Raw genomic sequence first — 138103 nt, forward strand, 5'->3', positions numbered from 1 at the left:
TTTGTTATGGAAGAGTTGACTTTAAATGTCATTAGGACTAATTGGGAGTGTCTTTCGAATTTATTCCCATGGTGTCTGAATTTGTGGTTAATTGAGGTTTTTACAAGCTGACCAATCATGTCATTTGCACATCACATGAGACTTTACAAAATGTTTTTTTTTGGTCTGTTTGGAAAGCAAGGTGCATCCTCTTGTAGAGTTGAATTAGGTGACATAAATATAGTTTGGAAACATCTCTCAATGAGATTACATTACAGTTTTACAACTCTGCAAATGACAAAAACAACAATCTAATAATAAATCATTTGTGGGTAGCTTGGCTGAGCTATCGTCTTGCTACCAAATGGGGCTGATGCCAGCTTCAAGAATTAACGTCAACAAGCGATGGCTGTGGTCTAAAAAAAAAAAAATTAAAAACTTGCTGACATTTTTATTTTGTCTGCAAAGCATAATTTTGATAAAGTTGGACTCTTTTTTTTAATCCCCTGTATGATGATAAATAATACAGCTTCTGTTAGCCATGTAATCATTATTTTCAGGAAATTATCTCTGGAGATAAAAAGCAACTCCTGCTTTTCATCTTATTTAAACTATTCTATGTAGTTTGGTTATAGGCAAAAATACAATGAACAGTTTTTACATCCTTGTTACCCTGTTATCCAGATCATTGCCACTAATATGATAATTTCAGTGCCTGCCTGAAAGGTTCCAGTCAAGGAAAGGTGATTTAAATTACAAGAAGTATGGCAGATAACATACCTGGGGGAATAGTAGCAGCCGCAAGTAAGTTCTTCCTTCAAAAGCAATGACTAACACCGGCAGTGGAGTGCATACGAAGACTGCTTTTTTTTCTCCACGTTTCAGAGAATCGCTTGCAGGTGGTTAGAGGCTTGGAGGATGTGGAAGTGTCAGAGTGTGACAGTTGCTCCTTTGAGGTGACCCTCAACTTGTCATACATTGAGGGAGTCTGGACCAAAGATGGAGTACGGCTCAAGTCCAAGCCCAACTGTCGCATCACAACACATGGGAAGACACATTCACTGATATTGAACAGAGTGGCTCTAGCAGATGTAGGCTTGATATCTTTCCAAGCCAATGACATTCAGACATCCGGGAGACTTACTGTCAGAGGTACGCTAGGACAATTGACTGAGACTTTAATAGTCCAATACAATAGCATTATCAACATCTAAATCAGAGTTTCTTCAGCATTGGCTAGTGGAGCCAACATTACGAGGCTTTGATATGCATTTCTACATTTCTTACCAGCTAGGGACATCCGCATTATTCAGGAACTACAAGATGTTGATACAATGGAGCGTCAACCTGTCAATTTCCTGTGCGAAGTAAACCAAGTGGACGTAGAAGGTCGGTGGTACAGAGATGATTGTAGGATCCGGCCTGGAGACAACATTAAGATTAGACATCAGGGTAAACGGACCTACTCTTTAAGATATGAAAAACATTTGATGAAATACGCTTCAAGAATGCAGAATGGTATTCCACTGTACTGAAAATCCTTTCAGGTAAAACCCACACACTGTCTTTTAAGTCGGTCAGGCCAGAACACGCTGGAGAAATACGATTCACTGCTGAACGTGTGTCGTCTTACGCATCTCTTAAAGTGAAAGGTAAGCCCCCTTTGTGCCTCAAAATTGAATTAATATCTAAACATTCAGAATAAATTGTACAAAATTCAACAGGCAAACAGTTAACATTTAAGATTGGTTTTTTTGTACAGTATCACACAATTAACACCAATGTTCCTTGACTGGTCCTTTGTTTTCAATCGTCAGAGCTGCCAGTTCAAATAGTGCGACCCCTGAGAGTCAAGATAGCCATGTATCACCACAGAGGCCTGCTGGAGTGCCAGGTTTCTCGGGCCAATGCTCAGGTCAAGTGGTACAAGAACAAGAAGGAGCTCATGTCCAGCAAAAAGTACCAACTTGTTAGCCAAGATGTCTATAGGCAGCTTACCATTGATGACGTCTGTTCTTCAGATGAGGACACCTACACCTGTGACGCTGGAGATGACAAAACCAGTTGTCAGCTTCTAGTAGAGGGTGAGATATACTTAGACACAGTTTACACATAAATTAATAACCGTGGAAACTCGAAGTCTCAAATACATGGTAGAGTCATTGAAATTTCTAAACAGTTGTTCACATAGCAAATCAAATGTGATCAGGATTTCTTCCTGAAGAGTGAATATTGTCAAGTGCAGAAGTGTACTGTGTGTTTTGACGGTCCGTGCAGAACAGGCTATGAGCATTGTTCGAGGCATGAGCTCAGCGGAAGTGACCGAACCAGAGGCAGCGCTCTTCCAGGTGGAGACGAGTCTCAAATCGGGGAGGCCGCCCAGATGGACCCTGAATGGGAATGTATTGGAGCATAGTGAATGGGTGGATATCTACAGGGAGGGCACCATCCACAGCCTTTGCCTTACCTCCACAGACAGTTCTATGTCGGGTCCCGTGGTTTTTGTTGCCGGCAAGAGCCGCTCTACTGCACAGCTTACGGTAAAAGGTGGGTAAACTATCCCTCCCCCAAACAAACACGTCCTCCCTGTGATCATGAGGAGGGTGACGGTATCCCTTTCACATGGTAAACTAAATCCCTCCCCATAGAGCGACCGCTCCAAGTTGTCCGCAATTTGGAAGATGTGGAAGCCAAGGAGAACAGCTCTGTCACTCTGAGCTGTGAGTTTGCCCCCTCCCCCAGGGTGGTGAAGTGGTTTAAAGGTCGTACAGCTCTGAAAACTTCAAACAAGTATTGCATGAGGAGAGATAGAAAACGTGCAGAGCTGACAATTCATGGCTTGGTCGGGATGGATGCTGGGCAGTACCGTTGCATGGCAGGGGGTTCGCAGAGCACGTCACATGTTAAGGTCGAAGGTATGTCGGCTGAGGATGATATTTTGAGCTGAGAGCTAAGCTGTATGTACCACTCGAACTGACTTCGCTATCTTTTTATGACCATAGTGCGAAAGCTGAAGCTGGTCAAACACCTCGAACCGGTGGAACTCGAAGAAGACGGCATTGCCAGTTTCTCGTGCGAGCTCAACTACGTGGTTGCTAACGTAGAGTGGCTCCTCAACAATGTCCGCCTCTATTCCAATGCTATAAACAGGATCCAGCACATGGGTACAATGCACAGCCTTGATATAAAGAAGCTTAGGCCCCAGCATAGCAAGGTCACCTTTAAAGCCGGCCTTCTGTCAGAGACAACAACTTTAAAGGTCAAAGGTCAGCTGCAATACATTTTTGATATGTGCCTGAATTTAGGAAAAAACTGATAAATGCCTAAATTGCGTTTTGCACTACTTCTACTATTGCTGCTGTAGAGCGCCCAGCTGTCTTCCTGAGACCTCTGGAGGATGCAGTTGGGGAAGAGCAAGGAGAGGTTTGCCTCCAGTGTGAAATTTCCAAAGAATCTGTCACCCCAGTCTGGAGAAAGAATGGCATTGTCCTAACACCTGATGAAAAACATGAGTTGTGTCAGTACGGACGGTCCATGGCATTGATTATTCGTTGCTTGAGCAAAGATGATGCTGGACACTACACCTGTGATCTGGGCACCAGCCAGACCAAGGCTAAAGTTTCCGTACATGGTAGGTTAAAGACTAGAACAAATATGTGATGTAAAAAAATGCACATTTGTGGTATTTATCGTGGATTCTGTTTACAGATTTACATATCACTATTATCCATCGTTTGAAGACAACATCTGTGCTCGAGGGTGAAAGCTGCACTTTTGATTGTCAGCTTTCCCACGATCTTAGCGATGAGTATTCCTGGACCATCAACGGTCAAGTGGTCATCTCCAACGGTCACTTCAATGTTATCAACAATGGTCGCAAGTACAAGTTGAACATTAAAGGAGCTGTTTTGTCCGACGCTGGAGAAGTCATCTTTACGATCAAAGACTTAACCTGTAGAACAATGCTTTTCGTCAAAGGTAAATAGCCATATGGATATCTATGCAAGATTAAATTCACATCCAAAAACATTCTTTGCCATAATGTATTTGATGTCATATTAGAGAGACCAGTGCACATATTTAGGGATCTTCAGAACATCAAAACAGTTCCGGGTGAGGACGCTGAGCTGAGTTGTGAGATCACCAAACCTGAGGTCAGAATCCACTGGCTGAAAAATGGACATTTAATCAGGCAGAGCCACAAATATCGGATGAGTGTGGAAAGGAACATGGCGATCCTGATTATCAGGAACACCACAATCAGAGACTCAGGGGAGTACTGCTGTCAGGCCGATGGGGTCGCCTCCCGTGCCAAGCTAGAGGTCAGAGGTAGGTAGTGGACAACATATTTTTCTGCATTATTACTATGTGTACGCTACTCTAGAGGGCTCCACACACAATTCCTAAAATGTTCCTTATTCCAGAACTGCAGCACTCATTTGCGAGGGAGTTAAAGGACACTCAAGGAGAGGAAAAGAGTAAAGTGACCCTCGAGTGTGAGACCAGACTGCCAGCCAAGAGAGTCACCTGGCTGAAGGGCATGATAGAACTTAGGTCAAGTAAAAAGTATGTTATGAGGCAAAAAGGTGTCATGCTCTCACTCACCATCTCTTATCTGGAGAAGTTGGATGCGGATATCTACACATGTGATGTTGGCACCATGCAGAGCCGTGGACAGCTGACAGTGCAAGGTAAACAAAAACAACTTTACTTTGGCATAGAATGAATTTTCGACTGTCTGGGAAAAAACAATGTAGCCGGTGGATACATTTACCGTGGTTTACTTATTTAAAAAGATGCAGGTGAGGATGGCCGCATTCATTGACTGCGTGTGAAGATTTGTGACTACCTTTTGGAGAATAACTCTCCAAAGAAGTTGCAACCAAACTCACTAAGTGCAAACAAAATACACAAAATGCATCAGTTGTATTCACAATTTGGCATTGTAAAAATGTTTATTTTAAATTTTTTAGTAACCTCATCTCATTTTCTGAACCACTTTATCCTCACTAGGGTCACGGGGGGTGCTGGAGCCTATCCCAGCTGACTTCGGGCCAGAGGCAGGGGACACCCTGAATTGGTGACCAGCCAATTGCAGGGCACGAGGGGACACACAACCATTCACGCTCACACCCATACCTACGGGCAATTATTTAGAGTGTCCAATCTGCCTACCATACATGTCTGGAATGTGGGAGGAAACCAGAGAACCCAGAGAAAACCCACGCAGGCCCGGGGAGAACATGCAAACTCCACACAAGTGGCCCGACTTGGATTTGAACCCAGGTCCCCCACTGTTAGGCCGACGCGCTAACCACCCATCCGCCGTGCCGCCATTTTAGGAAGCTGCTAAATGAAATGTAAAGTGAATTTATCGATCTCTGTCAGGCCAGAGGGTGGTAATCCTGGATGATCTGGAGGACGTTGAGTGCCTTGAAGGCGACACTGTCACATTCAAGTGTCAAATCTGTCCCAGTGACTACACCTGTGTGAAATGGTACTTGGACGAGACTCTGCTCTACAATAATCAGCTCAACGAGATCCAGATGCTGGCAGGGGGCTATCACACGTTGACATTTAGACAGCTAGCCCGCAAAGATACTGGGACCATTTCCTTTTCAGCCGGTGACAAACGATCCTACGCCTCACTTTTAGTCAGAGGTGAGGCTTTGTCTTAGTTTGATTCTTATTTCCATATTCCACTGAATTTGGTCTTTAATAGGTTTGATTTGTTCGCATTGCCAGAGAGACGTCCAACCATTTGTAAAGCTCTTGAAGACTGTGAGGCTATTGAAGGAGGGGGTTTAGTTTTATCCTGCGTAACCTCAAAGCCGTGTCACATTCTGTGGTACAAAGATTGCTGCCTGATGTGGAACTCTTCAAGGTACTTTGCCAATCGGTCGGGATGTGAGGCTCGACTGACAATTCGAGAAGTCTGCCAAAGTGATGCTGGGGTGTACGAGTGCAGCGCCGGCTCCGTTACAACGAGGGCTGTTGTGACCGTCAAAGGTATCCAAGGGAAAATTTCCCATGAGAATTACATTTGAACTATTGAGGAAGAATAACATTGGTTGATTTCTTTGACTATTTTCCCTATAGCTATCCCAGCTGAATTCACAAAGCTTCTGCAGAACGTCGAATCCAGAGAAGGTGATACTGCAACCTTGACTTGTGAGTACTCTCTACCTGGGGTCCATTTCCACTGGAAAAAAGGGGTGGAGAGCCTTAGGCCTGGAGAGAAGTATGTGATGAAACAGAAACAGACCATCAATTCACTCATAATTCGAGCTCTGAAGCCAGAGGACTCAGGAGAATATACCTGCCAGTGTAGAGGCCACCGCACTTCAGCAAGGCTCAAAGTACAAGGTAAAGTTCATGTTCAAACTTAAAATAAATAAATCATTCATAAATATATTGAATACATGTTATTCAAATAAAAAGTGCTGTTTTCAATTGAGTCTTTAAACTCAGCTCCTGAATTGGATTTCATCATGTACAAGTGTTTTTTTTCTCTTTTTTAGGTGTGTCATGATTCTGAATATTTCTACCTCATTTTCAGTTCCGACCTCTTACCTTTCTTTTCTTTTTTCAGCTATTCCGATTACATTCATCCAGCAGCTGAAAAACATGCATGCAGAGGAAGGGAGCAATGTCATATTGCGCTGTGAACTTTCTAAATCTGGAATGCCAGTTGAATGGACAAAAGGGCAAGACGTCTTGAAGAATGGAGTCAAGCACCAAATGAGAAGATGGGAGACAACCATGGAGCTTTTGATATGGAAAGTTGTTCCTGAAGACAGTGGGTTTTACAAGTGTTTGTGTGCCGATCAGGTGACATCCGCCACTGTCAAAATCAAAGGTAGCAAATATTCTTTTGACAAATTACCTCAGGCTCTTGAATCGTTGGTGCTTAAAATGTCGGAACATTTCCCAGCTCAAGCGCTCACCTTCAAGCAGAAGCTGCACAATGTTATTATCGAGGAGGGCAGCACCGCAACTTTACGCTGCGAGCTTTCCAAAGCATCTCTGTTTGTTGAGTGGAGGAAGGGTGGAGAGGAGCTCATCAAGCATGGCAAAAAATTTCATATTCGCCAGAGAGAGACTTTGATTGAGCTGAGGATCATGGATGTGGACCCACAGGACAGTGACATCTACACGTGTATTTGTGGGAGCATAGAGACCACAGCTACTCTCACTGTGAATGGTAAAGTACTAAGTTCAATAATACCATATTTTCTGCACTATAAGACGCACCTTAAATGAAAGGAATTTTAAAATTAGTTTCATATATAAGTCGCACGGGAATATAAAATGCAATAGGAGTGGTCGTGGTAGTAGTTAGGGATTGTGTTATAAATCCAGTAATAGTCGTGGTTAGTAGTTGTATTATGCATAAACTAGATGGGGCTGAGCTAAACAAAATTTCATACAATTATTGAGCAATATTGATCCGTATATTAAAAAGCATATCAAATTATAAAGCACACTGAGAAAATTGGAGTTGTGCCATTATAGTATGGAAAATTTTGTATTTACATCGTGCCCGTCAGTGGTTCTAAAGAATGACAAGATTCCTTTATTGAACTACAATGTATATCTTTATTCATCTGTCAATATTACTTTCTAGCACTCCCGATCACCTTCAAACAGAAACTTAGAAACCTTCAAGTGGAGGAAGGACACAACATCACGTTGTCTTGTGAAATCTCTAAGCCTAACCTTCCCGTGGAGTGGAGGCTGGCTGGCGAGTCCTTAGAGAATGGAGAGAAGTACCAGTTGAAGCAAAGAGGCTCCTTGCTGGAGTTAACAATCCAAGATGCTCTACCAGAAGACAGTGGCGTCTACTCCTGTGTCTGCAGGGACCAAAAGACAAAGGCTACTGTTAAAGTCATTGGTATGTTGTTTATCCAAAAAAAAGCATTGGACATTGACACTTAACATTTATATTTTGCTCCAAATGCCAATGCAAAGTGATTTGGAATGAAACAAACAAGAATTACTTTGTTCTTAAATGGACCAGAAGTCGGATAGGTGTAACGATCTTTTGATAGTGGTGACATGACTGCGCTCGTTCATTTAAAAAAAGATTAAAAGCCAACATTAGAGGGCTGGGTGTCTTTTGTCCTTGTAAATGATGCCCATATAATTCATAATCTGTCTTCAGTGCTCTCCCCCTTGACTATACAAAGTGATACATCTTTGTTTTTGTGAAGCTGTTCCCACCACGTTTAGGGGGAGCCTGAAAAGCCAGGAGGCAGAAGAGGGTGATAGTGTGACAATGCACTGCGAAATCTCCAAGGCAGATGCCGCGGTGGAATGGCAGAAAGATGGACGTGTGTTGTCTGCAGACATGTCAGGAAGAAAATATCATCCGAAGCTCCAAGGGAAGATAGCTGAGCTGACAATTGAGAACGTTCAAGAGGAAGACGCAGGGAGGTACAGCTGCATTACAGGGAATGAGAAAACCACTGCTGAGCTCAAAGTGAACCGTAAGTGAAACGTTGTATAATCGAGTATCCCACACTGATTAGACAAATCTGCCTGTGCTTTTCCGAACAGCACTTCCTGTCACATTCAAACGTAAGCTTCAGAAGTTGGAAGTGAAAGAAGGTGAGAGTGGAATCTTCTGCTGTGAGCTCTCCAAACCTGGAGCTCCAGTGGAGTGGAGGAGAGGTCGAGTGCTCCTGAGCAGCGGTAGCAAATATGAGATGAAGCAGGAAGGGCCTTACACAAAATTGACTGTCCACGACGTACAAGACAGCGACGCCGGGAAATACATTTGCAAGACCAAGGACAGCCAATCAACTGCCGAGCTGGTGGTACAAGGTCAGTCGGACACGGGCATGTTTCTTTTGGTTTGCCAAAAGGATGAACAACTTAGTCATTTTACTTAGGTTACATTGTACTTACCCTGCAGGTTTACCGCCACGTTTCACAATCCTGCTCGCCAATCAGGACATCATTGAGGGCAACAGTGTGTTTCTGCGCTGTGAGCTAAACAAACCTGCGAAATCAGTGGAGTGGAAAAAAGGAGGGTTGGTGCTGAAGCAAGGAAATAAGTACCAGATGAGGAAGAAGGATTTGCAGCTAGAGATGACTATTGGGGAAGTCACTCTCGAAGATGCTGGTGATTACACCTGTATTTGCGGTGAAGAAACTACTACAGCTTGGCTCGCAGTGAATGGTCAGTATAGGTTTGTCAGTTGGTCAGTTTGTTCTTGCTTTATGGTGGATAGTCTTGGATAGATTTTAATTCAAAATGACTTTTAAAAACATGCGGGGAAGAGCTTACCTCTGCTCTCATCCAACATTTTGACACAGTTTAATAATGGTGGTCTGCTTGATAATTCCGAGATCGAGGGTTCAACTGACCTTCCTGTGTGGAGTTTGTAGGTTCTCCCCGTGCCTGCGTGGGTTTTTTCCAGTACTCTGGTTTCTTCCCACGAGCAAAAAACAAGCCCCTAGCCTAGGTATGAGTGTGAGCATGAATGGTTCTCCTTTTTCTCCTTGTGCCCTGTGATTGGCTGCCCACCAATCCAAGCTGTCCCCAGCCTGGCACCTGTTGTTGCCTGAGATAGGCTCTAGCACCCCCTGCTACCAGGATAAGCAGTACAGAAAACAAATGAATTTTAGTTTGATAGCCTGGTTTTGTAATACACTGAATTCAACATCGGTTATGAAAACTCAATCATACTCATTGTTCTTAAAGACGGTATGTTAGTGAGACCTCTGTTTGTTGATTCCCCATTAGAACGACCTGCCAAATTCCTCCATGAACTGAGTAATATTGAAGTGCAGGAGGGGAATGGGGTCTCACTTTGCTGCCAGCTCTCCAAAGCGGGGCTCGCTGTCCAGTGGATGAAGGGAGATGAAGTGTTGACCAATGATGAAAAGTACCAGCTCAAGCAGAGAGGCTCTACACTGGAACTGCTCATCCGAAAGAGTCAGCCTGAAGACAGTGGGACTTACAGCTGCGTTTGTGAAGACGTTAAAACTACTGCCACCATTATCATCACTGGTAAGAAAGAAATAAAGTTCTGTTATACAGTAAAATACAATGCATGCAGTATCGGTTTACCGTATATGTGGAATTGGACTGGGAGACTTTGACCCCGGATACATATTTGAATAATTGATTTTAAAAGCTCTCCATGATGATTCCAGGAAGTTAACATTTTCAGTTCTCTTTGGTGGTGAGTATATTTTTTATTGTGATCAGTAAGAGGACAATCCTGACTAGAATCCCACCAACAGCAATTCCAGTGACGTTCAAACAAAAGTTGAAGAACCAAGAAACGGTGGAGGAGAGCACCCTGACGCTCCACTGCGAGCTCACTAAGCCAGGAGTTCCTGTGGAGTGGAGAAAGGATGCTCAGCTCCTGATTGAGGGAGCAAAATATTTCATGAAGCAAGAGGGCAGGGGGTGTCAGATGCTTATCGCAGATTTAACGCTCAAGGATGCCGGGGAATACAGCTGCTCTGTTGGTACAGCAGTCACTTCAGCTGATATTAAAGTACGAGGTAGGCCTTTCTCAACCTGTTAGTCATGCAATGTAGGCACAATTGTTGTTGGACCTGCATTTATGGTGAACAGATCCAAAAGAAGGTATAGACAATCATAAAAAAACAACTAATGCCTACTTTGATTAGCTCGGAGTACATTTTAATTTGAAATGAATAGAATATATCCATATGAATCTCTACAACTATTCAGTGAAAACTGAAAAATTCAGGATAACACAATGATATCAGTAGTTGTATTCGAAGTAGAACATGGAAAATCAATACTATAAAGTCAAAATCAAATAATCTTGTAACACGCTCAAGCTCTAATGTTTATTTTTCATGTTTTTAGTGTCTTATAAAGCCTGAAAATGATGAGACACTTTTTAAAATCATAAAGCAATAATAAAAACAACTTATCATTCAAGAACTGAGAGTAGTGTCCTAAATCCTATAACATTCTAAAGTCTAAACGTTTCCAGAGAGAGAGAGAGAGAGACAGAGATCTGTCTGATTTCTACGTGTTGCTTTTCCCAGCCCTTCCTGTCACTTTTAAGCAAGAAGTTCAAAATTTGGAAGTTAAGGAAGGAGACAGTGGAGTGTTCAGCTGTGAGTTGTCAAAACCCGGAGCTTCGGTTGACTGGAGGAAAGGAAGAGTGGTCCTGAAGCCTGGCTGGAAATATGAAATGAAACGGGAGGGAAACTTGACCCAACTGTTTGTCAACAACGTTGAGGAGAGTGATGCTGGGAAATACACTTGCAAGACTCAAGACAGTCAATCTACTGCTGAGCTCACAGTAAAAGGTGAATGATCTGACATTGACTTTTATACATCAAGATAACCCGTACTAATGTTCAGCCCAAAATGTATTTTCAGCACCACCCGTCACATTTAAAACCAAATTGAAGAATCTGCAAGTAGAGGAGGAAAACAGTGTGACGTTGACATGTGAACTTTCCAAACCCGGTCTTTCTGTCGAGTGGAGAAAAGACCAAGAGCTGCTTAAGAATAATTTCAAGTATCAGCTAAGAAATCGGAACAGCATAATGGAGCTCACCATCAAGAACACTCAATTGGAAGACAGTGGATTCTACAGCTGTATCTATGGCGATAGCAAGACCGTAGCCAACGTCACTGTTACACGTGAGATGTGGTTACTACTGCGTGTGCAACAAAAAAAGTGTGTTGTGAAATACTCTATTACATATTTTCTCTCATGTTCACAGCAATTCCACTCACCTTTAAGTTGGGTCTAAAGAACCAGGAGGCTGCTGAGGGAGGCAACGTGACCCTACGGTGTGAACTATCTAGAACTGGGATGTCTGTTCAGTGGTGGAAGGGGGAGGACCAGCTCCACCAAGGGGGGAGGTACAGGATGAGTCTGAAGGAGAACATAGCTGAGATGAGCATCAAAAACATCTTGCCAGAGGATGTAGGGGAGTACAGTTGTGTCTTCGGCGATCAAAAGACCACCGCTGAAGTGAACGTAAGAGGTATTGAACATTCTTATGTTTTCCTGCACAATCTTGTTTGCGCTAGAACTTTATCACGTTTGGTACAAAGCGTAGGGAATTGGGATTAGTATTATTATTACACTGGTGTTACAGCTAGCTTGCCAAAAGTGGGAGGAAGTGGCTCCAGTTTTTTACCCATGTCTACAACCAAGGGAATTTCCCGAATACGGGATGAAATAAAGTTCGAATCTAATCTAATCTAAGACGTAGTACCTGGAGAAAACCCAGGCAGAGAACAGGTCCGCTCTACTAACTAAAACTAAATGGATAAAATATTTTTTGTTGCAAATTTAAGAAATGTTCTTATTCTTGAGAGCAGCATAGTCTACGTGTTAACTGTCTAATGCATATTTTAATTGTATATTTGTAAACAGTTCCGTTATTCAAAGGTGAAATCATCTACAATAACAGAAAAGCTATATAATACTTTTTTTTCTTATTCTCGTGCCAGCGGCAGCATCCGTGTTCTTTGAGAAGGAACTGGAAAACCAAGCCGTGATGGAAGGCAAATCTGTGATGCTGTCATGTGAAGTTTCCAGTGCCAATGTCCCAGTAACTTGGAAGAAGGACAATACTACTCTTGAAGTAGGGGAACGACTAACTATTCTGAAAAAAGGGCCATTACATATGCTTGAGATCAAGCAGTTGAGCCTGGAGGATGCCGGCGAATACTGTTGCATCTCCAGGGGCAAGAAGACCACTGCCAAGTTGATAGTAAGGGGTATGCGGAAACACAAAAATAGCCTCCTGATTTTTATTAAAAGGTGTAACAATAGCCCACTCCATCGCTACTAAAGTAACTTTCTCCATCTTTCAATTTCACAGAGCGAGTGCAAATTGTTACAGAGCTTAAAGACCTTACAGTGACAGCGGGGGAAGACGCCATATTTGTTTGCGAGCTAAGCCACGCCAATGTGAATGAGGGTGCGTGGTGGCTGGGCTCCAATCCACTTCAAAAGAACGAAATGAACCAGATGACGTGCCGGGGACGCCAACACCGGCTTGTCCTCACCATGACAACACCGGATGAAACAGGAATTGTGGCATTCGTGGTTGGGGAGGAAAGAACATCAGCCAATCTTCTAGTGGTCCCCAAGTCCAAAGGTGAGGAGTGACATACCATGTTGTGATTATTTCTTCATCTAAAATAAATGTTTTACTTTTTAGTTTTATTTGAGGAGAAGCCTCAAGATGTCCTCATATTGGAAGGAGAACTTGCTACTTTGTCTTGCACAATCTCTGATTTTTCCACCAATGTTACTTGGACGCGCAACCATATTCCTCTCCAAAACAGCGATAAATTTGAGATACGTAAGGAAGGAAAGGTTAACTTGCTGCTGATTCACGCAGTGGAGCCACTGGATGCAGGAATTTACTCCTGCGATACAGGGGATGTGCAGGCCAGTGCCAAGCTTACCGTCAAAGGTGATGATTCATGATGTTTTTCAGCTTTAGAAAGGGATGGTGTGTTCATTTCTGCCATTCCGTCTCTTCTCCAGAGCTACCTCCATTCTTTCAAGAAGAGTTGCAAAGTGTTGAGACGGAGGAGGGAAGCTCGGCCGTCCTGTACTGCGAGCTGTCCAAACTCGGGCTGCCGGTACAATGGAAGAAGAACAGATTGCCGCTGAGGGCTGGAAGGAAGTATGAGATGAAACAAGATGGTTGTTTCCTCCAGCTTCACATCAAGGATCTTAGAATTGAGGACAGTGGCAGTTACATGTGTCAAGCAGGGAATGCAGAAACAATGGCCACTGTAACGGTCAAAGGTAGGGTCCAAATGTAAATCTATTTTTTTTTCATAATGCAATCATGGCTGATGGTGAACATTTTTCTTCAAAAAAAGCATTTCACAAAGTCCTCACATTTATAAAATGTCAATGGGTGGGTTTCGACCTTCCTATGTGGAGTTTACATTGCTCTATTGAACAAATGGTAAAACGGATTGGTGGACGAACGGGCTTTATGAGCATTTTTTTGTCTTTGTTTTCTATGATTACCCAGAGTTACCCCCATTCTTCAAAAAAGATTTGCGAAATGTGCGGGTGGATGAGGGAGAAACAGCTACTTTCAGCGGTGAGCTTTCCAAACCGTGTGCATCAGTGCAATGGAAAAAGAACAAACTGCCTCTGAGGGCCAACATGAAATATGAGATGCAACAAGATGGCTGCCTTCTTCAGCTTATCATAACAGACCTCAAACCTGAAGACAGTGGCAGCTACTCATGTCACGTAGGAAGTATAGAATCATATGGAACTTTGACAGTAAAAGGTAGGTTCACTTTTCCTTTTTTTCCTTTTGTCTTCTTTCTTATTGCTGAGAGCTTCCTGCTCTTGAATCAAATCTTTCCTAGAACTACAGCCATTTTTCAAAGAAAACATACAAAATGTACGAGCAGAGGAGGGAGGCAGTGCCTCCTTGTGCTGTAAGATCTCAAAGCCAAACACTGTAATACAATGGAAGAAGAATAAAGTGCTACTGAGAGCAAGCAACAAGTATGAGATGAAACAGGATGGCTGCCTCCTCCAGCTTAACATAAAGGAGCTCAAACCCGAGGACAGTGGAAGTTACACCTGTCAAGCAGGGAATACAGAGACCACAGCAACCGTGTCAGTAAAAGGTACTTTAAAAGTTGACTACTTTTAGTACTGGTTTAGTTATATTTGGATGTTATTCATATGACCGAGTCACTGAAAAGTGTTAACTTTCACAGAGCTTCCTCCATTCTTTGTGACAAACCTGCAAAATGTTGAGGTGGAGGAGGAGGGTTCCATCTCCCTGTCTTGTGAGCTATCCAAACCAGTAGCAGAAGTCCAATGGATGAAAAACCGGCTACGGCTAAGAGCCAACAGCAAGTACGAGATGAAACAAGATGGTTGCTTTCTTCATCTCGAAATCATTGATGCCAAACTTGAGGATAGGGGTAATTATACTTGTGAAGCAGGAAACGCAGAAACCACGGCGACCGTTTCTGTGAGAGGTGGGTCACCTGGATAAAAGCCTTGTTTATATATATACATTATTTAATATTATGTCCCTTGCTACTCATTTCATATTCCATGGAATTGTTCTCCAGAACTTCCAGTTACATTCAAAGCAGAATTGCAACATGTGGAGGCAATGGAAGGAGATACCACAATCTTATGCTGTCAACTTTCTAAACCTGGCGTGTCGATACAATGGAGGAAGAACGGGTTACCTCTGAGGGCAAATAGGAAGTATGCAATGAAACAAGAGGGCTGTCTCATTCAACTAAACATTATGGACCTCAAACCTGAAGATGAAGGAACCTACAAATGTCAAACAGAAAGTGCAGAGACTTCTGCAACTCTGGCAGTGAGAGGTATTTAGAGCAATATTTTCATTGAACATTGGAAATCATTTGATTTCATTATAACAATGCATGACTATTGTTGTAATGAGATCCCAAAACATCTCATTGTTTCCCCCAAAAGAGCTCCCATTATTCTTCAAAGAGCAATTGCAAAGTGTAGCGACAGAGGAAGGAATGGCCGTCTCTTTGCAATGTGAGCTTTCCAAACCTGGGATACCAGTGCAATGGAAGAAGAACAAGATGCCACTAAAGGGCAATGGAAAGTTTGAGATGACCCAAGATGGTGCCTGGCTGCAGCTCAAAATCAGTGACCTCAAGCCTGAAGATGGTGGTAACTACACATGTCAAGCAGGAAGTGCGGAGACTCTGGCAACTTTATCTGTAAAAGGTGAGGAGGAATGTGTAAAGCTGAGTTAAAGGCATTGCTCCCTGCTTCCATTTATCATTGATTACACTGATCAATTTTATACTTAACACTGTTACATTTGATACTTTAACCAATCCTTCTCCAGAACGTCCAGTTTCATTCAAAGTTGGCCTGCAAAGTGTAGAGGCAGAAGAAGGAGAGACGGCTCTTCTGTGCTGCGAGTTGTCTAAACCTGGTGTGGCAGTGCAATGGAAAAAGAACCGACTGCTTTTGAGGGAAAACAGGAAGTACGAGATGAAACAAGATGGCTGTCTTATCCAACTCTTTATCAAGGACCTCAGACCTGAGGAAAGTGGAAGCTACACATGTCATGCAGGGAGTGCAGAGACATCTGCCACTGTAGTTGTGAGAGGTATTTTCAATTTATACATGTGCATATAGCTCTCTAAATTGGGATAGGATCCAGCACCCCCACGAGGTTAAGCGAAGCGGAAAATGAATGAACATGCACGTGTAATTAACTGAAAAACATTCTAACTGAATGAAGAAAGTGGGTCAAAAGATACTTCAAAATCATTTTGTGATGTTTAAAAAATTAGAAACTGACACCAAAAATCATACATTTGTTCAATTATTTTTTCATCTCATGATGTATTTATTTTTTATTTTTTATAGAGCTTCCTTTAATTTTCAAAGAAAAATTAGAAAGCCTGGAAACAGAGGAGGGAAATTCAATCTCTTTATGTTGTGAACTGTCTAAATCTGGAGTGCCAGTGCAATGGAAGAAAAATAGACTGCCACTGAGGGCCAACAAGAAGTATGAGATGATACAAAAAGGATGCTTTCTGCAACTCAACATCAAGGACGTCAGAGCAGAGGACGGTGGTACTTACACGTGTCAAGCAGGAAGTATTGAGACGACAGCAAGTTTGTCAGTGAAAGGTGTGTATGAATTTCAGATTTTGGTTGTGCAGTTGCCCTTTAGTAGAGTTATCTTTTTCAACTTTACTAAAATAAATTAAAAATATATAGACCATTTTTTTACTTAGGTCAACAATGTCTTGTGTGTCTGTCCTGCTACTGCAACCAAGAAATTTCCCGAATACGGGATGAAATAAAGTTCTAATCTAATCTAATCTAAATGTTTATCCAATTGTAACGTGTATTCCTATGCACTGTAAAATAAAATAAGTTTTTGTCAATAAATTTAAAAAAAATTCAAAATCATCCTTTTGACCATGCAGATTACATGTATTGTTAGTCAAAGTTGGCTGTGTTGAGAATATATAAATTTACGTGGAAGGAGTATTAGAATTTAGGTTCTTTCTTCTGATAGCGTTTTCACTCGGTTTGGTCTCATTCACCTTGCGTCACCTAATTTTGTCAGTCAGTGTCATCTTCGGTTTGAATCCCCCCAGAACTCCCACCGCAGTTTGTGATAGAGCTCAAAAACGTAGAAGTCGAGGAGGGAGCTTCATCCTCGCTATGCTGTGAGCTGTCTAAACCTGGAATGCAAGTGCAGTGGAAGAAGAACAGATTACCTCTGAGGGCCAACACAAAGTATGAGATGAAACAAGATGGCTGTCTCCTGCAACTCAACATCAAGGACCTCAAACCTGAGGACAGTGGAAGTTACTCATGTCAAGCAGGATGTGCAGAGACTGTAGCCACTTTATCAGTGAAAGGTGCGTAAATATAGAGTTTCAGTATTTCAATATTCTCCGTCATCGTCATGCTATCTCTTGTTGTTGAATTCCCCCAGAGTTGCCATCGTTGTTTGTAAAAGATCTGCAAAACATAGAGGTGGAAGAGGGAGGTTCAATCTCTCTGTACTGTGAGCTGTCCAAACCTGTTGACAAAGTGCAGTGGAAGAAGAACAGGTTACCACTCAGGGCCAACAAGAAGTGTGAAATGAAACAAGATGGCTGTCTCCTCCAACTGGACATCAAGGATCTCAAACCTGAGGACAGTGGGAGTTACTCGTGTCAAGCAGGAAGCGCTGTGACTACGGCCACTTTATCAGTGAAAGGTGCACGAATTGTAGAAGTTGGGTATTTCAATCACAATGCGAAACTTACCATTTATCGTCATGTTGAATTCCCCCAGAGCTGCCACCGTTGTTTGTGAAAGATCTACAAAGCTTGGAGGTAGAAGAGGGCGGTTCCATCTCTTTATGCTGTGAGCTGTCCAAACCTGGAGTGCAAGTGCAGTGGAAGAAGAACAGGCTGCCTCTGCGGGCCAGCCGAAACTATGAGATCAAGCAAGATGGCTGCCTTCTGCAGCTCAACATCAAGGAACTTAAGCCAGGGGACAGTGGGATCTACGCGTGTCAAGCAGGAAAAGCAGAAACCACTGCGACTGTTTCCGTAAAAGGTCTGTATGTAAATCAGGAAAATTGCGATCAAATCAATTATTATCTAACATGTGCCTATTTACCCAGAGGCCCTTCCACTGTTCAAGAAAAAGTTACAAAATATAGAGGCAGAGCAGGGAGCTACAGCTGTCCTGATTTGCGAGCTGTCTAAACCTGCAGTTTCAGTGCAGTGGAAAAAGAATACACTCCCGCTAAAAGTGAGCAGGAAGTATGAAACGAAACAGGATGGCTGCCTCCTCCATCTTCTCATAAAGGAACTTCATCCCGATGACAGTGGCAACTACACCTGTCAAGTGGGAAGTGCAGAGACCACTGCAACTCTCACTGTAAAAGGTGTGCATCACCTTAATACAGATTCCAAGTTCCCTGATACAGATAAATGATTTTTTGGTCATTTATATCTCGGATCTCAATTTGTGTATTATTTAAAGAGGCAAACTGTGACTGTACATTTTCATGTATTCCAGAACTGTCCATCTTTTTCAAGAAAGAATTACAAAACACAGAGACGGAGGAAGGAGCTACAGTTATCTTGTGCTGCGAACTGTCCACACCTAGAGTGTCAGTACAATGGAAAAAGAACAGAATGGCACTCAGAGCAAACCAGAAGTACGAAATGAAACAGGATGGCACTTTAGTCCAACTACATATCAAGGAGCTTAATCCAGAAGACAGTGGAAGTTACTTATGTCAAGCAGGGAGTGCCGAGACTACGGCGGAAGTCTCTGTAAAAGGTTGGTGCATCTAGTACACATACCTAAAATAGAAGTATGGCAACAAATTTGAAATTCTTTTTCATTCTGATATGTTTTCCCTTACTTTGAAATTTCTCCCTCTAGCACTTAAGACTACTCTACCAATAGAAGCACCTCCTGTGATACAGCCACGTACACGAAATACTGCTACTAAACCTGAGAATGTGCTTCAACCTGATGCTCACCCAATCCTTCCGGAGCCCAAGAAGAGGACGATGCGAAAAGCATCAATCACATCTTTAGAACAAGATGAAAAGCCATTTTCTAACATAAAACAGCCTATCCAGTCTTTGCCCAGAGAAATACAAGACCAAAAAGAGATCCAGGCTGAAAAATCCACTAAGACAGACTTTGATCCTGTTCATGCTTCAAACCGGCAGGAGGACATAACTACCCAAGATGGAGAGATTGGCAAAAGGCCATCAATGTTAGTTGAGAAGGAGCATACCACTGAAAGAGTTGACAAGGTAAACACACAACCAATGGACCGAAACACTAAGGCAGAAGTGACTCAGTTAGGTCTTGGGAACAATAGCGTTGATCAACAGAACGAGCTATTTCAATCTCTGGAAACGGATCCAAAGAAAAATGAAAAATCCAGACAAGTTGAGAAAATGACCCTACCAGAGACAACATTGTGGAAGAAAGTCGAGGAGGAGACGCCTTTAGTGACTTCCACTGGAAGCACGATCATAGAACAAGATGCAACTTTGACTATTGAGGAGAGTAAGGTATGTAAAACAAAAGAGGATGTGAAAGCACCTGTGAGATTAAAGGGAAAAGCTACAGTAGGAGGTGGAGTCTCTACAGAATGTTTTGTAAAAGGAACTGAGGCACTCTCACAGCCATCAAACTCTACAGTCAATGAATCCAATGTAGTAAATACACCAAGAAACCATGTAACCACAGAGGGAGTAGAAAAACAAATTACTAGAGAGCCACCTGTGAATCAGCTGGACATAAATTCTATAAAAGCATCCAAGCTGCCTGAAGATACACACGTGGAAAATAAAATAACTCCTCCAAAACCACCTGTGAGATCAAAAAGCAAAACAAGAACGGAGGGACAAATGTCAAGAGACACGGACACTGAGCAAGATGAACAACTGCCTCAACACAAAAAGACAACACGGCCTTTGAAAGAGGAACCGAAACCAGAGCAAAACCAGTCGGTGACAGTAAATACTGAAGGGGTGGAAAAGTTGGCGGTCCACAAACAGTTGATAAAACATCCAGTAAAGCCTATGAGAAAAGAATCTGAAACGGACAATGAAATGACTCCGAGTTCAAACGAAAGGAAAGAAGAAGACGCACAAGTGACGGAAGATATTCCTCTACTCTATATCTCTGAAGATGAAACGTTCTCAGAAGCTTTGACCGAGATCCCGGCTGACTCTAGCCTTATCCAACATGGTGGCTTCCTTAATGAAACACCAAAGCCGCCCTACACTCTTCAGGAGATGGTAAAGGATGCCCCACCAGAGATTGACATCATTCCTGAAGATGAATCACACATGCAGCAGGCTACCGTCAAGTTCCAGACCCCTTTCAAAGGTTACGAAATGGAAAAAGATTCAAAACCGATTTTCAAAGAAGTCTTCAAGAACCAGTGCATAGATGTTAATAATACACTCAGTTTACAGTGTAACGTAGAAGGACGGTATGACAGCGTGCGGTGGCTTAAAGACGGTCAACCAATCAGTGGTGATAAACGCCATTCAATCGAGGCCACAGATGGCGGCTTATGCTCTCTTGTAATCACAGACGTGACCCCGAGTGACAGTGGCATTTACACATGCGAGGTGGTCAATAAATTTGGCGTCACGTCCTACAATGGAAACGTAACGGTGGTTACTGCTCCGACAGTGGGCAAGCCCACGCATCCACCGCTGGCTGCAATTACGCCATTGCAGTTGGCTCCTCTGAGATCTGAGGACGAAACGCAGACTCCAAGTCAGGCACCTTCTGCAAGTGATGCTGATAACTATGTGGAGAATGTGGACGTCTCTCTGTGGGAGGCCTACAACCTGACAGAGCAACACTTCCAGATGAGCCGACAAGAGAGGAGACCGTCGTCTCTCATCGCCACCAGTTCCAGTGAGCATTCCGGTCAGTTAAGTCCCATTTTCTTGATTAAAACGTCTTTCCTCAACAGTGTCAAGCCCGTCTGATTATGACACGGCACCAGATATTATGGAACCCGACGAAATGACGACCTCTCCACCAAAGTATGCATACTAGATTAGATGCTTTCTTTCATTTGCATGATGATAACTTGTTCCATGAAAACTCTTCCAGGGAGGTTACTGGGTTAGTAGACCAAATACCTCCAAAGGACTTGGAGCAACAATTCCCTGGTCCCTTCAATGTCAAGAATTCACTGCAAGTTAAAGGTCAGCAATTTTATCATTACAGTTTTCCATGTTTTACAGGATGAAGCCCTTTTAAGTCAATACTCAACTAGTTGTTGGTCTTCCTTTTGTGTTTCTGGACGCTAACTATAAGACCAACTCCTCCATAAAACATAAATTGACTTGAAACTTGGCAATAATGTAGCACATGGGTGTCCAAACTAAAGGTTTTCTGCAGGTTTTCATTCCAACCAATGAAGAGGATAAATTTTTGCTAATCTGGTGTCTTAAAAGTGCAATCTTAATCAGGTGTGTTAAATTCAATTGTGTATTCATAGGCACCCAGGAAGACCGAATGTTGACCCCATCTCCCAAACACCATAGGGCATACACACCTTTAACCAGCACTGTGTCTGGATCAGAATCTGAAGGGGAAGCAGATCAGCGCGAGGTTCGCTATTTGATTGTGTGTTTTTTTTGCGTGTGCTGAAATAACCCAGTTGCCAGGAAATAAAATAATTTTATCAAAGATAGATGATATGATATAACTCCTAGTGTGTGAGTTGAGCGAAAGATAGACAAGTGAGACAGTTAGAAGGGCAGTGTATTAATTTGTACATTTTACTGTTAAACTTCTAGATATTTGAAATGTATGTGGCTCGAGTAGACTGCAACCCCAACTGCGGAACCAAGGACAGTTTCCTACTGAAGGAGGGTCAGTACATGGAGGTTTTAGACTCGGTTCATCCAGACAAATGGCTTGTAAGAACCAAGCCCACCAAATCCAACCCTGCTAGACAGGGATGGGTGTGTCCAGCCTACCTGGAGAAGAGGAGAAAGGTTAGATGCTAGTTTTTTTTGTTTTCATGAAGACTAACGTAGTAAATACGTTTGTAATGCGTATTGGGGAAGACACATTTTGCAGACCGTTTTTTATTTTTTTAACAGGAAGCATTCACACAACTGAGAACACCCCAAGAGGATCTTGATGGAATTGGTTCCACAGGAGAAGAGTACAGGAAGGCTTTAAGGTTTGTTTATATTGTAGCGCAATGATCTCATAATTGTCTTTTTTTCTGTTACTCTGATGGCTAAAACCACGTTTTTATAAACAACATTTTTAGCCAACTAATTCAAGGTCTGATTGACGGCGAAGAGGAGTTTGTGAAGGAAATGAAGATGTTCATTTCTCATCCACTAAATTACTTGGATTCAAGCCATCATGTCCCAATCAACATCGTCAACCAGAAAGATATTATTTTCAGAAATATAAAGGACATTGTTCTTCTCCACGAAAAGTAAATATGCATTACGCAGTACACAGTCCATATATTCACCCAAATGATTAAACTCAAAGAATATAAGCAGTAGAATATCATTTGTTTTCTGTGATTTATTTGCTGCGGTTTCAGGTCTATTCTCCCCAGTTTGAGAGAATGTGCCACTGACGATGATGTTGCCATGCATCTTATCCAGCACTCAGATGACCTTGAAAAATATGTTCACTACATTTTGGGACAACCACAGGCAGAGGCCTGCATCGCCGATAAAGGAACACAACAGTATCTTAAAGTGCGTGCCGTCACTATTTGTCTGTAACAGAAGTTGATGAATGTCATTTTGAGGGGCATTCCTTGCTAAATTACAGGAATTGCCAGGATCTGGCAGACCTGAGGCCCCTGTCATAGATACCCTGACTTTTCTCCAGCGACCAGTCGAAAGGATGCAGACATATCAAGCATTAATGAAGGTCACTGATCTATGTGGTTAGTCATTTTCAAGCAGGTTTTGAATGCGCATTGTATTGGTAGGAATTAATTAAGAACAAGGCAAAAAGTGGGCAAAACTGCTGCCTGTTGGAGGATGCTTTCTCCCTCGTGGCCTGCCTCCCTTGGAGATCAGACAACCTTCACCAGGTGACCCTCATTGAGAACTACCCTGGCCCTTTGCCCGCCCTGGGTGAGCCTTTGCGGCAGGTAAGCACGAGTATCATTTTCATTGCAAAATAAAAGTAAGTATACATGTCGTAAGTTCAAAACGAGTTTTCTTTCTTTCTTCTCACTCCCAGGGAGCCTTCACGGTTTGGGATGAAGCTCCAGAGACAAAAAAGAACTCTAGAGGGCATCAGAGACAAGTCTTTCTATTCAAGGAATGCATTGTCCTATGCAAACTGAAAAAAGATGCCAGTAAAAACTGTGACACATACATCTTCAAGAATAAAATGAAGGTAATGGGAACACTTTTTGGTCACAATGCTTTGACCTAAAATTCCATGTTCCCTTTTTACTCTTTTAACTTCAGCTGAATGATATTGAGCTGAAGGAAACAACGGCATGTGATGAGAAAACGTGGGAGCTGTGGCATGAGCACAGGGGGTCGGTGCGGAGGTACACAATGCAGGCCCGTTCACCAATGGTCAAACTTTCCTGGCTCACGGACCTGAAGGATCTACAGCAACGATCCGTCCTGCCCACCAACAGTAGGTTTTCAGTGCTACTCAAACATTTGAATACTTGGCTATACGAGTACCACCATGAGTGCAAACATTAAGCAAGCAATAATACTATGTTTAGGTTTTAGGGGGAAAAAAGATGAATGAAATGGTAATTTACTTAAGGATTGAGTTCAATGTCAACTCAACTAGAAGTGACTCCTAAATATTGCATCTGAATCCTTTTTCCAATGTTCCCTGCCATGTTTGTATCCATCAATCAAATAAAAGACCCCCCTGTGTTTAAATCCACGCTGTCGGACTGCACCACTAAGATCGGACAGACCATCAAACTGAGCTGCAAAGTCGCCGGATCGCCTCAACCCGTCATCACTTGGCTCAAAGGTCAGAATGGATTAAAAATGTGACTTACGCTGCATCGCTCGTCGCTTTGCACAAACTGCATGTCTTCTCATCAGATGGCCTTGCGTTGGAGGATGACCCACGGCACATCATCACAGCTGACAGGTCGGGAACGTGCAGTCTGATCTTGGACAGCTTGACTGCAGAAGATGCTGGACAATATGTGTGCTATGCTACCAGCAGCATGGGGAGTGCTGGCACTCTGGCTACTCTTGTAGTGCAGGGTATGTACTATATCTCATGAGATATTGAATGGAAATATTTGACTATATCTTGAATATGCAAGGGATTTACTTTTTTATCCATATTTAAAAAACCCTCTCCCAGCTCCACCCAGATTTGTGCGTCGGCTTGAAAGTACTTGCCTGATTGAGAATGAAGACATCCAGTTTAGTTGTTCCACTCTCACAACTCCATTGCCCAAAATCAGGTTAGTATGCCATTTTTACAGCAATGCAAACTATAACTCATAATATGACTTGCATAATTGTATGAAAATACTGTAAAAGTGCATTTGTAAATATTTGAATTTCAAAAACAAATTCCTGAGTTGTGGGATCAGTGGTAAATTGCTGTTCTGTTTTGTGGGTTTAATGATAAGGGCAGAAATGTTGTTATTGTCCATTATAAAGCAATCGATGGCGTGGTATATGGTAAATGAATATTAGATCTAAACAATAATTATTAGAAGGGTAATCTGTCAAAACCATATGTATTTGTTTCTTAGGGGGAACATATGTGAAAAGCTCTTTTTATACCACTTCAACCAATTTAAACAGATATTATTTTTAAATCACTGTCACGGTTATGACAACCTAATCTGATTTTTATTTTTTCCTTAAATATTAGAATTACCTGTTTGTAAAGGCAGAATTCAGAACAATCTATTGGATTATTCTGAATGAAATAAAATTTGCCTTTTCAGGTGGATTAAGGATGACAACGAGTTGACGGACAAGCAAAAATATTCCGTATTGAATGACCCTCGAAGTGGAATATTATCTCTTACAGTCATAGGCGCAACGGAGGCTGATATCGGACTCTATGAGTGTGAGGTATGATGTTCCCGTGCTGCATGTACTTGTCAAATAGTCAATTTGCAGAGAAATCTCTGATGTGAAATATTCTGTTTGAGTTCAGCTTTCAAATGAGTTTGGATGTGTCAAGTGCAAGGCTGGACTGTGCCCCTCCTACGTTGCCCCAGATGAGTCAGACATTGAGCAGATACATGACTTGCCTCCAAAAGGTAGGAGAGTTCAAACTCTACGAGGTAATTATGCACACTATGCAACATACCGTAATTACTCGAATATAACACGCATATTTTTGCTATATAATTAATTCCAATAGTTGGGGGGGCGTGTTATAATCAAGAACTATTTTTTTTTGTTTTTTTTTTGTTTTTTTTTTTTTTGTCTTGATACATGGCCCTTAGCCTGGTGCTTTTTCTTGCCAAATAAATTGAATTGAAATTGAATTGAATAAAATAAATTACAAATTTTCGATCGAAAAAAGCATTGTCAAACTCACTTTGACGCACGGATTTTACGTCATCTCGTAAAGCCAATCGGATGATGTGTTGTGGGAGGAAGAGGAAGTGGATGAAGGAAGCGTGGACGTTGATAGGATTCTCAACGAAGAGATGTATGAGAGGACAGACAAAGAGAGAGAGGAACTCTTCATTTGAAGGATTCTAATGAATAAATTTGTTTGAACAAAACAATCGTGAAACGAAGAAAAAAAGGTAAGATTTCTGATTTTCGTCAGCGGGAAATTTTAGGTGCGCACTATATTCGAGTACTGCGTTTTTCCAGATTTTTTTGGCCCAAAATTACCTGCGTGTTATTTTCGAGTGCGCGTTATATTCGAGTAATTACGGTATACCAGAGTTTACATGCTATGTTCACCATGTTTTCTGACTTTATGGCATGAAATTCAATTAGGTTTTGGCGTGGCCATCCAAAAGATCCAAATCGTACTGAACTTGGCGGGTTCTGTCACATGGAATGGGCCTAAATTGTCCAACACAAATCAGGCAATGGTATTAATACAGTATTAATGAAATCTCATCATTCTGGAATCTAGCAAGCAGAAATCATGTTGGCTATCCTAATTGAGCCCAAACAGGAAAAGATTTGATTTCATATGAGAAAGTTGGGGAAGGAATTCTCTTTTTTTAAATATAGTGTGTATATAAATAATATAACAATGATATATGTAAATATTTGGTTTACGCTTTATGCAAGGAAGCAAGCACATGCCATCGTTTACAACACTCCATATTTATTCTCATCTTTTAATTCAGTCTTGTTGGACGCTTCATCCATTCTGTCTGTTATTCCATTTTGAGACATTACTTCTCTAATTCATTTCACATGCTTACATCTGAAATTTGTTTATTTAGCATTTAACTTACCAGCTTTTTAGGTTTATATTATATTCATTCCTGAAAGAAAATTGCTAGAATAAGTGCTCATTTAAAATTGAAATTACCGTAATGTACAAATGATACATTTGAACCACTGAGTAAAAGCCTTGCTTTACATAAGTTGATGTCATGCTACCAAAACAAAAAAAACGAATATATATGTATATATATATGTGTATATATATACATATATATATACATACATATATATACATATATATACACATACACATATATACATATATATACACATACACATACACATACACACACATATATATATATATATATATATATATATATATATATATATATATATATATATATATATATATATATATATATATATATATATATATATATTCTAGCTGTGTAAAATGGCATTGTTTTATTTATTTTTAAATTGTGCAGGTGTGGAGGTGTGGTTGGTGAGTTTTCAAAGATAACGCTGGTGTTAAGATTTTACTCTTTCATTCCCTTTTAACCTTCATCTTCTTCAGGGGGTTCTTCATGAGGGCCACTCCATGTAAGTCATCATTGTCAAGATAACATGTAACCTCTCAGTGTTTCCCTTTTTCCCCTTTCGTACACCCATGCCAACCTAACTCTTCACTACCACAAATACAAGATGGCCATGTGCTGGGCAGGTGTTCTCATACAGGATTGGGCTCATGCCCACATCTTGGTAATGTGGGGCGTATTAGAGTTTCACTAGCTTGGATCCAGCAGGTAAGGAATATGTTCCTGTTATGTGTTTCTTAGGTAATGTACATTTCATTTCAATATATCTCTGTTGAACCATTGGATTCATCAACCAACTGACATTCTGCATATTTCTAGATGCTGACTATGATGGATGGTCTTCTGCTTTTGTCAAGAAATGGCTGCAAACAGATTTCACTCCCTCCTCTATTGCAAATAAACTTTTGCCCTCCATTCAAGAACAGTGAGTAAAATCAAAGTATTTTAATGAGCATCCCTTGTACTTTAAGATTAATAACTTTGATTTTTCTAAAATTATATTTTCATTTTGTTATAATTATATAACCACACCTTGCATTTCGGTCTCGAGAGCTGAGTGTAGCATTGCAGAAGTTCGTCAGGCAGCATCCACTGATCAGCCAACACAGCCACAGCTTCCATGTTACGCTGAGGAGGAGGAAGAAATTTATATCGCCGAACAAATGGAGGAAATTACAGATGGTAGTCTTGCCCTTTATTTCTCTCTCGAAATTAACGCATGACTATTTTCAAATACCTAGTAATCCGGTCACTTTCTTTGCCATGCTCTACAGTTCCTCCCTTTATCCAAGTTTCCCCAGAAGACGTCTTTGTTGAACCTGGCCAAAATGCAACATTTACCGCTATTATTACAGGAAGGCCTACGCCACAGATACAGTGGTACAAGGTAGGAGTGATTGTGAGATTTAGCAGTACAGTAATTCCTTGTTTATCACGCTTGATAGGTTCCAAGACCTACCGGAATTTGGGACAGTGGTTTTATGGTGTCTATTTAACCATTTCATCTTAGTATTATTGTTCATACACTATGAATTTTTCATATAAATTTGGCGAATCGGTGCACACGCGTGCAGGGTGTCATCTATTGTTGTTTGGTTTAATGCGTTTTCTACTCTAAATTCATTGGAAGGCTTCATCGACTTGCTTAAATTATGTATTTAGTTATACAAGCCTGCCTACACATCCACACAATCATAATTTTATACCTCAAGGTCACCGTTTCAAAACTAATCATGACTTCATTTTAATTTTAACTACTGATAAACAGCATTTGTATTATAATGACATATTCTGATTACTTTGAACTATGCTCTATTCCTGGAGGATGGAGAAGAACTGAGAGCCAGTAAAAATGTGGAGATTGTTCAACATGCCGCCCGCTGCTCAGTAACCATCGTATGCCCAGAAGGGGAAGACAGTGGCATTTACACTTGCCTCTCCTACAATGACTCCGGCCATGTTTCGTGCCAGGCTCAGCTTACAGTGGAGGAAGGTGAGCCAATAGATTCTGGTTCTTTCTCAGGCTATGAAAAAGAAAAAAATATTCTGAGTTGTTAAATAGTACGCTGCCACTTTGTCAATTGAAGGTCCACTGGGGTCTCAGGAGAGGGATGTGGAGTTGGGGAAGAGAAGGAAGTTATTCGCCGTCTATGAAGTTGGGGAAGAAATTGGGAGGTGAGGCCGTCTCGCATAGGAATATCGTGCGAGATTCATTTTAATCCCTGTGGGTGTCACTTGTGAATTTCAATCTTAGGGGAACATTTGGAGTCGTGAAGCGTGTGATCCACAGAGGAACAGGTGAAGTTTTTGCTGCCAAATTCTTACCCCTGCGAAGCAGCACCCGCACACGGGCCTTCAAGGAGAGGGATTTACTATCTCGTCTGGCTCATCCTCGGGTGGCTTGTCTGCTGGACTTCTTTTGTACCCGGCGCACACTAGTGCTCATTACAGAACTGTATCCCTTCTGCACAATGTGTTTCCTATACAATGACTCCATTTGCCACAGTGGATGAACTTCTTTGACATAATCAATAGATGCTGTTCTCATGGCCTTGTGGACCATTTGTTATTAAGAGGATTGGTCTCAGAGAAAGAAGTGAGGTTTTTTGTCTATTTTTAAAGCACTTTCCCGCACTGTACATAGTATTGAAAATTATTCCATTTCAGGTTCAGTCATATATCCAGCAAATTCTTGAAGGAGTTGGACATATTCACAGCATGAACATTTTGCATCTGGATATCAAAGTGAGATTTTGGCTGAGTGACAATACGGTCATATTTTTGTGTTCAATCATTCATTTTGATTTGCATATTACCCCTCAGCCAGAGAACATCCTCATGGTTTATCCGCCCAGAGATGAAATCAAGATTTGTGACTTTGGCTTCTGCCAGGAAGTCGACACTTCCAGACATCAGTACAGCATGTTTGGTACGCCAGAGTTCGTTGCACCGGAAGTTGTACATCAGGAACCTGTTAGTGTGGGCACAGATATTTGGTGAGCCAAAATCCAGACTATTAGAATCACAATATATTTTTTAATGTATTATGTGACGTAAAAGATACATACAACATATATCCCTTTCTATCTGTGACAGGTCAGTGGGTGTGATGGCCTATCTATGGTACGTAGCATATTGCCAGGCAATACAAACTAGTAAAGCTGACCATAATAGAAACTATTGGTTCACTTTTATTCTCTTGGCAGTCTTTTATGTCGTTGTCCTTTTGTGGGTGAGACGGACCGTGCTACACTGCTAAGAGTGGGTGAAGGAACCCTTAACTGGGATGCCCCTGATGTGATGAGTAGGAGTCCTGAGGCCCAGAGCTTTCTGCGTAGTCTTCTTCAACCAGACCCTGAGTAAACCCTATTCTTGCCATTCTCATTTCCTTAGCCCTTTGCTGTAAAAAGTGCTATTTGTTAATGAGTAGAAACTGATAACACACCTAATGCAACAGAGTATAAGTATTTGAGCAAAGAATGCTTAGGATCAAAAAGACAAAGTGTTTTTTCAGGTGTCCAAAACATTAATTTTACTTTCCCTTAACTCTGTCTAGAATGCGTCCATCAGCATTTGAATGCTTGAGCCATGAATGGTTCCAGGTTAGCCTTAAATACTTTTTTAGAATGTATGTTTTTGTGTTTAAGAAATTTCTGACTTTAAATGAAACTTTCGCAAAATTGAACTGTGATCAGGATGAAAATGCAGGAGAAGACACGGATGAAATCAACACAAAGGGTTTGAAGGTTTTCATTTCAAAAAGAAAATGGCAGGTGAGTTATTTATCCTTGCACAAGCTTATTGGGATCATGTTAAGATTCTGCAATTTGTTTAAAAGACACTTTTTATTGACCCCGTGTGTTTTCCTTATTCACCCTCAGCGTTCTTTGACATGCGTTGGTTCCGTGCTCACCTTAAGGCAAATTCCGGAGCTCCTGGATGCTCCTCTGAGAGATACTGCAGTGACTGTACCCCGTGAACACGTGCAGAACAGCAGCACATCTATGAGCAGTGGTTCATCATCTGAATATGACGAGGCTGACTCTTGGGACTTCTTCCAGTACTGCAGCCCAACTGATGAAGAGGAGGAAGAAACAGAGGAGGATTACGACCCTTTGAGCGAGAGAGCACGGATTCCAGAACCTTTTGCCCAACTTCATCAAAGCCTATACGAGGAGGAAGATGTGGCATTCGGGGATGAGGAGGAGGAGGATGACCTGGTTGGCCAGAAGGGTGTACTAGAACGGAGTATGAGTAGGCAATCCGCTGCGTCGTCAGATGTTTCGTTCCTGCAAACACCGCAGAATGAACGGAGGTTCAACAAGGGCAGTACTCCGTCTCTCAACTTTTCCGACGGGGATGAAGGTTCAGAGAGTGATGCGGGTAAAATACCTCGAGGCTGCGTGATCCGGAGCACCTTCTACAACTCTTCTCATCAGCTGTCACCCATGTCTGCCCGACACATGACATTGCGGGACAAGTTTCAGGCTAAAAAACAGGAAAGAGGTCGTAAGCCACTTCGAAGAAGCTTGTCAGGGCGCCTCAATGAACCTCTCATAGAATATGTAGAGGATGACACCGAGACCAATCGCGGCCAAAGACGGGGGTCCGTCCAGCCCACGATGCACAAGTCAACTTCCTTCGATGGCAGTGTCAACATCATCCAAACCAGTGCCCCATCTCACAGAAGAAGCAGGTCTCTCGATGAGTACTCTCGCCGATCTCCTAGTTCTCCCAAGCCCTCAAAGTCAGGTGATGAAGAAGGGACGCAAAGTCTGAAGGAGGATTTCACAGATGATGAAGTGGTAGGAAAGAAATTGCTGGCAATACCAAGCCCCCGCAGACCAACAAGAAGAAGAGATTCCGTTGTTCCTGTGCAAGACTCATTGAGAGGTGGATCTGCTCCACTAAGCCTCTTCGTGGGTGGCAGAATGAGCCACCGCATGAGTCAGGACCAATCCGATGGGGACGTCTTGACTGGCTCCCAAGGTTCCTTGGCTGAATCATCTATTTTGGATCCTGGTGGATCTGAGTCCTCCAGTAGACACTGTTCATATGAGGAGCTCAGAGGGAGGTACAAATCAGAAGAGAGTGAAGGGTATGATGATCCAGGCGAGACAATGACTTCATCGTACCCTCGCTCATTTCAAGAACTCAAACCCAGACGCCCCTTTCCTCAGGCCCCACCACGCACTCGAACGCGCTCAAACCCCAACATATGCAGGATCCAGACTTCAGCAACACCCAGTCCAAGTCCCAGCCTCTCCTCTCTTCAGGCTCCTGAAAGGCCTCCTAGAGCCAAAGATAAGAAAGAAGGCCACGGCCTTCAAAGACATGCATCAGCACCAGCTCTCGAAGTCCACCCACCCACAGGAAAATCCCCAAAACTAGGACTACTGAAAATGTTCCGCAGGCAGTCCTGGGCTAGCCGTTCCTACTCACAGCTGGACAGCACAGATTTGGGACCAACGCTAGGAGAGATCATGAAGCCAGATACGCCTACCATGTCGCTTAGGAAGAAAATGAGAGCTTCAGCCTCAAGTCTGACTAAGCTGTTTTCAAGGTCATCTAGTAAGGATGATCTAACTAAAGGCGGTACGTTGTTTTCATTGATAAAGAGCAATCTGTTTGAATAGCTATACAATAATCAGATTTTTAAAACATTTTCTGTTACCACAGGTCCAATAGTTAAGGCTTCCACTCTTCCTGAAAAGGAGTATAGTCTTGAAAGTCCAAAAAAGAGGACCTCAAAGCGCTTGCCTTCTTTAAAGATACCAGCATTTAAAAAATCAAAAGGTATCCAGTTATTCTATATTGCATTCTTCTGTTGTTTATAATAATTATGTAGCTATTTTTTCCCTCCTTGCTTCATTTTACCAGAGCTTCCAATCCGTCCAAACAAGGCAGATGTGCTACATTTGGATGGCGGTGGAGTACTACTGGTGTGGAAGCCTGTCCAGTCTAGTGACCCTGTTACTTACTGTGTGCAGTACTGTACAGATGGTAGATGTTCTTACTGTGTTTCCTCAAGGCTACCAGTATAGTTCAAATTTTTGATTAAATCGCGTCATCCTATTCTAAAGGACTGCTGTCTTCCTCCTCAGGTGGGGACTGGACAGTCTTATCGGAGGACGTGATTGACAGCAGTTATGTGGTAAAGGACCTACCCAGAGGAATGTCTTATGTTTTTAGGGTGGGCTGCATAACGAAGACGGGAGCAGGACCGTTTGGCGACGCTTCGGCCCCGGTCGTCTTGGCGACTCACTCTGAAGGTGAGCCCGTGAAACGTTTTGAAAACGGGCCTAGACAAAGCCTTTACTCTCCAACTATTAACATTTTTACTTGGATTACACAGATGCAAGCATTCTCATTCAGACTGAGTGCCTTGGTTCAAAAGTTACTGGGTCGGAAAATCAAGCAAACCAGAGGCATTATAACTTCCTTGCCGAGATCAACAGGTTGGCTTTGTGGGAGCACAGCCTCGGCTAGAAAAAGAAAAAAACATATGTACTCACCCCCTCAAATTGCCTGTTGTCTGTATCTTAGGGGTCGCTTCAGTGTGGTCAACTTGTGCCGTGATGCTGAGACAAGCCAAGTGTTTGCTGCCAAAATAACACCCTACAGAGCAGAGCAAAGACAGTTGGTTCTCAGAGAATATCAGCTGCTGAGGCGGCTTCACCATCCCCATCTGGTACAGTTGCACACTACTTACTTCACATCCTGCTACCTTGTGCTTGTGGAGGAGCTCTGTCCTGGAAAAGAGTTGCTCGACAGTCTGGCTGCAAGGTGAGGAATGCATAAAATAGCGACAGTACGACAAAACATTCATGAAAATAGCATTGTTTTGGACATTTAGAACAAGTAAACGGAAAGTAATCTAGCATTTTAGAGGATATCTAAATACCAAAGAATTGTTTATTCCTGTGTAAACTTTGCATATGTTTTCCCTCCAGAGATCTGTACTCGGAAGCCAATGTGGCTGAGTTGCTAGGTCAGATCCTAAGCGCAGTTGACTATCTTCATGGCCGGCGTGTGGTCCACCTAGACCTCAAGTCTGACAACATGCTGGTGGACGACGGCAACCACTTGAAGATTGTGGATTTTGGCTCGGCTCTGTCTTACACACCGGGTCAACCGCTCCACACTGAGCACTTGCATGGCCCGTCCGAGAGCAAAGGTGACTGAGACGCTGGTTTGACATTGTGTTGTTGTAGATCTCTAATACACTAAAGATTTGATTGTCATGGCCTTCAACAGAATGCTGCAGCAAAGGTACATTCTTTACTGGAGGATGGATGAGTGAGAATGATTTCAGCCGATCCTAACATCCATAAGCTCCACCACGCACTTTCATATCATTTGTGGTCACAGTTTTGTACAAATGGGTGCTGCCCCTCTCAAATAACCCACAATGTTTTAAGCGTGTTCACTTTTCCAGTGGCAATAACAGCACAGCATTTTATGAACAACATCATGTTTCTGTCTGTTTTGTCAGTTTATATTGTCCTTCCTAAAGCTCCGGAAATCCTGGAGGGTCAAGGTGTTGGGCCTGAGACTGATGTTTGGGCCATTGGAGTTCTCTTATTCACTATGTAAGCGGACGAATTCATGCTCTGTTAGGTGATTATTGATCATTTGTATGAGTCTCTCACTATGTTCCTATTTGCTATTTACTTTTAGGTTGAGCGCTGACACCCCGTTTTATGCGGAACAGAGTTGGGAACAAGACAAAAACATCAAGAAAGGCAATATCCAATTTGGGCGCTGTTATCCTGGTTTGTCTGAAGGAGCCTTGAACTTGATGAAGATCAGCCTTAATAACAAATCTTGGTGAGCATCTCATTGATATTATGATGGTTAACAGAAAGAATTAACATTGAACTGAGAAGTTTCCTATTCTTTGAATGCCGTCATTTAGCTACACACACGTGCAGTAATTTCTCATGGAAGACGAGCTTTAGAAAATTATTATTATTATTATTATTTTTAAAGGGGGAGACCCACTGCAGCGGAGTGTCTCCAGAATCCATGGCTGCGTGCCCATCGCGCTCCCCACCGATCAAGTCACTCTAAGGTGTGTTTCTCCACTGATAAACTCAAAGCGTACCTCATACAGAAGGAGGAGAAGCGAGACCAAGTACGTACTAAGATTCAAGGTCCCTTCTTCCAATAGCTGTCAAATACATGAAAAAAATTAAAGGTAACAGTACCACTTTTATTGAAGCTTTCCTCAATTAGCGGTCTGAAACTCTCTAAGGAAATATGATGTGTCTTAAAAGCTTTGTATCCCTTTACTTTAGAGCGCATTCGAGCAAAGAGTGTTCAAAATTGTTCTTGCTCTAGCTTAAATTAAAATCAAACATATCAGGGATAATGTTCAGCAGACGTGTTTAAGTGTGGAAATGCTATTTTTCTGTGCATGTTAGATTTTAACTTAAATTTTAAATTCTTTTTCTGGTGTAAATGGGAAATGTGTGCTTTAAAAGTCTCAATAATACAATGTATTGTATCAACCACCTGCTTGGATGAGTTAGCAAATAACGGGTGAAATAAATGGCATTAAATTGAGAAGTAATTTTTGTCCACATTTATTCGGATTATCTGATACAAACAAACTGATTTGACTTGTTTACCTAATCAAGTGGTGTCAATAATGTTAGCTTTTATAAAGGTACGTGTCTATAAATAACCATCCAAAATAATAGTGTAATGAGCTCCACGTACTTAAATATTGCATTTCCTAAAAAAAATCCATATTTTACCCGCCGAAATCAGTCAATACAGAGGATAAAACATAACATTTCGCCAGCAAAACTTTTATTTGCTGCGTTACAGACATTGGTAAAGATTGACCACTTTGTCACACAGTGATGCTGACGAATTTCCCCTTTTAGGATTTTCTCTCCTGAACTTTTTGAATTTCCTGTACAGAGAGAAATACCTTTTAAGATTCAGGAACCAATTGCTGGTATTCAATATTAAAGTAAATAGACTATCTTTACTTACATCATTAAGGATCTCTTTCAGCTCCTCGTAAGCCCGTTCCAAGTCATCATTGATGATGACCATATCAAACACCCCTGGTTCCTTACCTAAAGAGAATACTCCTGTAATCTTTTGACTCTTATTTTATATGACATCACCTCCGTTTTCGCTGTTAACTTACTGAGCTCCATATCAATACGTGCTGCCTCCAAACGTTTCAGTAAACTCTCCTCTGACTCGGTCTGTCGGTCCCTCAGACGTTTTTCCTGAAGAAATTGTTCATTGTAAAACAATCCCTCCTTGTTTTTATTTTTTATAAGTTGATACTTGATGCAAACAGTTTGCGAGCTTCTGTGTTATAACGAGTACTCCTGTATAGTTACCAGAATGTCCATTGATGGAGGTTGGATGGAGATGTAGATCGGGTTGAGGTCTGTCTCTTTAATTCTCTTCACTCCCTGGATGTCTACATCCAGAATGCAGATCAAGTTCTTGGCCTGTACATCTTCGATGGCGGCTTTACTATGAAACGCACGGATACACACACACACACACTTGTTAACGTCGCACTTGACGGGACCCGGCTAAGAGGATCGCTCCGCGTTGATCCGAGTGAGTCACACTTGGTGTGCTCACCTCACAATAAGATGGTGGGATTGAATGTGACATACATGTATACATGCACACACACACACACACTAGTGTTGTAACATCAGGGGTTAAAGCACCATCTGTCCTAAAGAGTTAAATATAACGTCTTGATCCTCTTTTAAACAGCAGAGCTGTCTAAAGTTCACTCTTCTACAAGCAACTAATATTTTGTCAATGAAACAATGTCACAAAGTACAAATGCAGTACTATATTTTAAAGGTGATCTACTCTGTATATTACGCGAGTATTTCGTTTGTATTTCCTGTTCTTTCACCATACACATTTGATTAGACATAATTCTTCCAAGGACGCCTTTTTTCCACGTCTAAAAAGTAAACTAAGGCTGAGATTTGGATTTTCTCAAGAGGAAAACATTTTTTGTGAAATAGTTGGTTTTATTTGAACGAACTCTGCATCATAAGATCTTCATTCAATCACTTTCCGTGCCACTTATCCTCACAAGGGGGAGGGGGTAGGGGGGACGTGGTGCTAGAGCCTATCCTAGCCAACTACAGGATCTGTGGCCAGCCAATCACAGGGCAAAAGGAGACGGATAACCATTCACACTTACACCTAGGGGCAATTTACAATGTCCAACCAGCCAACCATGCATTTGATTGTGATGTAGGATGAAAGCGGAGTACCCATAGAAAACCCACACAAGCCCGTAAAGAACATGCAAACTCCACACAGGACTATATGAACCTGGGATTGAACCCTCAATCTCAGAACTGTGAGAATTTAACCACTCCCTCACCAGCTATAAAGGTCAAATTTAGTATAATATTGTAATTCAATACATGGCCTTTTCTGTACAATTTGGTATGTATTGCAATGGAATGCAAGCAGCTCGGTGTTTTACCTTGTTCCGTATAGGTTGCCGGAGAACTCCGCATTCTCGATAAAGTCACCGCGTAGGATGCCCTCCTGCATGGCCTCGCGGGTTGTGAAGTGGTAATCTGTGTGGAGGAATACAACATTTTGATTGGCACAGTGAGAACACATGGAACCTACTTAATACAAGGATTTAACACCATTTGAGGGGTTTTCCAACTTAAGAAAAACATACTAGATTCTATCATCAAACACATCAATCATTAGTACTAAAATTTGAAGATATTTGGGCCTGGTCAGTAAATGATTTGCAAGGCTTAAAAGTTTCATGAAACTGAAGTGCGTGACAGGATACATTAGTGCATTGCTTTGGCCGGAATATTAATTGCTTTGATGCTAATGGAACTTAAATGTGCTTTAAACTTAAGTCAGCGGAATCATGGAATCTATTCCAGTTATAAATTGAGTACATTGCAAGAAAAGCTTGCATCATAACAACAATAACAATAGCAATCAAGTAGTTACATGCCCTAAGGAAACAAAATTAAATATGGATCATGTTCAATGTATTAATAAATATAATAGAACAACATATAAAATAATTCAATCCTCTCCCATGTCGTATACAGTATAACAATGTTTAAGCATTTCCAAAAACTTTCAGATGTTGCAAATGGTGCTGTGGTTAATGTAACATTATCACAGAGATACATAAAACAGTTTGAGCCACAATTATTAAAGGATGTAAGCCTAAATGTCAGCCCAAATAATATTCCATGAATTAAAGGCCAAAATGAGCAAAAGTGAGCAAGCATGAGCCAACTCCATATGAATTATTTTGAAGGTGAGTGCAGAAATTATTAGGGGAAAAGTGCCTTTCACTCATTAGTCTTCCTATTTTAAGTAAAACACTGTCAACTGGTATTTCCAATCAAATCAATAAAAGTGTTATTCACCGTCTCAATAGTTATAGAAGTATAGACAAATGTTTGGACCTGGACCACTATTGCACTAAAAACCTTTTCAAACCCCATTTCTTTCCTTATTTTCAGGTAAGCTGTTGTAGTTGATAGTGAATTGTCTTCTATTTGAAAATGAAGATGGTGATAGTGGATGTCAAAAATCCTGAGTTTTCAATTTGACATAAACCTACTATTTTTGTATAAACATAGCATGGACCCAGAGCAAGTTATTCATTGCCATATTCTTCACCAAGATGTAAATCTGCCCTAAAACTTTAATTCATTCATTCTCTGTTCTTCAAAATGCCAGATTGAGTTGTTCCACTCTTTGCACCAAGTGGCTGAAATTGACCTTGAATTTTCCCCCAAATAAATACATCTCCTTTTGATGCTAATGATTGGTTGCGGGTATTTTACACTCTACTAGGGGAAACATTGTTTGTGGAAACAATCCTCCACAAAACAGGGTGGAAAACGAGGAGTCACTACAGAGGTAACACGGGGGGCTATTTTCAAAAGCTTTTTACTCCAAAGTGTACTTATGTCTTAGTGTGATTCCCAAAATGTTCTCTTTTTTTTTTCCTGATCCAAAGAGCGCTTTCCAGGGTGCTGAAAGTAACCCCCATCCCTCTGCCTTAAGATATACGCATGTGGAATCCCACCGGTGGTCACCTTCATGTGGGCTTTCTGATTCAATTGGACACGAAAATGACGTGTCTAAGTCTTCTGAGGAAAAGACGTCTGCTACGGGCAGTAAAGTAGCCCCCAGTAGCATGGGGAGCGCGTTGAGGCCTACGGAGAAAGCAGAACAGGCACACACTGCTTTATCCTGTCCTTGGAAGGGTGATGATGGTGAGGGAGGTTACGGACAAGCATTATTTTTTTTATTTTTTTTGTAGTTCACTTGGGAGTAAAAACTAATGCAGGGACCCCGGGGACTGGCTGGGAAAATGTCATACAGTGCTACTACAACAAAGGTGCTAAAACATCCATCCATGCCTGCCCTCAAGTTACAGTACCTTTGCCGTTTTCCTCTCCAGGCCGAGGGTTCCTTGTTGTGTCTGTTGGAAAACAAATGACTGCATTTCTAGTAGTTCTTTAATAAGCGCCTACTCTTGTGTGAATGTGTGGATAAAAGCACAGTGTAGGTCCTGTTTATTTACTAATTATTTCTATGTATTCAAATGTATTTGTACATTTAAGGCTATGGCGCCGTTGCACGTGTCTATTCATTTTAATGTCACGTTTGACTTTTTTGGGGACTACTTAAGTAATTATATATTACTTATTGATTATTTATTATTATTATTTATTTGTCTGTGTGTTGTTGTTATTTGTGCACTTTGTGGTGAAGCTTTAAATGTCATTATACTTCTATAATGGCAATAAAAGCATTCAATTCAATTGTTTGGGAAGCAATCAGCAATTAAACGTTTTGTTTTCCACAGCTTTTTCCCGTATATAAAATGCAACTGTTTTATGTGTCGCACATTTGATCATTTGTAAATTCCGGGAATAAGGTAAGGAAGGTAAGAAAAGTAGACATTTGACTACTGGTTTGTTGTTATAACCTCCTGACTATCAGTAGTTCAAATGTGTCCTCGGGAGGACATTTGTAAACCTAAATATCTCCCACCTAGTGCATCCAATCGCATTAACTCCTTTTGTGCTCTATAGAGGACATTCCGAGCTTTGCAATGATACCAAATTTATTTTGCAGTATTCTAATGACTTCACATAGATTGGGGAATTTCAAAATAAATGTGATTGGACAACATTTTTTTCCTGGTAGTCAGGAGGATATGGTCCCAATTGTGTGGGTTGCACTTACGTGACACGCTAAATCCAAAAACTCCTTCGTGATCCTTCATGAGCCTCTTCATCAGCGTGCTCTTGCCCGCACCGGATGGGCCGCTCAGTACCACAGGCCTCGGTCCTGACATTGTCTGATGTGGACACGCACATATGATTAGATTAGCGATCAAACCATGGAAAATACTGGTGTGAAAACAACTATCAATCCATTCAAAAAACAGTATAGCAAAACAATACAAACATGAATTCGCCCTTGTAGCAGTGTAAACCCTTCATTTCACAGAGATATGACATAGATTAGTTGGGCAATGTTACAATATTTGCTCATGTTAAAAAAATGCTATGATTTTATTCAAGGGCCTTTTTATCAATTTAGTACTTTAGTAGTACCAGTACTTACATATACTTTGTATATGTTTTTGACATTTTTGTTCCTGAAACATTTCAGACATTTTAATGAAAACTTTCAATTTAACAACAACAAAAAAATACACATCTGAAAGATGATAATGTGGAGCAATTTTTGTTTCAATTCAATTGTTTCTTAACCAATTAACATACTGACCCAGGTTGTTGCATCCTTATACCGGGGGTCCAAGTTTTAACTACTGGTGCAAATCACCTATTTTGCAACTCATAACAATACAATATCAATTCTGTAGGGAAACAATAAGATGTCGCAATGTGACAAAGTACATGATTGGAGTACAAGGACATTTAATGAATGTATCGATCACAATCAGTATCATTACACTTCCAGTAATCAAGACTGTCAATTTCTATAACATACTTCCTTACTTACTTTGATGCCAGTAGTGTCCTGCAAACACATCATTTTTTTTGTATATTTCGTGACACAAAAGCATCAGAAGAGAAAAAAAATGATGTCATAAACAGAACTATTTATAACTGCAGCAATGGTTGGGTTAAATGACATCATATAAATAAATAAAAAAGAGTAACACGTGTATCGATCATTTAAAAACAACAACAACATAAAAAGCCAATTCGTTTAGACCATTGTACACAAAATGATACCTAACCGGAAGTCCTGTTTAGTCATCTGTGCTAATCTCTTGATCCCTGCTGTTCCTTTTTTTATCCACTTCACCTCGACACACACACATGCACGCAGACAGATATACACACATACACACACACTAGAACAGGATTAAAGTAGAACACTTTTTTTCTATCATGATTTTTAACCTATTGCAATAATTGACTGTCTTCACTATGCTTTTAATATGAATAAGTAAACATGCTCCTCCACCAAACGGACAGGCAGAGGCCCACAGGTTAACGTGAAGAATGCCCATTAATGAAGTCATGGCGGGTCAGTCAACAGGATTAATTGGGTCTGGTCAAAGGTGCAAGGACTGGATACCTGTTTATAGCTATGGAGCTGAGAGAATTCATTTACGATACCCAATTACACAAAGATGGCATTTAAGAACCTTGCTTTTCTAAATACATAGACTATACGTTCATTTGATTCTACATTTCCAGGGGGGAAATTGTTGACTTACAAATGCTGTATGATGAGTTTAACAAGTGAAATGACACATAATATATTTGTACTACTGTGTTCGATGATTATTTTGGTGTATTCATTTTTGTATTTGTCGTTTTATTTTTACAGCAAGTTTGTATGTTTAGTCGAACATTCAATGCTGGAAAAGTCATTGTTTTGCACATGCTAGAGCAATTTCTGTTCAATTTATACAGATTTATTCTGTTCTATCAAATTTACATTGCTATCAAATTTACATTGCTATCAAATATTGAAATCAAATTAAAACAGAACAAATATAGACCATTCTATCAAATAAATGGAGTTTTACTTTATTTTAATAGGAATTAGTCATCGAAACGGGAAAAAAAATAGCTCAAATGAACAAATATAGGAATTTGAACGATAACGCTGTTATTTTTTTCTTATCGTAGAAGCACTACAAATTATTCTCCTTTTTTCAGGACTATTGATTTCCTTTCAAAGCATTTCCCTTACCTTTGTGAACCGCTACGAAGATGTGCAGTGGACCGCTCAGCCGGGCGTGTTGTTCACTGAGGGATCCGCTGATCAGCTCACTGTCAACTTCAATTACGCCCCCTCAACCAATCACGTGTCTGCGTGCTGTGGGGCCATCGTCATAACCATCTCATCCACACCTGTGAGGGTCCTCAGCTCTCCAGTCTAACAAAAAAATGAAGACATTTAGACACGTCAATGCTCTGGAGAAATTACGTCATGAAACGTTGACATAAAATGCGTAGCTTTGAACGCTCTGCGGTCTTTATACACTTATGTAATCTTTCCAATTAAACCCGTGGAATTGCAGGGGTGAGACTTGTTCGGCCCCAATTGGGTCGTATGTGGACTTGACCTGGCTAATCCTTGGGTGACCCACTTCTTAGGGTTCAACGCGTCGACCCTTTTGTCATGCACTCGGAAGCGTCGTTTGCCACAACTTTTATTATAGTAACATTGACAGAGACCAAAAGTGTGAGAAGAGAAGGAGTTAAAGAATAAGACAAGTTTTGGACAGTAAATACAGTCAGGTTATTCTAATTGACATTCTATACAAATAGCAATTGAACACAAACTATATACACATGTGCTTTGCAATAAACCAGACAAAAGGGATTATGAAATGGATAAATATTGTCCCAGTGTTATTTAGCGGTTCCCACCAAACAAGATTTAGGAATTGGAAATTATTCGTGTTAGAAAGTCCCTTTAAAGCTCTTCTCCAGTCTTGACTTATTTGGGAGTGAATGCACTGACAAGGCTAGGTGATTAGCACATCCGTCTTACAGTTCTGAGATTGAAGGTTCAATCCCCGATGGGTTCGGACCGTTTTGTGTGGAATTTGAATGTTCTCCCTGGGCTCACGTGGGTTTTCTCAAAGCACTCCAGTTTCCTCCCACATGCCAAAAACATAAATGGTCGGTGGGCAAGTGGTTAGCACACCCGCCTCACAGTTCTGACATCCAAGGTTCAATCCCTGATGGGTTCGGGCCATTTTGTGTGGAATTTGAATGTTCTCCCCGGGCTCGCGTGGGTTTTCTCAAAGCACTCCAGTTTCCTCCCACATTCCAGAAACATGAATGGCTGGTGAGCAAGTGGTTGGCACATCCGCCTCACAGTTCTGAGATTGAGGGTTCAACCCCCGATGGGTTCCAACCTTCCTGTGTGAAATTTTAATGCTCGCATGGGTTTTCTCCAGGTACTCTGGTTTCTTCCCACATCCAAAAAACATGGTGGAAATGTGTCTCTTGGGTGAGAGAGGATGTTTGTCTGTCTCCTTGCACCCTGTGATTGGCTGGCAACCAATTAAGGGTGAGATAGAGATCTGCACACCCGTCACCCTGGAGAGGATAAGCGGAATAAAAAAAAAAATGAATGCACTGACTAAAAAGTAGGTCCAAAATAGGGTAAAATGCAGAAAAGTGTGGGAGTCAGGCCAGCTGCTCTTGAGTCCACCCTTAATGACCAGCCCAGCGTCACAGATAAACCCTTCGCAGGTCGCCGGGAGTTGTGATGGTGTTGCACTGAGGACACAGCTTCTTTGCTCCCTGACAAAGAGAATCAGAGAATAAATTAATTCATCCAAAATGCAGTTCATGACAGGATTTTCTTTTACAGAGGATGAACATACCAGTGTTCTGAGCCAACACTCCTCACAGTGAACATGCCAACATTGGATGGAAGTGAGCGGGGTTGAGTACGAGTCCTGCAGAGGAAGGAAGCACAGGTCAGAGCCTTGGATTTTGTAATAGCACATCTAGCCGCTAGATGTCCATAAATAGCTTCTGTTATAGAAGATTTGAAAGGTTAGTTTTCACAGTAGATAAGGCTCATTCATTTTCTTTACATGTTGGGATAAAAACTGTTTTAAAAACAATAAAAATGTTTTTAAAAAGGGAATATATTTTATTTTATGGAGATGTCTCGTAGGGATTCATACAACTCGTGATTTTCCCTGGATTTGGGAACATTGTTCAAAAGATAATGGTCGGAAAACTGAATTTTTTTCAATTAGTTTGCTCACAGGTAACATCTCAATAGAAATTTAAAACATTATAAAATATATTTTTTGGTTTAATTTGGCAAAAGTATGATGTAGAGTCAGAAAAATAAACATTTGTTAATTTTATAGTGAAACATTTTCAGTTTGCAATTTTACAATTGGTGAATTCCATTTTCTATTCCCACTAATTACTGCTTTTTTGGTATAAGCAAACAAAAAAACAGCAATAATACATTTTATTAAAAAGGACACATTTATTCTAACTTTGTAAAATATATAAAACACCCCCCAAAAAACCTTAGAGTACTTAATGACAAACATTGCCTCATCAACAAGCACCCCCTAAAAAAGACATACTCACCATACAAATGAGGCATTTAAATCTGTCTCCTTTACACAACTGTTTTTCCAAATCTCGTATTCGAGCTTTAAGAACATCCAGGGATGTCAACGCACAGTCTTCTGAGATCCTTCACACACATTCACGCACACACAGATGAAGCAAGTTAGACCCTGCATAGTCATTTATAAATTCAGGACACGTTAAATTGAAATTTAACAGCAATATTATTTGCAGCATGCAGTATGTCATTTATCTGGGGCGTATTTGCTTCTTGGATAATATAGTTGGATAATCCTGTTATTTGAAGCAAGGTGCATACTTTCATTTTATGATGATGATAACGCTTCACTTTTTTGTATTTTCTACTCATTTTTTGGGGCAGAGCTAACATGGTGGAAATCCAAATGTATTCTGAACTTACGTGTCTTCTGTGTTTTTGCCGGTTTTGGGGAGGACAGGCGTGCTTCCATCCACTTTATCGCCACTGCTGGTGGACGGACTCGCTACATGGATATAAATTAATATAAAAATATGCCATAAGAAGGAGTCAATGACATTTTTTTCGAAGCCGTGTACCTTCATTCGACCATTTGGAGGTTTCCTGTTGGAGTCCAGAGTCAGGCAATGCATTAACACTGGAAAACAAGAGAAATAAATAGAAAGTCAGGTGATGCTGAGAGACAATTATGCGCTAAATGTTGAGAAGGTTCAAAGCGGTCTTGAAATTTAAAGGAACTTACTTAACTGTCGTCTCCTTGCTGCTTTCTCCTGAACACATGATCACATCTGTCTCTGTGTATCTAAAGATAAAGGCTAAGAGGAAAAAAAGCTCAACAAAAATATTGCATGAATGCATACATGTTTTTGTATATATTTCACATGATTTCCATGATATTTCGGATTGGTAATTTGTGTAATCATTTGAATGTTATTGAGCCAATTTTCAAAAAAATACTGTAGGCATGACTTTTGCCACTATTTCTGGTTTAATTTTCGCCTGTGATTCATTTTAACAATTAATTTCTTAGTGCAGAGTAAATTAATCTTGAATTCAGAAATCTCATGTCACATCTCCATATAGAAAAGGAGATTGGATTAGATGATTGAAAATGTCCAATTATTATGAAAAGTTGTCTTAACATTGTATAAACAACCAGAATGTGAATACTTAAAAAGTTGGGGGAAAAAAACAAAAGTTATTTAAGGTACACAAAAAGAAAACTACAAAATTTGACTCCCAGAAAAGTATTGAAGTGTACTATTATTCTAACAAACTAATGATTAATGGCATAATATGCATACACATTAGGTATCATGGCACAAGGTTTTATTTTTTTAAATCTTTCTATATCATTACTTTTGGTTTGAAGTGTTGAGTGTGACATCTATAGGTTACCAAATATATTAAATGTAGTCCTGAAAAGACTTTGTGATGAGAGAGAAGCTGCCAATGACGGTAAAAACCCAGTTTTAAGATTTAAAAGGATACTGGGCACGCCCATACTCTACAGTGTCATCTCCGTCCACGTCGAGATCCACGTCACTGTCTCGACCCTCTTTAGATGTGCTGCTCACCAACATTGAACCTGAGAACACGAAGAAAAAAAAACATTAATCGGGATGCACTTACTGTACAAAAAAGACAAATCTCCCTTAAAAAAAACATCGTAATTTAAGCAAAATGCTTCGTCTCCCACAAAATATTTCAAATGTATCGATTTTACAGTGACAATCTTGCTATCTTAACAGGGAGAAATTCAATTTTAGTATTGTGACAAAATTGCATGTCGGAGGCCGCCATCACATAGACGATAACCTTCTAGGCATGCTCTTCCTCTTTAATGTGGACTGAAAAGTTCAGTGCATTTTTCCACAAGTGCCACTCAGTCATGTTATCACCGTCCAGTGCACAGCATCACACACGCGGACGCTTACCTTTGAACCCTCCGACTAGCGACATCATCTGTATCTTCCTCCTTTCGTTCCACTCATCCTCTGATGGTGTTGTGTCTACAGGGACCTCCTAAACAAACACACACACACACAGGGAAGAAATGCACATTGACACACACACACTTGGATGATTGCCTTTCTGCTTCCAGAAGCCTCTGGCAGCATTTTCATAACAAGTCAAGTGTTTTCACATGAATACATGCTGACATGACAGTGATCTTAATGCCACGTGGACAAAGGCAACCAACAGTGTCCAATAACATTGTACGCGTGCTTCTGATATTTACGTATATATATATATATATGTCCAATGGCTATAAAAATGTCATGATTTCATCTGTCTTTTGTGTGATGGAAAATATACAAGGAAAAATCAACAATAAATCAAGCGTACCTGACTGTCGTCTGGTTTCCTCCGCTTCAGTTTACTGATCCTCACTGATGACACAAAACAAAGAAGAAGTTAAAGCAACACTGTGTTTGATTCTGATTCATATTTGATGAATTTTAATGACATTGTTTACTTATGTATTGTTTTATAGATACGTAATGTTTTGAAATAGTTGATTTTTTTGCTTTTTCTTTTTAGGCAAGCGACGCAGTAGACGTGTATTTTCTTTTTTAAGCGACTAGTACTGTGCCTTAAGTGAAACCTAGGAAAGTATTCGGTTCTTTGTATCAGTTTTTCTGTTTGTCTGTATGTTTGTATTTAAAAAAACGGAGCTTAGAAATATGGTGATTCTTTGAAAACTGAGCCCTTTATAGTGATTCTCTAGTTCTTAAATAGTGAATATGAAAACTGAATACTGTTTTGCTGTCTAAAAATGTAATGTGTCATTCTCTGTATATCTCAAAACATTTTTGATCGAACATATTAAACAATGAAAAAAAAGAAAAGATTTGCCATAACTTCAACAAAATTAAGGAAAGCATGGTTATAAATACACAGAATTTAAATTCAACTAAAACAATTACTACTACTTGAAACAAAAAGAATAGCCACTAAATAATCCTAAAGGAAGGTAGATGAATTTAAATTCAGCACAATGGAATTTAAAAACTCTACTTATTTTGTAATGATAAATCCAAGCCCCAAATGTCGCATTATGACCAGATTTAAACATTTGAATCGTCTCATTGCTTGTTGTCACCTTTCTCCATTGACCGTGATGCCATTTGGTATGATTACATAATTAAGTCCATCCACTCCGAAGCGAAATACCCCATACTGTACAGTAAGAGCCCGACGAAAGTCTCGTAGACGAAAAGTGTCAGTGCATCCCCATTTTAGCCCGTGATATAAAAGTTAACATGGCAGAACATCAGCAGCCCCTCCTCCCCCATTTGGACCACACTGGCTGGAGATTGCAAGCAAGGGACATTAAGTTTTAGGACCCCTTAATTCCTGCATGACAGTGGCTTTTGACAGTGAGGTGACGGAGGGTGCCGCCGCCGCGTGCGCTCGCACATGCACACACGGACACACAATCAGTCCGTTGGGTGTGACCATGCCAGCAAATATAATGAGGGTTAAAGAGGCGGTCATAGATGAGAAAGCGCTTATCAAACAGGAAAGAAGAGGAGAGAAGGAAAGTGAGAGGTTGATTAATCAACACAAGAGACACTCGTTCACAGACACACACACACACACACACACTAAAAGGCAGTCATCTTCCTCTGACGTGTGTTTAGGATCTCCCTGTAATATGCCCAATAAAGACTAACAGACCTCGACAGCATTACCAGTTTGAAGAGTCAGCTAGAAGTTGAAAAAGCTTTGAAATCCTCCTATATTGGAATTCTATTCATTTCATCCACAATTTTAGCACTACATGTTATTGTTTTTAAAAAATACAGATGAAAATTAGTATATAACGAATTGGGATTATCGTCCTACACTCTCGTGATTGATAATCTGTGACTCAATAAAACATACAATATTTCATTTTAAATGGCTTCACATAAAAATGCCCCAAATTAATAGTTTTGAGGTCAATTACTTCTCGTGATGTAATAAATATACTATCATTATGTCTACCTTTAAAAGATATATATAAATTAGTAGTGTCATTAATTAAATTTTGGGGGGAAAAATGTACTGTAACAGGTACTTTGCTGACATATTTGACAGCTACTTTTGTAGTATCATTAAAAACGCTTCTTTGTGTATCATTTTAAGGTAAATTATTCATGGTAATATTTACCAATGTAGTAATCAATTCAGAGTTTATCTATATCTATATTAGTGTATTTTAGTTTTGCATTTCATTATTTATTGATATATATTTAAGTATCGTTGCGGACCAAAGAAATAATGGAATTCACATAGAAATTATGAATTAAAAAATTATTATTAAAATGGTATTTTGTGTGATACCTATAAGTTTGGCATTGTGTGCATCTAGTTTTTAGCTCCATCGCGTCTTACCAGCTTGTGTGCAGTCTAGGTGGGCTCCTGCGCTGTGGGGGCGTAATGGGGCGGATTTGACGTAGCACCTGCACCAGCAGAGGTCTTCAACTGTTAACATATCAAGAGGTCAAAGTTGAAAGGTTAATAACTCCTCTGCTCGTGTGGGCGCTAGGCCGCTTGGCAGCGCGGGTGCTGAAAATAGCGCATCAAGCACGCGCAACAAAACAACGCAATGGCCACGTCGAAAAGGGAAGATGAGTGTAGCGGAAGATAAGCCAAGTGCGGAGCTTTGAGTCTATCACTCACAAGTTGTTTTTCATTGGGAGGTTGAGTCAGCACTAATTTAACAAAGTTTTTGCTTTCGTGAGCAGGCAATCAACTCACCGTTTAATCTCGTGTGTCTGTTGGCCCGTACACGCAGAAACGTCTATAGCAAAGAAAAAAAAGTATCACAATCCATAAGAAATTCAACCGCGATTATGTCATAGAATTTTGTTTGAGGAATAACATTTGGAGGAAGTGATATTGACTAGTGGTGCATGCATGACTCCAAGTTGGCAAGTCTGAAGTTCAGTTCTTTAAGTTTTAGTTTGGATGCTCATTTTCTTTTTTAATATATTTTCATACCATATTCCTCACACAAAATATTTTTGAGACTCCTAACCAAATCATACATATAAATTCTAATGTCGTATTTTTGTTTATACCAAATGTCCTTTAAAAATGCATTAAAGTTATCATCAGTTTGAGCCAATGATACCACATTATACTCACAAAAAATAGAATTTGAAGGAACGTTGTACATTTAGGACTGACTGACTTTTTGCACATTTGCAAACCAGCAATTTAGACAAAAGGTGGAAGTGTGAGCTCATTGTGGCATCTGTATTTGATTTCTTCCATTTCCTTCCACGGTTACTCTTGTTAGGTGCTAAGAAACTGTTACCACTGATGAACATATTGCTTGTAAGTTTTGACTCCAGCATTTGATCAACTCAGAGCTCATAAAACTACTGAGTCGCTGGCACCACATCAAGACCGGCGACAACCTTTATGATGTCGCTAACTACTAGCTGAGAAACCTTTTTTTTTGGCTTTTAGTGCGTTAATGAACATACCATTTGGAAGCAACACCTACAAAAAATAAAATAAAACTAGCCACAACATAGGATTCAACATCTGAATCTAAATGCATTCCCATTAAACCAGTGTAATTTTTGATTCCTTATTCTATAAATAGTCCACACGGTTGGACTTAAAATAAGATTTGAATCCATTGAAAGTTAACCTGATATCGGTCAGAGTGGATGTCATCATTTGGTCTTGTAGGTGACGTTGGAGACGCTCCTTCACGTTTGATGTGCAGAGAAAATGACAGCGACTACAAAGGAAATGAAATGGAGTCAAAGGAGCAAAAACACTTTCAATGCAAACCATGAAGATATCATACAAGTGAGTTTACCTTTGGCGTCCTCATTAGGTGGTCGTGCTGCATCGAAGTGACGCTTGTGTGAAGAAAAGTAAATACTACATGAGCACCCATGCGTATAAACAATCTCAAACGTGATAGAAATGCATACAAATCCAACATGCCGATAAACCAACGCAATAGAGTTCTATAAACATCAACTCGTGAATCGGCGGCAAATTTGCATGCGAGTGTGTGTGTATAACCCCCTTCTCACATCACCTTTTCACTCAATCTTTCCCATTCATAAACGAGGAGACACAGTCAGAAAGTGTCGCTGTGGGTCAAGTTATATTGGAAACCATTACTGTCCACCAAGTGGTCTTTAAGCAGATTTCAAGTGTAATGTCTTTATTAGAGAGATCCTTCTTCTGGTCAAACCATTAGCCCGTGTTTACGTGTGAGTGGTGGGTAGGGGTTCTTCCTGCGTGTGCACAGACAAGCACGTTAGCCTTTAAGCATCTATTAGTGGGCCGTTATTTGCCCGTTGTGTGATTTGCCGCCCCGAGGCTGCAACCCGCAATATGAAATATGTAGGGAAAGATGAGGCGGCTTGTAAACATTGCGCGGAGGTGACAAGGAGGATGAGGCATGACACTTGAGGAAACTAGAGGCTGTGCGGGCTGTTGTTTTGGTAGTCTAGTTGTACTACAGTTATCGAAGGACTAACAAGATCAGTGGCAGACATTGGCACAACAGAATGAGGACATGCAAAGATTGATATTTCGAAGGATTTTGAGATAATGGTACTTACCTGATTTGAATTTGACTAAGTTTGGCTAATTCCTGCTCCATGTGCTCTTGCAGCTCCCCTGGTCGCAGAACACTCTGACACACTGGACACATTGGAGCCCCCGCATCGTAAAGAATCTTCACCTTGCCACCTGCAGATAATCAAGGTATAAGTTATAGCCATAATTGCTTACAAATTGTCCTTGCGATGCACTGTAGAACACAGTCACCAATATCCTCTATAATTGCAGAAAGCTAAATAAAATTATTATTAATAGAATTAACATTGAAACAGGGCAGCCGGGTAGACAAGTGGTTAGCGCGTCGGCCTCACATTTCGGAGATCGAGGGTTCGATCTCGGGTGGTTTCTCTCACTGTTTAGAGTTTGCATGTTCTCCCCGGGCTTGCGTGGGTTTTCTCCAGGTACTCCAGTTTCCCCCCACATCCCAAAAGAACACTCTAAATTGCCCCTAGGTATGAGTGCGAACGTGAATGGTGGTCCATCTCCTTATGGGTACCCCTGCCTGGTGCCCGTCGTTGGCTGGGATAGGCTCCAGCACCCCCCACACGACCTTTGTGAGGATGAGCAGTATGAAAAAATGAATGCATGAATATTGAAACACCTTGCTGTGTGCCCTAATCTAATATACATAGGTCGAAAATATTTTTCTAAACAGTAGTTAATGACAGTTACTTGCTACTTTTGAAAGTTTTAGACAAATGTACCTTCACTAGTTGTTCTATAGGCCTAAGTTACATTTACATAATAGTAGCAAAACTGGTACACACACATACACGTATAGCAGTATCTCCTTGCTGTCAGTGTGTGGACATCATAGGCTGTCAATAGGAACATTACCCAGGAGGAGCGCTCGGCCCATTGGGCCCCACTGATGGATTACCGCCATAAGCAGCCAGCTGCGATCCCGAGGAGCTCTACTATATCAAGATTTTACCTAGTAGATGAGGTGATTTACTCCTGAAATCCATCAATCACTGAGCGCTAGTAGGCAAGATGCGCCTAATTTGCCATCTCTGTACAGAAGAGGGAAAGCCAATAGCAGTATGGCTTATCAATTTGAAACCAGGTGATTCCAAGCAGGTTTGGATGGCTTTGTGACGAGGAAAGGCCTGATTATCACAAAGGCCAATCAAAATCTGTTAGTGCAAGGCACGGTTTGACTACAAGCCCCCTTAGTGCAAAGCTAAGTAGGACAAAATGCCTTCTAAATAAAACATGGGGTGGAAAATACAAAGTGGTGTCCTTGGGAGAGTGACATTTCTCCTTGTGTCACCGCCTCCCCCATCACACCTTTTTTGCACCCCCTAGCGCAAGCCTAAATGACTTTTCCCGACACGCATCGAACGTTCCTGCGCTTTCTGCGCTCTGCCGCCCGGAACATGTCGGCATCAGTAAACAATGAAATCTCGGCGTTGAAATTGAATTTATAACCACATTACCTGCACAGATAACTCTGAATGGCGTGGCGATAAGAGCAATGGGATTTGATTTTCAGGTGTTTCATTGGTCCGCATTTGGGATTCCGTCCCCCAAACCTCGTCCTACCGAAGGAAACCCTCAACTTTAATCCCCGGCAACGTGAGATTTAAAAAAAAGACTGAGTTTCAGCTTGTATGTGACAGTTGACGACCACCACTCTTTGTACGTGTTTTCAACCCCCTTTGCCCCTGTCCACATAAACGCTGTCAGTATCACTCAGACTCACCATATTCAGCCTGGGGGGTCTCAGACACACAACAGGGGGCTGTAAAACCTGCTTGCGGGGCTTGTAAAGTGTTCCCTCACTACAGCAACCGGCTCGAATGGATTGTTGGCGCACTGTTGTTGGGTCTTGCCCAGTTTGAAGGGCCTGTCCTTTAATGGATTCACTGTGTTGGTGTCTCTGATTGTTTCCTTTCTCTTTCCTAAAGGTGTCTCGCCAGTTCAGCACCTCCTTTCTTGGCTGTCTAGTGGAGACTATGTCCTTCATTTGTTCACTTCAAGTGGGATGACACCTCTAAATTCCGTGTCACGATGAAATGTTTACGTTCACCAATTTGTTGTAGTGTGCTAAACATATTTAATTGCAATGTTAATACAGTCACATTCAGGAATGCACAGTGTAATTTCAAGTTTAACATGAAAAAGGCTGCTAATGGGGATAACCGTGTTGTCTGGCAATAGATTAATTGTCACTGTGTAGAAAGAATAGTCGATTGATTAATTGAGCATTAAAATTCATGTAGATTGCACTGAATGGATGGTTGAGCAATGAAGTATTGAAGCAAGTGAGGCCAAATGGAGTGAACTACTTAGCGGCCACCTATAGTTGGTCTTTCAGGCCTGCCTACTTTGCTCTAGAACGAATTACCGTATTTTCCGTACTATAAGTAGCAATTTCTTCATTGTTAGGCTGAGCCTGTGACTTAAATGTGTTTTTTCTCTCCAACCACCGACAGCCTGTTATGTTTTTTGGGGGGGAATAGTTATCTGAAAAGTGTATTGTTAACTGATAACTATTTAGCCTGTTGATGTCCATTTTACTATGGTCACGTTAACATGTTTGCAGTTTGTGATAAAATACAAATTTCCCAACACAAAAGTGCAACTTCTACTCCAGTGCGACTTATATATATTTTTCTTTTCATTGTATATTATTTGGCTGGTGTGACTTACAGTCCCAAAAATACAGTAAATGATATCAACAAAACATCCATGCAAACGTCCACCAAGCCACAAGCATTGCTTTTCTTAGTATAACACTAAGATCTAAACAAATCCAATAGTCATAGATTTCATCAAGAGAAAAAATGGGTTTTTGAAATAGTAAGAAAGAAAATGTCAAGCTGAAAATGGGACGTGGGAAAATGGCTACTAATCTACAGTAAATTAAAAGCAATCTTTGTTTCGACATTAGGCCAGTGTTAGTTCATTACTATTAACAATGAATCCAGATTCACTAAGATTGTAGTAAATTGCGATAGAACAGTTTTAATAAAAAAATACATTTAATTTCTGCAGTCAGAATGCAGACTGCACTGATGCTTCCATAAACATCTCTTCTCTCCATGTAAGATTTGTCATCAAATTTTCTGAATTTCTTTATAGCATAGCATTCGGATTAAAAAAATGAAACAAAAAACAGCACAAACCAAGTCATTGACCAGAATGTACACAGTGACATGAGGTTATAAAGTCTCTATGTCACATTCTTCTCTCATTGTAAAACTGAATGTGTGCAGCGGGTCTGCCTGATGTCCGATACCAAGCCCCCCGCAGCATCAAGATAAGATCAAAATCCCTTTAAAAAAAGAAATCCTCAAAACATCACGTACCCTCCCCTAGGGGCTTCGGTAATGGCCGATGCCAGCGCCCATATGATGGCTGCCACTTCAGCAGATGCAGATAGAGCAGAGATGCCTAACGTGACCTTTAGTGAATGCCACATCACATCAGGCCGGGATGTCACCCGCTGACATTATGCTAGGGCATGGAAAGGCTGTTCTGCAGGGGGAGACTTTGTGATGAACAATCCTAAACCCAACTGCCCCCTCCCATCCATCCCTCTCGGCGACAAACCTGTGGACGCGGTATAATTTTGATTGACGTGTTGCCGACCGGAGAGCTTTGAATGGCGGGAGACACGCGAGCAAGCATCCGGCGGACGCCGTGGCGCTGACTTTGCTTGCGCAAGCCGGCTTTTTCACTGGCGATAAAGTGCTGAGACAAGTCAGTCCGACTGGCACCGTTATTCCAATCATCAAACAATTCCTTAAGCACACCAGAAAGCCCTCTATAAAACTGTAACAAGCACTTACTCTATATAAGCAGTGGGCATGCAGCGAGTTTGGGGGAGGGCGGGGGTCTCAGTTAACGCCTGCTGTACAACGCTGCACTAGTTGATAAGTAGGCAAGTCTTTGGCACAATTTCAGAGAAGACGCAATAAAAAGCCACGGGCTCCCGCCACACCTGTGCCACACCCTACGAGACTGCCTGCTTACAATTTAAAAGCACCGCGCAGGATATTAGTCAGGACTTTTTGCCGTCTGTGAGGTAGAGCTAAACTCCTGCGAGGAGGAGGGTGGAGAGAGTTCGCAGGCCGCCATTTGTTTTTTTATAGGGGAAATAATGGCCTATTGAGAAGTTTGGTATTTAATGAGCAACATAATAGGCCCTGTAGTAACACATCTGTTTGTAGCTCAGTCATTTCCTCCACTTTCAAAGCTGCTTTCAAACACTACGTTCGCCTGCCTTGGACATAGTGTTTGGAGATATGTGTTTTGTTAATTGCATGATGGCGCTGAAACCAGCTTGAAGAAAGGAAAAGGAATTTTTCTTCGAGGCTTGACCCGAGATTGCCTCACGCTGTCCCATCTAATTCTAGCATCCTTCAAATTCTATCCTTCCGACTGAGCAATCAATTGTATTTAATGTGTTAAAGACACTAGCCACAACCACAGCAACCTTTGCCCCTCACGCAAATCAATGCCTCGTTAGATCGCTAATGATCATTCATTGACTAATAAGATCTGTATCAACCTCTTGTAGAACATTGATTGCCCTTTGTCCTCACTAGTTCTTTGCGTGGAGCTACCTACATGTGATGGGAGGCAACAGCTGCAAGTCCTCAGGAATCAGATGATGAAAAAGCTCCTGGTGGGAACGGACAGGAATCCGAAACCTCAAATGGACTCATTCTGAGGCACCTCGGGCGAAAATGTCTTTTTCTCTGCTGACCTACAGATCAATGGACATAACCTCTCTGACCGTGGGTCAATCAGCACACAACCCCAAATTTATCTCAGTCTCCCTCTCGGCCTTTCTCTCTCTCATCTTCTCCATTAGTCACCACAATTGTTCAATCAGGTGCGGGTGTGGCCCAGCATGCATGAGTCCAATCATGCCGTTGATGGAGAATGGACTGGCTGGCTGCTAGACTCCGCCGCCACATTTCCCTTCCCAGGACCGCGGGGCGAAGAATCGAACCCTGCCTACGCTCTGTTCCAGCCAATCAATCTGGCTCTCATTGAGATGCATGGCTCAATGATCTGTGATAGTGAATTACAGATTGAAGAGAGCTTGTGCAAGTCAGGAGCTGTCCTTGGCCATTTGCAGTGATATAAAGCTACTTATGTGTTCACTCACAGACAATCTAAAAGCCAGTTTGAAGACTTTTTACTAATGCAATTAGCTTAGATTTAAAAACTTGAACAGAAAACAATCCATAATTCTTTGGAAATACTCACTAAAGAGCAAAAACCTTTGCTGTAGTAGTCGTGTTATACAAATAGACCAGCTTGGTTATAAGAGCAGCTCACTCCATCCATCCCAATGGCAAGGGCCAATCAACCTCACGTTTTTGCTGTGCCCCTTAAAAGCATCTAAAAGCGAGCGAAGAAGTGTACAGATCTATTTTTACAGTATCCTTTAGAACTTTAATCATTGGGATGAGGAAAAAAAACAAAAATGCATGTTGATCAGTAACATTATTAGCTTGGACTTGATCATTTTTAAGCATTTTGTATCATCAAATACATTTTTCCTATTGTTCCTGGCACCCGATAAGACTATACAAACATCGGAATCATGCACCAAGATTCACTGGTTTCATCCTGATACTACATAGCTCTTACAAGGCGCAACAAAATGCCAAATTTAGCCTTTTGCCAACCCATTTGCCATACCGTCACTCTGAGACAGGATCAAGGAAACCAGCGGGTGCAAAAAGAGACGTAGCAGTTCACCGGTGGCTTGTCATTCATTCTGATGTCATCCACCTGCACTGGCTCTAAAATATACTGTCACATTGTATCACAATGCCAGCTCTTGAATCTGTCTCAACTGCCAGGCTTCATTGGAGCTAAAAGAAAGTTTAGATTCTCCCTTGCTTCTCAGTTTGCACATCACTCTTAAGGTATGCTTGTTCCTCCTGTATAGTATTCATTGGCACAACTTTAAAAACAGAAAAAAAGTGAACTTTAAACTGAGTTTTTGCATAATGGGGCTATGTATGTATGGATATAATTGGCTTTTAATAGATGTGGATGAAAAAATAAGTGCTATTTTCCAAAGCTTTTCATTTTGAAGTTATTGTTACCTGTTTTCACGATGTGTTCATTTTTTTATTGTTATGAATGTAATGTATTTTTGCAAGCCCATCTGGAAATTTAATGTCAGATGAAAAGACAACTTTGCTCACATTCACAACTACTGTAACGCTCATACAATGCGTGCAGGTGAAGATAGTTGATATGAAGTCGCAACACTCCACAGGAAGGTTGAAAGGTCTTTAAAACCACCAGCATACTCAAAGAAAAATAAAACCATTCTAGGAGGGCAGTTAACCACAAAAAGGCCCGCATTCGTCTATACCGTCAGAAATACACAAGTGTCATTTACCAAGCCATGACTTTTTCAAGCCTTTCAGCCTTATTGTAAGACAGAACTGTTATTAAAGATAAGCTAACACTCTTGCAAAACCCCTGACTGCTTTACTAGATAACATCCGATACTGTCCAAAACAGTGCTGACTTCTGCTGGTACCTCAAGAGAATATGCACCTGGCACTCTATGATGCACCTGTGTTTGGGTTAGTCACACTTCCTAAAGGATTGTGTCCGCCTGGATGATCAAACACAGGATGGGTCCTATCTTCATTAAGACACATGGTGTATGTATAACATTGGTTCTATCTGACTCACTTGTTTACCTCTGAAACTATTTTTTTTTTCATTTTGTTTAAACTAAAACAAACCAAATGGCATAGCACGAGCTCACTGTGGACTATTGATTAACATGTCTGACTGACTCACAATTCTAAGGTTTTATCAACTGGAGAAAATTCCAGGGTTTACCCCCATTCATCTCTTATGTGACCCTAATAAGGAAAATTGCTTTACAATGTGTCAAAATAGCTCACGCATTCTAAATTTTCTTAAATTCATATCACTATTTTTCTCAGCCTAATTACTTACATTTTGTCCTAAAAATGTAATATTTCTGCAATCAGAGGTATTCATACTGTTTATACCATTAAGGTCATCTAAGGTGTTGAATTGTAAATTGATAATATAAACAAATGGTGGTTTGTGATATATTCAACATCATCCAACAGAATATAATACAATGTCAAACTGTAAATATATAGCAGGGCACATGGAGACCAACAATCAGCCTACCATCCATGTTTTTGGAAAACCGCAGTACCCATAGAAAACCCACACAGGCCCTCTTACAACCAGATAAACATAAGAGAGCTTTGTGTGTGTGTGCACGCGTTTACAAATGACCAGATGGTTGACTTATTAAACCACAACTATTCACACAAAACTACAAAAAGTAGAGCGCCTATTGTAATACGAATGCCAGCGCTGTAATCGCTGGCATCTGCCTTAATGACACAAAACACACACAAAAATAAATAAATATCTGCTGAAAATCTAAAATGCAGCCAAGGCATAAATTATGACTGTGAAAATAGTCAAAATACGGCAACATTGAAATTATACATATATGATCATATGGCTTACTTTGTGGTTTTGATGCTAATGCAGTTACTTACGAGCAATTTGGGTGACTGAGTATGCGAGTTGTTTGAATTTGGACATAGTGGATAAACTTCAAATTGAAATTGGGCGCTCGGATCAGAAATGTAAATCCTACCACTTTTGTTGTGTTTATTTCAAGCCGATGGACATAAAAAAAATGTAAATATGCCTATGATACACGTCTACAAACACGTCGCACTCATCAATATGTCGCTTGTACACACACCCTACATGTAGTCTCCGTGAGCCCCCGTCTGTGGGCCCCCCAATCTGTCAGCAAACACAGAAGAAGAACAAAGAGGCCCGGGGCGCCGCCTGCGGGTATAGATCTTCGCGTCTGTGTTCTTCTGCCTGAGTGAGGTCAACCCAGGAGCAGCTATCACTTCAAACTCCTCTACTTGAGTCTTAAGAAGCTTTATGCTGCTACTAATGAGGTTGAATGCTCAATAGCCAATTTTGGCCTTGCAACACTATTTGCGTTGATACAGTAAAACCCTATTTTGATCTTACAAAATACACTAGTGTGGATTATATTCAGCAGGCCTATCAATGTTATGATTATAATATTGTTTTCGCAAATAATGGTGTGTAAATTAGGACCCACTCTGTGTCATCCTCTTGTATATTTATTACATGTTGATTTCTTTTGAGTGTTTCTTAGGATTTTGTAAATAGAAACTTACAAATCGCCCACAAAACATTTGCTCATTTTGCACACTTTCTTTATTTATCATTGCATATTTAAATATTTCAGCCAGCTACAGTTAAAATATATTGTTTGAGTAGCATTTCACAAAGAAAAAAATGTACGCACTTATTGTACATGACTTCACTGGGAAATTAAAGTGCATTTTAACTTTTTTTTTGTGTAAGATAGGTGCATATAAGTGTGACCTGCTTGACCTGTCATCTATGTGGTTTCAGATGAGAATAAATTCATGTCCTCCTAATTATGGAAGCACCTTCCCACTTAGTACTTCCAAATCATCAATTTGCCAAAGGCTAATCAAATCTAATATAATTTAAATTTGAACAATAAATATTCATATTTGATGCACTCAGCCACATATTAATGAAAATCCTGCTGTTTGAAGGGGAAAACTAAAAGTACTGACTAAAAAAGCTTGGAAAATTGGGTCATTTTCAACACAAATTCTTTTGGCAAACTTGATATAATGACATCAAATATTCCATTTAAAAGAAAAAAAGGGAAAGTGAACTAAAAACTATTCTGTTTTCATCATTAGGATCCTATCCCAGATGACTTTGGGTGACACTGTGTTGGTGACATCCAGACAAAAAACATCAGTACTGTATATTTCCATGAAGGAAATATTTTTGCGTGATGCCAGTTGTGAAAGCAAAAAAAATAAAAATAATCAATGTAATACAAAACCAAAAGGGACCTCCGCTTAACAAGGGGTTCTCGACCCACCCCTTAATGTTGAATGGCTACATTGGTGCAATTGCCTAATTATTCAATGATTGATTTGTCATTTCACTAATAGAGTTTCAGCGGAAACAATAGGATGTGTGAAGCAGACTCTTCACCGTGACCCAGCCCAGCGGCCTCACAGCAGGCTTGCCAAGTGCTGCCTGTGTGGTCTATGGGAAAAATTAGCACAATCTACATACTAATGACAGCTTGTAATGGACACTGGGGCCATTTCTGTGTTCGCATTTGCATGCATGTGCGAGGATTGGCTTGCATACGCGCATATCCTTCGATGTAAATATGCATGCCCTCCGTGTCAGTCAGTGCATTCGAGTTCTGTGTTTGTGTTGTATTTATGTGGAAGTGGTCAGTCAAAAATGTTTTAGCAAAGTGACCAACACCTTCAGCCCTCCCCTTTCACTCTATCCGGTTGGCTCGCAGTTCTAACCCCGATGCCTGGCCACTCATTAGCACCATAATAAAGAGTTGAGACGACACATAAAAGGTTATATACTGCTGGACGGCTGTTTTCCTACCAATTATAAAGCATGTGATTTATGGCAGAGACTCAATGCTATTGTGTCAGGTGGAATGGGGGTGAGTGTTTACACCCCTTGTACTATAGGGTTGATCTTGGTCAACTTTGACCTTTAAGCAAAAGAGAGTAATGTAGGATCTGACCTTTAGGGGTGTTTACCCCGCAGTCATATTTTTAAGCAAAGAGTAGTATTGCAATTAGTGCATTCAGAAAACAATACTACTGTAGTTAAGGAAATATGATCTCTATACAATATTGCACTGTATAAATTGATTAGGTAGCATTCTTGTTTGAGCAAATCACTAAATTTGAATATCTATGTTCCTCTGTATTGTATTCTAAGCGAACAAATCTGTGACAGCTGACGAATTGAATGCACAACAATCATATTGTAAGCAACTCTATGTGCATCAATGCTGAAGAGGGACACAAGATGGACCCACAAATATTTAATATTACTTACAATCTAGTTGGTCTCAGATCAGTTAGGGTAAGAGACACTCTACACAAAAGGGCAATATCTGACAATAACTACACATTTTTTCTCTGACGTCACACTTAAAGTTCAAAATTGCATTTTACTAAAATACTCTGAGATTATGCAGCGTTCATTAGTGAACCACCTGCCTCCTGCCAATCATCGGACTAGTTGAGTTGGATTTTGTTGTTGTTGAAATTGTTGAGCAGAAGTGCCAGAGAGACATGATTAGTGATTAGATACTATTCTTATAGATTAGATACTGTAGTCATATATGAATATATGGTGGACGAATAGACGGGTGGACTACTAAAATACTATTTGACATTCTGCTCTGTTTTTTTTCTTTTTTACTGTAGATACATTATGAATGGGGGGGTTCAGTTTGTTTTTATGAAGTAATTATTTACAGGTACAATTATAATTAATATTGATTAATCACATTTTAATCACAGCAATATTTGTAGTATTATTTGATATATTTATATATCAACCCAGTGACTTGAATGAGAATAAGCAGATAATTAATAAATGTATATTGTATATCATTGCCCTGAATGGCATGAGTGTCATTTGAGTGTCCAAAACAATCTTGCCACAATTCAGATAACAGGACCATAAAGTTGATTATCCACACCATATTGACTTAGATCAAGTGTTTAAAAATATCCGTGCTTTAAAGCTTTATAGCGTGTGCTTGTGACTGCACACAAAATGACTTTTTTCCCTTGCATATGCCTGTGAGAAGTTTGAAGGGTTGAGTTAAAACATCATTTTTTACGCATACGTTCTCATCTTGACACGCTGCTTTATTTTTTTTGATAAAATACTTTTGACAAATGCAAACAATGACTCAAAGTCACAGAATGATTGTGCACTGGGGGAGGTAAAGCCATCAAGCCTGGCATGTCTTTTTGACACACTTGGCTTTTGTCAAGCTCCTCCACAGCTGGAAGACTCGCAAAAAAAAAACAAAAAAAAGCACCAGCGACATGCTGTAATGAGGTCTGTCTGTGACACCAGGCCTACATGCACACACACACACACACACTGAACATACACACTGACACACAGAGCAAGCAGCATGTGTTTAACCTCAACGTTTGCCCTCTCTGACACGTCGATGGGCCCGACACTGATTTGTTGGACTCGGGGGACGAGGCAAAGGATGTTGTGTGCATGCGTGCCACTTCTGAGGCACACACGATTCGATCTCCAGAAATCCCCCCTTCCGCCGTTATTCCGGTCTTTCCTATGCGAGCGCGCAAATACGCACACATGTGCGTGCGGCACTTTGATGTGAGATGAGAAGCAGCTGCAAGGCAGGTTGATCAGGTGCTCGGACGGAGAAGTGGAAAAAAAAAAGGAAAGCGGGAGAAAACAAAAGTGGAAAAAGCAAAGGCAGCCTCTGTTAAAACCAAACAGGGTGTTGTTTTAAAGACCCCTGAGCCTTGGACTCATTATGACCGGCCCCCCACCCTTCTCCGAGCCCATCACAGCGGGGGCACGGGAGGCAGACGTAGTGACGACAAGATGTGTTATGACTCGCCAGGTCTAACAGGTGCGGATGGTCACCGCAAAAAGACCTGGGCGCACACAAGCACACATAAACACACGTGTCCCCCTGCTACTGTAAAAGCGTCCTTCCAGACTTAAAGACATCGTGTCTGTCTCCGGCAAGCCGTGTGGTCCAAACCCCAACACAAACTCTTTCGAGAACATAATTGAGCCAGCAGGGATGCTCACACACGTGCACAAACGCAAGCGGCGAGGGCCTGTCATAACATTAATCAATAAAAATTATTAATAGTAGCCGGTGCTCAATCTTTTGAAAGATGCGGTGAAGAAAAGTTAAAGGGTGAAGGCAATGTCCGTTAAAAAGTATATGTCAACGCAATCTGTCACGCACTGTTGCGAGACCTTGGATTTGTTCAGATTTGAAAGTAGGAGTTTCCTAAAGTAAATACTAGATACTTGGGGTTTGTTATAATATATAAGACAAGTGCTTTTGCAATAGTGGTACATGTTAGCTGTACTAGAATTAAATGAAATTGTAGATCCAAAAGAGTAGATGGCAGTCGCTTTTTTTTGCACCAAGCCGAAGATTTGAAGAAAGTAAGCAAACCCTCAAGAAATAACTTGTTTGCCCAGGGATGAAAAGACAGGTGGCAAGAAAAAAAAGTTCTAAGAAAAGGACATGTGTAAGTAGTACTCAATTCCGATTTTTTTTTTTGCATGAAAATTGATGGCTATTTCCTAACAGATAATATTGAAGAATCCCTGTTGTAAGATACTGCAAACAAAATTTAGATTGTAAACTTTCCTTAATTATCCAACATCTGGGAGAGATGAGAAGTTAAGTCCACACACATCCATCCAATTAATTAATTTGTTCAGCCTTTTTAGAACAATCTATTAATTACATCAATGTAAAGAAAATACTGAAAACATGGCGGTCATTTGATAGCTGTTGAGCTAAATTATTACATTGGTTTTATTTATGATTGCATTTAGAAACCAGATGCTTTGTGTATATTTTTGGGGTTGGGGTGCATAATCTGTAAGTGAAAGAAGTAAAATATTGAAGTTTAACAGAAATAAAGGGAAAAGTTGACATTGAAAATAGAGCTACATGACTGAGAATATTAATAAAGATCGTTATAAATATCATTGAATCTGTCAAATAAAAGCCCCAACTGATTCCGAGTTTACTTTCTCAATGGCGTTGATGAAGGTAAATATGAGTTTAAGGGTGGGATTGAAAAGTTGCGTGCTGTGCGACCACACAATCGCCACAGCTAAATCTAAATACATGACAAGTAAAATTCCATCCTCTCTTTCCATGGCCCTGATGGAAAGGATGAAGGGAAAGGGGGGTAAAGCACTGAAGAGTTCCCCCTCCTGCCAAGATGAAAGCCTCTTTTACTTGGGAGAACATTAGGAGAACAAACTACCATCACTACAGGAGGGGAAACAGTCAACACATCAAACACAAGCAACCATTAATATTGTAATTCTTCCTCCTGGAGCATTCGAAACGCCCAAGACGACGACCGGTGTGGTCAGTCGGAGAGTGGCTTGCACATGGCTCTTCACTTGAGCATGGCTTCTTATTTTCTTTTATTCCAAATGTGGATTCTACGCAGGATTTTGCTTTCCAGTCAGCTCGAATCCAAGCAGAAGAAATTCAAATCCAGTTGTTTGCCCAGTCGTTCTTTTATGTGTAAAACAGAAGAGTCATAAAACTCCTATGCAACGTTAATGTGTGCAAATAAACTCAGCACATCATCTTTATAGTCCTGTTTTTGGACTAAATATAAGTGTGTCTTTGAAACTTGTTCTGCTTTTTTGTCTGTATTTGCTTGTTTAAACACGTGGAAAGCAAGATCGCTTGATCTGAACTACTTCATGCGTCTGCTACCCAGTTAAAACTTGTAAAAACACTTCATTTGTACGGTTTGTGACATTTAGGGCATTTGGAATGAATACAAAATTAAGATTGGGCGAGTGTATTTTAGAATTCATACTTTTTCCACGCATCTAAACTGATCTTTTTAAGAACGTGATGAGGAAAATATGTAAGCCTCTCTGTCTGCAGTTGCAAATAATACTTCTTGATATTGAATATTTATTCCGATGAAAGACTTAACAGTCAAAACATTCAACACATCTACTCAAAAGGTCACTTTTGCCACATACTGCTCCACAGGCTAAACATTCAGCAGTCAAATTCATCTCAATTATCAGTCCAAGTTTGTAACAAAAATACGAGGCTACCACATTTTTAAAACTTCTAAGAAAAAAAGCCTGATACAAACAACACAAACTCCACTCAAACCTTAAATAAGCATATGGTGAGGGCAGCGTTGGGCGCTTGGAGTACAGATGAGGAGTTGCATGCACCTTGGGAATAATTGCGCTGAGTAGATACTAAATGTATATGCATGAGAATTGAGTGGGGCCTATTGATCTCCTTACGGTCTGCCAGTGGCATGTAAACACTGTGTCTTTCAACGGGAAGCTGCACTCAATACAAGCAGACGTCTACGACAAACTGCCGTCCTTGTATACGTACGTGTACTATGCGGCTTCAATTCACGAGTCAATATGCCAAACCCACTTTTATACGTTGCTGCTAGATACCGATCCCGAGAGTGTATTTCTTTCGTATTTCTTCTCACCCCGTTAATACTTCAAGGTGGCTTTGTTCAGTTGGCGGATTTTGACATTCTGAAGATCAAGTCAAGAGAAGACAGTATGGCGTCAATACAAATTCATGCATCCTCACACACAGTTAGTACACAAACGCACGTACACACACCCATTAAAATCGTGTCTGAAGCAAGCTTAACCCGTCAATCTTTGCTGTGACCAATAATCCACGTGACAAATTTAACATGGCACTCCTCAATATTGATTGGGTTTCAACCAGGCAAAACCAAGCCGTGAGTAGTCCACGTTGCATTTAAAACACTTTCCGTCCAATCAGCTTCTTAAATATTATTTTTCACTCCGTTAAACATTTTATCGTCACAGACTATTGAATGTAGGAAATTAATCCAATACTTGGCGTTACTGTTGAGTTACATGTCACTGTGTATCCGTGATGCACAAATTAATGATTTAGAAAAATGATTTATATGTAGGTTTTTTATTTTTTATTCAAGTATCATTTCTAAAATACTGACTAAAAAAGTCCAGTCAAAATATATGCGAGTGAAATTTCAAATGTGGTCAAATTAGCATACTTTTCCAAATTTAGACTGAAATGTTATCTTAATATCTTTGTCTTTTTCAGGCAACACAAAAATCGGAACCATTTGTTGATATTTTTTTTCAATACAGTTAATACCAATCATAATCATTTTTTGTAAGAAAAATGACGTAGGAAAGCATTTTAAGTGAGTGATGATATATTCAATCCATCTGTGTATTTTCTAACGCCCATCACTGTTGCGCTGGAGGGTTACTTGACTACTCGTAATACATATAAAATTGTGAAATAATGTCATATAGTCTGGAAGGAACATCATTATTACACTACAATTTCTTTTTACAATTTATAAATTTTAACAGTTTTTCAAATTGACTTTTGACTTACATTTTGTAGGGAGTTTGAAGGCCTGCAAAACTTTTGCAACCAGAGAATAAATAATAAAATAAACTCTTCAAATGCTCATACAAAGTTCAAATTTAAGTATCATTTGCTCTACATTGAGCTTTCGTGACTTTTCAGTTATTTATGGTGCGGTTAAGCTTGATATGTTCCTCTGGGTTGGCAAATCTTTTGATGGAACAAAAAAGCAGGCGCCAGTTTGACAACCGTTATCAGTTTTGTATGGAAACATGACTTTAATTGTCGTTCAGGAGTGATTTACCTTCTTCAAAGAGCTCGAGTCATTGATAAGGTGAGACATTTAAGTTTCAAACATCTGGATCTCTACCAGCTCTGGCACCCCAATAAAAAAAAGCGAGCTCGCACGTAGTACTCCGCCGGACCTGGCCCGTGGCTTCCAGTTTCCCTACTTTTGTTCCCGGTAGAGAGGCGCTTTGGTTCCAGCAGCTAGAGAGCATCTCCCCGAGGAAAATAAGCACGACTCGCTCGGCTGCAAGCATCTGCCCTTTGAAAGGCAGCGAGACTGTTTGAACAGCTGTCAGCGCACGCCGAGCATCCCAGACCTCAACTGATAAAACTGAGGAGACTCGGGAAGGGAAAAATCAACAGAGGAAAGTCACTAACAGGGCAGATGGAGGTGTCCTGCCACCATGATGCACAAGCCAGATGAGAAGATTCATCCTTGCCAGATGTAGATACTGACCAGAGAGCCCTGCAATGTTTGCTTTTCGTGGGTAATAAAAGACCTGCAACTAAAATAATAAAGTGCACACACCAATAATTAACGACTTCCTTAGTATAGCCTATTTGTTTTTGCTTGCAAGAGATCGAGTTATAATTGACCGTATTTGAGAGATCTAAATTTAAACATGTTTATAAAGTTAGTTTCCTTATTTAGCAAAGTCAAAATATTAGAACCAGCTCTGTGTGATTTGTATCAAACTATCAACAAAAACAGGGTAAATCTAGTACTATTTGATTATGAAAAAGGCAGCACGGTGTACTAGTGTATTCATTTTGGTAGAAGACTTAATGCAAGAACTTTGTGCGTCTTCCCAGGCATGTTAGATTAATTAGGTGCAATAAATTGTCCATGTGTGTGAATGCAAGTGTGAATAGTTGAGTAGGAATAATTTATGTGTTAGAACAAAATCAACTACACTGATGATAAAGTACTCTCTGAAAAATGACTATAGAGTAATAACACAAAAAATAATGCAATTTCTATTGAAGCGACTCTACGGTTCTTTGTCCAGATGGGCCACGAGGAAGAAAAAACTAGAGCCATTGACCAACGAGGAAAAGTTGGACTTTTTGGTTTAGCTTGTACTTGTTTGCACGTGGGGGGTTAGTCTAGTCTGGAAAAACGGAACGGCGTGCTCTCTCAGCCTGAGAAATTTCCAAGCTTAACACTTAAGACTGGAGGTCCTGAAGTGACTGTCTGTAAGTCAGTCAAGAGGAACAAGTGCATGTCAGACTTGCAGCAAGTGCTGGGAGCTCAATTGCATTAAAGCTCTTAAGTTTGCCTTCACTCCAGACTAATTGGATCAAGCTGCAAAAGCAGATTCCACTTTTTGTGTCCAGCCCTAAACTTGAGCCCCTCCCTCTTTCTTTCCCTTCCATCTTTTGTCCTTGTCAACATTCCCCTAAATGAGATTCCCAAAAATCAGGAGGTGAGCGGCAGCGCGCATGCACGGCTGCACAGAGCAAACACTGTCAGGCAGGCAGACACACCTCTCACGCCAGCACGCCGGCTGCCATCGCATCGCGTTCCCTTCCCGTCCTTATTAAAATTCCATATTGAGATTCCTTCCCGCCGCTCCGCCTCCCGGGCCCTGTCACTCAACACCGAATCGTCAAGTTTCGACAAAAAGACGCGCAGATGCAAAACTTTTCTTTAGACAACTTGTTCCTCTTCCTTGTCCTTTTTGTGTGGGTTGAAAGTTTCCTTTAGGTGTATCTGTAGCACCCCCCCCCCCATTCCCCCCCCCAATCCCCTGTCTCCTGCCCCCCCCACTCCTTTTCTTATTGTCATTATTTTTGATAGTGTCCCCTCTGATCTGACGAGCCTTTGGATTCTCTCTTCCCTTCTGTCTTTCTGCGCTCGCTTTGAAGTGTCAGGCGCTCCCCGTGGCGGCCGCCGCTGAGAAAGGTTTGATTTCCCATCATGCCTAGCATTGTCCCCCACTCACCCCGACTCCCCTCGGTTCCTACCTCTCCCTCCCCGGTGAGGTGTCCCCGCGTCACCGGGCTATTATCCCCGGGAGTAATGAGGAGCGCCTCTTCTTTCCACTGTGCACTGACTGACACCTCTCCCACTCATTTGTCAACAAATCAGACGTCTGGTGTGGGCGGCCATATTTGCACGGAGGGTTTTTGCGCGAGGAAGCTCGGGCTGAGATGTTTTGCTCTCTCGCACTTTCTCCCTCTTTCATTTTCTCCATCCTCCTCCATCCCTTTCTCTGTCTCTGCCACCTCGTTATCGCTGACAGGATGTCATTCCGTCTCCGACGCGCACTCCTCCGACGCCGGCCCGCCGTACGCTCGCGTGTATCTCGGCTGCTCGAGTAAAGTCTGACTTCCAATAGGCCTAATGGTCATATGCGGCTAATGATCACTGAGCTAAACAAGTGCAGCTGTTCACGCGGTTTGTGTCAATGTCGCTGGCGGGCACGCGTGGAGAGCAAAAGGGACAAAAGACAAACGTCTTGGGGGACACACTCAGTCAATTAATCAATCAAGATAAACAAATGAACCTCATTTTTTATTCTTCTAGTCCAGGGGGCCATACTCGGAATTTAAAAGTAAAAATACATGAAAATGTGTGCCTTTTTTTAGTCATTTCCCCACTTTTAAAGTACAAAAAGTCTCTGAATTATTTTGACAACATTGTTACGCTGTTGCTAATCAATGAGTATCAATGTGAATATGCATGCAGAAGAGTCTAGCGAAAAATAAATTATGAATAAAGCGGCTATAGAGATGGTGTCAACGCCACGGTACTGACGTAACGCTCCTATTGATGCATTTGGGACTCCGCTCTCTCACTAGCGGTTTCCATATTTTACCTCTCAGGTTAACAGAAAGCCATGTGCACCCATCCAAAGAGCCAACTATGCCTACCCATGTTCTAGACATTTAAAACAGTAGTATGCTTCTAACATTTTTCTATCCAAACACAAGTGGATGAATTGCTGTGAAAAAAATATCTATACAAACACCTATGAAAACACCTTTGGGATGCACTACTACTAAAAATTGTGAGTCATGACACTTGTGTTTTTATCAATCCTCCCATCCATTTTCTATAGCCCTTGTCCTCATTCAGGTCACGGATGAGCTGGAACAAATCTATATCTTCAGACTGTACACCAGCTAATTGTAGAGTTTTATTTTTATAAATGTATTTTATAATACTCTGTGTATATACGGAGAAAACAACTAGTGACCATAGACAATTCATATTTATCCAACTACATACATTTTAGTGGACAACTTTGTGAATCTCTTGAGCTCAATCACATCAATTTGATCCCATTTACACATAAGGTTTACTCAGAAGCTCTCTAAGAGAAACAGTATGCTGACAAAAGAGATATATAAATGTGTACTCACTGTGCTCCCTGCGATCCTCTGGGCTGGATGAAGCCTCACCATCTGAAAGCAGGCCGGACATGGAAAACCGCTTCCTCGCCAAGTCTTCTCCAGCTTTGATGGAGCCTCCGGGGGAGCCAAAGTCAAACTCTTTACCCTCGACGTCTGAGAAGCAACCCTTCAGCCTCTTGGCAGGCGAGAAAGCCGAGTGATAGCCGATCGGTTCTCTTTCGTCGTGCGGGGACGAGAAAGGCCGAAAGGCGCCGCCGACCCCGCCGTGGTGGAGCATGCCCAAGGTGGAGCAGTCCAAGCTCGGGGGGGTGAACTGGGGGTGCAGGTGGAGCAGGGTTGACGGGAAGTCTCGGCCGGGAAAGGCGCCCGACACCGGGCCCTGGCGTTGATACATGGAGGCAAAGGTGTAAGACGCGGAGGGGAAGGGGAGGTGGAGGTCTTTTTCCACAGAAACCGGGACCCCAAAAGGCCTGGGCGCCTGGCAGGGAACCGAAGCGTCTCGGCCAGCCTCGGCGGTGGATGCGAGGACCATGAGAGCGGGGGACGTAAGGGGCACTGGCATGTAGGAGGAGCTGTCCATTTTGAACGGCCGGTGGAGGTCCATTTACCTCCTTGAGTGTTGCTAAAAAAATAAAAATAAAGTTTAATGTAGTCTGCAAAGGCTGAGAAATGTAGACATTTGAATGCACACCAACTTAAGTTCTTATAATGTAATTGCAATGGTAAATGTTGTCAAATAAACCATGTTTTATTTAATAATACCTGTTTTGGAAATGTTTTGTAGGGGTTATTGGGGTATATAGGTAAAAAAAACTGTTCAGCCCTGGATTTGATAACAAAAAGTACAGTTTAAAAAAAAATGTATGCTGTAAAAAATGTGTAATTTAGCTGCTGTTTTTTAAGTTAAACTGTGTTTTACATGTAATAGTTTTTTTTTAAATCATATAGCAAAATTAAGACAATTTTCATACTGTAACAAAAGTATAATTTAGCTTAAAAATGTTACTGTATTTTGGATGTAACAATAAAGGAACTTGCACAACATTCATAAATCTTGTTAAAGTACAAATAGATGACAAGAAAAACACAATTACTAGATATAAACATCCCCTTGATTAAATGACACTTAAAAACTTTGCATGGTGGAACAAAACAAAGGTTTTCCGGGACGCAGAGTTGAAATGTTTGCACGTGTAAACATGCCCAATCATCATATATAATGAAATAACACAATCAGAAAGCCATCACTTCTGCGTTTCTGGTGCTATAAACGATCAAATCAACAGCAAATGTTACTGCGCAGCTTTCAGAAAGTTGCCAATCCCATGCGTACGTTAAGAATAAAAACCTACATGAATAAATAAAAGGCAGAAAAGTGTAGATGCACACTCACTGTGATGAAGAACTCGGATGGCGATATGTACTACTCCACTCACTCTTGTCAACTTCCAACTAAGTGAGCAGGGGCGTGCGCGACCCTCTCCACGGGCGTGCGCAGTGGGGGGAGAGTGGTAGCCTCGTCCTCCCTCTCTTCGAGTCTTTTACTCCGGGATGCTGCTGCCAGACTTTACCGGTGGTCGTGGATCTGACCAGAGGAGGACACCAGTGGCTCCCTCCTCCTTGTGGGCGACACCCCCACGTCCCCCTCCCTTCTTCTTTCCCAGCCACGCTTTCCCCCTCAAACAACCACCCACACCACCCACGCCCCCCTCGGGCACTTTCAATTTCCAAGCAGTTGTTTAAGTATGGAAAACACCACATTTTATTCCCAATGTACTCTCTATCACCTCCAATAAAAAGTATTGCAAAAGAGAACAAAATGTTTTTTTTTCTTAAAAGGTATTTTTACATTGATATAGAGCAGGGGTGGTGAACATGTGGCTCGCAAGCCGCATGAGGCTCCCAGCCAAAACTAATGTGGCTCTTTGCCTTTTAAGATATAAACTAAGGTTTGCAAAGTACAAAACACAAAATACAAACGTCTAAATTCTAAGCAAAGTGTCAGGCGATCAAGGCAATACTCTGAGAATCTGATGTTTGCGGCAGGTGTTGTTAAATAGCGGATGCATCAATCTGCTGCAGGTGTGTTGATCCCACCCTGCCTCGTTGGCTTAATCAGCTGCTTAAAAAAAAACCCATCATTGTCGGCAGCAGAAAATGACAGTTTCATGTTTCTCCTATTTTTATATTCTCTTAAAACACTCAAATGCATCAGGGACCATTAAAAACAAATCATAAATTATATTTTAAAAATGCCAGATTGACAGATTTTATGCTGCTTCTCACATGGGGTGTGGCTCTTTGACTCTCACAGTTTAAAATGTTGGCTCTTTGTGTCTAACTTGTTCACCACCCCTGATATAGGGTCTCAAAGTTGATTGGTTATTGCTTGCATTCCGTTGAAATAGATAAGAAAATAGATTTCAATAAAAGTTTCTTTCTTACAGTGAGTGGGCTTCTTACAGTTCTGGGATCCTGGGTTTAAATCCAGGTCAGTCAACCTGTGTTTGCATGTTCTCCCTGGGCCTGTGTATCTTTTCTCCGGGTATTCCGGTTTCCAAAAACATGCATGATAGGCTGGTTGGACAATGAAAATTGCCCCTAGGTATGAGTATGACTGTGAGCGTGTTTGTCCCCTCGTGCCCTGTGATTGGCTGGCCACCAATTCAAGGTGTCCCCCAGCCTTGTCCCCAAATTCAGCTGGGTTTGGCTCCAGCACCCCCACAGCCCTAGTGCGGATAAAGCGGTTCAGAAAATGAATGAATGTTAGATTTCTTGGGAGGTAAGGTGACTGAGTGGCAGCGTTAATATGGAGTTTATTTGTTCTTTTATAAAATAAATATGGTCTCACATTCCACAAATGTTCATGTTCGGTTGATTCAAAACTATTTCTTGCTAGTTTAAATGGCAGTTAAACTATCCACATACTCAAAACGGACATAAAAATTCAACTAATATTCCAATTTAAAAAGAGTAAATGTTGGGAGAGAGTTAAGACGTTTTGCGCTTCCTGTTATTTTGAACATAATAGTCTTGTATTTATGCATGACGAAGGATATAAATCAATTATGTGGTTCTCAGAAGCCATAAAATTTCAGTTGCAGCAATATGTGTAAATACATGTGTAAAATATTTAAGCATTTTATTGCTTGGGTCTTGATTATGGCTCAGAAACCGCCATACTGTTTTTTTTTTTTTTTGTCTTAGTAGATTATGCAACAATACCTAAAAATATATTGCCTATGAATGAGATGAATGACTTATGTGGGGTACAAATGCCAATAATGGGGCAATTAGAGCCTTGAGTTGGCTGTCCAGAATTCATGAAAGCCACAATATGACATGAAACGGAACGAGGGCCAACTTAGTGGGAAAAATGAGAGGTCGCACATTTGCCAAACACAAATTGAGGAATAAAAATGTTGAAAATTGTACGTCATCTGTAAATTTAGCGCTCAGTGATTCCACCCAGTCAACAAGTGCAGGTGTGACTCCTTGTCAGTCCTGTGAACGGTCGCTGATGGAATCATCCGCTCCACGTTGGCGCTCTGAGGCAACGCAGTCTGTAGCCTGTCGGGTGACTGACGCCGTGGAACATTCCCATTTGATGAGACACAATGCAGACCCTCGCTATTATTTGTCAACCCTAATCGGCTTTCGACGGGAACGCTTTGGATCCGCTGTAATATTTACATAATTCATATCTGATTCCAAGCAAATTGTCAGAAAGCACAGCTCTGAGCGCCACAAATCAGCCCAAATCACTCTTAATTTGCTTTTATCGGTATTGGTTTTGCTTAAAGACTTTTTGAAATAATGTAATTGAAATAATTCTTTATTCCCCCGAGCCAATCCAGGGGCTTTACACTGCTAATCTAATGTGACACGCAATTTCCGTCTCTCAGACGATTGCTTCCCCTCAGGTCCCTGTCTTTAATGAACAGCCATTTGGCTGTGAGCCTGCACCGTGTGTGTGTGTGTTTGTGTGTGTTTGTGTGTGCATGTGTGATCAGCGGGCAACTTCTCAGATGGGAAATGAGTGAATGGGGAATACGTTCACCCTTTTGGAGAGTGCGAACTGTGGGAACAAACTGGATGGGGATAGAAAAAGAAATATTTTCTATTAGTTTTCACGTTGTTGTTCTTTTCACACCACAACCATTCAATGGAAGCTCGAGTCAACACAACTCGTGACAGCTGCAGCAGATGCCGGCATTAAAAAGGGCATATAAACAATGACCAGGCCCAGTAACTGTCCTGCCCTCCAAGCAACATGTAACTTGTGTCTACGTATGACAAAACAAGGTCAATGGCGTGCTCTTGTTCACACTTTGTTGGGGGGTTAGTCTGTCTGACTGTTTTCACTAGGCAGGGTTGGAGAAGGTTGTATTTTACACTACAATTGGGTGTGAAATTCCAAATATGTGCACTATAAACTTTATTTATTTATTTTTTTAACTACAGCCCCATCTACTGGATCTGCTGGCCGGAACATAAAAGTATAAATTTAACATAAATTCTACAAACTGATCCAGATTTTCCCTAAAATGTAGCTTTCCCTATAAAGGAAAACTTACCGAGGTATTAAATATTTCTCTCTTCCAACGTGATCCTTTAATTGCATTGCTACAATTATATTTAGCAATGATATTCATCAAGAACATTTGTTAGCACTACTTCTCTTTGGTTAAAAAGACCCACTTATAGTAACATTGTTTGTGATTCTTGATTTCCAGAGTTTGATTTAATGTGTGTCACTTCCAGTGTAGTGGTTGACTTGCCTTATTTCCAAATATATACAGTAGTCACTGAGAGTGAAACATTAAATTTGAGCATGAATCGTCATTTGTCTCAATACGTCTGCACTAGGAATAATTGCATAAGGTCTGATTTCGACCTAAAGTGAGTTAAAATTAGCTCCAGTACACTATCTTACTACAAAAAAAGAAAGTGCATTGTCGTTTTTTCTTCTATCAAGGCACCCAAACTAGATAAAATATGATTTTTTTTAAAACCTTGCCTATTTTTATCATTTGGGAATTAATCAATTTGGGTACCGTATTTTCACGACTATAAGGCACACTTAAAAGTCTTAAATTTCCTCCAAAATAGACAGGGCGCCTTATAATCCAGTGTGCTTTATATATGGAAAAAAAAAAAAAAAGTGTCATTCATTGAGGGTGCGCCTTATAATGCGGTGCGCCTTATAGTCGTGAAAATACGGTGTATTAAGGGAATATCTTTGGAAACATTGGTATACACTAATTCAGTACATAAATACAACTTTTTGCTTGCAAAATTCAGCGGACGTGTTGTTTGATTTCATTTGTTTTATGTGAAAAAATTCTAGGAATGGTCAAGAAAAAAAATAAACCAAAAACATCCTTTTTTTTAAATCATTCCACTGGCCAGCACGCAACAATGGAAACATGACAGCGTTACAATAGCAATATAGACACGACCAAGCAAAGACGGCTCGATTGTCCTCATTTGCTAGCTGATGAGCAGGCATACATCTTCCTCCACACTGAGGATGTGTAGTGGATGATGGTTGTGTGTCCTGCAGGCCCACTGAAGTGTTAATGATGTCCCCGCTCCCTCAGCCAGGTTATGGCACAGGGGCCGTCAGCCGCCGTGGGTAAACTGCGAGGCTCCCAGAATAAATTGCCACCCGGAGCCACGCAGGTTGGTCAGCCAGCCAATTACAGTCCTGCCCACTCGGCTGAGAATGATGGGATGCGAAGTTAATTGTATGTCTTCATTTTCTGGCAGGAGGTGAGTCACTTGGCTGTCTTGGTGGCTGTCACACGCACGCACACACACGTCAGAATTCGTGCAACTTGAGCTTTGAGTTCTCCGTCCGTGTCTTTGTTTATCGTGCTTCTTCTACAGTCGCGCCCAACAGTCAAGTTGTGCGCTCGTGTGTCTAATCCAAATGAGTGTGAAAGGGGAAGGTAGAAGGCTAAGTAAGGCCACATCCACAAAATGCGGTGAAATTTAAAAAAACTGATGAAAAATTGAGATAGCCGCAGGGAATGTAGATACACAACTATTCAAAAACACAAAAACCTACACGAGATTCCAACTCAGAACATCAGAACCCCACGAAAAGTAAATGTAACATTTTTTTCAACGTCAAGACAAGACTCAAACTGCTTGGCAGGTGGATTTCAACTGGAAAATCCTAAAATGCTAGAAGTAAAATGTACAATTGCATTTTATTAAGCAAGCGCACAGTAATTTTGTAAAAGGTCTAATTCATTTTTCATTGTTTTATTTTTCCTGTTTCATTAAGCACTGTTCATTGTATTGTCAATGTATGACATATTTTTCATGGGTTTGCATCACGGCAAAGAACCAAATTGCTTAAATTGGAAACCCCCCAAATCAATGCAATGTATTTTAGCTCCATGAGTTTGTTTATTTTCAAGCAGAAGAGGTCATCAGGTGAGTCTTTTAATATTCTCATCATGTAATTATTCTCATAAACATAAAATAGTATTTAATGTTATTATTCTCTTTTTCTCTCTCTCTCTAACTCACTCATTCCCGCTTAATGCATTGGGGGGGAGTCGGAGCTAATGTAGCTGTAATTATTTCCACAGACCAATTAGTGATAATTGCCATTTGCTGTGGGAATCGTGATGCTTTCATACTGCTGGCTTCCTCCGCTATTTATACTGTACTCTATTATTTAAAGTCAAATAAGAGGAAAAGAAAATATGCCGCGGATATTAACTTAAGAGAAGTTCAGTGGAGCTCTTTTAATGTGTCAACATGGTAGCAGTGTTGTGGGAGTGGGTGGGGGGGTTTAGTGGTCTACTTTATTAACATAAGGAGAGCCTGATCCAGAGCAGTTGGCCGGTAGAAGTGAGGTAGCAAGAGACACCATCGACCAGACAGCTCCGGGATGGAGTGCAAGGGTACGTGTGAGAGATGAGCTGTCGAACATGTGACAATGTGTGTGTCTACGTATGTGCGTGAGTGTGACAGCTCCCCAAAGCAGCCAGCCGGCGTGAATGTGAGGAGGAATACAGAGAGGTGCATTATGGTCTCAATCATTGATCGCTTCCTCCCAAGGGAGCCGCTGACTGCCCCCTTTCCCTGCACAAAAGCCTGCATCAACGCAGCTTCCACATTCCCAGCACATGCGCGGACACACACATTGGTGGGCCCGTACTCCTTGCGTGTTGTCCTCCACTCGCAAAGTCACATGTAAAATTCCCTGAGTTTAGCAGTTTGGGGAGAACTCGGTGGATTAGGAGGTGGCACAGGAAGGAACGCATTCGATGGGGGGTGATGATTTTGTGGGTTATCTGAGAAAAGATGCTTTTTGACATAATCTGGGGCTTCATTTGCCCCGTGCCTGGAGTTGGAGTGTCTCCTATCTGACTTTAGGCACCCTAAAATGCTACCTTAACATTTAGGAAAATGTTTTTGATTTGACTATTGCATTTAGATATACATATTGAGAATAATACAGCCCAGCCACATCCAAAACTTACTAACGCTGCTCATTGGAAGCAATTATTATAGCATATGCATTCCCCACTCATGCAGAGAAAAGGAAACCCAAATAATAGAAACGTCTCCATTATTCAAGTTGAATTAGGAGCTCTTCAGAAGCATAATTAAAATGTGAGTTACATTATCTTCTCTCCCATCATATCCCATTGCTGTATTATGCAAATGTTCCTATTGAGCCATTCCGTGGGTGTAGATTCATTCATTCATTTTTCTGTTTCGCTTATCCTCACAAGGATTCGTGGGGGTGCTGGAACCCAGTGGCGGGCCGTCAGGGCCTTCAAGGCCTTCTCTGCTGGCCTAAGAAATATCTGAATCATATATTATATTTTGTCCATCAATACTTATTAAATAATTCCAAATTGTCTGTTAGCTTCCTTTCATTGCTTTCCCCCCTGGTTGCACTGCTTCCAGATGTGTTTTCATATTGAAGCATTTAACCAATCACATTTCAGCCATTATTTGTTGCCAGGGTCAGCAATCTGCCTCAAGGCCTTCACAATCAGTTCTGCGGGCTCTGCTGCATTAAACAAGCGTCGATAAGACTGTTGCTTTGACCAATCAAGTTGGCAACACCACAATGCATTGTCGCAGGCGTAGAGATACGTCATTGCCTTGTCGCAGGCGTAGGGATACGTCATCGCTTTCACCAACTCTGATTGGCTAGTGATTAGCCAGAGTTACCAAACTGTATCTGGAGCTAGCCGCACAAGCAAATATATTGTTGTGTTGATTTAAAGCCATTTTCAAGACGGACTCTGCCAGAAATACGACAGGACAGGCTCGACTTTCAGCATTAGCTTCGAAGGCAGATCAGAACCTGCCAGGCATCAAACCCTTAATTTTCAAGCTGTGAGGCGGACATGCTAACCACTCGCCTGCCGTGTAAATGAATAAAGAATATAAAGCAACAATAGTAACACGATAGAATTACTTTTAGTGGAGTTTATCAGAAGCGATGCTTTTTTGCCTTTAATGTCGGCAGTAATGACGAAGCCAGCCTCCAGCAAAATTCGTAACAGATGATTTTACATGAGGCTGTTTAAAAGGCGTTAAAACAGAGCATTTTATTCCATCCAATCGGCTGCTGTTTAGACAAAAGCTGTACATCTGTATCTGCTTCTGTGCTTTACGCAGCCTAGCAGTCTTAAGCAGTGATAGGGTTCCTCCTCAAACCACTAACATGGCTTCAATCTCCGCACATCAACACAACACTGCCCACCGCCAAACATCACACCATATCCCTCCCCTCGCTCCTTTCGCTTCCTCCCAGCCAAAGAGCCGGCCGGCCGCGGCCTTCGTCCTCGCTGCTCTTTCACCGCCACAAGGCTGACACTAATGTGACACTCTGGAAAATAATTACCAACAAACGCACTGCTGACTGCAAACAGCTCGCTCCCCTCAGTGGACTGTCACCAGTCATTAGTCTGAGCCCTGGGAGAGGACAGGGCTACGGGGAGGGGGGAGGTGTTGTGTGGACCATGGCGAAGACTATACCATGTAAGGGGGAGAATGAAGTGAAGCGCAAGAGCCTTGACACATGCATTAGGATTTACGTACTTGTTTTATATTTGTAAAACATGCAGATCCGAACGAGAGTGCGTTAAACTTTAACTGTGGCTGTCTTTCTCGTTGACCTCCTGTTGTGGCTTGTAACGTAACAATAGGAAGGCAAGCAGTGGCGTTTGATCAGAATCAATAGAGCGCAGACATCGATGCGAGAAGTCTTGGGCGTCGTTAGATCTCCAAAGACGAAGGAAAATGTGAGGCTCTGGTGGAAAACCTCTCTAGGTGAGGACTGAGCCCAAGAGTAAAACGAGGTATTTGAGGTAGCAACAATTCCAACACAATTATCCAAATGCCGCAGGGTGCATCAATTCTGTGAACACCAGAGCCCCCTCCTCCCGGAGACTTTAATTTGAGTTGCCTGAGGGTTGCACTCGTGTCGGCGAGAGATTAACATTTTTAGAGCTCCCACAACGGCCAATATTAAAATGTCTCTATACATCTGCCCGGCTAGTTTGATTGCTAACTTAACCCCTGACTCTTGAGCAAAAAAGACGCCTGTTCTCTGAACTACTGTCAGCAGGCAGGGGTCTAATTCTCCTGTGATTCCGGCTAATGAGCTGGTAATAGGTCTCCTCAATGAGATGAGGAAGATATTACAATGCAAAGGAGGAGGCCGAGGGGATGGAGGGTTGTCATTGCTCAATAAAGGACGCACGGGGCTTAATCTGTCAGCAAGACACTACCCACTGAAATGCCTTACAAATATGCTACAATGGTATGAGTAGTGGGAAACCTTTAGGAAGAGACCACCAAAAGAAAATTATACAGGTATATTTCAATTCACCTCAAATGCGCTTGATGGGGTTAAAGTTTGTCTGGACAACAAACACATCCCAGTCGTTAACACCATTCAAGTTGGATTTTTTTTTACTTGATGAGCAGAGTCACCAGAAGAAATAATGGCACTGTAATTAAAAAAGATAGGTTAGAGTTTGGAGCATTTTTCTTCACTTCTGAACCCAGAAAAATTACCTTGAACCTCCCTTTGTTGCCTACCGCAACCAGAATAGCAATTCTTTGTGTTGTTCACAGCATATTACAATCAATTCCTTCATGCCAATATAAATGATAACAGTATTCCATCTCCAAGTGGTTGCCAGATAAGCTAACAGATGAGCTGGTTCTTCTTTTACTACTACTACTACTACTACTACTACTACTACCACTACTACATCTACTACTTCTTTACTTTATCTATTAACTTTTGTATCTATCTGTTTAATTACATTTTTGTGTTCAAGATAACTCTAAAATGAATAAAGGGATTTTTTATAGAACTTGCAGGATATGATATTAATATGTAATGAAGACATGATTAAATTTTGGGGTCATGAGGTGCAGGTTTGTAGAGGTTAGAAAAGGCAACCTGCAATAACGTAATAATGGATTCGATTATATAAGTCAAGTTTGAAGGGTTGAGGGAGTATTTTGGTCACAGAGGACAGAAAATAATGTTTTGAATTTGGCTGCTTAGGCGAAACACTCAATGCATTATGGGACAATGCTGCCTCTAACGTGCCAATGTTGGTATAACAACAGACATCAGATTTGGGAAGAGATTTGCAACTGTGGATGGAAACATTACAATGTGTACGGTTTCTTAGAAAGTCATTTCAGCAGCTGACATAAACTCACAAAAAAGTTGCTCCCATCAGAGTGTTCAGAGCTAAGTGTCTAATTAAAACCTGTTGTTGCCTCTTTCCCCAAATAGTGCTCACCAGATGGAGCAAATTGTAATATTTTCTATATAAGCTGCAAGAGTGCAGAAATATGTGTTTGAGTGAAAAGTGTGTGCATGTCAGCCATCCAATGGCTTTATCCAGCCTTATCCTGAACCATGAAACCACAGTCCATGACACCCTCCTATGCGCTGCACAGATACGCCTATTCACTGTTAGCACAGAGATTTGACAAGCCACAATGCGCTCATTCACCAGTCCGAGTCAAACGGATGACTGTCACCATCTTTTTCCCCTTGTCTGATTTATCGCCAACATTCCGTTGTTCTTTCTGTTATTTTATTTCCAACTGTCACAATCTTTTTCTCGTCTGGTTTGCCGCCAACATTCCGTTGTTCAATTATTTTATTTCTATCTTTCTGCATAGCTTGCGTATAAAAATTTAATAAAAACAGTAACAAAAATAATAAAACAGCTAAAGGAAACCAATACAAAAGCATACACATGGATGTATACAAAATCATGGACGTGATAGTGTACAGTGTGCCAAGTGTTTGCTCGCTAAGGCAGTTAACTAAGTTAGCTATATTACAATGAAAAGTCAAATTTGTCTCTTTGTCTTTACCACTTCTAATGTCACTTCTGTGTTTGTCAATCAACCTCTGAGCCCCAGGAAACCTTCTCCAGCTTGTGCTTTTCTGCGTGTCAAATGTCTAATCACACGTACCCCTCCTTCCTGTGGTCTATTGGTGTTCAGTCAGGTAAAGGTCTCGTAGTTGTGCACTGCGAGTGGCCTCTGTTCAAACAGATCAATAGACACTGGCACGTCCCCACACCAACTTAAGGAAAACAATTAAAAGCCATCGATCCTATGCCAGGCTGCTTCATGAATATGCATGTGTCCTTGACCTTCCCTTGGAAGGGAGAAAGGAGTGCCAAAAGGATAGACTGACAGAATAGTGGACTCCACCCCCCTCCCCACCTTCTTGGCAATTCAGCACTGTTTAATTCATATTTATAATTCAAAATTTGAAGTCCTTGTAAAATAGACAAATAAAGCGACAATTCCAAAACTTAAAGCTGAGAGGTTGACACAATATATTTAACACTGTCTAATCAGAGCTGATGAGTTTATGTCCTTTGTCTTAGGTTATTATTAGTGTTAAGATTAATTGTATGTTTTTTTGTAATGACAAGTGCAATCACTCTATCTGCAAGACAAATCTATACTCATGGTTACAAATAAAGTAACCTTGATTAGTTCTGATTACAAAGACTGCTTCAGCATATTAAAGAATTTAACCATACTATCAATATAATTACTTGGTCTAGATCAGGGGTGGGCAAACTATTCCACAAAGGGCCGCAGTGGGTGCGGGTTTTCATTCCAACCCATAAATAGGACACCTTTTCACCAATCTAGTGTCCTACAAGTGGATTGCAGTCAGGTGCTTCTTATTTTCTACAGAAATCTCATTGGTCAAAGTGTCTTTACGGGATCGGTTGGATCAAAAACCTGCACCCACAGCGGCCCTCGAGGACCGGTTTGCACACCCCTGGTCTAGATAGACAGAACTTGGAAGCCTTTAGTCCCATCGGGGGAAAAAAACAACTTTCCATTATATCACAATCTTGATATTTTATCCCAACAAGAAGAGATTCATGAAATTTATGAAAAGTGAGCAGACTGCACATATTGACAGTCAGAAGCATGGTTCATTAACACTGCAAAATCCGAGATAATTATCCCACCAATTGTCAATAATTCATCCCAACTCAAATCGCGGTTGGCCTAGTGTGTGTCCCCATTTATATAGCCACATTTAACATAACCTCGAGCTTGCATTAGGCAAATCAGCGCATGAAAGCATGTGAACCAGTTGCTCTTTTACGAGCCCATTTTAGGCACCGAATGCTCTTTTACGAAGCCGTGTCGAGAACGCGGACAGAGCGCTGCGACAACAGCTGTCCCCTTGAGCTTGCCTCTTTTCTAATTACAGACTTGTGACATGCACATAGGGACGTCTCTATGTTAGCACATCACTGTGCCTGTCCTGACACATCCCGTGGTCACGAGAGCAGAGCGGCTGCAGGGGACAGCCTTGCCCTGTCCCCCGTCACCGGGGATTAGCATTAGCATGCTAACAGGACCCCTGGGGGTGAGCCTGGCGAAGGCTCGGGCTCACGACTGTCAACAGACGGCTTTAATTAGCTGAGCCTGGTTATCAAGGGGAATATTGGAGTAAAGAGCTGCGAATGAGAAAACTAACCGGCTTAGAAGGTAAATGTCTCCATTCATGGGAGGGAAGATTTAAAAAAATGATGGAGCTACACATGAAAATATAATCGCGGCCCACCCATTGAAAGCAATCCATCATTCATCACACTGAGCATCCCTTACACCTGTGCTTGGCTTTCATGTGTGTGTGAGTGCTAACATGTCACAGGAGCCGCCCCCTAACCTGACAGTATCAATGTGGCGCTGTCATGGGCCCGCAGACGAGGTGAGAAGCAGAGTGGGTGAGAGGTAGAGTGTATTGTCACTCAGACAGTGCATTACCCAGCTGTTCTGTGGCTGTCTGCTTTTTCCTTTAGCCGCATAATGGGAACGTCACACACCCGCAGACAGTTGGAGTCTCACTATTCAAGCTGAGAAGCCACGTTTACACACGTACTACACACACACACAGAGTCCCGAGTTCTGACCCACAATGACTGTCAGTGGCAACCTGGCGGTCGGCTGGCGTGACTGTCACACGCTGGTCTTCAAGCATTTAACTGCTGACAGGTTTGCAATTAGTCCAGGGAATGTTGCTACTGCAAGATAGGAGGGGGAAGACAGGCTTGGGCCGATTCTGTGTAAATGGAGAGTGAGAGGTGGGTAGATAAAGAGGGGAGAAGGTTTGTTTGGGGGTCGCGGATGCAGGTGAAGCAAGAAGTGGAGACAGCAGCCACGGAAAGTGAAAGGTGAGTGGTTGGAGGAAGGAAGAAAGGAATCAGGAGCCAAAGAACTCTGAACCTCGGTGTGTATGTGTTTGCAGATGTTTAGGCCTTGGCACATAAAGTGACACAGATCAGTGGTAAAAGTCACCAAACTAAACGTCATTTCATTTCATTCATTTCATTTTTTCTTTGAATGTTTACAGTAAAACTGTGAGGTAGAGTTCAGTTCCATTTAAAAATGAATGCATTTAATTGGATCGATATTTGAGTATGTTTTTTTCCTGTATTGATGAGCAGTTTTGAGGATGACACTGTATATAATGCTACAGTAGTTTATGATAACATGAAATATAACTATTTGGCAAAAGATGGGCCATAAAAACAAATAGTGATTAACTTGGCTTACCATCTACAGTCATGTCAAATTCAAGTCACCCCCAAATTTTTTCCACCCTAATATCTGAATTTATGTGTGTAGGTGGTGATACTGAAGCTCTTTTCAGGACCATGGACAGTTCTATATTTTACCACTGTTGCCTGCAGTCCTTTTCAAGCAACCAACACAGAGATTCATGGGGAAATAATGAGGGCTAGTCCCTCCTGTGCATCTCCAGAGTACCAATGCTTTATCAAAGGCACCTTTACTTTTGGTGGATGGAACTCATCACCATTCTCTAATGATCTCTCTACCTTTCTGTCCAAGCAGGTAACACTCCCTTTCTTGCCTTTCAATCCGACATCCCGTTCTGTCCAGCGCAGAGCAAGACGGTGTGTAAGGGTGCTCTTAAACCGATAAGAGAGTAGCCCAGGCTCCTCTCCTTGCCCTGAGGGAGTGACAGAGCGTGACCGAAACTGTAGTCCCAAACCAAACACAAGTGGAAATTGGTCTATGGAACAGGATCAATAGTGAATTAGCCAGTGCGCTGGTTCTATGGGCTGCTCACTCAGCTCCGATCCAATGATCCATTAAAAGGCCATGAGCAGTTCCAACAGTGGCAACTATTGTGTGAGCTGCCCACCACACCAAGAAAAGAACTGAAGGAGTTCTAATAACTTGAGTTCACAATTTCAAAGTGTTCCACTAGAGCCAATTTAATAATTTGCCCAAAGGAGAACTTTAAAATTGTGTAATACAGAGGCAGTGGTTAAGAAAAAACATGGGTCTAAGAATAGTATTAGCCATCCAGTGGTTGTACATTGATGGTTATAAATTCTCAGGCAACTATTGTTAAGTAGTGAAGCTTTATCAATGTAAAATAAATCTCACAGTAGCAACAAAAAACCTTGAAGAATAATCCAGGGTCAATGCCTTATGTTCAAAGAAGCTAGGTCCATCTATTCATTCTAAACAGCCTGTGCCGGTTGCGGATGAGAGGGAGCCCATCTCAAAGGCACAATAAAGGAGATTTAAACCACTAGCGTCAGAGCTAGGAGTGCTCAAAACTAATCCACTGTGCATCTTCATGTAGAGCAGTAGTAGTATTTTTTTGGTTTCTTGGATATTGCTCAGAACAATGACACTATATTACCTACATAGTTAAAATGGTATAACAAAAATCTTTCCAACCTACTTCTTTTTGTGCCTTGGATTTGAGAGTAAATGTTCCAAAGGCGAATTTAGGAATTCCATTTCTGGAAGAGTCTCCTCACTCAAAAATTTTTTTTAGAATAGAATATACAATTATCCAAATGATTCTGTGTCAATATATTCGTATTTGTAATTACTAAATACACTTTATTTTAAAGGTATCCAATTCTTAATCCATATGGGACGGTCAATTATTGTACAATTTCTACTCACCCAAATATGTTTGTGGACATTTCTGATAATAAGTTGATACATAACTGTATTTTGTAGAGCAGGAGTCACCAACTTTGGCCATCTTTGCAGATTTAGCTCCCATAGAACATAACGTTTATTTTGCTTGTTAAGATTTACATGATAATCAAGAATGTGTCGAGTTGTTGACATCCCTGCAGCACCTTAAAGCTTGATCTATATTTCCACAGTGTGAGTAAAAAAAAAAGACTCTTTGTTAAGTAAAAATTATTGCAGTGATTAGTGAGTACCTCCAGTCTGAAGATGCATTCTCTGCTACTAAAATGGCTTATGTGGTGCAAGTGTAAGAACTCAACTAACTGACCTCACTGTCCATCCCTTTCCCAGGTGCGTCTGTGTCTGTGTGTGTGTGCCCGCCAACTTATGTGTGTGTGACTGCTGATTAATGAGCAACAAGGCTTGATGGATTGTCCTGATCACAGAAGGGACAGCCTACTCGAGACACACACAAACCAACCGGGTATAGGCAACGCAAAAAAAAAAATACACACACAGATCTAAATACAAACATATGTACGTGCACACACTCTTGTACAGACTTTTCCGGTTTGCTACAGCTTATATATACCATTACACGCAAAACTCTTCATCAGTTTTTTCGCCCGCCTCACACATAGACGCTTCTCGGACTTGCGCACTTTGCTCATCTGATCCGCGTTGGCCAACACCATCATGGTCTCATCTCTCTTCTGAAAATTGCAATCAATGGATGAAGGAAAGTATCTCGGCAGCAGCAGGTGAGGCGCGCTGACACGGGCAAGGTCAAAGCGGCCGGTATGTTCCGCCTTAAGCAGTGAACAGATGTAACAATGCGCTTCATGTTACTTCCCTGACACGGCTGTTGCTTTGCACTTTGCCAGGGTGACTGTTTGACTGAGTTCTTAAGGAGATTTCTATCGACCGAGCAGGGTTTGCTCAGCCCCAGTGCATCATATTTTGAATGTCCCATTTTGCAACACAAACACATGCAAAAGTACGGACGCGCGGCCCATATACATACACTCCCCTCCAGCAAACTGATAAGGCCGGCTTATCGGGAAAGAAATGGGAGGAGAGAGGAGGTGGGGTCGCCGTGTGATAATGGCTTTCACCAAATCCCTCCTCTGTCACAGATTAAAAAGCCTTGCTTGGAGAGCATTAGCAATCTCTCTTTTCATCTGTCTCCCCTTTTTTTCTTCTCTCTACCGCCGAGTGCCATCGGATTTCTGAGCCAATCTATTGTCACAGGCCTGCCACACATACAAGGAGAAGTCAACCCCAATCTGATAGGCCATTGTCTTATTCTCCCCATCGCTGATTCCTGCTTATGGTATTGATCGCTAAGCTGTCCCCCCCTCACATCTCATCACATGGTTCTGTGGAAGGACTGAGTTTGTCTGGGAGCACATATTTGGAGTTGTGTCACTCATTTGATAGAAATTCCACTTAAGGCTGGGTTGGAGGGATCTTTTCGCACCGTGAAAATGTTGATAATGTACCTATTATCCGCTTTAATTACTGATGAATAAAATGCGCACGCTGAGACTAATCAGTTCCTGGTATCAAGGGGATAAAATCAGTGGAATGTGCGCATACACAAGAAACTTTTATTCAGGAAATGGTTGCCAATGTGAATATGCAGATACTCAAAAGTTTGGGGTCATCCAGATGAGCTTGATTGGAGCCAATTACATCCGACAACCAGACACTGACACAAAGCACACTTACAAATTATACAATTACTATTTAGGGAATGGACTGATAGCTTGTGACTTTTTAAGCGGAAACAAAATTGTCTGGGTGAACATAAACCTTAGGATTGTAGTATAAGTGTGCCCTGCCACCAATTGAGAGGGTGTCCCATCCGAGCCCATAGTTGGCTGGGATGCGCTCCAGCACCCCCCGCGCCCCTTGTGAGGATAAGCGGTCCGGAAAATGAATGAATGTAGTCTATAGAAGTGAATGTTTAGAAATGGAATATTGATCTTGATCTGTATTTATTGATTGCATGTAAATGTCACCACTACAAGATAGATACACAGGCAGAAAAGAACAGGGATCATGCATTTTTATGCATTCAAAAAGACTGGTTCAATATGTAAAAGACAATAAATATGAAAGAGTAAGCATTCTACAAGAAAGATATGCAACGCGGAATACAATGAATTGGATTGGATAATTTTATTCATCCTGTATTCGGGAAATTTCATTGTCACAGTAGCAAGAGGCTGAGAATGCAGATACAGGAAAATACATTTTAGACATAAATATATAGGTAATAAATAAGTTAATAAATAAATAAGCGTGTTGCTGAAATATATACATATACATACATATATATACATATACATACATATATATACATATACATACATATATAAATATACATATACATACATATATAAATATACATATACATACATATGTATAAATATACATATACATACATACACATAGATGTACATGTATACATACGGTTGGTCTTAATACCTGAGCACAGAAACTAAAGTACAAGCAAGAATTTCGTTCGTTAACCAATTGGGTTTGGGGCACAATTCAAAACAGAAAAAGTTCAATTGAACATGTTGGATTGCTCAGTGATGGTCTGCCATGGGCAAATACAAGTCTGATTAAAGATTGAAGTTTGGTGCTGGACTGCTTGTCATTACGTCGTGTAGGTGTACCTAATGAAGTGGCCAGCGACTGCCACAACTTCCCCACGAACTCTTCCTCTTCCCCTCGCTCGCACTCAGCCCCTCCACCATGCCTCACAGGCCCGTCTGTCACCCCCCTATAATTATGAGGAGTGAGAGTAATGTGTCGCAGTATGAATAGGATTGTCGGCCTGATTGTGATGTATAGGCTTTCATTACCATGTCCAGGGCTGTGGCCTTCGCCATGTAGGAAATCCTATTTAGGCCCTAATTTGGGAGCCTCCCCGACCGTCCCGCCTGATAGCAATCACACACAGTAATTGTGTGCTGGGGCAAATGACATGAGTGGAGACTCAGACATGGAGGGTGGGAGGCAGAGAGGAGGAAAGGAAGAAGACGATGGAGAGGGTCCTGACATTGACATATCTCCATATTTCTATAAGTTATTCTCTGCTCAACATTTTTCTTTTACATGTGCCGTGTGCATCCACTTGGGTGGTTTGTTAGCACAATTTAGGGGCCATATATGCTGAGTTGCATGTCAACTATGATGTGATGTTATGAGGGACAATTGCGGACCCCTCCCCATCCTTCATCAGTCCATCTCAACAATACCACTAATTGGGAGGGGGGATTGCGCTAACTCAATAATTATGATTTATGGGACAATCTCTGGAGAATATCTCACATTATTCCCTGATTTGACAACAACGTGTAAGCAGCCCTGGAGCAATCAATATTTACACATTTGCTGTGTCTAAGTAGTTAACTTTTAAATATTTCATTAGTTCCTTTTCAAGCGGAATTTAGGCCCTGCGATAACATTGAAGCAGTTCTGAATCCACTTACAGGCTCGGAGATAATGAATGTCTAATTGACTCATTTAAATACTGTTTGCCTGCAGGAAGGCCTTTGCATTAAGTGTTTGATTGCCCTCATATTAACTATCATTAATCCCCTCTGCTCTTAATAAGGACTTTATGGGTCTTTTTTTTTAGAACTTCATCTACCTTACTATTCTCTTTGCATAATTAAGTAGAATATTCAAAAATATGGAAATGAAGAGGCACTCAGGATTTTACTAATGGTCTTTGTGCCAAAGAATTCCAATTACAGGAAAGCCTCTGTATTTTATGTTCTGCATCGGGTCATGAATCATTAGTTCGGGTCAATGCGGGTTGAAGCCTTTGGCTCTTTTTTTTTTTAAATCCATGATAGTGGTACACCAGCTGTGCTTGCTAACATGATCACAAGTCTGGTGGTGGGACATTAACACTTCAACATGTCCTTCGAAGGAAAGCAAACTTTAGCCATTGGTTACAAAGCGTCAGCAGGCCTGACAGGGTAAGACGCGCAAACTTGTCTGTGTTTATTGCTATTATTCTTTACTCCCATAAATTGCACTCTGCCCTAATCTCTGCGGGGATCTTACTGGGCCAACATGACAAATGGGGAGAAGAGACTCAGGCAAGCGTGGGCTCTGTGGAGAGTCTTCAGCTGGAAGTCTCACTAAGCCAACTCAGTTCACCTAGGATCATCTCTGCCGTGGCTTGTGCTCACCTTACAAGTGAAGAGGCCACACACAAGCTCAATTAGGAGTCCAATGAATGTCGGGGCATAGGCTATGAAAAAACAAAACAATAATAAACCCATATCTTGAGTTACAACACATGTGTCAAAGTGGCGGCCCGGGGGCCAAATCTGGCCCGTTGCATCATTTTGTGTGGCCCGGGAAAGTAAATCATGAGTGCCGACTTTCGGTTTTAGGATCAAATTAAAATGAAGAGTATAGATGTATATTAAATTTCCTGATTTTCCCCTTTTTAAATCAATAATTGTAATTTTTATGATAAAAAATAAATCTAAATATTATATCTAAAATGGTCCGGCCCACGTGAAATCAAGTTGATGTTAAAGCGGCCCGCAAAACAACCCAATTTTGACACCACTGAGTTACAGTATAGCCCCATTGAGTACACAAGTACAATCCACCAAGCAGGAGTGTTTACTATGATGTATATATTAGTACAAATCAAAGATGGCATTCAAATTATGGGAAAAGAACAGGATAATATAAGAAGAAAAAAACTGCACAACTTTATGATAAAGTTTGGCAAAATTTCATACCTGTCAGATTATATATTTTTCCATTATTTTATACGTTTTTTTATCATTTCAAATTGTGTACGCCGGATAACAACTTTTGAACGGGATTTTTTACGTACGTTTTTTGTAAAACCGATCCTGTTTTACCCATTTTGAATCGTCTCGGTCCCTGGTTGCAGACGAAAACATCATCGTAGAATGCTAATATTGTCATGCTTTAAGCACCCGTCCTCCTTTTCACTATAAAAATACAGCGCGTAAGCAAGCAATGTACCCAGACATTCAAGCTGTCAGCGTCATACAGCGACATCTACAGAATCTTGAATTTAGTGCATACTGATTGGGCACGCCGTCAACTTTGGGGAAAATTGTAGACTTAAGTGCTCCCTATGTGAGTAAATATGTGCTGCCTTGCATTTGTACGTTTTTTTCATAAATAAGGGGAATTGCAATCATTAATAAGAGGAGCAATTGGCCGAGGTTGACAGGTATGAAATTTGATTTTTATTGTTAGGCCTGTTCCCGCTTTACTCCAAAAATGTGCATGTGATATTACAGTACGAATTTGAATTGTTTCTTAATCGTACATACCGTGTGGGTGGAAATGTGAGTGTAAACCCAGGTATGTCTCCGCCCCACAATTCCCTCGTGACCAATTCGGGGTATAAATGAATCCACCCAAATGAAGACGAATGATCAGAAAACTAATGGTTCTATGCAGTAGTTCTGATATTTATATGGCATTGGATTTTGCTGTACCTATTGAATTGACCCATAACACACACACACACACACACACCAAACCTTGTCCGTTTCCAATTTGCTCATGGATCCAGGCCGGATGGATGAAGCCTTGCCAGCTCTACTTTAGTACACGTATCGCATGAATACAAGCATGAATAAATGACTACAGTATAATAGGGTGGCTGTGTGGATGTACTCTGAGCTATGACACTGACAGCGCTTGGGAATATACCGCATGGAAGCCCGCAAACACCTCCCCACCCCCTTTGTGCTCTATGCTCCTCTGCGCCCCGCTGCCTCTCAGCCACGGGATCAGCTGCAGACGCTAATGAAACGTCAGTCAGGTAATTGAGGTTCTGGCGGTGGCGGACCGAGCGGGCAGGCAGGCAGTCGGCCCGCGAGGGTGATGACACGAGGACGTTGGCAGGCACGGGAACCCGGCAATAGTCCACCCCCCACCGCTGAACCCAGCTCCCTATGGAGTATCAAAGCAGCGGATGCTGCTCCAGAACCAGCAGGGTGTAAAATATGGCGTTTATGCTGACATTTCTCCACGTCCTCCTCTTTGGACTTGAGGTGGGTGCAGCACATTGTTAACCACATGTTGTGCAAGTTGCTCAGGGTCGGAGTCAGAGGTTAAAATCCTTTGTTATTGCACCCCAGAGGGATGTTGCCAGCCTCGCCGTTTACTGACCTGCACAAGCACCTTGCAGTGAGTTATGGGTAATGTTTCATTCTCCCGCCGTGACAGCTGTGGATCCACATGGCAAATTGGATTTCCGCCTTTCTTTCTGCGTTTGAGCAGGTAAGGAAATGAAAGGCATTGGCTGAGGTCTGTCACATTCGCCACGTGGGCCTTTCACTCAAATCAAGTTTCTTTCGGACCATCATTGGTTGACCTGCAGTCGAGCTGCTTTATCCAAGTTTATGGGGAGTGTGCAATCACATGCGTGACCTGGGCGGAGTGCTTTGTCGTGAACCTGACAGGATTGCTGACTTCATCACGTCGTACTGTATATCCAATCATTGAAAAGTCAAATATGTGAACAAGGTGTCTTGTGTATCTGCCTGTGGTGAAGGAGAGGAATACGTTGCAGTTGAAAAGGGCAAATTAATATGACGACAGGCCATATTCACACATTCCTGCGCAACTCTGATCTTTAACATCTCGGGCGGGCTTGCGGCTCCCTTCAAGTAGGCAGATTCTCGCGCCCACCCTAATTAAACCCGCCCAAAAACACAGGATTAAAATCTGAGGGTGGTTGAATGGAAGGTTCGGGAGATATGTGCAAATTGTCATATGTGTTAACATGCCTTTTTTTGTTATACGCAACAGGTTGCAGAATGAAATTGGAGCTGTTCTGGACCAATATCTTTTATTGCCTGGAATTTAATTTAATTTGGCGATGACATTTTGATTCAAAGTTTCCATTTTGTTTGGAATTTATGACTCAACATCTCAAATTATTTCCCATTGAGCCATTCACGTGTTGCTCTCCCCTGCTTTCCATAAAAAAACAAACTTTACATTGGCCTTGAAGTGAATTTGAGTGAGTTTTTTTTGTTAAACGGTCTCTCAACTCAAAGTCACCTGAAGTAGACATCTTAGCAAGAAGAGCTGAATGAGGGCAAGTGTTATATTAAACGGACATATTAATTATTAATACTGCATATCTTGCACTTGGTTACATGGAAAAATGATCATGAAAAGTGACATTTAAGCACTGGTGCTTTCGCTTTAGAATGTGGTATTTTCAAGTAATGACCAAATTTAGACACAATGTACCGTTTTGCCATCTAGCAAAGTAAGAGGGCTTGAAGGACAACGGCTGTCCTCGGGCCAAAAGCAGCATAGAAAGAGGGAATAGGAAGTCTAGATTTAGTTCAGTCTGTCCTCTCTAAACTACACTCTCCTCTTCCTCCCGAGGGCTTGAATGGGAAGGAGGGGACAGTGAGGTTAATGCTTCGCTGTAAGCACTGCTTAGTACTAGCGATTGGGTTTACATCGTAGCAGGACTTCCCCACAGGCAAAAAAAATCCAGTGGAAATGACTTCCACCGTCCACCCTCTGGGCCCTTGTGATTTTCCAAGTCCTCTTCCTTCCCCTTTTGTAGCTCTGCGTCCCACCGAGGCCACGGGTGAATTTGATGCGATGATTAAAAGTTTTTCCCTCAAGGTGACCTCAATCGCGGGGTAGGTAAAAGTCAAAGTCGGCCACATGAAGATGAGAGGCGAGCATGGAGGTGACAATCTGTTTGGTGAAGCACTCGTGCAGACACTACTACACAAGACACGACGCTCCTACCGCCGGCTCATCCTCCTCCTCTTCCTCCTCCTTTTCCTCCCCCCTGTTTGCTGCAATCAATGATTGTATGTGACATGATAGGTATAAAGTGCCACGCCTCGGAAAGGAAGCATCGACAATCTAATCATTGTCACGTCAATGATTACCAGAAGGCATGATGCATTTGAAGAGACTTCTATCACATCTGCAATTACCTGTCTCCACCTACATTAGGCCCCTCGGTACACAGCCTTTCTCTTAACTGCATGTTCAATCACTCGCGGCGGCCTATCGGTCCAGCCCAGGGACCCCTCCCTGCTCGACACTGACGTATGCCCGCGATTAGCCTGGATACAGTTCAATTATTATAAACAGCCGGGCACCTGCACACCTCTTAGGCCGTGATTAAAGCTTCATCTGAGCTTAGAAAAAGACACACGACACACACGCTTCCCACATGTGAAAAGTCGGGCTGTAGCACCTTTATCATTCACACACGACCGGCGAAGCAATACTGCGAGCACGCCGATTTTCAATTTAGACTCTAGTATTTATTAATAATCTCCACCTTCTCGAAGCCCAATTTACACGATACACCCACAGCTGCCTCCCCGTAACTTAAGATAGGTTTGGATATTGAGAGATAATCGGCTGCGCGGTTTTGATGAATGGATGAGCGGTGATGAAGAGGAGATATCAGGAAGAGAGGAGCATTAATCCAGCATTGGGCCGGAGCTACGGAGCCAGGGGGGGGAGAAAGGGGGAGTCTACGAGGGAAGGAGACGGCAAAAGAAAGATAGCCTCTTGGTTGTGTTCTGTCAAGGGAGAAATTACACATTTACGGAGGTTTTTTCAAGCAACGACGGGCCCCATAGATCAAACTGCTGGATTTATGAGCCAATTTTCAACATGAAATATAGACACAGGGAATCAATTTCATCCATGTTTACTTGCTTTCTCTCTTCTTTCTCTCTAAATCAAACAGCATACACACAAGTTTGTAACCCTACCAGCACGCTTTAAATATGAAAATGTCATTCAAATGCATTGCACTTTTAAAAAGCTAGTATAGAGTACTCTCAAATTCAAGCAATGTCTAGCTTTTTCTATCATAATGCAGTACAGTGAAATGTTCCAAAATAAATATCATGGCACACAATTGTTAGATAATAGTAGGAACAAGTTGGCCTGTTAGATTCCATAACGGCACACTGGGATTTTGGAGGGAATTAAAACTTTAAAATTTAAGTTAACTTAAACATATAAGCACTTTCAAAATGCTTTTGAAAAAAACACACATTTCAGTATTTCCAGGCAACTATGTGAACCCTGTTTACAATTTTGCTGTAATTACAGATTCCCTGTGATCCCTCTTATGGGCTAACATGTTCGTAATTTGCATAGAAATGATGTCAACATAGGTTAAATGACGGCATTGAGATGCAATTAGCAGAATTATCAGGAGGGACACTAATTACGATCCCATGACTGTGCCAACATACTGATCGGTGCTTAATTATTGCAGTAATGAAGTCGTTAGTTGTCACTTAATGTAAATGACACATAAAGTGAGGATGTAATGAGTCTACATTCTCCCTCGCAAATGCGTATTCAAAAGTGATTTTCATCGCATTGAAGTGCCTGAAATGTGAAAGGTTCATAGATTTAACACACATGGGCACAAAGTGAAACAGAATAATGAGGTTTATTGAAACATAGACTAAAGCAGGGGTCGGGAACCTTTTTGACAGAGAGCCATAAACAATTCATATTTTCTAAGTTTATTTCATGAGAGCCATTTTGAGAATTGAAAGGTAAAAATACATGAAAATGTGATGTTTTTTTGTAATTTCACCACTTTTAAAGTACAAAAAGTCTGAATTCTTTTGACAACATTGTTATGCTGTTGCTAATAAATCAGTATCAATGATGTCATCAAACAAAATTATGATTAAAGTGGTGGTAGAGGTAGTGTCAACGTGACGTGACATTCCTATCAGTGCGTTCAGGACTCAGCTATCTCACCAGTGATTTCCATATTTTATATCACAGGTTAGTGGAGAGCCATATGCATCCATGGAAAGAGCCACATATGGCTCCCGAGCCACAGGTTCCCTACCCCTGGACTAAAGTATCGTCAAGGTCACTGGAGTACAAAAGAGAAATTAGACCAAACAGAGTGTAGGAGAGCTAGTTAGAACTACAACAGTAGAGAGAAGAATAAAAAAAAAACATCTCCAGTCTATATTACAGCATTAGTGGGCTACCAAAACATGTTTTGGGCCCCTTACAACCCACGTTCCTCTTTCATTTCAATTACCAGGTCATTCCCATCTTCTTCCCCATGTCCCGATTAGCTCAGCCTGGCAATTTACAGTTGATCTTGCCTCATCTAAAGCTGAACGTCGGTAAAACAGGGGGGAAAGTAGTAATGGAATGAAATGTCACTCAGTCGTCACCTTTGTCCCAATGATGGTGAGCAGCCTGAGCTCGGATGGGTCAGGTTGGTGCCATTAGTAGCTGAGATGTTGCGTTTTCCAATCTGTGTGTGTGGCAACCTGCTCTGCTGTGTCTCGAAGCCGTCACGTTTTCTTAAGGTGAGTCCTTGTTCCCGTTCCCACCTCGTCGATTCTTCATCAAGGCTTCTTTACCTTCTTCACTGATGAAGAGCTGGATGCCGATTCTCGCCGTTTGCGCTGGAAAGGGACAAATGACACAATCTTGTCAAATCCATTTAAGGAAATCTCCACTTGATTACCCGTTACAGATGTCACGAATGTGTTTATGTTATAGATAGAGGGGGGAAATCATCACACCTGAGAAAATTGCTGTAGAAAAATAATTTCAGTAATATCTAAAGATCTGTTTTGAGATAGATTTTACATGTACCATTGGCAATTGTTTGAACTTACTACAGGCAAAAAAAAACATTTTTAATGATAGTGTGCCCATACCACCGCAATGTATTCTTTTTATTGGTGTTTGTGGACTAGACTTTGAAACTACACACCTTTGTCATGCAAGTTTCAATTTGAATTGCGCGTTCAGCCAATTTATTCAAGTTTCACACGATGCATTTTTCATAGCAATTTAAAAATAGATATTTTCTCAAGAACACCGCGACAGACAGCCAACTCACCGAATTGGGCGTCAGTGGAGCTCCAACCACATCAATGATCTGCTCCTTGGCTTCAATCTTAATGTCATCAGTGCCAGGCCACGCCTGGACTTCACCCACCGGAGTCGATGCAGTCATGCTGTTGGCGCCGCCGGTTTCTATGACTTGCGACGCAGACGTCGCCATCATGCCGCACGCTCCTCCGTTGCCGGCCTTCAGCAGAGCTTCGTAGCGGTGGCGCAACATCTGTTGTTCGTACTCACAATTGCTGTGCGCCTGCTTCAGCTCGTAAAGAAGCACCAGGTCGCTTCGCAGCTCGTTGAACATCTGCACAATTTCTTCTGTCGGCATTGGATTATGATCTATGGTATGAAAACAAATCTGTTCAAAAATAGTTCAATCAAACCTAACAAGGCCAAAAACAAACTAGAAATACAGTATGTGGACTGGCTCCAGACATGTCACATCTATTCCAGGTGTGGGCAAGGGCTACATTAAATATTCAAAAAATGAACAGATGGGTTAAGTCAGGGGTGTCAGACTCGGGTTGGTTCGCGGGCCGGTTTAACGTCAACTTGATTTCACGTGGGCCGGACCATTTTAGATATAATAGTTAGATTTTTTTTTATTATAAATGGATTAAAAGAACTGTATTAAAACCCCTGAATATTCAGTTTTTTTATAGATCCAAAACAATGTTTATTTTAGCTTTTTTAAATATATTTTTAGATTTTACAAAATGATTTTTGAACTAAAAACACACAAAAAATTTGATTAAAAAATTACAATTATTGATTTAAAAGGGGGAAAATCAGGAAATTTAATATACATCTATACACTTCATTTTAATTGAATTGAGCTAAATAATAAAAATGAAAATTAAAATGTAAGTGGTTAGCCTGTCGGCCTCAAAGTTCTGGGATCGAGGTTTCGATCCCGGGTGGGTCCTCCCTATGTGGCGTTTGCATGTTCTCCCCGGGGCTTGCATGGGTTTTCTCCGCGTTACATCCCAAAAACATGCGTGCTGGGCTGGTTGAACACTCTAAATTGCTCCTAGCAGTGAGTATGAGCGTAAAAGGTTGTCGGTCTCCATATGCCCTGCGATTGGTTGGGTGGGTGTCCATAGGGCTGATACTCATAGTAGACTGGGATAGCCTCTAGCACCCCCGCGACCATTGTGAGAATAAGCAGTTCGGAAAATGAATGAACGAATGAATAAATTGTGTGATAATAAAACAACTCGCTACATGCTTATGATCATTATAGCAAAATTAAATATTATTTAAAAATGTACATAAAATTGTTTACTAATATCCCCATTTTCAAAAAATACAGGACCTGTGATCATGTAAATGCTCAGTGAACATTAATCTACATCAGATACTATAAACTTATAGTGAGAATTCATCTATTTTATTTTTCCATGTTAAAAGGACAAAATTTAAGTTCAGTGTAGTGTTACTGTCGCAATGAGTTCTAGAAGATTTGCACTCACCCACTCCTTGATCCACCAGAATCTGCTCAATTGCCTTGATCTTCTTCTGGCCCACAGAGCCGGGCAGTTTCATCTTAAATCAGACAACAAAACAGAGCGTCAGAGAAACACACACACACACACGCACACAGATGTGATTTAAGGTAGGCAAGGCATATGATGATAAACAAATCCGACTTTTTAATTCGTATGAAATGCACTTCAGCGGCTCAGATCAAAACGTCTTCATTCACTGAACTCGATCTGACTGATTAGCAGGGTTGGAAATCCACTGCATAGTTGGGCTAATGCATTTCCCATCGAGAGCAGCGCCTCCTCATCAGTTTTGAAGATGAATCAGGCACGACCATCGCTGGCTCTTACAAATACCATCATGTCAACAGCAGAATTAATCATTAGGGTGCTAATGAGGGATAGCAAGTCAAACATTTTGGTTGAAGTCTCATGTAATTCTATATCTTGCTTGAAATCTTTCCACGAAATAAACTATAAAACATGCACTACAAAAAAGTTGGACACAAGTTACTGTACACAAGACGACAAGCCAAGAAAATGTAAACTGTTGGAACTATTATGGTCATTTCTTAAATAGCAGTGCACAAGACAAACAGATGTACTTTACAAACATATGCCAAGTAAAAAATGTTTTTATTAATTCTAATAACGGGAAATAAGACTGCATAAAAAAGAAAGAAGAAAACACATTTCCAAGACTGAGCCTTTGTGAGAAATGATGATATTATTATGAATAAAGGTTGTGATTGTTTAAATGTAGAATTTGCATACTCACCCTCTGGCTGCGAAGTGTAACTCCAGAAGATTTAAAGTCTGGGAATTTGATGCCTGCTGTTTCTGGAACAGCCTGAGAAGTGGAGAAAAAACAAGAAAATAAATATTAGCCTCATCTTGCTAAGTTTTATTCAAATGTAGTCACAGGCTAAGTGGTAGAATACAATATTATCCGTACTCTTTCCAGTAGTTATTCAATAGGGTAGGTTTTGAAAATCATGTGTGTTTGTGCTTGAATGCTCACCGGTTTCTCCGTTTCTCTTTTTTGCGGCAGTTTCTTTTTGGAAACTCTCTTTTCGGCTCGTCTCAATTCTGTGGTGTTGTCGGCAGCTTTTATGAGCTTCTGCAGATCCTGAGCGTTCTTTTCCCGTTCCTTCTTCCTGGTCTCAATCTTCCTCAGCTCCTGAATCAGATACTCTTCTTCTGCCACCTGTAGGCAAAACAGCAGACATACAAGTAAATATTGGAAGACAAATATATATTTATATAAAAAGCAACATTTCTTACTTGTTCAGGTGTGCGATTGAAGAGCTTGTCCAGCTGCTCTTTGCGTCGCCTTTCATGACCAGCGTCAAAGATGTAGATCTTGGGCTCGGTCCCTGAAGGTGCCCGGACCTTGGTCAGCTTGCCACAAATGGTATAGTAACGCTCTTTGAGGTCTTCCACGGACCGTTTCTGAAAGCATGAGGAGAGATTTGCTGACTTTATTTAAGAAAATTACATTTGCCATAATCTTTCAGCTCTGGTTCTGTACCCTTCAATTCTTTGGCTGCCTAATGATGGGACAAATTATACTTCTGAAAAATTGCATTTTACTTATAATATACCAAGTGTCTATTTCCTTTTTTTTTTTGCAATATTTTCTGATGTTGTGGAGGCCATTTCCAAACTTTTTTGAATTTATTTTCCAGAACGTAGTCGAGGCTATCTCTTAAGATAGTGAACTTTTCTATCAATAAAACGATACTTCACACAATTTACAATATCACAGCTGGGTTATCATCATTTGAGATCACTGGAAATATTTTAACTCGAATATCTTATGGCTAAAACTTTAATATATATTTGATTGCTCTAAATGTGAAGAGAATTGCCATACACTGTTATTGGTGCGGGGAAAAAAAATCATCATATTTCCTATTTCTTAGTGATTATGACACAACTACTCAATATAAGAATGAAAAAGAACTTTGCTGTGAATTGTATATGCAGGTTGAAAAGCGGAAAAAGTCCAAAAAAATGTTTATTCGGACTCGCCTTTTGTTTACATTCGGAAAAACTGTTTATAAAGAATAAGGTGAGGTGATTACTCTGTACTGCTGGTGATCATAGCGGTCGTGGACGACAACAAAGCGCAGGTCGAAGCGTTTACACAAATCAAACAGGTGGTCCGTCTCTGCTTTAGTCCAGCCGTCGTCATGGAGATGCAGTTGGTATTCCTGCTCAGAGTACACAGGTATCTGCACTGTCTAACCAGGGGACGAAGAGAAAGAATTTGTCATTAGTGGCAAAAGCGAGTGAGCGATGAGTTCCCTTCCCACCTTGTTGAAGCGCGCAAAAGGGTAGTCTTTTCCCTCCTCTGCGACCCGTCGCCAGTGGTGGAATATGGCGCCATCTCTTCGAGCTGGATTACTGAAAGACATCCACTTCCAGGGTCGAACTTTTTTACAGCCCAGCTTGGCTTTGACCGTCCTGTAGCCCTGGGTGGTGTCACTTGGAAGTAGCGGGGGTGCATCTCTGTGGATTGACGAGAAGTAAACTGTAAACTCATTCCAATTAAAAAGTCTTAAGAAAGGCATTCTTATTCCATCTCCAGACTTTAAGAGCAAAAAACTATTCATTCTGAATCCAACACAATGTTTTCTTTCTTTTTTAAGGCTAAAGTTTAGTGTACATACATTCAAGAAAAAGAATTCATTCATTTTCTGAACCGCTTATCTTCACAAGGATCACGAGGGGTGCTGGACCCTATCCCAGCTGACTTTGTTGGCCAGCCAATTGCAGGGCACGGAGAGATGGACAACCATTCACGCTCATACTCATACCTAGGGCCAATTTAGAGTGTTCAACCAGCCTACTCTGGATGTATTTAGAATGTGGGAGGGAACCGGAGTACCCAGAGAAAACCCACGCAAGCCTGGGGAGAAGATGCAAACTCCACACAGGAAGACTGAGCTGGGATTGAACCCAGGACCCCAGAACTGTGAGGTAAACACACTAACCACTCAACCACCGAGCCGCACCAAAAGTGAAAAATAAAATAATACATACTTTTTATCCGAATACAGCAGCGCATAAACCTCTCTGTGCATTCCCTCTGGCCTCTTGAAGGTCAAGGTTTCATTAGTTTTCTTGGATTTTTTCTAGGATGGAAAGATCATCGATTAATTGCCTTTAAGCACACCGTAAACACAATGAATGAAGGAGGATCTTTATAGAAAAGTATTTTTACCTCATACTTTACATAAATTCAAAAGAATGCAAACACATAAATAGTATTGTATCTCTCACCTTGTCGGAATTGATGAGGTCCTTCTTACTGATCGGGGCATCGTTATCCCCTCCAGTCAACTCCAAAATGTCCCTCACATCAGCACCGGTACCCATGATGCGAATCCAGTCAACTGATACTTAGCAGAACTTAGAAATACAAGATTCCCGTGAACTGGCGCTTATTCATTGAGTTCTACAGAACACGTTGATAACTACGCGCTAAAGCTAATACCGCCATTTCTACTTATTTCTCTACATAAACGCGCAAAAGCACGAGGCGGGTGAAATTTAGGTATAAAAACATTTTAGGTGGTTAAACGCGATTTTATGGTAAAAAAAAATGCGATCATTTGGTTTGGTATTCCTTGCTATTGTTCTGTTTAGCTAATAATTTAGCTATTTCCGGCTCCACCGTTGAGGTCTGCATCGTTATCTACGTTGCCTGTTTTCTATAGCGCCATCAAGTGGAGTGAAATATTTTGCCGATCCTTTATTCAACAGTCATCCATTGACAGTAGATTTCCCATATTATCAAGATTTCTGTGCGCCAATAAGATAAACGTTGTCGTTTTGTCGGTCATTCTAAATTGGGCAGCATTTCAACATATACTTTGAAAGATCTATTTTAAAAATTTGGATTGTCATAAACCTCAGCAGTGCAGTAAAATATTTTAGGGGTCAATAGATAAGCAAATTCTAACCGAACGAATGAAGTGTTAATAAAATAAAGATTTTTGTTTGACTTTTTAAACTGTAAATTGTTTTATTTTTAAGGAAAAATACGGAAGTGAGTGTGGCTCTCCTCGTTCATTTTCAAAATTCGACATCCGCCCTTGTCGGATTTTTTTCATCCGCCATTTTCAGGAGGTGATACGCAATTTAGTCATCGAAACTCAACCGCTGTCTTTTGAATTTTATTTCTGTTAGAATTTCACCGTCTTCATTAGTATTTGGGTGATCAACAGACATCATGTCTAACGAGCAGAGCGAGAACATTTCTGTAAAGGTTGAGACGGTGGAACAGACGCCCCAGCAACAAGGGTAATGCCATCTGCTGCCTTTCTTTGTTAGCGCTAGCATAGCGGCTAACGAAGCACTCGATTGTGACGATTGGGGAACATCATGGAAACATCATACTAATTTTAATGCTTGCATAGTGAGCCTGGTGTATTGAACATTTCCCTGCAAATTTCACGCAACTATGTCAGTCAATTTCGTGGCTCTATCTTTAATCATCGTTTTTGCTAATGGCGTGCAGCCATTTTATGCTTGAATGCTAATCGACGACGCGCAAGAAAGCTTTTTTTCTATGTATTTCCCTTTGGGAAAAGTAATACAATTTCAAAGGGATGTATTTTTACGACTATATTGTATTAATATCTTTATCACATTTCAGTTTATCTTTGTTGCGTCATAATTGACTCGAGAGGCCGCGCTGTAAAGGACTGTCAATTGACAATAATCACGATCTCGATCTTAGAAGAGTACTGTATGAAAAAATTAAAATTCCAAAAAAATGCGGGTAACTTGAATTGGATTATCAGGTTTTAGGGTCAATATTACATTTTTTAGCAAGCAGCAGTTGTGTACTCGAAATTTAAGATTTGCTAACAAGAAATGTACATTTGTGCTAACTTGAAATGGAATTTGACCTAATTTCAAATGTAAAAAATTGTACGCTGGCAACGGCATATTTTGACTCTTCAAATCACTTATCTATGCATTGCATAGACCTCAGGTTCCCGTTTGTGTTAATATATAAATTAATGACTTACTTAACATAAGTTGAGTTTTGGTGATTACGTTGTACGTGCAAGTTTTACTTCAAAACCTGCGAGTGAAATAGTTCTGTTCTGTCAACTTATTTCCATTGTCCAGTGGAAAGTATCATTTTATCCGGTGTCTAATTGCACACGCTGAAAAAGAAAACTGTAATTGAAGTAGTTTTTGCTTACTGTTGTTTCCACAGAGAAATGAACGGGAAGAGCAAGAACGAGAGCAGTTCTAGCAGGAAGGAGAGACCCCAGAAAAGAGGTGGTGGGGGACGTTTTGAACCCTATGGAAACGTCAACAAGCGATACCGAGTATTTGTCAGCAATATCCCCTATGATGTGAAATGGCAATCTCTGAAAGACCTAATGAAAGACAAAGGTAAGATTTCCGGATAAGAAGTTTGATTCAGTCCATGAGATTGAAGTGGATAGTGGGAGTTTGGGCTTTTTGATTGGACTACTAGAGCTCTTTTAAGGGATTTGGGTTTTTCAGTTGCATATCCTTTTTGGAGAACTTGTGTGGTTTGGAGAGTGTCCCAATTGTATTTCAGTGGTCAGCTAACGATTTGTCGTAGGCTAGCACTGAGGCTGTCCTCTTGGAGATTGGCCAGAACGACCATTTCTATAGGATTTTTTTTTAACTTAAAAAATGATTAGTGGCTTTTTTTGAGATGCGTGTTTAATTCTTGATGTCACATTATAAATCAGTAATAGCCAATGGCATGTGCTAAATGAGATTTAAGTTAATGTGAGTGACTGGCATGACAGAAAATCTGTCTTGATCACTTTTGGCTCTATGCAATAAAGTTAAATGTGAGTGTTCACATCTTTTTTTGCCCTCCAAATTCCTGAAAATTGAATAGTCTGAAAACGATCTTGGAATTCCCTCACCAATGTATACTTTTGACTTTGGACTGAGTATTTGTCCACCCATTATGTGCTTTTCCCCCCTTCCTTCCTTTTCATTATTCTAAGTGACCTTGAATATTTATAGAAGCATGTTCTGAAATGCTTATTGTGGGCTAGTTTAGAAGGTCTAACTAGTATTTATTTGACTGTGGAGTTACATTTTATGTTCTTCTTTTAGGTGTGTGCCCATGACAAGCAAAATGTTTTCTCAGCAGGTCTCCAAGTTGTGCCCAAAAAAACAGATGTGTTAGGATTGTTTGGGGTACAGGTCTACAAAATGAAACAACTTCTTACTTCCTACTGTCCTTGTTTTTAGAGGTTTGGTCCATTTGTTGAACTAGGCCAATATTAGAAGTGAGCGCATGGCTGTGGTCGACGCTGAATCTAAATTGTAGTTACTAAACAGTGCTCAAAGAAAACTACTTTTAAGAGACTATTCCTCCCGCTTATGTCATTACTCTTAACTGAGGCGATGGTTAGTAGACATTTCTAGGTTCCTCCTCCACTCGGCTGTTTGACAAAGGTATTCATGCCTTGACCTGAGGTTTTCGAGGGTGTCTCAGTGCACACAGGTTAGCAATGAAGTGAGGCGTGGTTTTGAACAGGGTTTGCAGACTTTCAAACCTTTTGTTAATCCTCAAGTCGTTGTTTCATTTCCAAATGGGAAGATTTCTGGCAAAAACCTGTATAGCCTTTGGTGCTTGGGAAGAATCCCTTTACAAGGACAGGGTAAGAGTACATTTGTTTTCAAGAAAAAGGTTGCCTTTTGTAGACCTGTACCATCTTGTGCTGCGACCGAGGTGCTGGAGAAAGGCTCGGGACTGCAAGTCTGAGCTCACCGGCCGCCTTTGTTGTTTCCACTCTAAACCCCAATTGTTCTCTCGGCTTCTCTCCCTTGGTGTGTGTCGTCTGGGATCTGATTTGTAGTGGGTGAGGTAACGTACGTGGAACACTTAATGGACGCAGAAGGCAAATCAAGGGTAAGTGCAAATATATACAAATACACCATTTTTGAACTATCCTTGACAAACTAGCATTTGTCAGCTTTAGTTTCTCTTTTTTTTTATCGTTGGGCGATTGTCAGCTTCTGAAAACTGACGGCGCGGGTGAGATTGTGACCCGTCGGAGGCGTGTCTTTTGTGGTGTCGCCCGTGACCTTCTCGGGGGTTACTTTAGAGTTGATGCTCTTTAAGGACTTCAGCTTTTTCTCTAGCTCTGAGATAGCTTTATACGCTCAAACATTACATACTCGGTTGCTGGAATTACTTCTAATGACCTTTAGAAGGTGTAGTCTGCAGGTGGTGGTCCGAGGTCCTAATGATGGTTGTTCAATCCAAAAATGTGTTTAGAACGAAGAACATACCTTCTGGAATAGTAAACTCCAATATTTCAGTACTGAGGAATCCAATTTCACGGTGGATTTCCTCTTTTGGTGTTGGAGAGAAAAAAAATAAGCAGGTGCCTGCTTTGTTATTGGCGAGAGATTTTTTAAGTTATTGAAAAGTTGTGGCACTTGTTGTGGCCAGGGATGTATGATTTGATGTGCATGATTTTCATTTTGTGTTCAATATTTTGTGAAATGTAGTCCATTGTCATTTTTCTAACTTGGATCGCATTTCTATTCTGGGTTGGTCTGTGGTCTTCAATCAACAAAGGGTTGCGCGTAAGTAAACTATTTTGGTCTTTGGCCTTAATCTGCCATTGTTTCAGTCATGTAATTAGCCATTGTGATATCATTTCTTATTTTGGTCTTTAGTGTGGTAGAATTTAGGACTGAGGAATTAATGAAGAAAGCAGTGGAGAAGGTAAACAAGCACAACCTCAATGGCCGTCCCCTGAAAGTGAAAGAGGTAGGCCACAACCACAATGTACACGCATGAACACGTCTTCGTCTTCCTTCCCTAAATTGAGCATTTTTGATATTGTTTGTCTTTTAGGATCCTGACGGTGTGATCGCTCAACGGGAAATCAGCAAGGGACATGGGGGTGGAGGCCCCCATGGTGGCATGGGTGGAATGGATCGCATGAACATGGATAGAATGGGCCCTGGGCTAAATGGCCCTATGATCAATATCCCACCCAGTCTGATGAACAATGCCAGTATCCCCATGGAGATCATCCACGGTCTTCAAGCAGGGAGAATTGGCAACACCGTCTTTGTTGCGAATGTGAGACTTATTTTGATGATGAAAACTAGACACGCTAACAGCATTGGCGCAATTTGTAACTCTGTTTAATCTGCTTTCAGCTTGACTACAAAGTGGGCTGGAAGAAGCTTAAAGAGGTGTTCGGCATGGCCGGTTTAGTAGTGAGAGCTGACATCCTTGAAGACAAGGAAGGCAAGAGCAGAGGGATGGGAACCGTAACATTCGACATGCCCATTGAAGCCGTTCAAGCTGTCTGTATCCTTCCTTACAAAACAGCTTGTAATGGAGTCGTTGAGATCTTTTAATCCAAGTTGGGAAAAAGTCTCGTTGTGTAGCACAATTCTCCTACTTTCCTTAATAAATTCACAGCCATGTTAAATGGACAGCTGCTATTCAACCGAATCATGCATGTAAAACTGGTAGGCTGACAAATTACACTCTTCTTTACAATTTATCTACTCTTGGAAGTATACATTTTTATATTGTTTTTGTTTGTCTCGAAGGATGAGAAGTCTATGCCCAAAGACTTTGTGCCACCTGACAGAGGTCCTTCTCTTCCACGTGAGTCTAAAATAATTAAATGAATAATAAAAGGATTTGTCCTTTTTCTATCATAACCATGGCTTTTCTTCTCTTTTTTTCCCCAGGTGGCCTGAGTGGTGTTGGTTTGGGGTTGGGACCTGGTGGCCAGCCTATCGACGCTACTCAGCTTAATAGAGGCGCAGCTGGAATGGGCAACATGGGTATTGGAGGTTATTATCACCATTTCTATGATTTTTTTAAAAGAAAATGCATTTGGGTGCTAATTGGTGTCCTTTTTTGACAGGAATGGATGGGATGGGCTTTGGCAACATGGGAAATCGAATGGGCGGTATGTACAAAATTAAACTTATGTATTGGTGTTCTTGTCTGCGCAACTCTTTTTTTTTTCTTTCTTGCTTATGTACTGTATTTTGTGGTGGATATTTAGGTATGGACAATTTTGGAGGAATGAACAACATGGATCGCTTTGGCTCTTCTGGAATGGGCAGAATGAATGGTAAGTAGAAGGTCAGCTGCATACGAGGAAACGTGTGAGGCTTGCTGAATCTCCAATGGTTGTATTCCATGCTTTATCAGATATGGACCGGGGTATTGGTGGTGGCGGTTTTGACCGGGACTTTGGTCGAAATGAAATGGGCATGACTCGCAATAATTTTGGCGATTCCTTCGATCGAGGTATGACATTTTCTTGGAGTCTCTACAATGTACCATAGACCGGAATGCACACGTTTATCTCCCTTATTCAGGAAATTCAATGGGTATGGACCGCATGAATTCTGGAATGGACCGTCTTGGAGGAAACATGGATAGGGTTGGAGGAATGGATCGAATGGGCATGGACAGGATGGACCGCGTGGCTGACCTGGACCGGATGGGGGGCTCTGGCTTTGACCGGCTGGGTACCGGGATGGATAGGCTGGGTCCTAGCATGGACAGGCTTGGGAGTGGCCTAGACCGGATAAGCTCCACCATGGATCGTCTCGGCCCAACTGGGTTCGATCGATTGGGCCCGTCTAATCTGGATCGGATGGGTTCCGGTCTGGAATTTGGCACCCCAATGGGCATGGATCGTGTGGGCAATGCTGGGCTCGACCGAATGTCCAGCAATTTTGACCGCATGGGCTCCGCTGGAGGTCTTGACCGCTTCCCATCCGGCGGCCTCGATCGTATGAGCTCTGGAATGGATCGAATGGGATCCGGCGGCGTTGGTGCCCAGTTTGATCGTTCTTCAGACCTGGATCGTGGGTTTGGTGGCAATTCTTTTGGAGGAGCAGGAGGCCCCGGAAGTGGAGCAGGAAATCCCAGAAAGGGTTGTCAAATCTTTGTCCGCAACGTATGTTTCTCATCTTCTGTTCAAGTTATCGGTACAAACGAGCATTCTCGTATTGTTTGATTAACCCTTTTTGGTTTGTTTCTTATAGCTTCCATTTGACTTCACCTGGAAAATGCTCAAGGATACCTTCAATACATGCGGTAAGTTTGCTGATTGTTCAATATTAGATGTCATGGACAGGTAAGCATGTCAATTAGAATGCCAATGATGATTGTGGTTTTCATGATTTGTAAGTCATACTTGGCAAAATTACAACAACAACAAAATGAAAGCTTCAAACACTTTAAATTATTACACATGAAATAATAATGAAATAAATAATAAAAATGATTTTCTAGAATGTGTAACTATATTTAAAGGAAATGCCTTTGTGTTGTAATCCATTCTGTTAGTTTGCATGCCATGTTTTCATGTTTATGTCTGCATTTCATTTCAGGCATGGTGCAGTATGCTGATATCAAGATGGAGAATGGAAAATCCAAGGGTTGTGGCGTGGTGCGCTTCGACAACCCAGAGACCGCCGATCGTGCATGTCGCACCATGAATGGCTATCGTCTCAATGGAAGAGAAATTGATGTTAGAATTGATAGGAATGCATAGATTGATTAGAGCAGTAAGCATTGAGTTGCAGATAGATTTTCATGGCCCTCCAGTCTGAAGCTGTCATAGAATTTCTTCACTCACTTGGTTTAACATTTGTCAAATTGTCATAGTGAAACTGTTCTAGTAAACAGATTTTAGTTTGTAAATGTTACTTTTTTTAGACATCAGTTTTTTTTCTGTCTGTATCTGACCTCTTTGATCCACAAAGTGTTTTGATAATAAACAGTTTGGCTGGTTATCTTGTGATTGAATATACACATCTGCATGTGTTTATCCAGCGTTGTCATTTGAGAGGGAGTGCCACAGTGTTTGCACACGCGCATTTGCAAAAAGTCGCTGTCATTGTTCCTGGTTACAATTTTGTTGTGACAGTCAGCCTGACTGACGAAGTCAGGTATAAGTCTTCCGTGTACACGGAAGTGTGAGACTTTAGCCCAGTGGAAAATGCCAACACTGAGCTGAAAATGGGAAAAAAATAGAATACTGGGACTTGGGACATATTGCTTCAGAAACTACAATGGCTGGTGGTAATTTGAATGTGAGTAACCAACTCAATTGAACAGAAATACAACTAGAAAATGGGAATGCAATATGCAACCTTTCAATGCAAATGCTCTTAAATCTGTTTTCGTATCATTTTCCCTACGTGAATACCAAACAATTATACATAATTATGAGATATTTTAAAGTTTTAACCTTTGACCAATTGATATATTGTTAAATTTTCTTGCACATTCCTAACCTATTTTGTATTTCTTTGGTTTTCAGAGGAATTAAAATGCTTTTCAAAAATACTGTTCTCAATAGTTAGATAAGTGAGGTTTATTCCTAAAAAATATATATGTAACATTATTATAATGCAATCTTAATATTGTATAATATATTAATACTTGGTATTTTGACTTATATTTCCAGCCTCATGATGTTTATGATATACCAGCTGTGTTTTCTACCTCACCTGCCGATTAATAATGTTCATCTCAACAGAAAGCCATTGATCTCGCCCAAAAAGCATCCGATCTTGACTCTGCCAAAAACTATGAAGAGGCACTCCGGCTGTATCAGAGCGCGGTCCAGCACTTCCTTCACGTCATGAAGTGTGAGCATTTTTGAATGCCAAAATGCTGTGGAATTCTTTAAGTTGTCAAACTTTACAATTTAAGATGACAACCTGGAATGGTTTGACTCGTTCTCATTCACCCAATAAGCGTTGCCTTTGTTCTCTTTTCAAGTTACACGTCATCATCCTAATTGTCAACTATTTTCCCCCTGCCACAGATGAGACCAAAGACGGTCGCTCCAACGGGATGATCCGAGCCAAGTGTGCCGACTACCTGGATCGGGCCGAGCAGCTGAAGCAATACCTGAGGAAGAAGGAGGATGAGCCTCCCACCAAACCGGTCAAAGAGTCGAATGGCAAAAGGTGAGCGATCTTTTCTGTGTTTGTTTGCCGTCCATGATGACCTCAAAGCATAGGAATGGAACTTGTAACTGGAATGTGATCGTGCGACTTGACACGCAAGTCGTCTTGCCTGTTTCTGTTTTCATTTACCCGTTCTGGTTTTAGTCATCACATCACATTACAGTAATATACAATTCTACACGCCCATGTTTAGAGATACATGGGTGGTTTGAAAAAGTCAGATTAGATTAAAACTTTATTTCATACTGTATTCAGGAAATTCCCTTGGTTGCAGTAGCAAGCACAGACACAGAAGACATTGTAGACCTAGGTAAAAAACTGGAGCCACACACAGGAGGTCCCCCTTCTGCTGACAGACTGAGGAGATTCCGATATAGTACAAAGCAAAAAATGTTCTAAATTAAGAGTTCCACTTTTATTCATTCATTTATTTTCTGAACTGTTAATCCTCTCACGGATGGGAAGAAACCAGAGTATCCGGAGAAAACCCACGCAAGCCCGGTGAGAATATGCAAAGTCCACACAGTAAGAACCAACCTGGGATCAAACCCTCGACCCCAGAAATGTGAAGTCCACGCGCTAACCACTTGAACGCCGGGCCACCCGTTCCTATTTTAACTTTCTAAAAATAAACAAATAACAAATATAATAACAAAAACAAGATAAATACAATATGTGAATTATATTTTAATCTAAACCAAGTGGAAACAATAAAGGCCCAATTATCATTTCAGCAACGAGAGCAACGAAGAAGATTCCGAAAAGAAGTTCAAAAATCAACTTTCAGGTAGTACAGTGAATATAACTGATAATTTAAAAAAAAAACGGGCACGTTTGCAACCATACAAGTTATTGGGTTCAAGGCGCCATCGTGATGGAGAAGCCAAACGTAAAGTGGAGTGATGTCGCTGGCTTGGAAGGAGCCAAAGAGGCCCTGAAGGAGGCCGTCATCTTGCCCATCAAGTTTCCTCATCTCTTCACTGGTACGTTACGTATTGATGTACTCGCACCTAAAAAGGGCTAAACTGTCACTTTTACAATCTCTGCCTGTCTTGGGCTTGTATTTGGAGATCATTACATTGTATTAAATTGGCTTAGGAAAGCGAACGCCATGGCGTGGGATCCTTCTCTTCGGCCCTCCGGGAACGGGGAAGTCCTACCTGGCCAAGGCGGTCGCCACAGAGGCAGGCAACTCCACTTTCTTCTCCATCTCCTCCTCGGATCTGGTGTCCAAGTGGCTGGGCGAGAGTGAAAAGTTAGATTTGTCTTTTTTTCCCCCTTCAATGATAAAACACAGCAATGAGACAGGGTGTTTCTCCCAGGTTGGTCAAGAACCTCTTCTCGCTGGCCAGAGAACACAAACCCTCGATTATCTTTATCGATGAGATCGATTCGCTTTGCGGCTCTCGCAGCGACAACGAGAGCGAGGCGGCACGCAGGATCAAGACCGAGTTCCTGGTCCAGATGCAGGGTGAGAATAGACAACCTTATACGTAGTTAGTTATCCTGTGAACTAGAATACAGTTTTCCAGCTATAATTCTAAGTCTAGCTGACTTTATTTGAAAACTATGAATCATGTGGTCATAAAACTTAGCTACAGCGTGCATCTCGGGCATAGGTAGAAATTTATATATTTCAATTGGTCAAAAAATGGCATCAAAATTGGTAAAATTTAGATATAAGTTGAATCAGACACGAAAACTATTTCCCAGGCTATAACTTGCAACAGTCAAAAAGTCAAAAAACTGATATTGGTGCCATTTTTTATGAAATTAGTATGTCGTTCAGCATTTGTCTTCTACCAGTAGCTAAACAGGACTACATTCATGGCTAGTCGCATTCCACACAGTTCCATAATTTATTTACAACACTACAGCACTTCACTTAAAAAAAGACCAATTAGCTTATTTTAGCCAATTCGAGACTATCCAGATTTCTTTAACTGCTTTGAGTGACTTATAGTCCTCAAAATACAGTCGAAGGGGCGGGACTGAGCGACCAGCTTGGTGCGCTAGTAATTAATTGGGATTACTGATGAGTGCAGAAATTTTTAATTCTAGGTGTTGGGAACGATAACGAGGGAATCCTGGTTCTCGGAGCCACGAATATTCCATGGACTTTGGATTCGGCCATCAGGAGAAGGTTGGCAGCGGTAGTCGTTTATTAGGAGGGCTACCATTTATCATTTTAATTAAGCAGGCTTTGTTTTGAAGGTTTGAAAAGCGCATCTACATCCCCTTGCCAGAGGAGCCGGCACGTTCCATCATGTTCAAACTGCACCTGGGGTCCACGCCCAACCATCTGACAGAGGCCGACTTTGTCACGCTCGGGAAGAAGTCGGACGGTTACTCGGGGGCCGACATCTGCATCGTTGTCAGGGACGCCCTCATGCAGCCCATCAGGAGGGTGCAGTCAGCCACGCACTTTACGAAGGTAGTATTGGCTTACTAATACTACTGTGATGTCTCATTTTTGTTTAATATTTGACCATGAATACCACTATTTTAACAAATCAAGCCTAAATATCTACTTCAGTTCTGTAGTCACGTTACCTACATGGTTTCCTTCCTTCCACATTCACCTGTTCAGGTCCAAGGCTCGTTTTGTGTGAACCCCAACGTCATTATGGATGACCTTCTCACACCCTGCTCCCCAGACGACCCAGGTGCTGTAGCCATGACGTGGATGGACGTCCCCACGGAGAAACTTCTCGAGCCTGTCGTCTCTATGGTAACGATAGCTTCATGGGGAGCTCAAAGCATGAGCAAACCAGGCTCCCGCCATTCACAAATTTTAAGTGGAAGTGTGTGAAAATGTGAATATAAATGATGAAAAGGTCATCAAACCCAAATCTTTCTGTTGCCTCTATTAAGGCTGACATGCTACGCTCCCTATCCAAAACAAAAGCCACAGTCAACGAGGAGGACCTGCAAAAACTAATCAAGTTCACCGAGGACTTTGGTCAAGAAGGGTGATCGCTTACCAGAATCTATCTACCAATCGGCAGGTCACACTCTCACACACACACACACACACACACACACACGCACGCACACACACACTTACATGAAGGTCACGTTAGACTGCAAGCACTCATCGTATTTTATACAGGGCTCGTTTACCATTCTTATTTATTTCTCAGCTTCTTTTTATTATGTTGCTTACATTTTTCTAAGAACTCAGGGTGAAATTGTGAAAAACATTAACTCATTGGCAGCCATTGGTGGTGATAAGATGTCCAATCTATTTGAAGTGGCAGGGCTGGCAGTCAATTGCACTAATTATTTATTCACTTTACATTCTATTTGGCCTCATGCTTGAGAAATGATGACGAGCAAACAGTGGACTTCAGATTTGCTCAGTTTGTGCTTCTGCTATAGAAAAAGTAGTAATTTAATGACTAATTTTGAGTTTCGGAGTATGGGTGTTTTGTTGTTGTTTTATTTTGCAAAGGTTTCCAATAAAATTAAATCCCAAAACGCCAATTATTCTCTAGTTTTCATGTATATGTTGTATCTTACAATGTTATATGAACTAAATTCCAAGTATAAACAGTCATTAATTAATGAATACATTTTTAAAATACATCTGTTGGCTAAACAGTCATATTTAATTGCAGGTCATTCATTATTTAGTACATTTATCTTTACATATTTACTTGGAGATAAAAATAACATCCTTCTGTTTCACCTAAGGCCACTGTTAGTTTCTAATGAGAATATATATATTTTTTTAAATCCATCTCGGACTGATGTGTAATTGTAGGTATTGTATAATACTACACAACAAAACTGAACATATATGTAACTGGCTCTCTAGACATACAAAGAAATTGGCTCAAAACAGTTATTGAAATGAAACATACCATAAAAGGAGCTGCCAGTGTTAGAACATCACATTGGGAAGACCACGCAATTGTACACTGGCAATATTTTGGGGGGAAGGAAAATCAGGAGTGTAGCTAGTATAAACCGAGAAGATGACATGAATTTGTGCTAATTGATCACTACGAACAACCGTTGAAATTGTCCTGTGTTCTACAGCTAAAATAAAATGTAAAAACAACATAAGCACAACTTAAAAAAGGTACAAAAGGTGAGATGTTGGTATCTGACAACAAAGTACAAAACACACAAACACTTAATATATCAAACCTGATGATTCACTCTTCGTTTTTCATTTCTTGAGCAGGGTTACATTGAAAGTGCGGAAGTTAATTGATTATTTTCGGACCGTCCTGAACGCTTCGCAGGCAGAGAGGAAGCAGAATGCTAAATGAATAGGTGGAGCAGAAACGAATAAATACTTGTAGTAGAGGAAAATCAGCACATAGGCTACTTAGAAGACGGAGAAGAGCGAGCCCAGCGCCAGACCCGTCGCCGCTCCCGCCAGCATGCCCATCGCTACGTCGCCACCGTTATCACGCTGGCGCTCCTGGATCATCACGTGGTTGACGCCAGGCGCGACGTAGCCACCTACCGAAGAAGACGACAGTTGGGTAAGTTGAATATTGTGTCAAAGTGTTGGGTACCAAAACGCGTCTTACCCTGGTACTGATAAGGGTAGGCGACGGCGTAGGGTTTGCCGTCAGCAGTATAAACAATCTGCGTGGATTGTGGAGAAGATGCGACATAATCTCTGTATGGGCCTTGAGTGTAGTACTGATGGGGGGGGAAAGCGAACGTAAGCGTGGAATATAACGACTTTACTTAAACTGTATCTTACTTGGGGTGGTGGGGCGTATTCTGAGTACGGTGGCGGAGCGGAACTCATGACCTCTGGTGTGAAGCCCACCTGAGGAGTCGCAACCATCTAAAGATGTTAAAAATAATACATAATTATAATGATAAATAAATATAATAAAAGAAGTAGTACAAAATCATTTGGATTTTAACTGTTTTGAGATTGGCTTTGGTCATTTGAATGGTGCAATAAGTTTTACATGGCATTTAAATTAAAAAAAGTTTTTCAGGCATTCCTTTCTCTTAGAAGGATTGAGATTCAGCCTCACTTCAAGTAATTTTATAATTTTACTCAGGATTTTTTTTGGGGGGGGGGGGGGGGGTCTAAAATCCTCTAATTCTGGAATTATTACTTCTAAAGTGTATGTCATAGTTTCATAAAACCAAGACCAGAACCTTACCGCATTAATTCGGGCATCCTGTAGTGCCATGGTCCATGCCCTGGAAATAAGAGTCAAAGCCATTTTGAAAACATAATCATAATGTTCAAGGCGTGTATTCCCATTCTGAGTCATCAGCATGGAACAAACTCAGAGGCTATAACGAAGTAACGAATTTAATTTTCCCAATTATCAGAGATCTAAGAAATTTGTGATTTGCTAACTAAAAATATTTGGAGAAACTGTCTTTCACATGAAGGCCATTAATAAATACCAAATGTCTCCCCATTTGAGTTGGCACATGAATAGTACACCAGAACCAACATTATAATTAAATTTACACTGTGATTTATGCCTCTACAATGAAACTACATATTTTTTAAAATTCAAAAGTGGTCGTACATGGCATCATCCGCGCTGTCTGCACAAAGGCTAATAACTCTTCCGTCCCTGCACACAATCTGCAGCAAAGCATCACGAGTCTTCCCGTCCGGAGGGTTCAATTCTGCGTCCGAGCACAGAAAGCGATGTCATGAACCAAATACGGCATTACTGTGACATCGGAGGTGAAGTAGAATTGCACCTTGGCACGCGGCAGAACCGCGGATGTTGATGCAGTCCACCTTCATGTGGATGTCGTCTTCCATGTCCTGTCGCTGCTGGTCGTTATAAAAGACCAGGCGTCCGTCAGACCACAGGTCGAACCAGTTGCGCTTCCAGCGTCGCAGTATGGTACCTGTAGAGTAGATCAGACTATTAGTCGAAAGTACTAACTTACTTAAGTATATTTACACTATATAAAGTTTTGTTTGACTTTTAACTTTCACTCCAAACATGGAAACAAGTATGCTAATTATTACTTTTCCAAATCAGGGTAGTTACATGTCGCAACAATAACAAGGATGAAACTAAAAGGCTTAAATTCCACTAAGTTCCTTCATGTCACTTACTTTGCCTGTGAAGCCAACCACTCTTCACCATAGCCATTTTGGAGGAACCTGAACGCAACACAGTCAGTCCAGTGAAATTGGTCAATTTTACGTAATTGATCTGAACTTTTAAACATCTCTTGATTCCCCTGTCTATGAAAGTCATGTATGATGAAAGCCCAAACACTTAAAAGCTCCACTTTTTATTTGATGGTGTGAACATCTTTTTTTATGTGCATTTTCAACAAAAACAGGGAAACTCTGCGTCAGTGTGGACGTGGGTGTGGCGTGTCCAAACAAAACTTGTGACCTGCGGCTTTTCCATAAACTGCTTTGTACAGTCGTCATTTAATGTATTGTGTTAGTTAGGATAAAATCTCGAAAAACTAAAATCTATTATTAAATGGTTTGGGCAGAATATAATTCGATTTACTCCGCAGTTAAGCCATTTCAAAAACCCACCGATGACGACACGATTACTCTTCTTTTAATTAGCCGACGTTTGTTTCATGCTTTGATCATATAAGTTGTTGGTTAAACCACTTTTATTTCTAAATCGCGTTCAAACGAGTCGTTATTTAGGGAGAGTAAATCGCACTTGCCTGGTTTGTTGTCGTTGAAATATTATGGAGGCTTCAACTTGAAACCTGAAGCGGAAGTGAGATGGGTATTTTATAGAAAAAGCTCTGATGGCTTTCTCATAGCGTAAAACCTAAGACAAATTATAATTAAAAATATTCCACTAAAAGGATTTAAACGATTTGGGTAACCAATTATGCAGGCTAATTAAGATTCTAACTCACATAACTATTCATTAGTGGTGATAAAACATACCATGCCTCCGCGAGTTAATATTCTAATAACAAAACGAGTGCTACATCTCCTTCATAGACGATCTTTAGCCTCGGTTTGCACTGAAATATTTGCTGTTGATGACGTAAACTATCAGCTGACATCTTTGGAAAGTGCGAGCAAAAATTAGGGTGTGCTCATTTTGTCTATCGTGTTTTCCATTGTAGTCACGAGTGGGCAGTCGTACCCGAAATACTATTTTTGCTACCTAAGGGGCGGAAACATAACGGTTTGACATAAAATAAATACATATTTTGATGAAGTGCTCACACTTCACCGCATGTTTGTACTACGAGCGTGTACAGTCATGTTTAATCATACTTTCATTATTTAATCACGTGCATTCCCTCTGCGCCCCCGACGGAGGCGTGTGATACAAAACGAGCTCCCACTCGTGCTTCGACTGTCCATAGTTCACCAGCGCTAACGAAGTGACGTCACTCTCAACCACTTCTCAACTATAATCCGAAATGGCGACGGCAATATATCTCGAACATTATCTTGACAGTGAGTATACGCCTGGAGGAGTAATACTCACGTCACTGCGAATATTTGTGACATTTTTCGCTTATTTGAAGTTACTTCGAGGACTTATTTTCGTTTTTTAGCTGCTGAGTGACAGCGAGTTACTGTCAGTACGCGAGCCCATTTTTTCAGCATTTAGCATACTTTTAAACCCACTCTTAAATTAATAACATGTTTACAGAAGTTTGCTGAGACGTCTTAAAATTGCGACTAACGGGTTTAAAGTGCCTGTTAACTAGTATATAATAATGTTTGTTTTTCAATATTAAACGGAAACACCATGCTTTGCAACATGTTGGTTCTGTGCAGCCGCCTTTTTTGTATTAACTATTTAGGTGCCAGGCAGATTTATGGCGTTTAAATTAAGGTGAATGTACGATTAAAATAGTGTGTGGGAATTTACTGTTTAAGGCCATGTGATTAAACAAGCCTGAAATTTTAGAAAAGGTGTCAAACAAAACGCCAGTATAGGAAGATACAAATAAAATAAAGTCATAAAACGCTCACTAGCATGATAAGACTGCTGAATAAACAATATGAGTGTCATACTCATTTGTTATTGTAAAAAGCAGCTGGTGATATGATTTGGACGTCAATGATAGTGACCGTAACTTCTTTTTTAGGTATTGAAAACCTTCCATGTGAGCTGCAGAGAAACTTCACACTGATGCGAGATCTGGACAACAGGACAGAAGGTGATAATAGTTTCCAATAATGGGAGAAGCTTCGTTAAAAGCACACATTCGTTATTTGAAATGCGTTCCTGATGTAAAAATATGGAATTATGGCGTCCTTGCAGAAAAAAAGGTGGAGATCGACAAGCTAGCCGAAGAATACATCGCTAAGGTGAAGAACCTGGCGTCGGAGCAGCGGGTGGAACACCTGCAGAAGATCCAGAGCGCCTACAGCAAGTGCAAAGAGTTCAGTGATGACAAAGTGCAGCTGGCCATGCAAACATATGAAATGGTCAGTCCATTTAAAAAACACAGTGTTAGTGGGTAATAAATACTAATAGGCCTCCACATACGATTATTTTGAAAGTGGACTAATCACTGATCATTTTTGCAATGAGTTGGCTAATTGGTTTAAATAGTCCCAATCATGTTTTTTTTATTTTACTATATTGCTGTGTTAACATTAGAAAAAATATAATCTATTCCAAGGATAAAAATATTTGATCCCTGCCTTTTTACAGGGCAATAAATCAAGCACACTGAGAAAAATCTCTTTTTTTGGTTGACACAGGTGGATAAACACATACGGCGGCTAGATGCTGACCTGGCGCGCTTTGAGAACGAGCTGAAGGAGAAACTGGAAGTCAGTGGATATGAAAGCTCGGATGGACGAGCGTTGAAAAGTCAGTGTCATTGTGAAAAGATCCCCATTTTGGATTAAAGCCCTTTCAAGGACGTCCCGATACTGATTTTTTTGACTTGCGATCCCGTCCTATTTTTCTCAAGATATGTTTTGCCAATACCGATCCAGTGCCAAATCGATGCCCATATTTTTGGACGAGTAAAAATGATGCTTCATTTACGATATTACACGGTGATTCAAGCAATGCAGGCCCACTCAGCGGACATGGTTGCCTAATGGTTCGCTTTATAGCAGACAAAAACCATAATAGTACTTAAAAACCTGATACTGTCCTAATACTCCAAAAATAGTAGTCATATCGGGCGCCAAAACCGGTACGGTGCATCAGATCGGAACATCACTGGTCACTCCAGTAAACGGCTTTTCACTTAAGTAGACACTTAAGACTATTTTTGTTTCTTCTATTAATGTTCAATTATTTATTTACTTATTTTTACCAACAGAGACGGAGTCCCGAGGCCTCCGTGAAAAGCGTGGCTCTCGGGGACGAGGAAGGAAAGGCTCTGATGAAGATTCACCGAAAAAGAAAAAGATAAAAAACAGGTTCATTTAAAAAGAAAAATAAATAAATCTGGCGATAAACTCAATTTAATTTGTTTATTTTTTTGGGGTGATACGTAGCCCGGACATGAGCGACGCCCTCTTGCCCATGCAGCCATCGGACGTGCTGGACATGCCGGTGGACCCCAACGAGCCCACTTACTGCTTATGTCACCAGGTGTCGTACGGCGAGATGATCGGCTGCGACAATTCTGACGTAAGCTCACGCGGGACAGTTTGCAACATTTTAGGTAACACCATTATATCCAATGGCTAAAATTTGATGTGTTTGCTGCCAGTGTCCCATCGAGTGGTTTCACTTTGCCTGCGTTGACCTCGCCACAAAACCCAAAGGAAAATGGTGGGTACGCCCCCATGCTGTTCTCCTCATGGGTTTCATATTTAAATTATTGTTTCTCTCTCAGGTTTTGTCCACGATGCACTCAAGACAAGAAGAAAAAATGAGAAGAAATATTTGGATTATATCAGTAGTAATTGTGTACAGAAATATATTTTAGCTCGTCTTCATGCAAGCTTTCTTCAAAAAGCAGATTGTGGATTTTGGAAGTGTGCTACTAAGGGTGTAAAAGTACAAGGGACAAAAAACTTAACATTTTTAAAGTGGCTTAAAAACAACCGAAAGTGGCAATTTGTTCGTTTCCTATGGAAATATAATTAAACAATATAATAATTATTTCAAAATATAGCATCGTAGAAAAGGGAAACAAAGTTAACATTCTTGAATTGGCTTAAAACAAGCCAAAAAAATAGCAATTTGTTAGTTGTCCTATCATCAATATTTAAAAAAATAAAGCACTATGGAAAAGTGCAACCTAATTTTCCCTTAATTAGGAAAAAATCCAACGTCAGTGTTTTTGGGTTTTTTTTTTTTAGATGAAAAGAACAATTCTTTTTATTTGGTTCAAAAAGTTTGACTTGAGTTGTTTTCCTCCCCTACTGAATATATTTCTTCTGTACACAAATGTTCTCATGTTCAATTACACCCTTAATAGCGCCACTAATCCACATCGCGTAGCTTTCAAATTCACTTGAGATCTGTGACACTGGGTTTTTAGCAACTTGAGCTAGCATTTTCCCATCTTTATAAAGGCCAAAACTAAAGGGAATTCCGTAATGCAAATAAACAAGTGTGAAGTTTAACTCATTGGCTGCTATTGACGGTGCTAGACGTCCAATCCAATAGGGTCGTCAATGGCACTGGTGTGTTAAAAGCATTTGCGGCGTTCATTGCTGAGCTCTGCGTCAAATGCCACATTGGTGGATATTCAATTACGGCAATTTTGTCGAATTTTGGATGCTAGCACCACTTGGAAAATACTTTAGAATGATTGAAAATTAGTTATTTTTATAAAAGCCTGCTGAGAAATTAAGCTTATTTCCTTACTAAGATTAAAACTGACAATATATTGGGTTTCTCCACTACCTCCAGGACCGTCGATGAAACTAGATCGGATTAGCTCAAACCAAAAAAAAAATCATCGTTTGTCATCGTTAAATGAATTAAAAGCGACCTTGTTGAATGTATTTTTGGTACCTGTGGTCAGTGATATTAAAAGCACTTTTAACCATGTTCCCCTTTTTGAGGTTTGACACTGCAAAGATTCTTTAAATCTCATTTCAAAATGCACAGAAAAATATATCCGTTATGTCTATTTTTTTCCCCTCGCTAACAAATCATTTAATCAGTTTTAAGTTTCTTTAATAATTGACTGAACATTAGTCATGTAAGCCACTGAAAGGAAGCCAAAAGCAATGTATTTTGTATTGTTAATATTTTGTATATCAAATAAATATCCTCTATTATTCAGTACTTGACTTGGCATTTTCTAAATGTTTTATTAGAATATTGTAACAGTCCTTGATCATGTATTCGGTTTCTATAGTCATGTATCTTTCTGATGTAAATTTAAATGAGTTTATCACTAATAGAAGTCAAATCCATTTGAAGGTGTGTCAACAAATGAACCTTCATTTGCTGCCAACATCCCACTTGACTGGATTGGACATTTGGAGCTAAAAAGGTATTGGTACACTACAAATTCATCATCCATTTTCTCCAATTGCAGATTTTGGTTCATAATACTCTTTTTCAGTGCAGTTTTTGGTTCATAATACTCTTTTTCAGTGCAGTTTTTGGTTCATAATACTCTTTCAGTGCAGTTTTTGGTTCATAATACTCTTTTTCAGTGCAGTTTGCCATTCTAGATAACTACAGTATCATTATAATCGTTTGTGGTAGTGGGATAGTGGAGCAAAAATTTTAAAATCCATCTTCAGACTCCTCATCCCAGCTGCATTTTTCATCAGTTCCCTTGGCAAAATCCACCTCCACGTCATAAACAAAGTTGGGATCATCTCTGTGTTTGCGATTCTTTTCAAACAGCTCGTCCATCTGGTTCTTCTTAAGAGCCAATTTCTCGTCGTCCAGCTTGTTGAGGTCTTCGTTGAGATCATCATTGAGGTCTTCGTTGAAGTCTTTGTCGTGGTCCAACGGCAGCGAGGTCAAGCTCTGCTCCAAGCTGAAGCCCTGCAAGTGGGACTGCAGGATGAGGTGCAGCCTCTCTAGCTGAATCTGGGAGACCCCCTGCAGGTAGTTCTTGTGCCGGGGATTGTTCTTCAGATTTTCCGCCTCCGTTTTGTAGTCTTTGGGGAAAAGAAAAACATTAATGACAAACAAGTAAATCATCTTATCTCACCTACCTATGCCAGCGACGTATACTAGTGTCAGGAAAGAGAATGAAATGCTTTTCTATTTGATAGTAGATTGCCTTATTTGGAGGCGTGCCATTTTTTTTTAGAGTGATTGCAATGTAAAATAGGTAATGGTAGTTAAACGTACCGGAAGTGGATGCTGACAAATTTCGCACGGGAATGACACGTTTTCTCAATTTGTTGGTCTCCGTGTCTTTATAAATCAAAACTATGGAAGGTGGTCTGAAGCGCACTCCGCAACGAATTGCCTCGAAATCCATGTTTAGTCAAGTTTACGGAAATATTAATCGAAACGTCATCAGGAAGGACAGTTACTAATCAGATCGCCTAGCAACTGCCACTTGGATTAGGACCCCTCTCTCTTGAAAACATGCCTGATTTTTTTAATTGTAACGATATCCAAGGTATCAGGCGGCATATTGTTAACAAATTACGCGTTTTATTTGTGTTTTTCTGTCCCTAAAAAACTTTCGCACACTTTACTTTTCATTTATTGTTTGGATGCAATTAATTTAATCAGGCAGCATTATGGGCCCTTCGAGTCTACCAAGGGTCCTTCAATTTTCACTTCCGCAAACAGATGACTGATATAATACTCCATGTTTTCTTAAACATATAATATTGCTCCCTCGTCGGAACTATTTGATGCATTTTACACGTTTATATGCGACTATTTGGGGGATTTTATTAACATGTTATTCGATTGTAAAAGGTACGCGATGTCGTCACACTTTTTTAATCTTCAATTATCTTCGAATGCCTTTAAAAATATGTAACTAATATCCTCGTTGTGTCTTTTGCATCACTTGAATTAATTTTTATAGGCGAAAACAATTGTGGTTCTCTAAAGACGTTGCTCCAGTCAAGTGTAGTTTCACTAAAGATCAAGAACAACGGTTTTCACAGGTATATTTTTAAGAAAATGACCAACACATCTTAATCAGAATTGCTTGATGTAAATGCTTAAAATGGTTGTCTAATTTCGTTTTAGAGAAGTAGAGTCGACAGTTGAGCTCCAGCCTGGTGCGTTCAGGGACGTTCAGGTTTTGCTAGTTTACAATTGGCCAAAGGGGGTCTATGTGGACCCCTACCAGCTCGCTTTCCTCAGTGATGCAGTTGATTGGCAGGTGAGCAAAAACAGCAAGTTGTAATAACACAGAAAAACATGAGCTTCTGTTTTAATAATAAGACTATATTTGCTAATGATTATTAAAAATAAAGCAATATGTGATGTTCTATCCGTGCAAAAAAGCATTGAATACTACAGCCATTTCTTGTCACTGTGGACCTCATGTTTCTTCAAAATAATGGTTTATGTATTTATCTTCATCAGATTTTAGTGGATTCCGCTATTGACCTGGAGTTACCTGCGCACAAAGCTTCCAGTGTTGTCACCTACGTTTATCCCTCCTTTCGTGAGGAAAACCCTGGCAAGCTCCAAGTTAGCATCCCCGTTCATGGCCGCTATCACCAGCCCACCTTTGTTGGGGAAACTTGGGAGTCCATTGTAATAGAACCCCCAAAGCTACTTTTGCGATCAGAAAATTGTAAGTAGGGGAAGTTGGATTTGCTCTGAATTTACTGTAAATGTTTTCTCTTTTGTTGTTCTTTTATTTTTAGGTTGGCAACTGGGTGATTTGGAGCCTTATACGACAACAGAAGCGCCGTGCAGTGCTGACAATGCTAGCGGATGTTTGTGGGTTCAAGTGCAAGATTGGCAGGTGATTTGCCATATAATCAAAGCAGGAAATCATTTGTCTTTTATGAGAAAAAAATATTATTATTTTTACAACAAACTATCATATTTGATAAGAATCACATTGTAATATTATCAAAAAATAATGAGTACATTTGACTTTTTTGGTACACCTTTACTTTTATGGAAAACAATTGCATTTTATTACAATTATAAGACTAAAAGATTATATACCTTAAAATTTTGTTAGAAAAAAATGGGATATTGGTAGTCATCCATTTTTAAAGTAGCAAAGGCATGACAGGATACTAATAACCTTTATATTTAATGAGAATTAGTTTCATATTATTAAAATATACATTTTCTACTTCTAATGTTTGAAAATCCTGACACCATATTTTCCCATTTTTCTTTTGAACTTCCTTCCCGCAGAGTCCCGGCAGCCAAACTTTCCGTTTACCAGTGGGCGACGGTTCATTGGTGGCGCCGGTTTGCGGCGTGACGTTGGCGGTCACTATGATCTGTTGCTTGTTGCTCTCAAAATACACGTGGAAGCATCGCATTGTTTAATGCTATGGAAATATCATACTTGAATTACATAGTGATAAATATTATTGACAGATATTCAATTGTTTGTCCTCAACGTAAGCACTCGATCACAGGTATAAGGAAGCAAAAAGAAATGGATGCACACTGTTTAAGGTTGTCTTTCTTTTTCTGTCTTGTGTTTATTATGTTTTCTTCCATTTTACACGTAGATAAAACATTTGGTTTTAAGATGTGATATTTTTTCTCATTAACATTTTATTGCTAACTACAATAGTTTCGATGTGAATAAAATGTTACCTTCATTAATAAGTTGAATTAACTCAAATTATTCCATGGTAACTGCATAAATATTCATATTTTCCATTTTATTTCAGTCCACAAATAACACACAAACAGATAATAATACATTGTTAAATAAGAAATAAATAAGAAGTCAACATAATACATTAGTAGTCAACAGATAAGTTGTGGACGCCTGAAAATTTGATGAAAAATAATTCTACTTGTTATTACTACAATGTGCTTAGAGTGTACACTTTATAGATATTTGCTTAATGATTTTCTTTTATTTTCTGGATATGATCACCATACATTGGTATATATTTTTAATTAAAACCAGGAACATGGCGATGTTTCAAAATGGTTCCATACATTTCAAAACGAGAATATTGAGTAAGATGTTGGAAATTAACTAAATTGTATTGGCTTTCAATTATATACTGGAAAAAAAAATGTTAAAGTACAGTTACAAAGTGTACTTAGTTACTTCCCACCACTAGTCGCTAGTTCCGCTTCCCCCTTCTCGCCATAGCGGAATTCTCATCGAACGGCCCCAAAAGACAGAAGCAGCAGAAAAAGTTGCCTTGTACATAGCTATCATTTAAAAAAAAAACTATTCTTTTTAACGACTGATCTTCAAATGAAGTTCCGTATTTTTTTCGGCCTTGGTGACATATTTTAAATCGGCGAGGGACTTCCAGGAGTTCTCTTCACGTTTTAACTGCCGTGGAAGCTCTCCGGTGAGAAAGTGGCGAGAAGCCGGATGTTCGGACGGCTAGCTAACCGGGGCCATTCCCCCCTTTGGAAAAAATAATATTAATTTTCCTATTTATTCGCCGTTATTTTACTATACTAAGTTGTCGAAGAGGAGTCCCCGTTAGCCGCGTACTAACCCGTTCTCAGTGGTGATTGAGTGGAAATGCTAACGTTAGCTCCCGCTAGCCGCCCCTGTTGTACAGTAAATCACGAAGGGCCCATATTAGCCCGATAGGCCTTCGAAGTAAATACTTGTACACTTGAAAATACTACGTTCATTCATATGTGTAAAAAGAAAGTTTTAATCAGGTATTCAAACAAATGAGAGATTTTTCCGTTATCTAATTCGAAGTTATGTGAGCAAACGTTGCCTCATTGTTATTCTTCCTGGGCTGGCCTGCTACAATGTCTTTATAAAGTACATTAGACACAGTACCCACCATTTAAGAGGTTTTCAAGACATAAATGAGTGTAATTGCTTATTAAGAGACGTTCACAGAGATATTTTTTTTATCCGGTTGGTATAATTCCTGGCACTGCTTTTTCACCTACTCGCATTTTTAATGTAAATACAAAAATGGACAAAAATCTATTGTACACGTACAGACAAACTAGTTAAAACCGCTCTAAAATAGTTTCAAAACATAAAGGGAAAGACAACACTTTTACCATTTCCATCCCAGCGGAAAGAATCAATTTAAATGAATTGAAAAACACAATTATATTTTCTGATATGGCATAGTGGAGAAAAACGTCAATAGAACCTAGTTAACCAAGTTACCAGGCATTTCTTGTCTTCCCCTTCACACTCTATCACTTGTGCTTGAATTAAACAATCTTTATGTACTTGGATCTTATTTGTAATATAGTTTTATTTCTTTCACTTTAATTATATTCCTTATAATAATCCCAATACGCTTTAATTAGCCTTTTCAGGTATGAGTATTTTATTGTGTTGTATTTGGGTTCATTTGTTGACAGTTATTGTAATTTAAGTGCTATTGTGCTCTTGAAGCAGTGAAGGTATTTTTCTGGTATCTATTTTATTGTCACCTAGACTGGCTCCCTTTTTAATGTATTGTTATGAATCTGCAGAAGAAAAAAAATTCCATCTTGGAATCTCAGAAAGTGCTGATTTGATTTATAGAAATAACTCCCCAAGTTATTTAACAGGCTCCAAACGTCACCTCACCCTATTTATTGTTTTTTCCTCGTTATAGCTCTTCCTTCCTCCATCCCCCCCGATCCCCCCAACCCCCCACGGCACATCCTGCAGCGGTTCGGTTCATGAGCACACGTGTGCTTCATGCTGATGTGATCCTCCCTCTCTGCTTGCCGCCCTGTCCGTCCTGCCCCCTCCCCGACCCCGCCCCCCTCCTCATCCGCTGCCGAAACCACAAAAAACAAACTCTCGCGTGAGCGATGTGCGACAACGGCGACCCCGAGGACAAGCCCCCAGCGCCGCCGGTTCGGATGAGCAGCACCATCTTCAGTACCAGCTCCAGCAAAGACTCGTTGGCGGCGAACCACAGCTCCAAGCCGCTACCGTCGGTGCCCGAAGAAAGAAAGCCCCGTAGCAAGATCATCTCCATCTTTTCCGGCGCGGAGAAAGGTGAGCGCAAGTAGATTTTCAAGAGGGGTTAGTTTGGGATTTTACAATGTTTGCCACTTTCAGGCGGAAGAAAAAAAGATCGAGACAAAGAGCGACCGGAGATTTCGCCGCCCTCCGATTTTGAGCACACCATACATGTTGGCTTCGATGCCGTCACCGGAGAGTTCACTGTGAGTAGGATATTTCTTCTTCGGAGTCGTATTAGAACTGGTTTTTGATTGACAAACACTCACTCGTTATACCTTACAGCACAGGTGTCAAAGTGCGGCCCGCCGGCTCATTTTGTGCAACCCGAGATAGTAAATGATGAGTGCTGACTTTCGGTTTTATGATCAAATTCAAATGAAGATTATAGACGTATAGGGAATATTTCTTGTATTTCCCCTTTTTAAATTAATAATTGCAGATTTGTGCTAATTTGAATGTCAAAAAATGATTTATCGATCAGCACAATAGGAAAAGCTGTCATTTCCTTAATCGATTAATTTTTGGGAGCCTAGTTGGAAGACTAAACGGCCCTCCGGGTGAAATCGAAACTGACGTGGCCCCTGACAAAAAAATGAGTTTGACTCTCCTGCCTTACAGGGTATGCCGGAGCAGTGGGCTCGGCTACTTCAGACCTCCAACATTACTAAGTCGGAGCAGAAGAAGAACCCGCAGGCCGTGCTCGACGTTCTCAAATTTTACGACTCGACGGGCAACGGGCGGCAGAAGTACCTCAGCTTCTCGTCTTCTGGTGAGACGAGCCATCCTTATTCGCAGTAGGCTCTGAAAAGTTGTTAAGCACTTATCATTTTTATTCGTTAACAGAAAAAGAAGCTTTCACTCCAGGGCCACAGTCTGTAAGTACATGACAACTTTTGTTTTGAAGGTGAATGTGTGGAGACAAGGAATAGATATTCCCTATTTTCTGGAATTCTGGAAGAATAAGATGTCCTAGTCAAAAATAAGTCCTAACAAATTATCCATGCCAGTCTCCTTGGTCGGTCTGTGTGAAATAACATTTAAGAACATGTATATTTCTATATTTTTGCCATTATATAAATCAGACCGGAGTATAAGTCGCAGGCCCCAAAAATTGGAAGAAAAAAAAGGCTACTTATCATCTGATATCTGTCTTCTGTTGGCCAAAATGTGCATTCCAAAGTATCTATGGTTATACTCTCAATTTAAGACGTAAAATGTTGATAGAAAACTTTATATTCTTTAGCGATATATATCGTACAGCAATACCCTAAATATTTTGGACATATTTTGCCGTGAATCGCACCTGGTGTGTTAGCTATTATAACATTGTTCGTCTCCCTCTTTGTATTCTAGCCAGTCAAAAAGGGGGCGGAACCCGCATCTCCGACTGTCAAAGACATTGATGATGACGATGATGACGAAGCCCCGCCTCCCATCGTGGCTCCTAGACCGGAACACACCAAAAGCGTAAGATTTCACCCACATTTGTCTGATTTCAAAATGTCGCCAGTGTTATTATATAATGTTTTGTTTTGCGTTTCCAGGTGTACACGCGCTCCGTCATTGATCCCCTGCCCGCGCCTACACCGAGCACGGAGGGCGACGCGGCGTCCAAGGCTGCCGACAGACAGAAGAAGAAGGGCAAGATGTCAGACGAGGAGATCATGGACAAACTGAGTAAATGTCATTCTCGCTTGTCACGCTGTAAAAAAAAAAATGTTTCACAAGCTTTTCTCTGCTCTCTCAGGAACAATCGTCAGCATTGGCGACCCCAAAAAGAAATACACAAGATATGAGAAAATTGGACAGGGGTAAGTTGTGGACGAGTGGCGTCAGCTTGCCATAAATTATTATTTTTATAGACGACGAATCAGCAATCATTTTTCGACTAATCAACTCATTTAGAAATTATGTTAAAATTAGGCAGCTGCCCAAATTTGGACTATGAATACAGTGTCACTGTGACATTGTTACCCAAAGCAAAATCATGGCTAGTAATGAATGGTTACTGCAATTAATTAGATTAGATTAAACTTTATTCATCCCGTACTCGGGGAAATTCCCTTTGTTGCAGTAGCAAAAAGGCGAAAACACAGACACAGAAAAATACATTGTAGACCTATGTAAAACAGATAATAGTATACGTTAGTAAAAATAGTAAATACATACACAAAATATACATATCTATATACATGTATATATAAACAGCAAAACTGAGATAAAAAGACTAATATACAGTAATCCCTCGAATATCGCAGTTAATGTAGACCAGACATGGCCGCGATAATCGAAAAATCGCGAAGTAGGGTCACCCCTTTTATAACTACCTTTTTTTTTTTTTTCTTCAGTGCTGAGTCCTAGTAGCAAGAGTGGCTTCCGCTTATGAGTTTCAGCGTGGATTTTCACATTTTTATGAACTTAAAAAAATAGTAATAATTAATAGCAGAAAAAATCACAAAGTGAAGTCGCGATAACTGAGGGAAACTGTAGTCAATATACATGTGTATATATATATAAATACCCATAAACAGTGAACATAATGATAGTAACCAATATTGAAATTCAATTTATTGTTCAAGAGACATTGCTGCCCTAAAAAAGTTCACATTTAATCATTTGATACACCTTTTTGAAGCATCCTCATTGATTTTTTGTTGGTCTGCTCCTGCAGAGCTTCTGGAACAGTCTTCACTGCCATTGACGTTGCCACAGGACAAGAGGTAAATCGAGCAAATAAACCGATTTCTGACTGAATGTCATACAAACCCATAAAGGGACAGGTAATCAATCACCTGGATTATCTGTGTCTAGGTTGCCATCAAACAGATCAACCTTCAGAAGCAGCCCAAGAAGGAGCTGATCATCAATGAAATCCTCGTGATGAAGGAGCTCAAGAACCCCAACATTGTCAACTTCCTGGACAGGTGGCACCAACGAGGAATCACGGAAGCGTTCCAAACAAAGAGCATGTCATGTAATACACTGCGTCTTTCAGTTTCCTGATGGGGGAGGAGCTATTTGTGGTGATGGAGTACCTGGCGGGCGGCTCGCTCACCGACGTGGTCACCGAAACGTGCATGGACGAAGCCCAAATAGCCGCCGTCTGCCGAGAGGTTTGCCGACGAAAGCCCGCCGCGGATAAGATCGGTCGCTCCGTACCAACGGCCGCGTCCCGTCTTTGTTTGACAGTGTTTGCAAGCGTTGGAATTCCTGCACGCCAACCAGGTCATCCACAGAGACATTAAAAGCGACAACGTGCTGCTCGGCATGGACGGTTCCGTTAAGCTGAGTGAGTGGTTGGAAAGTGGATGACGTGAAAAATGGCGGTCAACGGTTCACGCGTAAACAAACGGCATTTCCTCCCTCCGCAGCCGACTTTGGCTTCTGCGCCCAGATCACCCCGGAACAGAGCAAGCGCAGCACCATGGTGGGCACGCCCTACTGGATGGCCCCCGAGGTGGTGACCCGTAAAGCCTACGGGCCCAAAGTGGACATCTGGTCGCTGGGCATCATGGCCATCGAGATGGTGGAGGGAGAGCCTCCCTACCTTAATGAGAACCCCCTACGAGTGGGTTAACTTTATTTCCACAAAATCTCATCTGTACCATATATATATATATATATATATATATATATATATATATATATATATATATATATATATATATATATATATATATATATATATATATATATATATATATATATATACACACACACAATTGTGTGTTTTTTTCCCTCTCAAAATATAAGTTGTTGCAAAAATTCACTTTTCTTGTTCCCCAAAATATGCCAAATCTTCCTTAACACAATTTGTTTTCCCTTCAGGCGTTGTATCTGATCGCCACCAACGGGACTCCCGAGCTCCAGAACCCCGAGAAGCTGTCGCCCGTCTTCCGAGACTTCCTCAACCGATGCCTGGAGATGGACGTGGAGAAGCGAGGCGGCGGCAAAGAGCTCCTACAGGTCACTCGCCGCTTTCCTCTTCCAAACGGCTTTTCTTATCACGCTATTATTTATCAACAAGCCAGTTCATTTGACCTAGTTTTTCTTTTTTTTTTCTTGCACGCAGCATCCCTTCCTGAAGCTAGCCAAGCCTCTGTCCAGCCTCACGCCGCTCATCCTGGCCGCCAAGGAGGCCATGAAAGGCAATCGTTGAGACCCCACACGTCCATATACAGTTTAGAATTTGTGCCAGACAGAAAGGCTGAGTTAAAAAAAATAGAAGAAAAAAGTCACTGTGAAGACCAAAAAAAACATCAAAGACACATATACATCATCCATCCGCTGTCCATATGAAGTCTCAGACAGACTCTGGTTAGGAATGGACTTGTATTTAATGAAGAAGACGCCTCGTTCTAGTTCCTAGTCTTGTTGTTTTTAATCAACTGCCTTAAACAAATGCAAGTGTTGCCTAATGTATTGTTGAATTTTGTTTTTGTTTTTTGTCTCTCTTGTGATTTTTCCTACCTTTTTGTAATTTGACCTTTCTCTGCTCTGTCAGTGTCTTTTTAGTTGTTTTTTTATACTTGAATCTCTGTCTCGTTCAACTAGTTCACTCGACTGTTTTTATAGGAAACATTTCAAGAGCACCACGGTGTCTTTCTGATCATTTCACATGCACATGACAGAGCTACTGTACCACGTTAGTCCCTTGATAGCTGAGGTGCACCTTACGGGCAAGTTCATTTTACATGGACAGGGTTTATATTTTCTTCTCAATTGTTGATATTAAAAGTGGAAACATTATTTTTGGTTTGACTCATGGATTGTTCTGGTACTCCTTAACTCTTTTTCTACTGTTAATTGGATGATGTCCAATCCATTTGAATTCTACTCTCCCACTTCAAATCAACTAGTGATAAACTTAAATTTAATTTTAATTTTACAGTAGGGTGGTTCTGTAAGAAACATAATAACACTATGCTTGTATAAAAACGAATTGAAATAATGACAAACCTACACAAAAATATATATTTTTTAAATTAAATATATCTGTCAATTTTTTTCTCTGAAGCAAAAAACTGACTTTTGGGGTGACTTGCTCATTAAATTAAAAGATACAAGTTTTTTTCCCCAAATATTGCAATGCCCCGTAATAATTTAAAAAAAGATTTTGTCATTTTCTGAACCGCTTTATCCTGCACAAAAGTACAGAATAAAAAAGTATATTCTTGTACAAGTTTTGTCCTTAAATATTTCCAGCCTTATTCTGAAGTTTCTACACCATTCCTAGTTTGATTTTGCGCTTTATTTTGAAAATAAATACCCGGAAGCAGATGGAACGACGAAGAGGAAGAAAAAAAACAACTGAGGTTAAACGAACAATGCAAAGATAAAGCCTTCAATTCGCCACCTTTATTTAATTTTGGCAGTATTTACTTATAATGGCAGGAAATATAAAGGACAAAGAAGCGTATTTACGACTCAATTATCTCTACCAGGTGAGTGGAAAAATATCTGAACAGACATGGCTATGTTCTAACGCCATTGGGAACGTTTTATTAAACATTTTTGGGGATTTTGACAGGCTGCTCATTGCGTTTTGTCGCAAAATCCCGAAAACGTGGAGTTGGCTCGTTTCTACTGCTTTACCCAACGGACGGTAGCGAAACGTCTTGTTCTTCGACAGTAAGTTAGCTTATAGTTAGCCCTTTTACCATGATACGCTCGTTTTATTTCAAGGGCGCTGTGATGAATGTCATTACTTCCTGTAAATACTATTTACTTTTATTTAACCCACCAAGTAAATGATTTTATTTTTTTGTTGTGTAATAGTGGGTATTTAATCAGTGTTGGTACAATTTCAGCCACTCTAATTGGAGAATTTTGTTTCGTGCTGATATCATTAATAGTCATAATCACAAGCACCTGTGTTTGAGTCTATAATTTAATAATGTTTCTTTCTTGAATTTTTATTTTCCGCAAAACAATCCAAATGTACAAGTTTGTCCCTGAAAATGAGTTTCCTCCTAAAATATTCCAAAAAAAAAATGTCATAAATGAAAAACATGAATGTGGTCCAATACATTTTTTGTGAAAAATTCAAACCTTTTGACTTAAAAGTTTTTAATCAACCTTTTCCTCAGAATTGTTCAGAAAATATAGACTGAACTACCTCACTCAAATTTTTTTTGTCTTAAAATTACATTTTAATGTAACCTCACGAAACATTTTTTTGACTTAAATGTGCTCCAGCAACCCCAATACAAATTACGAATTTTCCAAATGGGAAATATAAACTTTTTTGTTTACCTCATCCAATTATTTTCTCCCAAATGTTCCAATCTGAAATTTTGCAGAGATCACTCCATCAAAAGAACAATCTGCAAGAAGTGTTACGCCCTGCTCATCCCAGGTGTAACAGCGACCACCAGACAACGACGTATGTCGCATTCCCAAATAGAATTCAACTCCTATTCTGTCTCTGCCATTAAAAACATTAACGATAGTATGTTTATTCCCAAATCATCATGTCTGCTAGGGAAAAAGGGCAAGAGACATTTGACCGTGATGCGCTGTCTCAGCTGTAAATGTACCAAATCACTCCTCAACAACCCGGATTATTGCTTGTGGCAAGACCGTCCGGAGTCTCAACTACAACAAAAACAACCAGGTAATAGAAAATGAGTTGATGTGCGTCACAAATTATTATGTGTGTCAATACCACCTTTTTTGCACTATTTTTCCCCCTTCTATTACTAAATCAATGCATTAAACAGTACATTGTAAAATAATACCGTTACACATTGCTTAACTACATTAGTGCCTACCTGGAATGGATAGAAAATGAATCAATTCTATTACTTGCGACCTAAAGTTTTTTCCTTTGATCAATTTCGTATCAATTTAGTACATTAGCTTAGCTTGTGTGCTAATCACTTATTGTAGCAGACGACTTGGCTCTTCTTCGGCGCAGACGCTCGTAACCGGTGGCCATCTTGGAAAGGGCAACATCGCTGCTTCTTTTAAAGTGGCTTGTGTTACTGGCGGCTATCTTGCAAAGTGGGACGGAGGATTGGAAACTAAAGCTCATATATTGTGCAGCATAAATTCTTAGAAGTCGTTTGATAGCAATGTTAGCATTTTAGTGCTGAATCGGGGTCCCCTTTGTTATAGTATCAGTGCAACACTACTAATTAATATTCAGGAACCTGAAACACTTGATTTTTATTTTCCATCTACAGATGGTGATTCTTCTGGTAAAAGTCAGCCCCCAAAGCCCAAACCGAACCAGCTGGATTGTTCCAAAACCAACACAAGTTCTGCTACTATGACGTAAACAAGTTCGTGAACTTTTGGTTTGTTTGTTTTTTTGCTGTGTTATGATGGGGAAAAAGTCTGCAAATGTATTTATTGGAATACATTTAGGCGATCCTATCCATCATGTCTGATCAAAAGGTACGTTTAGTAAGTTTTTGTCCAAAAATTCAGCATCCTTGCCTGACATAAATACATTATGATTCTGTGATTTGTTTTATCAAATTTATTTTTTTGAAAACATAGATGCAGAAATTAATTTGGGCATTTGTCTACCATGAAATTGAAAAGCATCACGGTTCATTTCTTCTTTTCCTTTTCCCCTCCTTTGCGCGCCCGCAAACGCGTCTTGTGAAAATAGAGCAGGTTCTTGGCAAAGAATCGCGGGATGTGACCCATGTACAAGAGGAGGGCCACCATCATGCCTAGAAGCCAAACACAAAGATTTTTTTAGACACGTCTAGCGCCCTCGATGGCTAGCCAATGAGTTAAAAACTGAGTGCAGTTTACCCATGATGGGGGCCAGCCAGTAGACCGCCGCGTACTCGCCGAAAGTGAAGCCGCTGCAGTTGAACGTGAGCCCGTAAGCTAGCGACGGGTTCACGTAAGCTGACGTGTGACTTTTGCCTGAAAACAGACAAATATGGGTGCTTGTTAGTTCGCTAAAAATTACACAAGAAATCTTTATTTGAAGTTTAAGACTCTTTGTTTTGTTTTTTGTTTTTTACCTGACAAATGGCTTACTTTCTCCAAAGAAAATACCCTTAAAAATGCTAGTTTTCTTAATACTGTAGCTAAAAATAAACAACTTTTTGAAACTAAAAATTAATCTTTTGTTTCTCTTTTTCTCTTCTTGAAAACATGCTTATTAAAAAGTACAAGTTTTGTAAAACATTTGACTGCTTCAAAATTATGAGCTTTTAGAGAAAATGCAAAATTAGTAAAACTTTTTCCCCTTATCAAAAATATTTTGTTCTTGAAAGATAAGACCGTTTACTAATATAAAACTTTTTAACCCTTTTTTAATTCTGAAAATTTTCCCACAAACAGGTTTTCTGACGTGCAATTTTCCATTTCTCAAAAACATATTTTTCCACTGCCCCCCCAAATCAATTTTTCTCAGAAATTAGATTTTTAGTCATAGTAATTTTTCATATTTTTTCCCCTAAAATGTTTTTTTTAAATTTAGAAATGATGTAATAATAATCGGAAATAGGCCGTTTTTGTTGTTGTTGATAAATGATGTGCTGTCACCCACCCACTTGAAATGCATGGGATGTCTTCTTAAAAAAAAATCTCCCACATACCCACATGTGACAGGAAGGTGAGCAGTAGGGCTCCGAGCGGCACCCGTATAAATGCCGTCCTCCTTCTTAAGATGAGGTGCACCACGTGGAAGAAGAACGCGCACACCCCCTCGGTGATGAAGCCCTGCAAGGGTGACACCAGCAGCGACGTGCTGCACTCACTGGCCATCAAGTTCTTGATCATGTGCATATCGGTCAGCTCCAAGCTCCAGTAGTACTCTGCCGCCACGATAGCCAGCTGCGCCCCCAAAAATTGGCAGAGCACCGCCAGGACGGTGGCCAGTGCCGTGGCGTCCAGCTGGAGGAACCTCTTGACGCTCAAACAAGGGTTCCCCGAAAAGTCGCCGGAGACGGCGCCGTGGACCAGCAGCACCGCCAACAAAATGGTCAGCGTCACATCCGGGCCCAAGCCCCCGGCCCACTCGCCCACCTCCACAATGGTTTGCACCTCCAGCCGGCACGCCACCAGCGCGAAGGACGATGCCAGCTCGGAGAGGAAGGCCAACCGGGGCCACCTTTTCACCGGAGCCCGCAGCATCGCCGCGAGGGCCATGCATGCCAGAAAGTAGCCCAGAGACGCGTTGAGTCCCGACATGTTCGATCGGGCTTCCCTCTGTTCTGACGACGTGGCGCACACGAAGTAACGTGCTTCTTATCTGACACGGCGAGCCACCAGCATCTGCCAAAATACACACGGGCTTTTTGTACAAGGTCAGGTCAGTGAGCAGGTCACTAAATTACCTTCCAAAAACCAAAATTGAGCAATTTCTCGGATAGGTATTTATAAAAACCAGCTCAACAGTATTTTCTAATGTATCCACACTCGATAGTACTGGGGGTAAAAAGTATATACTCTCAATCCTTTCATTTGCAACTAAAAAATATTTCAACGCTCCGGAAAACAGCGACATCTAGTGGTAATCATTGTTTAATAGAATGTTTGGCCTGTTCAATAAGAAAATGAATTGATTTTAAAGATGAACTTAAATACTCGTGCACGATTAGATAACATGGGGAAGGGATGTAAATAGTTTTATACCTATGTTGTGCAGGGTTAAAAATCAACAGGATGCAAAAAATAGAAGTAAAATCTCAAACGTTTACATCTGTCATTAGAATAGACAGTTAAAAATATATAAGAATAAAAATATACATGGATGAAAAGCAAAAGTCCTTAAAATTGTGTGTTTTTTTCCTCATCTCGAGAACTCTATTCTCATAAATCCCCAGTCCTCCAGCAGAGAAGACGAATTGAGAGGCGTTCACTAGTAATTTCCGACTCGGCGAGGGATAATTATAATTTCGACACCACATGAAGGCATCATGAGATCACATGTGCCTGCAAAGCAGGAAAAGCGAGTAGTTTAGGCGGAAGTTACAGGGTGTAAAAATTGGGTTAAACCCGAATTGTAGACAAATCACAACAGTTATACTTTGTGTGTTTCTGGTATACTCAACGAATATGTAAAAAAAAAAAAAGCTTAATTTTAATGTCCCTTGAAATAATCGGCGCAATCTCAAGAGTCGGTGTGCGCATGCGCAAACCCCGGTGGAGGCAGCGAAGTGAATGGCAGGGCGGCCGAAGCCGACGCTCTAACAGAGCGGAATGACAACTCGTCGGGAATGGCGGACAAACCTCCGACGGTGTACTTAAAACTGCTCACCGCCGGCTTTTACGCAATTTGCTCCTTCCTTCTCGTCGTCGTGAACAAGAGCGTGCTCACCAGCTACAGGTAGGCCGGCGTCGAAAACTAAAGCTAAATGGTTAGCCAACTTAGCGCAAGGTAACTTGAATGTAGTCGTTTAAATAGCCGCCTCTCACCCTCACACGGTGTGACTTTTGGGCGCATTTTTGAGACAAAATTTCTCTGAATTTCGCTCTCTTTTGCGTTCTAGCTTCCCTTCGTCGATATGCGTTGGAATTGGCCAAGTGAGTTTCGCAAGCGTTTATTTTTAAGCAAGTTTCATTGAGGTTGGGGCTGACATGCAGCTGTTTGTCTTCCAATGTGTGTGTGTGTGCGCAGATGTTGGCAACAGTGGTTGTCCTGTGGGTGGGCAAGGCTGCGAGGGTGATCACCTTCCCAGACTTGGACGAGAATATACCTGGCAAGGTAAAGACCACCTGTACAATGAGTGTTTACACTTTATATTTGCACCTCCACATAAAGTTGTGTCCTTTATTTTTTTGTTTTTAGACATTTCCTCTACCTCTCCTGTATGTAGGCAATCAAATTTGTGGTCTGGTTGGAACCAAAAGGCTCAAGTAAGTTATTTTATTAGTGGTAGGGTGACCACAAATGATTATTTTTAATAAGTATCATCACTAAGGATGTGAGTCACCAATCTAATGGTGAAATGTCTGCCAAATTTGATTTAAAGGGAAATATGACACCGTATAAATGAACTTCATTGGAAAGATGTATTCAAGTAGGTAAACTAACTGCTAAAGTTCTAATTATGAAGGGAATAATGTTTGACATTTCAAATGCCGGACACATGTTACAAAAAACATCCATATCTCGAGGTCACCAATATGTATTTTTTTTTTTTAAGTATATTGTAGCTGAATTGTCGATCTTGAAATCTCAAAATTTGCCACTATTCAATAGCAGCCAGCTTTTATGAACCGTTTATAGGACAATTTTGGGTAATGTGTGGGCCAAAGTTGCATAATTAATATTAAAATTGTGGCCTGTATGTAGATGCCGGGTCTCTTTTTTTGTCATTAATCCTGATTTATATATTTTATGGATAAATACAATTAAAAGTGAATGAAAAAAAACACGACTAATACAATTAAAACACACAAGCCGTATTTAACACTGCCTTTTCTTGATGTCAGTAGATGTCCAGTTCATTTAAACTGGGAAGACTGGCTGGGAATACTCACCTTTTAGTGGATATTGAATGGCTACCTTTCCCAGTCCTATTAAAGTTAAACAAGTGCCCTTGTAAAAGGCAAACTCATGGATTGCTTTAATTGAAATGTATCCATTTATTTCATGTTTCTATGGTGTTTCCTCTAGCTTGCCAATGTTTACCGTGCTCAGGAGGTTCTCCATCTTGTTTACAATGATGGCTGAGGGATTCCTGCTCAAGTAAGATCTTTGTCGCACAACTCGGCAGTGGGGATTGGCTTTCATGTGGTGTCATTTGTCTGTTTGACAGGAAGAAATTCTCCAAGTCGGTTCAGCTGACAGTATTTACGATGATACTCGGGGCCTTCATTGCTGCGAGGCGAGTTTTTTTTCTTTTTCAAAACT

General features: G+C 40.8%; 14 protein-coding genes across 17 annotated transcripts in view; 8 read left to right on the top strand and 6 right to left on the bottom strand.

The window, feature by feature from the left end:
• Positions 1-743: 743 nt before the first annotated feature.
• Positions 744-35047, top strand: obscna (obscurin, cytoskeletal calmodulin and titin-interacting RhoGEF a). The gene is made up of 83 exons (XM_077607575.1): positions 744-783; positions 865-1131; positions 1270-1431; positions 1527-1631; positions 1797-2063; positions 2257-2526; positions 2628-2894; positions 2982-3245; positions 3344-3610; positions 3688-3957; positions 4042-4308; positions 4404-4670; positions 5368-5640; positions 5725-5988; positions 6079-6345; positions 6572-6838; positions 6914-7183; positions 7607-7873; positions 8193-8468; positions 8539-8809; positions 8874-9163; positions 9731-9997; positions 10234-10500; positions 11020-11286; positions 11360-11626; positions 11710-11976; positions 12449-12718; positions 12823-13101; positions 13165-13422; positions 13497-13763; positions 13999-14265; positions 14348-14614; positions 14708-14974; positions 15071-15337; positions 15450-15716; positions 15841-16107; positions 16371-16637; positions 17114-17380; positions 17458-17724; positions 17802-18068; positions 18136-18402; positions 18537-18803; positions 18909-20921; positions 20980-21052; positions 21123-21217; positions 21514-21626; positions 21815-22015; positions 22124-22206; positions 22300-22473; positions 22588-22747; positions 22824-22925; positions 22987-23151; positions 23244-23402; positions 23477-23654; positions 23898-24011; positions 24086-24253; positions 24357-24459; positions 24955-25084; positions 25170-25275; positions 27298-27403; positions 27530-27660; positions 27753-27865; positions 28303-28471; positions 28566-28653; positions 28733-28933; positions 29014-29074; positions 29146-29223; positions 29302-29474; positions 29575-29601; positions 29685-29837; positions 30035-30080; positions 30174-30251; positions 30360-32073; positions 32158-32274; positions 32359-32481; positions 32583-32750; positions 32834-32936; positions 33025-33264; positions 33432-33655; positions 33736-33750; positions 33974-34070; positions 34159-34308; positions 34471-35047. The coding sequence occupies exons 1-83, from the start codon at positions 744-746 to the stop codon at positions 34649-34651; spliced, it is 19464 nt and encodes a 6487-aa protein (XP_077463701.1). The 3' UTR covers positions 34652-35047.
• Positions 35048-35273: 226 nt separating this feature from the next.
• guk1b (guanylate kinase 1b) lies at positions 35274-41891 on the bottom strand. 2 transcript variants are annotated; one of them, XM_077607532.1, is made up of 9 exons: positions 41737-41891; positions 39742-39856; positions 38930-38971; positions 38583-38702; positions 36977-37073; positions 35847-35985; positions 35645-35729; positions 35485-35570; positions 35274-35401 (listed from the first exon to the last, which is right to left on the bottom strand). In XM_077607532.1, the coding sequence occupies exons 2-9, from the start codon at positions 39851-39853 to the stop codon at positions 35369-35371; spliced, it is 714 nt and encodes a 237-aa protein (XP_077463658.1). In that variant the 5' UTR covers positions 39854-39856; positions 41737-41891; the 3' UTR covers positions 35274-35368. The 2 variants fall into 2 exon arrangements, with proteins under 2 accessions (XP_077463658.1, XP_077463659.1); XM_077607533.1 differs by lacking the exon at positions 38583-38702.
• A 1049-nt stretch (positions 41892-42940) lies between these two features.
• Positions 42941-70999, bottom strand: rnf220b (ring finger protein 220b). 2 transcript variants are annotated; one of them, XM_077607383.1, is made up of 16 exons: positions 70782-70999; positions 69398-70010; positions 50688-50817; positions 49928-49970; positions 49754-49846; positions 48850-48892; positions 48484-48573; positions 46450-46493; positions 46038-46125; positions 45592-45688; positions 44843-44902; positions 44679-44737; positions 44524-44605; positions 44121-44229; positions 43388-43462; positions 42941-43304 (listed from the first exon to the last, which is right to left on the bottom strand). In XM_077607383.1, the coding sequence occupies exons 2-16, from the start codon at positions 69990-69992 to the stop codon at positions 43233-43235; spliced, it is 1680 nt and encodes a 559-aa protein (XP_077463509.1). In that variant the 5' UTR covers positions 69993-70010; positions 70782-70999; the 3' UTR covers positions 42941-43232. The 2 variants fall into 2 exon arrangements, with proteins under 2 accessions (XP_077463509.1, XP_077463510.1); XM_077607384.1 differs by lacking the exon at positions 48484-48573.
• Positions 71000-94396: 23397 nt separating this feature from the next.
• dmap1 (DNA methyltransferase 1 associated protein 1) lies at positions 94397-101086 on the bottom strand. The gene is made up of 10 exons (XM_077608032.1): positions 100624-101086; positions 100384-100475; positions 99654-99849; positions 99423-99581; positions 98620-98787; positions 98357-98542; positions 98114-98185; positions 97324-97396; positions 95850-96190; positions 94397-95406 (listed from the first exon to the last, which is right to left on the bottom strand). The coding sequence occupies exons 1-10, from the start codon at positions 100717-100719 to the stop codon at positions 95347-95349; spliced, it is 1443 nt and encodes a 480-aa protein (XP_077464158.1). The 5' UTR covers positions 100720-101086; the 3' UTR covers positions 94397-95346.
• A 336-nt stretch (positions 101087-101422) lies between these two features.
• On the top strand, positions 101423-108150 carry hnrnpm (heterogeneous nuclear ribonucleoprotein M). 2 transcript variants are annotated; one of them, XM_077608136.1, is made up of 16 exons: positions 101423-101646; positions 102575-102756; positions 104214-104266; positions 104942-104949; positions 105043-105136; positions 105224-105454; positions 105535-105688; positions 105803-105852; positions 105937-105994; positions 106081-106185; positions 106260-106304; positions 106404-106472; positions 106553-106651; positions 106723-107309; positions 107398-107449; positions 107746-108150. In XM_077608136.1, the coding sequence occupies exons 1-16, from the start codon at positions 101576-101578 to the stop codon at positions 107907-107909; spliced, it is 2022 nt and encodes a 673-aa protein (XP_077464262.1). In that variant the 5' UTR covers positions 101423-101575; the 3' UTR covers positions 107910-108150. The 2 variants fall into 2 exon arrangements, with proteins under 2 accessions (XP_077464262.1, XP_077464261.1); XM_077608135.1 differs by lacking the exon at positions 101423-101646 and having other exon boundaries at positions 102610-104949; positions 106081-106176.
• A 142-nt stretch (positions 108151-108292) lies between these two features.
• Positions 108293-112821, top strand: LOC144079394 (vacuolar protein sorting-associated protein 4B-like). The gene is made up of 11 exons (XM_077608137.1): positions 108293-108450; positions 108900-109011; positions 109191-109335; positions 110070-110122; positions 110199-110318; positions 110434-110590; positions 110658-110806; positions 111397-111478; positions 111550-111769; positions 111926-112066; positions 112210-112821. The coding sequence occupies exons 1-11, from the start codon at positions 108430-108432 to the stop codon at positions 112309-112311; spliced, it is 1302 nt and encodes a 433-aa protein (XP_077464263.1). The 5' UTR covers positions 108293-108429; the 3' UTR covers positions 112312-112821.
• A 106-nt stretch (positions 112822-112927) lies between these two features.
• Positions 112928-116279, bottom strand: plekhb2 (pleckstrin homology domain containing, family B (evectins) member 2). The gene is made up of 9 exons (XM_077608140.1): positions 116222-116279; positions 115990-116034; positions 115409-115456; positions 115042-115194; positions 114861-114963; positions 114480-114519; positions 114062-114148; positions 113883-113997; positions 112928-113811 (listed from the first exon to the last, which is right to left on the bottom strand). Exons 3-9 carry the CDS (start codon positions 115443-115445, stop codon positions 113675-113677), a joined length of 672 nt encoding a protein of 223 aa, XP_077464266.1. The 5' UTR covers positions 115446-115456; positions 115990-116034; positions 116222-116279; the 3' UTR covers positions 112928-113674.
• Positions 116280-116407: 128 nt separating this feature from the next.
• On the top strand, positions 116408-120512 carry ing5a (inhibitor of growth family, member 5a). Its single transcript, XM_077608139.1, has 8 exons — positions 116408-116746; positions 117388-117459; positions 117564-117730; positions 118010-118121; positions 118585-118684; positions 118763-118898; positions 118981-119042; positions 119107-120512. The coding sequence occupies exons 1-8, from the start codon at positions 116710-116712 to the stop codon at positions 119144-119146; spliced, it is 726 nt and encodes a 241-aa protein (XP_077464265.1). The 5' UTR covers positions 116408-116709; the 3' UTR covers positions 119147-120512.
• On the bottom strand, positions 120225-121754 carry cep19 (centrosomal protein 19). Its single transcript, XM_077608141.1, has 2 exons — positions 121542-121754; positions 120225-121345 (listed from the first exon to the last, which is right to left on the bottom strand). The coding sequence occupies exons 1-2, from the start codon at positions 121672-121674 to the stop codon at positions 120963-120965; spliced, it is 516 nt and encodes a 171-aa protein (XP_077464267.1). The 5' UTR covers positions 121675-121754; the 3' UTR covers positions 120225-120962.
• Positions 121755-121884: 130 nt separating this feature from the next.
• pigx (phosphatidylinositol glycan anchor biosynthesis, class X) lies at positions 121885-123968 on the top strand. Its single transcript, XM_077608138.1, has 6 exons — positions 121885-122126; positions 122239-122320; positions 122406-122541; positions 122748-122961; positions 123035-123135; positions 123543-123968. Exons 1-6 carry the CDS (start codon positions 122060-122062, stop codon positions 123678-123680), a joined length of 738 nt encoding a protein of 245 aa, XP_077464264.1. The 5' UTR covers positions 121885-122059; the 3' UTR covers positions 123681-123968.
• A 467-nt stretch (positions 123969-124435) lies between these two features.
• Positions 124436-131022, top strand: pak2b (p21 protein (Cdc42/Rac)-activated kinase 2b). The gene is made up of 15 exons (XM_077607688.1): positions 124436-124678; positions 125915-126306; positions 126370-126476; positions 126892-127042; positions 127117-127148; positions 127627-127740; positions 127818-127950; positions 128021-128084; positions 128945-128993; positions 129085-129197; positions 129269-129386; positions 129463-129562; positions 129645-129841; positions 130102-130239; positions 130346-131022. The coding sequence occupies exons 2-15, from the start codon at positions 126117-126119 to the stop codon at positions 130430-130432; spliced, it is 1593 nt and encodes a 530-aa protein (XP_077463814.1). The 5' UTR covers positions 124436-124678; positions 125915-126116; the 3' UTR covers positions 130433-131022.
• A 504-nt stretch (positions 131023-131526) lies between these two features.
• rpp21 (ribonuclease P subunit p21) lies at positions 131527-133744 on the top strand. Its single transcript, XM_077608176.1, has 5 exons — positions 131527-131717; positions 131804-131904; positions 132576-132658; positions 132758-132889; positions 133461-133744. Exons 1-5 carry the CDS (start codon positions 131661-131663, stop codon positions 133553-133555), a joined length of 468 nt encoding a protein of 155 aa, XP_077464302.1. The 5' UTR covers positions 131527-131660; the 3' UTR covers positions 133556-133744.
• Positions 133745-133750: 6 nt separating this feature from the next.
• aqp12 (aquaporin 12) lies at positions 133751-135515 on the bottom strand. The gene is made up of 3 exons (XM_077608175.1): positions 134841-135515; positions 134044-134160; positions 133751-133958 (listed from the first exon to the last, which is right to left on the bottom strand). Exons 1-3 carry the CDS (start codon positions 135433-135435, stop codon positions 133834-133836), a joined length of 837 nt encoding a protein of 278 aa, XP_077464301.1. The 5' UTR covers positions 135436-135515; the 3' UTR covers positions 133751-133833.
• A 792-nt stretch (positions 135516-136307) lies between these two features.
• The window catches only part of LOC144079278 (nucleotide sugar transporter SLC35D2-like), a 6600-nt gene continuing 4804 nt past the window's right edge, over positions 136308-138103 (top strand). Inside the window, exons 1-6 of the mRNA XM_077607947.1 lie at positions 136308-136573; positions 136737-136770; positions 136865-136951; positions 137036-137103; positions 137867-137938; positions 138009-138077. Of these exons, the coding sequence (XP_077464073.1) occupies positions 136464-136573; positions 136737-136770; positions 136865-136951; positions 137036-137103; positions 137867-137938; positions 138009-138077 (440 nt within the window). The 5' untranslated portion in view covers positions 136308-136463. The remainder of the gene's footprint in view (positions 136574-136736; positions 136771-136864; positions 136952-137035; positions 137104-137866; positions 137939-138008; positions 138078-138103) is intronic.

Source organism: Stigmatopora argus, chromosome 8, assembly GCF_051989625.1.
Source record: "Stigmatopora argus isolate UIUO_Sarg chromosome 8, RoL_Sarg_1.0, whole genome shotgun sequence".
Lineage (NCBI taxonomy): Eukaryota > Metazoa > Chordata > Actinopteri > Syngnathiformes > Syngnathidae > Stigmatopora > Stigmatopora argus.

What these genes read in the sequence shown, in the direction of transcription:
- obscna (XM_077607575.1), top strand. Translation starts at nt 744, where the DNA reads ATGGCAGATAACATACCTGGGGGAATAGTAGCAGCCGCAA. An exon ending in CGCCTCACTTTTAGTCAGAG is followed by an intron (nt 5,641 to 5,724) that starts GTGAGGCTTTGT and finishes TCGCATTGCCAG; the next exon opens with AGAGACGTCCAACCATTTGT. An exon ending in TGCTGAGCTCAAAGTGAACC is followed by an intron (nt 8,469 to 8,538) that starts GTAAGTGAAACG and finishes TTTTCCGAACAG; the next exon opens with CACTTCCTGTCACATTCAAA.
- guk1b (XM_077607532.1), bottom strand. Translation starts at nt 39,853, where the DNA reads ATGTCAGGACCGAGGCCTGTGGTACTGAGCGGCCCATCCGGTGCGGGC. An exon ending in ATCAGAAAGCCCACATGAAG is followed by an intron (nt 37,074 to 38,582) that starts GTGACCACCGGT and finishes TCCTCCACACAG; the next exon opens with ATTACCACTTCACAACCCGC. An exon ending in CTCCATCAATGGACATTCTG is followed by an intron (nt 35,730 to 35,846) that starts GTAACTATACAG and finishes CAATTTCTTCAG; the next exon opens with GAAAAACGTCTGAGGGACCG.
- rnf220b (XM_077607383.1), bottom strand. Translation starts at nt 69,992, where the DNA reads ATGGACCTCCACCGGCCGTTCAAAATGGACAGCTCCTCCTACATGCCA. An exon ending in CAGACACACGAGATTAAACG is followed by an intron (nt 48,574 to 48,849) that starts GTGAGTTGATTG and finishes ATATGTTAACAG; the next exon opens with TTGAAGACCTCTGCTGGTGC. An exon ending in GGAAACCAGACGACAGTCAG is followed by an intron (nt 46,126 to 46,449) that starts GTACGCTTGATT and finishes GTGTTTGTTTAG; the next exon opens with GAGGTCCCTGTAGACACAAC.
- dmap1 (XM_077608032.1), bottom strand. Translation starts at nt 100,719, where the DNA reads ATGGGTACCGGTGCTGATGTGAGGGACATTTTGGAGTTGACTGGAGGG. An exon ending in ACCTCATCAATTCCGACAAG is followed by an intron (nt 100,476 to 100,623) that starts GTGAGAGATACA and finishes TTTCCATCCTAG; the next exon opens with AAAAAATCCAAGAAAACTAA. An exon ending in CTGCTGTATTCGGATAAAAA is followed by an intron (nt 99,850 to 100,383) that starts GTATGTATTATT and finishes GTCAATCCACAG; the next exon opens with AGATGCACCCCCGCTACTTC.
- hnrnpm (XM_077608136.1), top strand. Translation starts at nt 101,576, where the DNA reads ATGTCTAACGAGCAGAGCGAGAACATTTCTGTAAAGGTTGAGACGGTG. An exon ending in GAATCATGCATGTAAAACTG is followed by an intron (nt 105,853 to 105,936) that starts GTAGGCTGACAA and finishes TTTGTCTCGAAG; the next exon opens with GATGAGAAGTCTATGCCCAA. An exon ending in GGATACCTTCAATACATGCG is followed by an intron (nt 107,450 to 107,745) that starts GTAAGTTTGCTG and finishes ATTTCATTTCAG; the next exon opens with GCATGGTGCAGTATGCTGAT.
- LOC144079394 (XM_077608137.1), top strand. Translation starts at nt 108,430, where the DNA reads ATGGCTGGTGGTAATTTGAAT. An exon ending in TGGCTGGGCGAGAGTGAAAA is followed by an intron (nt 110,591 to 110,657) that starts GTTAGATTTGTC and finishes TGTTTCTCCCAG; the next exon opens with GTTGGTCAAGAACCTCTTCT. An exon ending in TCGAGCCTGTCGTCTCTATG is followed by an intron (nt 112,067 to 112,209) that starts GTAACGATAGCT and finishes GCCTCTATTAAG; the next exon opens with GCTGACATGCTACGCTCCCT.
- plekhb2 (XM_077608140.1), bottom strand. Translation starts at nt 115,445, where the DNA reads ATGGCTATGGTGAAGAGTGGTTGGCTTCACAGGCAAA. An exon ending in AATACGCCCCACCACCCCAA is followed by an intron (nt 113,998 to 114,061) that starts GTAAGATACAGT and finishes CCCCCCCATCAG; the next exon opens with TACTACACTCAAGGCCCATA. An exon ending in CTACCCTTATCAGTACCAGG is followed by an intron (nt 113,812 to 113,882) that starts GTAAGACGCGTT and finishes CTTCTTCGGTAG; the next exon opens with GTGGCTACGTCGCGCCTGGC.
- ing5a (XM_077608139.1), top strand. Translation starts at nt 116,710, where the DNA reads ATGGCGACGGCAATATATCTCGAACATTATCTTGACA. An exon ending in TCTGGACAACAGGACAGAAG is followed by an intron (nt 117,460 to 117,563) that starts GTGATAATAGTT and finishes GCGTCCTTGCAG; the next exon opens with AAAAAAAGGTGGAGATCGAC. An exon ending in TCGGCTGCGACAATTCTGAC is followed by an intron (nt 118,899 to 118,980) that starts GTAAGCTCACGC and finishes GTTTGCTGCCAG; the next exon opens with TGTCCCATCGAGTGGTTTCA.
- cep19 (XM_077608141.1), bottom strand. Translation starts at nt 121,674, where the DNA reads ATGGATTTCGAGGCAATTCGTTGCGGAGTGCGCTTCAGACCACCTTCC. An exon ending in TTTGTCAGCATCCACTTCCG is followed by an intron (nt 121,346 to 121,541) that starts GTACGTTTAACT and finishes TTTTCCCCAAAG; the next exon opens with ACTACAAAACGGAGGCGGAA.
- pigx (XM_077608138.1), top strand. Translation starts at nt 122,060, where the DNA reads ATGCATTTTACACGTTTATATGCGACTATTTGGGGGATTTTATTAACA. An exon ending in ATGTTATTCGATTGTAAAAG is followed by an intron (nt 122,127 to 122,238) that starts GTACGCGATGTC and finishes TAATTTTTATAG; the next exon opens with GCGAAAACAATTGTGGTTCT. An exon ending in GTGATGCAGTTGATTGGCAG is followed by an intron (nt 122,542 to 122,747) that starts GTGAGCAAAAAC and finishes TATCTTCATCAG; the next exon opens with ATTTTAGTGGATTCCGCTAT.
- pak2b (XM_077607688.1), top strand. Translation starts at nt 126,117, where the DNA reads ATGTGCGACAACGGCGACCCCGAGGACAAGCCCCCAGCGCCGCCGGTT. An exon ending in CTTTTCCGGCGCGGAGAAAG is followed by an intron (nt 126,307 to 126,369) that starts GTGAGCGCAAGT and finishes TGCCACTTTCAG; the next exon opens with GCGGAAGAAAAAAAGATCGA. An exon ending in TCACTCCAGGGCCACAGTCT is followed by an intron (nt 127,149 to 127,626) that starts GTAAGTACATGA and finishes TTTGTATTCTAG; the next exon opens with CCAGTCAAAAAGGGGGCGGA.
- rpp21 (XM_077608176.1), top strand. Translation starts at nt 131,661, where the DNA reads ATGGCAGGAAATATAAAGGACAAAGAAGCGTATTTACGACTCAATTAT. An exon ending in AAACGTCTTGTTCTTCGACA is followed by an intron (nt 131,905 to 132,575) that starts GTAAGTTAGCTT and finishes GAAATTTTGCAG; the next exon opens with AGATCACTCCATCAAAAGAA. An exon ending in AGCGACCACCAGACAACGAC is followed by an intron (nt 132,659 to 132,757) that starts GTATGTCGCATT and finishes CATGTCTGCTAG; the next exon opens with GGAAAAAGGGCAAGAGACAT.
- aqp12 (XM_077608175.1), bottom strand. Translation starts at nt 135,435, where the DNA reads ATGTCGGGACTCAACGCGTCTCTGGGCTACTTTCTGGCATGCATGGCC. An exon ending in CACCTTCCTGTCACATGTGG is followed by an intron (nt 134,161 to 134,840) that starts GTATGTGGGAGA and finishes GTCTGTTTTCAG; the next exon opens with GCAAAAGTCACACGTCAGCT. An exon ending in CTGGCTGGCCCCCATCATGG is followed by an intron (nt 133,959 to 134,043) that starts GTAAACTGCACT and finishes TTTGGCTTCTAG; the next exon opens with GCATGATGGTGGCCCTCCTC.